At 45.3% G+C, this 144,179-nt stretch overlaps 1 protein-coding gene across 3 annotated transcripts; it reads right to left on the bottom strand.

Moving 5' to 3' along the window:
* Nucleotides 1-24,023: 24,023 nt before the first annotated feature.
* Nucleotides 24,024-121,577, bottom strand: ezrb (ezrin b). 3 transcript variants are annotated; one of them, XM_085981536.1, is made up of 14 exons: nucleotides 121,496-121,577; nucleotides 120,365-120,455; nucleotides 82,029-82,112; nucleotides 73,231-73,326; nucleotides 55,300-55,574; nucleotides 52,656-52,739; nucleotides 50,628-50,774; nucleotides 43,916-44,012; nucleotides 33,969-34,132; nucleotides 32,439-32,569; nucleotides 29,836-29,996; nucleotides 29,079-29,171; nucleotides 26,351-26,599; nucleotides 24,024-25,548 (listed from the first exon to the last, which is right to left on the bottom strand). In XM_085981536.1, the coding sequence occupies exons 2-14, from the start codon at nucleotides 120,374-120,376 to the stop codon at nucleotides 25,384-25,386; spliced, it is 1,758 nt and encodes a 585-aa protein (XP_085837662.1). In that variant the 5' UTR covers nucleotides 120,377-120,455; nucleotides 121,496-121,577; the 3' UTR covers nucleotides 24,024-25,383. The 3 variants fall into 3 exon arrangements, with proteins under 3 accessions (XP_085837662.1, XP_085837660.1, XP_085837661.1); XM_085981534.1 differs by having other exon boundaries at nucleotides 121,428-121,516; XM_085981535.1 differs by lacking the exon at nucleotides 121,496-121,577 and having other exon boundaries at nucleotides 120,365-120,612.
* Nucleotides 121,578-144,179: the final 22,602 nt, after the last annotated feature.

The following is a 144,179-nucleotide window of genomic DNA, read 5'->3' as shown; positions in this document are numbered from 1 at the left end:
GTTCTCATTATCTCTGAGTTCACCTAAATATCTTCCAGAATAGTGCTCAGTGAAAGAGTACAATTTCTCTGAGCACTGTGTGGTAAACTCTGCATACATTTGATTACATCATTCAGATGACAAAAGATACAGAAGGAAAAATTTAATGAATGTTTAATTAGCGTAGGAATAATTTCATAAAAACATAGAAACATAGAAGATAGGAGCAGGAGAAGGCCATTCGGTCCCTCGAGCCTGTTCCGCCATTTAATGAGATCATGGCTGATCATCCAAATTCAGTACCCTGTGACATAATAAAGACTCACTACGCACTTGGTTGAACATAAAGCAAGGCTTTAATCGACTTGTAACAAAACATGGAGGTCTAGTTAGTAGTCACTAGCTTCCTGTTTCCAGATTGTCTCTGGCCAAGTTGGGCCCACGCCCGAGTATTTATACTCCTCGGATGGCGCCCTTAGCTGGCCGTCCAGTAGTACTTCCTGAGTTACTTCTTGTAGAAGTTGCGATTTATGACACCCTGTCCCTGCTTTCTCCCCATATCCCTTGATGCCTTTAGCCTTAAGAAATATATCCAACTCCTTCTTGAATATATTTAATGAATTGGCCTCAACTGCCTTCTGTGGTACAGAATTCCACAGGTTCACCACTCTGGGTGAAGAAATTCCTCCTCATCTCAGTCCTAAATGGCTTACCCCTTATCCTTAGCCTGTGACCCCTGGTTCTGGACTCCCCCACCATCGGGAACATCCTTCCTGCATCTAGTCTGTCTAGTCCTGTTAGAATTTTATAAGTTTCAGTGAGATCCCCTCTCATTCTTCTAAACTCTAGCGAATATAAGCCTAATCGACCCAATCTCTCTTCATACGTCATTCCTGCCATCCCAGGTATCAGTCTGGTGAATCTTCGCTGCACTCCCTCCATGGCAAGAACATCCTTCCTCAGATAAGGTGACCAAAGCTGCACACAATACTCAAGGTGTGGTCTCACCAAGGCCCTGTACAACTGCAGCAAGACATCCTTGCTCCTGTACGCTAATCCTTTCGCTATGAAGGCCAACATATTATTTGCTGTCTTAACCGCCTGCTGAACCTGCATGCTTACCTTCAGCGACTGGTGCACAAGGACACGCAGGTCTCGTTGCACTTCCCCATCTCCCAATCTATTGCCGTTCAGATAATAATCTGCCTTCCTGTTTTTGCCACCAAAGTGGATAACCTTGCATTTATCCACATTATACTGCATCTGCCATGCATCTGCCCAATCACCCAACCTGTCCAAATCACACTGGAGTTTCTCTGCATCTTCCTCAAAGCACACACGCCCACCCAGCTTTGTGTCGTTGCAAACTTGGAGATATTACATCTAGTTCCCTTGTCCAGATCATTAATATATATTGTGAATAGCTGGGGTCCTAGCACCAATCCCTGCGGTACCCCACTAGTCACTAATGGTAAATAGTTATAAAAAGCTTCATTTGTTCATGTCACTAGGTTCGTTCACGGGTCCTTCATAAACATGGTTTGCATATTTTCCTGTGCCTCCCATTTTAAAGTATTAATTGCAGTAGTGTCAGTTTTTAGATCAAGCCCACACCGTTTGCACTGAGGCATGCAGGGAAACATCCATCGTACCCTCCGTCCGTGCAGAAAAATGGAAAGTTCAAAAGTTCTTACACCCTATTGATCCTTAAGCGTATCCTCATACGGAATCCCCACTTTGTCAAAGTTTTGCCACCCAAGGTGTCAATAGTACTGATTTCTTTTCACAGTCTTTCTTAAAGAATACCATATCCAAATATGCCTTCAGCTCTTGACCAGAGGTAACACAGACAAGAACTAACTGGTCTCCACTAGTTACATTATAAACAATGCTCCGGACCTCCTCATTCTTAACATGCATAGAATGCCTGCCACTTCCGACCCCAGCCTACACCCACTACTAGGCTTAGAAGTACCACACCTGTGAAAACCGCATTGACGGTTCTAGGAACCCCTGATGAATTTAGTCAAATGCTGTCAATCAGTAAGCGGTATTTATCAGTGCCCGACTTGCCATTGTCTAATAATATCATGGACTGTCCGAGTGAGTTCGCGGCGCAGGACTGCAGGAACTACAAAAATCAAAGGCCTATCATGAATGTCAAATGGCCCGTCATTTCCGAAAGGGGGCTTCCTGCGTGCGGAGGCCTCCTATCGGAAAAAAATCTACAAACTTACCTGAGGGCTCCCGAGGTGCATACACCTCCGCTCCTGGGCCTCTCCAAACTCGAAATGCGCAGGGCCCACGTATCACAGGGGCGCATGCGGTTCGCAAGCGTCCCTGGGATCACGTGGGCCAGGCCAGCCAATAGCAGAAGGGAATCTCCCTTCATACTTTTGACAGATAGACTTGTCAAATATATGAATGGAGATCACCCCAAAAATACAGTAAAATATTAAATACATTTTTAAAAAGCACGTTTTTAAAATGAGTTAAAATTAACGTAAATTAAGTATTTTCAACAAAAATTTAATTTTTTGAAAAACATAATTAAAGTTTTTTACGGGGCTAAAAATAAACTTACTTTTTTTTAAAGTATTTTAAAATTATAAATGAGTGGAATGTTTTATTTTTAAAACTTTTTTCAACTCTCATGCTGGTAAAAGCAGGCCTTATTCCTGCTTTTACCAGGCATAAGAGTTCTAAGGGTTTTCTGCTGGTGGAGGTTCTCCAGAAAGCGGAACTATCCGCCCGCAGAGGCCCTTCTCTGGGGCAGGTGTCTGATCTGTCAAGAGCATCCTTGACAGATCGGAAATACCGGTTTTCAGCACATGTGCTTCGCATGCCTGAAGCCGGCATTTATGATGTCCTACGGGTGTGTACACAGCCCGTACACACCTGTAGGCATCGGAATTTATGGCCCATTTTTTATTTAGGGACAATGGAGCTGTTTGTACAGTGACTGCTCTTTCTCCTCAGAAAGCTGTGACTCAGCAGATTGAAGTGTGGGAAGCTCAAAATGTGTAACCAATTTTTAAAAAAAAAACTAGCACAGCAAGTAATTAACTTCAGCAATGAAATTTGGCCACTAGAAGTGAAGGTGAATTCCTTCTTGCTTGTGAAAACCGCAGGGGGTGGACTTAATCACGCAATTGTAGTTTCCAGACTTAATTCTCCAAAGCTGCTTTTTACATGTATTTGTTTAACCTCTTTGTGTATTTCAGTCAAAATAAATCCACACCACTCATCTTTAACTTAAAATGTATAAAGCCAATTTTCAAACACTTTTTCCAAACATCGCTACCTTAACTCTCCCATTCCTGAGTTACAATCTTAACTTAAAATGAACATACTCAACAACCAGTCACACTTTCATACACCTTAAAAATATTGATTCAACAACAACAACAACTTGTATTTATATAGCACCTTTAATGTAGTAAAACGTCCCAAGGTGCTTCACAAGAGTATTAAAAGATAAACAAATTTGACACCGAGCCACATAAGGAGAAATTAGGGTAGGTGACCAAAAGCTTGGTCAAAGAGGTAGGTTTTAAGGAGCGTCTTAATGGAGGAAAGAGAGGTAGAGAGGCGGAGAGGTTTAGGCAGGGAATTCCACAGCTTAGGGCCGAGGCAACAGAAGACACGGCCAGCAAAGGTTGAGCGATTCTAATCGGGGATCCTCAAAAGGACAGAATTAGAGCAGCGCAGATATCTCGAGGGAGTTGTGGGGCTGAAGGAGATTACAGAGATAGGGTGGGGCGAGGCCATGGAGGGATTTGAAAACAAGGATGAGAATTTTGAAATCGAGGCGTTGCTTAACCGAGAGTCAATGTAGGTCAGGGAGCACCGGGTTGATGGGTGAACGGGACTTGGTGTGAGTTAGGACACGGGCAGCCGAGTGTTGGATGACCTCGAGTTTATGTAGGGTAGAATGTGGGAGGCCAGCCAGGAGTGCATTGGGATAGTCAAGTCTAGCGGTAACAAAGGCATGGATGAGGGTTTCAGCAGTGGATAAGCTGAGGCAAAGGTGGAGACGGGTGATGTTATGGAGGTGGAAATAGGCGGTCTTAGTTATGCTATGTAGTTATGCTGCGGATATGTGGTCAGAAGCTCATTTCAGGGTCAAATATGACACCAAGACAGCCTCAGACAGATGTTAGGGAGAGGGATGGAGTCAGTGGCTAGGGAACCGAGTTTGTGGCTGGGACCGAAAACAATGGCTTCGGTCTTCCCAATATTTAATTGGAGAAAATTTCTGCTCATCCAGAACTGGATGTCGGACAAGCAGTCAGACAATTTAGAGACCGTGGAGGGGTTGAGAGAAGTGGTAGTGAGGTAGAGCTGGGTGTCGTCAGCGTACATGTGGAAACTGACGCTGTGTTTTTGGATGATGTCGCCAAGAGGCAACATGTAAATGAGAAATAGGAGGGGGCCAAGGATAGGTTTTTGGGGGACACCAGAGGTAATGATGCGGGAGCGGGAAGAGAAGCCATTGCAGGTGATTCTCTGACTACTACGATTAGATAGATAAGAATGGAACCAGGCGAGTGCAGTCCCATGCAGCTGGACAACAGTGGAGAGGCATTGGGGAAGGATGGAGTGGTCAAAGGCTGCAGCCAAATCAAGAAGGATGAGGAGGGATAGTTTACCTTTGTCACAGTCACAAAGGATGTCATTTGTGACTTTGATGAGAGCCTTTTTGGTACTGTGGCAAGGGCTGAAACCTGATTGGAGAGATTCAAACATGGAATTGCGGGAAAGATGGGCATGGATATGGGAGGCGACAACATGTTCAAGGACTTTGGAGAGGAAAGGGAGGTTGGAGATGGGGCAGTAGTTTGCAAGGACGGAGGGGTCAAGGGTTGTTTTTTTGAGGAGAGGCGTGATGATGGCAGATTTGAGGGAGAGGGGGACAGTACCTGAGGAGAGAGAACCTTAACAATGTCAGCTAACATGGGAGCCAGGAAAGGAAGTTGGGTGGTCAGCAGTTTGGTGGGAATAGGGTCGAGGGAGCAGGAGGGGGGTCTCATGGACAAGATGAGCGCAGAGAGGTCATGAGGGGAGATCGGAGAAAGATGTGAATTCAGGGCTAGGGCAGGGGCGAACCTTAGAGGAAGTTTGGCCCAGTGAGCTAGGGGAGGGAAGGGAAGTGGCAGAGGCAGCTGAACGGATGGTCTCAATCTTCGACACAAAGAAGTCCATGAGCTCCTCACACTGTTGTTGGAGGTGAGGGTGGAGGAGACAGGGGAGAGGGGTTTAAGAAGATGGTTAGCAGTAGAGAATAGGGGGCGGGGTTTATCTTTGCATTCCAGAATGATTCTGGAATAGTGAGCAATTTTGGCAGACGAGAACAGGACCCAATAATGCTTTATGTGGTCCAGCCAGATCTGGCTAAACCAGTTGTCCACCATATCCGTTCAAGTCTGCGTACCGGTCATGCTTTCATGTACCTTAAAAATATTGATTCCTGTAATGGATTATGAACTTTGATAATCCCAAGTTGTGCACCTAGGGACTATTCACATAATTTGCATTACCAGGGTATACATGTCAGCAGAGGATGAACAGGCTGGGTCTCTTTTCTCTCAAAAAAAGAAGGCTGAGGTGTGACCTAATAGAGGTCTTTAAAATTATGAAAATGTAGATAGTGTGAATACAGAGAGAATGTTTCCACTTGTGGGGAAGAGCAAAACTAGAGGCCATCAATATAAGATAGTCACCAAGAAATCAAACAGGGAATTCAGAAGAAACTTCTTTGCCCAAAGAGTGGTGAGAATGTGGAACTCGCTGCCACAGGGAGTGGCTGAAGGGAAAGGTATAGATGCATTTAAGGGGAGGCTGGACAAGCATATGAGGGAGAAGGGAATAGAGGGTTAAGTTGATAGATTTAGATGAGGAAAGACGGGAGGAGGCGCGAGTGGAGCATAAACGCTGGCATGGACTGGTTGGGCCGAATGGCCTGTTTCTGTGCCGTATATCCTATGTCATCCTCTGTAAAAACTGCCTGTAGTGGCCATCCACAGAAAACTAGTTTCATAATTTGATAATTTAATCAAACACTCAGTCTGTCAATTACTCCAAATCAGCTCAAAACCCAAAACAGAAAACAGCAGCAGTTTCTGTTAAACAGGTTATCAGTTGATAACATCGCCGTAAACTTTCAAGATCCTGTAGCCAGCTGTAAACTTCACACTTTCAGGGACTGGAAATACAATCCTTTGTGTCTTTTCCTAACAAGAGAGTAGTTAGCTATCAGTTTAGCTTCTAATGCTGGTGACTGCTTTTGAACGGATTAATATGCTGCCATCTGGTAATCTTAGCTTTCTTGCCTGGATATTGTAACAATTAAACAGCAGAACTTGCCTTATTCACAATGGGAGAAGGCCCTATCCATTTGGGACAAAAGCATGTGTTTTAGTTCCGTAATCTAGCACCATTACAGTGTCCTCTATCCCCTACTCAAAGGGCTTGACTTTTTTGTTGAAGTATTTCTTTATCTGCTCTTTTGGCTTGCCCAGCTCTCGAGCCACAAACCATTAGTGCCTTGTATGTAATCAACCATCTTCGCTCTCCCACCATATCTCTCCCACTGTTCCCTGCAAAATCGGTGTTATCAGAGACTGTGGGGTTAGCAGGTGACCTGGGATACATATTAATCATCCCGACATCGCCTGATATGGAGAAACCTTGGTGGTGGAATGAGGAATGGATCGAATAGTCATTAAGCACATCGGTAACATACTGGCCTATTGAGTAGGATTATCTGCACAAAACTTTTCCAGCATAGTTTTTAAAGTTCTATTGCCCCATTCGACAATACTGGATGATTGTGGGTGCTGTGCAATATGCAGTTTTTGGGGTAGAAATTCGGTTGTTTGCGCCACCCGTTAGTGCCTAAAGAGGCTGACAAGTGGGGCGATAACCAACGAGCGCCCGGGCGCTGCGATCCCTGCGCCTCTCCCCATATTGAGCGGGCATTTAGCGCCGGTGCTAAACCGTTGCGCCCACTCACCGGCGCAAGCAGATCATGATGTCATTTCAGTGTGCAACGTCTTTGGGGCGCCCCGGACCGGAAATTCAGTGGCGCCCCCCCTCCGTTCCGCCTGGCGCTAATAAGGACAGCTTACCTGGAATGTTCCCCAGTTGCTGTCGGGCTGGGGGGGGGCGTTCTTTAAAGGGGACTGCTGTGGTATAAAAGCAGCAGCCATTTTTGGACCACAACTTCTTCAAGAGTTACAGAGAGTTGCTGAGCTGCACACTGAGAGCCATTTCACCACTGAGCCAGTGCTGGCAGAAGAACTTCAGCCTTCTGACCATCACCTTGTTGTTGGTGAGCATTTCAAACGGGGAAAGTTTCTTTGCGCACTTAATATGGGGGCTGCATTGGAAGGGAACGTGCTGCTGCTGAATCAGCTTGAGAGGGCACAGAGACACAGGGAGAGAGGGGCAGGCATGGCCAGACGGAGGAGGGCCAACAGATGTCGCCACACGAGACCTTACGCTGCCAGGGTTTTCCGACAGCAGTTTTCCTACATGAACATGTCGGAGGAGCAGCGTATCAGAAGGCTGTGCTTTAGAAAGGAGGTGGTGACTGAGCTGTGCCACCTGCTTCAGCCAGATCTGCAGCCTCAGATAAGGTGCAGGACATCTCTGTCGGTGGCTGTGAAGATGACTGTTGCCCTAAACTTCTACGCAAGCGGCTCCTTTCAGGCCGCAACTGGGGACATAGCCAACATCTCGCAGTTCGCGGTGCATTGCTGCATCCGTCAAGTGACTGATGCCCTGTTTAAAAGGAGGCGGCAGTACATCTCCTTCCCAATGACCCCAGGCAAGCAGCGGGAGCGCGCAGAGGGCTTCGCAGCAATAGCAGACTTCCCCATGGTGCAGGGTGCCATTGACTGCACGCACGTGGCTTTGCGGGCGCCTGTATTGAATGCGGAGGAGTTCCGCAACCGCAAGGGGTTCCATTCCTTGAATGTCCAGCTGGTCTGTGACCACCGACAGCTGATCCTCGCAGTGAATGCCCAGTTCCCTGGCAGCAGCCACGATGCCATCATCCTGCGCCAGACTTCTGTTGCAGACCTTTTCGAGGCCCCGGCTCACCCAGGAGGCTGGCTTCTCGGGGACAAGGGCTATCCTCTGTGCCCGTGGCTGATGACCCCGCTCCGTTCGCCCAGCACCCCTGCTGAAGGACGCTACAATGCGAGCCATCAGGCGACGAGGAACATTGTGGAGCACACAATCGGCGTGCTGAAGCAGCGGTTCCGCTGTCTGGACCACTCCGGAGGAGCCCTGCAGCACTCACCTGAGCGAGTCTCCCACTTCGTGGTTGTATGTTGCATGCTGCATAGCCTCACTATCCTACGTACCCAGCCAATGCCACCAGACATTGAAGCACCAGCAGAGGAGGAGGAGGAGGAGGAGGACCAAGACGGGAGGGAGGTACAAACTGGAAGGGCCATCCGTCAGAGGCTGATCAGAAGTCGCTTCTAGGCCCCTCTCAGGGAATGCTTGCTGCCATTCCAAGAACAGGAATGGAACCGTTCTGATACCCCAAAGCATGTGAAGGGCTAAATGAATGTAAATAGCAGACATGGCCATTGTAAATAAAGAAAGTTGTTTATTTTACAAAATGTGCTTCCTTCCAGCATGACAAAGCAATGGCAACAGAAAGCAAAACTAGCAGACTGCCACATAAGTGGCTCGCACACCCTGGAGACTGTCCAAAACATCACTAACATTCAGACCAGCATCCTCGGCCTTGATTTCTACAAATAACAGGTATCAGCAGCACCTTCTACTTTTTCCCCCTCGATGGTGATCTGCTTCGCTTGCGAGACTGGCCCCTTCCCTCCCTGCAGCTCCTCAGTAATGGGACCCCAGTGGCTGCAGCAAGGCTGGGGGAGGCCTGCTGACTGTCCGAAAGCGCAGATGCCCCTGAGGGACGGCCTGGGCGAGCTCTGGGCCTGGAGGGCCCGGCTGCTGACTGCTCCAACTCTGCATGGGTGGAAGCAGTCTGTCCTACAGGTGGTGGCAGCTGCAGTGGAGACGTGCCAGTGGTGGCATCAGGAATGCTGTGATCCTGAGAGCGGACAGCAGCTCCCTGGTCGGCCGACACACTGACACTCTGACGGGGCAGCACCACAGCATGCGCAGCAATCGGCTGGTCCACAGATTGCTGGCCTGCTGTGGTGCTGCAAGGGCCCCGGGTAATCCTGCCCGATCCAGCGAGGGTGGCAGCAGACAGTGGTCGCGTGGCCTCAATCTGCGTCTGCATGAGACCAGCGAGTGACTGCGTGGCAGCACTCAGCACTTGCGTGGCAGGTGCCAGTGCTTCGGTGAAGCCCTGGACAATCCTTTCCAGTGCTGCCCCAAAGTCCTGCGCACTCCTTGCCAGTGCTGTCCCGAAGTCCTGCACACTCCTTGCCTGTGCTGCGCCGAAGTCTTGGACACTCCTTGCCAGTGTCTCGATGGATTCAGGCATCCTTGCCACTGCAGCCATGAGCTCAGTGTGCCTCAGCCCAGCCTGGGCGCTCATTTCTGCGAGGGCACGCACCTCTTCTGCGTTCTGTGCAGCAGCACTCGCGGCCCGACTCGCCCTGCGGGGAGATGGCCCTTCACTTCCCGTCGTTTCTCTTGCAGGCCAAGCTACCCCCCTTGCATTGCTGCAGGTCGCTGGTTCCTGGAGCTGGATCCCCCTCAGAGAATTCCCCCCCGCTCCCCTCCAGGGAAGTAGCCTCCCCAGTCTGCAGATGGGCTGGCTCACCTGAGGGTGGTAGGGATGGTCCGGCTTCCTCCTGCTCGTCGCCTCCGGAGTCAGTGGCAGTGGCAGCTTGAGGGCCCAGCTCCCGAGCTGGTGATGCAGCATCTGAAAGCAGGGAGGTTGAAGAGTGGCTTTAGCGAAAGGACAGGGTGGCAGCAAGGGATGCATGAGTGCTGCAATGCTCTGACTTGGGTCCAGAGTGAAAAAGCATGCTGGTGGGGGAAACAAGTGGAAGGAGAGAGTTCAAAAAGGTGATGACCTTACTATCGCTGTGCACAATGGGGTCGGCAGCTCCAGTGGTGACGGGACCATTCATCCGGCTTGCAACAATCTGGTGGACTCGCTCCTCGAGGTCTGTGAGGGTCTGCAGGTGAGGCCGGCTGTGGTAAACCACTGTTATACCTGCCTGTGTGGGTGTTTGTATTCCACTGTGTACATGTCTGTACATGCCTCGGCTGACTCCTCCCACGAGTCCAGGTATAAAGGTGACTGCTCCACAGTCCCTCTGTATTCTGGACTGGTCGACCACTCGAGGCACACCTTCATTCTCTTGTTAATAAAAGCCTGTTAGTTACTCGCTTAACCTCAGTCTTTTGAGTAATTGATAGCGCATCAATTTTATTAACAAGATTTTTTATAATGGAGAAGATCCTCACACCAGCATGCCTGGACTTAGACCATCGGGAGGCGGACGCATCCACCAAGTTTGCTCACTGGCTTAGGTGCTTTGAAAGATTCCTGATCGCCTCCGCTGCAACGGTCAAATCGGATGAGGACAAACTGGATGTCCTGACCTCCAAAGTGAACCACCGAGCGTACTCGGTCATCCAGGATGCGACCTCGTACACGGCTGCTCTCAAGCTCCTCAAGGACCAGTACACGCGCCCAGTGAACGAGGTGTACGCCAGGCACCTCCTGGGGAGTCGTAAACAACAACCTGGGGAATCGACCGAGGAATACCTTCAGGCACTGTCTGTGCTTGGCCGGGCCTGTGGTTGTAAGGATGTAAAGGCCGCCGTGTACACAGAGGAACTTATCCGGGACGCTTTTGTAGCGGGCCACAGGTCCAATTACACCCGACAGCGACTGTTGGAGCAGAGTGACCTTGACCTCAACAAGGCCTCTGAACTCGCACTATCATTGGGCGCAGCCTACCGGGGCATGGATGCCTACTCCTCTGCACCGTGGACGCCGCGGGGAGCGACAGCCTGGGACACGGTAGGACCGTCTCATAGCGCCGTGCCACCCCAGCCACATCCCAGCAACGGCCCAACTACCGCAGCAGTGTCCCAAGGCCAGAAATGCTACTTCTGTGGCCAGGCCAAACACCCCAGAGCGCGCTGCCCGGCGAAAAGTGCGATCTGCTCGGGCTGCAGGAAGAAGGGACACTACGCCAGCGTCTGCAGGGCCAAAGCCACCCCGAACCCCAGCAGCGCCGCGTGTGGGCCGTGCGGGCCGCCATCTTGGGCCTCCCCAGCCATGTGCGAACCACCGGAACAGCAGCCATTTTGGACGCCTCCAGCCACATGGGGATCATGGACGCCGCCATCTTGGACGCCAGCCGGGATGCAGCAGGCCCCCAACACCGCCTCATCTGATACCCGCAGCGACACACCGACCCCTACGCTGGCCTCCGTTACGCTGGACCAAGCGAGACTGCACCAACTGGCCCGGTCCACAATGGACATTAAGGTAAATGGTCATGAAACAACCTGCCTTTTTGACTCTGGGAGCAGGGAGAGCTTCATCCACCCCGACACAGTGCGGCGTTGCTCTCTCCCTGTCCTGCCTGCGCACCAGCGGATTTCTATGGCCTCCGAGTCCCAGTCGGCGGACATTGGCGGTTACTGCGTGGTGACACTCTTAGTAGACGGGACTGTGTACGATAATTTTAAACTTCTGGTCCTGCCCCACCTCTGCGCTGCCGTTCTACTGGGGTTAGATTTTCAGTGCCACCTTAAAAGTGTTACGATGGCGTACGGTGGACCCCTCCCCCCACTCACAGTCCGCAGCCAGCAGCTTCCAAATTGCCCGCCGCGCACCAGGTGCAACCTCTCCACACTCAGAGTCACCCCCGCCCCCCCCCCCCCCAACTGTTTGCTAACCTCACCCCCGACTGTAAGCCCATCGCCACAAAGAGCAGGCGATACAGTGCCGGGGACAGGGTTTTCATTAAAACCGAAGTGGAGCGGCTCCTGAAGGAGGGGATTATTGAGGGCAGCACCAGCCCCTGGCGAGCCCAGGTTGTGGTCGTTAAGACCGGCGAGAAGCAGCGCCTGGTCATCGACTACAGCCAGACAATAAATCGCTACACCCTGCTGGACGCTTACCCACTCCCCCGCATAGCTGATATGGTCAACCAGATCGCGCAGTACCGCGTCTTCTCGACCATTGACCTGAATTCAGCGTACCACCAGCTCCCTATCTGCCCTGAGGACCGCCAGTATACTGCCTTTGAGGCAAACGGCCGCCTCTATCACTTCCTTAGGGTTCCCTTTGGCGTCACCAACGGGGTCTCCGTCTTCCAAAGGGAGATGGACTGGATGGTCGATCAAAATGCGTTGCAGGCCACTTTCCCATATCTGGACAATGTGACCATCTGCGGCCATGACTTGCAGGACCATGACGCAAACCTCAAAAAATTCCTCTGCACCGCCCAACTCCTGAACCTGACGTATAACAAGGAGAAGTGCATATTCCGCACAACCCGCCTCGCCATCCTTGGCTGTGTTGTGGAACACGGAGTCATCGGTCCCGACCCCGACCGGATGCGTCCCCTTATGGAACTCCCACTGCCCCACTGCCTCAAGGCCCTGAAGAGGTGCCTAGGGTTTTTCTCCTATTACGCCCAGTGGGTCCCCTACTATGCGGACAAGGCCCGTCCGCTGATCAAGTCCACCTCTTTTCCCTTGACGGCAGAGGCCCGCTTAGCCTTCCACCGTATCAAGGAAGACATTGCCAAAGCCACCATGCACGCAGTGGACGAATCCATCCCCTTCCAGGTGGAAAGCGACGCGTCCGACTTTGCCCTGGCCGCTACCCTTAATCAGGCGGGGAGACCCGTGGCCTTCTTTTCACGAACCCTCCAGGGCCCGGAGACCAGACACTCCGCTGTTGAGAAGGAGGCCCAGGCTATGGTGGAGGCTGTGCGTCATTGGAGGCACTACCTGGCCGGAAAACGATTTACCCTGCTCACTGACCAGCGTTCAGTCGCTTTTATGTTTAACAACAAGCAGAGGGGCAAAATCAAAAACGACAAGATCTTGAGGTGGAGAATCGAACTTTCCACCTACAATTACGAGATCTTGTACCGGCCCGGGAAGCTCAATGAACCCCCGGATGCTCTATCGCGTGGCACCTGCGCCAGCGCGCAGATCGATAGACTGCGGGCCCTCCACAATGACCTCTGCCACCCGGGGGTCACCAGGTTCTTCCACTTCATCAAGGCCCGCAACCTGCCTTACTCCATTGAGGAGGTCAGGACCATGACCAGGAACTGCCAAGTCTGCGCTGAGTGCAAACCGCACTTTTATAGACCAGACAGGGCTCATCTGATAAAAGCCACTCGCCCCTTCGAGCGCCTGAGCGTTGATTTTAAAGGGCCTTTCCCCTCCTCCGACCGCAATGTGTACTTCCTCAACATTATTGATGAGTACTCCCGTTTCCCGTTCGCCATCCCCTGCCCGGACATGGCCAGTGCCACGGTCATTAAATGTCTGAACGACCTCTTCACCCTGTTCGGTTTCCCCAGCTATATCCATAGCGACCGGGGCTCATCGTTTATGAGCGACGAACTCCGCCAGTACCTGCTCGCTAGGGGTATTGCCACAAGCAGGACCACCAGTTACAACCCCCGGGGGAACGGACAGGTGGAAAGAGAGAATGCGACAGTTTGGAAGGCCGCCCTGCTAGCCTTAAAGTCTAGGGGCCTTCCGACCTCCCGCTGGCAGGATGTGCTCCCCGATGCGCTCCACTCTATTCGGTCACTGCTCTGCACGGCCACTAACGCCACCCCTCATGAGAAAATGTTTGTCTTCCCAAGGAAGTCCACATCGGGGACATCGCTACCACCATGGCTGACGTCCCCAGGGCCGGTCCTACTGAGAAGACACGTGAGGACCCATAAAACGGACCCTCGGGGGCCCCAGTAACCCACTACCCACTACCACCCCCCCCCACGGTCCAATATCCAACCCCAGCAGACGGCGCGCCTGGGCCCCGCGACCCGCTCGACACCCACGAGGACTACACACCAGTGCCCCAGCCTACGCGGGACTCGACGCCGGAAGCTTCACTACCCCTGCCGTCGCCACGTCGATCACAGCGGCAGACAAGACCTCCGGAGAGACTCCAATACACTAACTTTTAATACACTTCACCACGCCGGACTCATTTTTAAACAAGGGGTGAATGTGGTAAACCACTGTTATACCTGCCTGTGTGGGTGTTTGTATTCCACTGTGTACATGTCTGTACATGCCTCGGCTGACTCCTCCCACGAGTCCAGGTATAAAGGTGACTGCTCCACAGTCCCTCTGTATTCTGGACTGGTCGACCACTCGAGGCACACCTTCATTCTCTTGTTAATAAAAGCCTGTTAGTTACTCGCTTAACCTCAGTCTTTTGAGTAATTGATAGCGCATCACTGGCCTCCTCCGGTACGAAGCTGCTCCCTGCGGTTCCTGGCCAGCTTGGCCTGCAAGAGAAACGACGGGAAGTGAAGAAACATGCTGCACTGAGCTGACATCACATGCCCCCCATGGTAGAATAGCCCTTACATTATGCACTGAGCTGACATCACATGCTCCCCATGGTAGAATAGCCCTTACATTATGCACTGAGCTGAATGTGCGTGTGTGTTTCCAGAAAGGGCCATGGGTGCTGGATGACAGCTGGCCATTGGGGCTTCGCTAACCCTCTGGCCATAAAGTGAGGTGCAGATGGAGTGATGAAGATGAATGTGAAAAAGACACTCACCCTAATGACCCGAGTGAGGTCGTTAAACTTCTTCCTGCATTGCACAGGAGTCCTGGGCACCATGCTGCTGGAGGTGACTCTTTGGGAAACCTCCCTCCAAGCTCTGCGGTATTCGGTTGGATTAGGCCTCCTGCCATTCTCTGGGTACAGCACACCTTGCCGGCGCTCCACTGCGTCAAACAGAGCATTCAATGCCCCCTCGCTGAAGCGCTGCGCTCTCTCCCTGACCCTCTCCATGTCTTGGAAGTTTTGGCCGCCACAGGTAGGTCACCGCCGAGTTTGAGGCCTACAAGGCGCAGAGTGTGGCTGCAGATGAGAATTGATCCGCCTCTTTAAGAGTTGGCCGGCGCCAGCGTGTCTGGGTCAATTCGATTATTGAGAGCACCTGCGCTGCGCCTGCCCGCTGAGAAATTGAGTTGCGCCGCCGGGTTAGTGCCTTAAGACTACCGTGCAGTGCCTGATTTAGCGCCGTGATCAGCTTCAGGGGTGCTGCAACCCAATATCGCGCGAGGTGGCGAGACTTTGCGCACCGCCAGTACTAGTGCCCCAAACGGGGCGATACCCAATTTTTCCCCCTTTGTATTATTCCCATTGCTTTTTGGACTTCCTTAAAAATTTATCCGGTAAAATGGGAACCTTGATCACTATCTATTTTCAAAGGGAGTCTCCACCTGGAAATCACATCGCACAGGAGAATCCTGGCGGCAGTGTTGGCTGTATTACTTGAGCATGGGAATGCTTCTAACCACTTAGTAAAGCTATCCAATATCACGAGGCAATATTGGTCGCCCGCACCAGTTCTTGGCAGGGGACTGATAAAATCTGGATGTGTGCCGAGGGTCCTTCCGGTGGCGGAGCGGATTTGAGATAGGCACTAAGTATACCTGCCAGAATTGAACAACATCTTGTTTCACTTTGCGTCATCAAGCAACTGTTTTAATTTTGTCACAGGTAGAAAGACTATTGCGCCTTTCACAACCTCAGGACGTCCCAAAGCACTTTGCAGACAATGAAGTACTTTTGAAGTGTAGCCGCTGTTGTAATGTAGGAAACGCGGCAGCCAATTGCGCACAGCAAGCTCCCACAAACAGCAATGTGTTAATGGCCAGATAATCTGTTTTAGTGATGTTGAATGAGGGATAAATATTGGCCAGGACATGGAGCTAACTCCCCTGCTGAGTAATGACCTCCCACTGGGTGTGAGCGGAACAGGCGGAAGAAGGTGTCAGCCCACTGAGGGGTGACACAAGCAACGTAAAATTGCTCCTCATTCTGGATCATTAGGATTGGAGTTGAATCGATGGTGAGTTTTGTTTCGTGGTCCCACAGTGGGAGGCGGTAGGTGCCACTGAATGACAATTTCATGTGACGGATGTTCCTGTAACTGATGAACAGTTAACTGATTAACCACAGTGGTGGCTGCAGAAACAGCTGGGAATGAAAGCTCCCACGTAGTGCCCACACGTAGTCTTTTTAGCCTGTTTGCTGCGGAACCTTGGTGTCATATTTGACCCTGAAATGAGCTTCCCACCACACAGCCGCAGCATAACAAAGACCGCCTACTTCCACCTCTGTAACATCGCCCGTCTCCGCCCTTGCCTCAGCTCATCCGCTGCTGAAACCCTCATCCAGGCCTTTGTTACCTCTAGACTTGACTACTCCAATGCACTCCTGGCTGGCCTCCCACATTCCACCCTACCTATTCTTTACTGCCTGTGCTATCCTGTTGTTGAATATTGTTGGCGAATTGTGGAATCCCTGAGGCAAGCATGTCCAAGTGTTCATCAAATGTAAATGCAAATTTATACTGATCAGACCGTGCTACCGGCACACCCCAGAATCCATTCAAAACATCCAGGCTAGAGAACCACTTGCCTTCACTGGTATCCGGGATAAAAGAATTTGGGTTTCCAGACAACTGGAGAACAAGTGAGAGTAACTGAATGAAGTTTCCTGTAGTCTGTGGTGTGTCTCCACGATTTGGCAGGTTTAATTACTGACCAGATCAGGGTATTTGCCGTGAACGTTCCCTTGCAAAGGACTTGCTTTTGTACAAGAGCATCTATGGTGGCCTTGCTATGAGGCTTACTCTCCTCTGGTATAGGGTTTTTAGGGTTTTGCTTTTGGGGTTGTTGAGGGGGTTCTGTTATGTACTCTACTCCCACTGATTGTCTGCAGTCGTGTTTGTGTTTAGCAAACCCTCCGGTGTATTTTCCAATAATCTCACACATCTCTTGGTCTCCGTGCATTGGTAACAGGTAGCCCTCAGGATCCTTAATAGCACATATTGTGTCCGCATCTGACATTTCAGCATACCTTCCCTGTGCAACATATGGATGCAGTAATCCATTCGCATAATCAATACACACACCCCCGGCCACGGACAACACACCAGAGCCCATTGTACCCTGGTTCCCTGGCATAGTCATCAGGAGGGGTTCCCGTACCCATAGCCCTATGTCGCCTTCAGTTTTTGTGTAACATGGTCGAGCCTCATACGCGTGGGCAGCCTGCCCGTTAAAGCTTGAAAGCAAAGTAAGTATCCCTTTACTCAACCCATGAGTTCGAGGTATGTATGATGGTGGTGGATGATCAGTGTCCACCAATAAATCCTGCCTGCGGCCTCTATTTATGTCAACAGGGACAACCGGTCGCCCTACCCCATCAGTTGCAACCTCACTGCCGACTGCGGGGAGGCCACTCGCCCCTATTGCGGTAGCACGTTGGCCACGCCCCCTTGGGCTGAACTCGACAGTAGGGGTGATGGGAGGTCATCTCATCTTACCGCAGCGACTGACCAAGCACTCGTGTGTTTAGCAGAGCTTCTAATTGCTCATTCTGTTGTCGCAACCAACACATTTCATCACATTCTCCTCTAGCTCCTCCCCGGAGAGCTGTTCCAAAGGATGGACCTCCTGGTCTCCCAGGTCAACAACCCCTGGTCATATGACCTGGTTTGCCACAGTTATAGCAATTCAGACCTCGGCTCACTTGTGTAGTCAGTTTGCCCCGGCCTCTGTCCTGTGTGGGCCAAGGCCCTTTGACAGCTGAGACCTGCCTTATCCGACTCTCTGCTGCTCTAACTTGTTCATCTGCCATTAGATCCCAAGCCCGTGTCATCCTCTCGATAACTTGTAGCTAGACCAATCCCTTGTGGATGGACACTCCTACTTTTACCTTTAGGATGGGAGATAATCGAGCCAGGATTTAAATCTGGGGTTTGTCATGGCTTTGTCATGTGCTTGCCTGCCTTCTCCTCCTGTTGCCCCCAATCCTTTTTTTTATTAGTTCATGGGCTCTGGGCATCGCTGGCAAGGCCAGCATTTATTGCCCATCCCTAGTTGCCCTTGAGAAGGTGGTGGTGAGCCGCCTTCTTGAACTGCTGCAGTCCGTGTGGTGAAGGTACTCCCAGTGCTGTTAGGGAGTTCCAGGATTTTGACCCAGTGACGATGAAGGATCGACGATATACTTCTAAGTCAGGATGGTGTGTGACTTGGAGAGGAACTTGGAGGTGGTGGTGTTCCCATGCACCTGCTGCCCTTATCCTTCTAGGTGGAAGAGGTCACGGGTTTGGGAGGTGCTGCCAAAGAAGCCTTGGCGAGTTGCTGCAGTGCATCTTGTAGATGGTACACACTGCAGCCACGGTACGCCGGTGGTGGAGGGAGTGAATGTTTAAGGTGGTGGATGGGGTGCCAATCAAGTGGGCTGCTTTGTCCTGGATGGTGTCGAGCCTCTTGAGTGTTGCAGCTGCACTCATCCAGGCAAGTGTAGAGTATTCCATCACACTCCTTACTTGTGCCTTGTAGATGGTGGAAAGGCTTTGGGGAGTCAGGAGGTGAGACACTCGCCGCAGAATACCTAGCCTCTGACCTCCTCTTGTTGCCACAGTATTTATATGGCTGGTCCAGTTAAGTTTCTGGTCAATGGTGATCCCCAGGATGTTGATGGTGGGGGATTCGGCGATGGTAATGCCATTGAATGTCAAGGGGAGGTGTTTAGACTCTCGCTTGTTGGAGATAGTCATTGCCTAGCACTTCTGTGGCGTGAATGTGACCTGCCACTTATCAGCCCAAGTCTGAACGTCGTCCAGGTCCTGTTGCATGCGGGCATGGACTGCTTTATTATCTGAGGAGTTATGAATGGCACTGAACTTTGTACAGTCATCAGCGAACATCCCCATTTCTGACCTTATGTTGGAGGGAAGGCCATTGATGAAGCAGCTGAAGATGGTTGGGCCTCGGACACTGCCCTGAGGAACTCCCGCAGCGATGTCCTGGGGCTGTGATGATTGACCTCCAACCACCATAACCATCTTCCTTTGTGCTAGGTACGACTCCAGCCAAGTTATAAATGTTAAAGATGCACGCTACAAATTATCTTGGTTTGTTCCAGAAACCCCTCTCCTATCCCACCCATCTGTACTAATAGCGAGTTATTGGTCCATCCCTAAGATAGTCAGCACTTCCCTCAGCCATCGATCGGTGGATTGGCGGTATGGAGGTTGGCCGCGAGGGCTTGTCTGGCCTCTAGGGCACAGGCCGTGAGGAGTAGTTGAGTGTGATCCCTATCCTCTAGCTCAGGGTGGTGTTGAGCAAAACTTGTCACGTTAGGCATAATATCGGTGGGATCACTAGCCATGTTTACCGATCATAATTCAGCTGCGAGTTCTCACCTTGGGCCCAGTCAGGGGTTGGCTGTGCTCACTATACCCCATCATTTCTGGTGGGCCTCCCGGCTCGACCACCATGTTATATTGATTTGTTTGTGTAACAAAAGCCACGGGACGTGTCCCTACCTGCTGGACTGGCGCGAAAGGTTTTATTTTACCGTATACTCATTATCGATGGGGGATCCTCTCGCTCTTGGATTGGGCCAACTCGCCAGCTAGGGCATCCCAATCAATTGCATCCTCAAACCCTCCTGGGCCATTAGACTTTCCACCATACTTCTAGCCTGTCTCATTTTAGCCTGAGTCTGCACTGACAGCGTTTGTGGTTCCCTATATCTGGGGGTATAGGACTTGATCGGTAGAGCACCCCCAATACTGCTTGCGTATTCTTTAGATTGCGTTTACATGCAGCCACCTTCTCTCTTATGTCAAGGAGATGGCCCTCCATCACCTTCAAGCAACTAGTGATAGACAATAAATAGGGCCTTGCTAGTATCATCCATATCCAGAGAACAAATGTAAAAACAGTCAGAAGTAGCAATTATTAGTATAAAGATGGGCTAATGGGTTAACAACCTGTGCACAGATTTATATATGTTTTTGAATTACTGGAAAGAGGTGAAAGTTCACCAGTCAGGTCATGTGGAAGTCAAGAGGCTGACAAATGACTGAAGGACAGTGTGCTGGCTCAAACTTTAGCTGATTGCATCCGTGTTCTGCACCTTGAAAATGCAAGGTTTGGGTTGATTGGAAAATTCTAACTGCAACTTGACCTTTGAACTGACCATCTATAGAGGTTACACTTACCTCACTTCAAGGCATACTGAAAGAATGGTGCTCCTGTGCTGTCAACACCCATCGTGTGCGAATATAAATTCACCAGTATCCACACATTTCCCGATCTTCTGTCTATTATAATACCCCATTGGCTTACCAAATGCATGAGGCAGTTGTGCAAATAAGTCATAACACAAGCATGCTCAGTCTGTCCCATTCTTTCTCAGATGCGACGCAGAAATATCAACAGCCAACATAAAGGAACTAGGTATAGCCAAACATTAGGATTTTTGAGAACCAGACTACACAGAGGCCAGCAACAGTTGTTTGTGTAACTAGTAAAGAGCAGAATATATATAAATCACTGTCCCCAACACCCCAACCTCAACTGAAAGATAAAAAGACCTATAGAGCTGCAGTCAATAGCCACCGAATGAACATCAAACCATTGAATAGGTGTTGATGGTTGGGAGGTGAAGCCTCAAAACTTCCAAATGAATCATTAGCAAAGCTATGTCCAAATTGGTTTTGCTCATATTTAACTGATCAACATTTGTGAGGCTAACAAGTTGTGTTCTACCAGAAGTAGACCAATACCATTTTAAGTTTATGTTGGGGCATTGAAGAAGAGACCCATGATTTTGCTCTCTCGGTTTTTCTTTACCAGCAGGTTACCAGGGTAATGAAATCTTTGGAGGGCCTACTATGAAGGTGTCTTGCATTTTACACTGTTTCCAGGAATAGTAGGGTGCTGATAGGCGGAATATACCTCCTCGACTGTGTGCAGTGGGAGTACCCAGCACTTCTTGACTAAATCAGTATAACCAAATGCTTCCCTTAATCTCTTGTACAAGTGAGGCCTAAAAGACTTACTGCTACACTGACTGCATGACCGATGGCCCAATTTTTCCTTCTATATACAGGTGACAGGATTGGCTTGGAAGTTTGCCTCGGTATTGACGAAGCTAAGTATTTTAGCTCCAGCAGTTTCTTTCTCCCCTGACCAGTTTTTCCCCTTCTAAAAGCATCGACTTCTTGCTGGGGCACAGTGTGCTAAATGCCCTCTGTAACATCACCATTATTCATGCAACAGTGTGCGCCACAGGCTACTCGAACATGGGACCTATTACAACTGAACCCAATCCTTTACCAAATGCTATTAGTAGGGGGCACAAAAGCCTTTGTCAAGAGCATTGAGATTAACCATAGTGCTGCCGCTGCCACCCAGGGTGTGCTGAACTAAGTTAGCGCAGTCCAGGGAACAAACCTGGGTCCTCCCTGATCTGCAAGACTCAGGTACTCACTGGATAAACTCATTGAGCCACCACAGGAATCTCAGCGTTATGAAAAGTTTAAAAGTAATGTTAATGCAATAGGGGAGAAGTACCCTACCTTACCGGTGTGTTTGCGCCGTATTTCTGCAAAAATGGCAGCCATCTGGCTTCCGCCGGAGGTCACGGTGTCCACCCTTTTGGTGAGGTCCATAGCGATGCCGTTGCCAGCATTGGCCTCTGAAATTCAAATGAGTTGATCTTGTAGTCAATTGGCGTGCAACACCGGATTTGGCGCACGACTGCTAATTTCGACTTTGCTACACGCCATAACACCCTAAAACACGCACGGAAGAACATGCATGCAGCAGCACTGCAGACGTCACCAGCACTTCTTAAAAGGGACACACACCTTTCAGGTAAGTTTGGATGTCAGTTTTTGGAGTTTTTGTTTTAATATTTTGTTTTAGTGGCTTGGTGCAATACATTAAAAAAGTTGTTAAGTGTGCAGGGAGTGCTGCTTGGACACTTGTAAGATTTTGGATGGTAAAGGAAGGCCTCAAAGACAGAAAATGCTGGAAATACTCAGGTCAGGCAGCATCCGTGGAGAGAGAAATAGAGTTAACGTTTCAGGACAAGATGCTGCCTGACCTGCTGAGTATTTCCATCATTTTCTGCTGTTATTTCAGATTTCCAGCATCTACAGTATTTTACCTCTACGACAACCACTTGTTCAGTGCTGGGGGGCACATGGAGGTGAAACAGAGGCAACAAAGGGGACAAGCTGCCTGCAGAGGGAAGGAGGAGGTGGAAGGAAGGATACAAACCAGACAGCCCCTTTCATCTGCCGGTGGTACCAGTGACCACAACCCCAATCCCCCTTTCAACATTAGCCCCACACCTTGCCTTCTCTCCGTTACTGTCCATCACAGTGCCCTCTTGGCCACAATGCTGAAATAAAAGCCACCACAAAGCAAACTTTCCAATCCAACTTTATCCATATATGCATCCAACATTACATCAAAAAATCAACTAATCACCTTGAGCATTCCTTTAGTGACTGTCTTGTGTGTGCCTTTGCCTGCCCCAGTAGCTGCAGCATGGCTGGTGGAAGGCTGCAGATGACCTCGCAGGACAGCCTTGAGGAGAGTTACTGGGGTGTGAAATCGACTGACTGCGATTCTTCTTCACTCTCCTCTGCCTCTTGTTCAACCAATGGCTGGGCAGGCTGCATTTCGTGGGTGTCTGAAATGAGGAAGGCACAAGTGTCGGGTTGTGGTGAGGGGAGGGCGGGAAAGCAAGAGCTGCAAGTTTACACCATGCGCAGCTTGTACATCAGAAGAGATTGTGGGAGGAGAGGGGGGGGGGGGGGGGGTTGTAAATTGAGGAAAACGCACAAGGATACCAGGCTCTTGTATTCCTTTCAGCCCTGCCCCTGCCAAGAATGGTCAGCAGTGTCTCCTCCATAGGGGTGAGGTGAAGCTTGGAATGGGAGGTTTGCCTCATGTTTGGTAGGTGAGGGATTTGGGGGATTGTGCATTGAGAAGTGCGTGAGGTTAGTGGTGCAGTTGGTAGGAGACTGCTTTTGAAGATGCATTCACTGACCTTGAGCGCTTGTCAGAGATCATGAAACTTTTTTGGGCACTGGAGCGACACTGCTGGCAGTGACCACATCGCCGATCTGGTCCCCCATCCTTCTTTCTGGAGAACTCTGGCCCCTGTGGGTAGAGGACCTCTCTTCCAGTGTTCACCCCCTGCACAAAGCTGGAGTGCTGCACGAGCCCTGGGTGCCCCTTCCCTGGCCTGTTGAGCTATGCGATAGCGCTGAAGGACTTTTACCATTTCTTTACGTTAGAAGGCAGTTCAGCTTTAAGAGCTGAAGACTGCCATTTTGGAATTTTTATATTCCCCACCAAAGAAGACAGTTGTGCTCTAAATGATTTTTTATTTTAGAAGCAATTCCCCTTGAAGAGCTCGAGACTACTTTTTAAAAATGACAGCCTTGCTTTAAGAAAAGGCTGCCTCGCTCCAGGGACACTACGCCCACGCTACATAGGGCCTCCTGCTGAGCGCACAGCCTGAAGCAGCTCGTTCCACACTGGGCTGTGCGCGCCAATCATTCAAATCAGTGGGTAGCACCAACAGTGGTGCTGCCTGCAATCTTTTTACAGGCTCAAGCAAACCTCGCCCTGCGCTGGCACCGCCTGTTTTTGGGCCTTATCAGATTTCTAGGGCAAAGTCTGCATCTAGCCCAACCCCCTCTAAGTGAGTCAGTGCAAAGACACAATTTTGTCCATTTTAGGGGTGTTAGAGATAATGACCAAATGCACCAACTTTACAGCAGTTACAGAATAGCCAACTGTGCAGCACTGTTCTACAGCACGGTAGTCGGATCAAGCTTGCCAGCTTTAAAGGAGGATGACCATATTTTGATGTAGTACTTAGTCTGGCCTCAGCCTAAAACAAATGGTGGAGAGCAAAAGTAATGTGCAATACATGGCAATGTTTTCAATGTGCACACTCTTCCAGAACATAAATGGAGGACTGATGGCAGGAGCAAGGTCAAGGGAGTAAATGCCCAAAATCATTGCCAAAATCTTTATTAGATGCAATTCAACATTGCAAAAAACATATTAGTACAAGACTTGCAAGTACAAAGTGCAGAATATAGATTAGAGGAGCAGAGCTGGCCATTTTGATAAGCACACCATTATGAAACAGTGTATGATAACAGTGTGACAGTTTTGCTTTGCTCATCAAGGTATGGAGAACATACAACGTTAAATTACAAACCCTTTACATCTGAGGATTCACAATGTCTAACTTAAAAGATTGGCATATTAAGTTGCAATAATTGTCTTTGTTAGTTGATCAGATTAAATACAGCACGAGATTTTGCTCTTGCCACTGAATTTTTACAAACATGCTTTATTCCTCATTTGGTCTAAAATAAAAAAAAATCTTTACAAATATATTCAGTTCTACAAAATAAAAAAATCAGATTTGCTTCAGTACCACACAAAACTAGCTTTTATTCAGTTATAGATAGTAACTTTGACATCTTAAAGTTTTGAAGCACAAATCTTGTAATAGCAAAAATATACAAAGCAGGAACCTTTTCCCCACAAGTTATTTATTTGTTGTTTTTTTTTTTTTTTAGTGAACTGTACTAGGTGATCATTGATAAATTGTGATTACATTAAAACCTATGGAAGTTCATAATTGGAGGTAATCTTCAGCAAGATGCAGAGAGGTGATAGTGTCTTAAGTGTTTCAATCATGTGCGTGCCATTGATCATTGTGTAGTCACTGTACAGTCTGCACATGCCCACTAATATTTGCTACATCTAATATGAATCCTCATCTGCAGAGTGGCGAGCACTATTCAAAATCATCTTTTCACATCGGTGACTATGGCTTGTGGCACAAAGTGATGCAATGGAGCAATTTGCTTTCAGTGAAAATCCTGTTCTCAAATTCATAATCTTGGCCATTTCAGCTATAATGTTAGGACATAGGCTAGTTTCCTTCCTTTTCCAAAAAAACACTTGTTCATTAACTATTTTTGGCACCAAACAATCATTTATGCACTGAAGCACATTATTTCAGACTGGTGGGTTTTCTTCAAGCACTGAAAAGCTTACAAAAATGCTTTAAAACAATTTCATGACCAACAATCTGGTTCATTGCTCAAGAATGAAGATATTCAAAAAAAATACTATTCAAAATGTGGACACTTTTTTTTTTTTAAATATAAAATTTAGACTTGGCAGAACCAAAGTGAAGAAAAAAAATAATTGAAGACTTCAGGCTGAGGGCCCACCCAGCCTCTCTATTCTAGAATCCAAGCTGGTTGCTCCAGTGATCACTGAGGAAAGTAAAATACTTCAAATAGTTTCTCATCCTGTGTAGAGCAATGCACAAGTACTGCCGTCAGTGAAATTTTACATAGATTCAAACTCATCCACCCTCTGCTTGGTGTTGCCTCGCCGGATCTGACGGAGTGTCTTATATTTGTCTTGTCCTTTTCGGACATTTTCCATGTGGATGATGTCGTTGGAAGTTTTCTTGCTTTCATCTCTGGCTTGCGCGAGCTCAGTACTCAATAACTGCATTTTGATGGGGAGGGATGGAAGAGAAGAACAATCGAATTAAAAAAAAGTCAACCCTCAACAAAAAAAACATGGCAATTAAAGCACAGGTAAAGCAATCATTGCATTTGATCCCAAATGTTTTTACCTCAACTAGTTTCTCTCTCAGCCTCCAATTTATCAGCGTACTTAAATTGTTTCCAATGGTTTTAAAATTTCCTTTTCACCAATCTTCTGGCTTCAATTTGAAGTAATCAACTGCATTTATCTGTCCATCCCATTTAGTATTTTGTATACCCGAGAAGGCCCCACCACATCTCCTTCAATCACCTTTCGAGACTATAAACCAGAGCTTCTTTAATTTAGCCCAGACTTTCCCCAGACAGGTCAACCCCCAGCAGAATATCTAGGCTAGCAATATATCCAGGTCATGCTGAAGCTTGAGCCTCTGAAGTCCACAAGTATGAAATGGGAAGCTCAGACTGCCAAACTTCTATCTTTCACTAGGATTTTATACAACAAGGACTCTACACAGGTTAGATTTCTACAAGAGGTAAAATAAAACTGAAATTTCTCTATCCAAGAATGTGCATTATTCTACCTTGACCAGTGTGCTGCACAATTACAGTTCCACAGTCCAAGCAACACAATAACCAAAAATACTTCATAGAATAATTGAGCATTTACTATACTTCTGACCTTCAGTCCTATATTTAACCAGTTATGCACATCAGCCCTAAAAAACAGCCCATACATTGAATATCCATTTCACATGGCATGCTGCCATTTATTATCCACCACAGCAAATACAACTCCTTACCATCAGTTGCTGCTGCACTCGTTCATTCTTCTCCGCTTCAGTCACACGATCTTCTTCATTTCTGTGATCCAAGATGCCTTCAGTTGCGAGATCAGCACTGTACATGGTATGATTCTCTTCATCTTCATGCTCATGCTCGTTCTCTTCTAGATGCTCATAGACTGGTGGAGGGGGTGGAGGAGCAGGGGCAGATAATACCATGTGCAGCTCCTCCTTTGTTTTCTCCAAATCATCCTGGACCATCCTTGCCTGAAGTGATTAATATGAAGGCTTAGTATACAGACTTCTTGATAAAATGCATCAAAAGTTAGATTCAATTAATCATCTAAAACATAGAAGTGGTTCAACGAAATAGCAGCCAATATATAGAGTGCGCGCGCGTGCGGGAAACAGTACTTACAAGGTTCGTGCCTCAGGATAATGAAAGGCACGCAGCCCCCGAATTTCCAAGAGGAGTCACCCTGCAAGTGCTAGGCCACAGAATCGGCCCCAGCATTAATTCTGCAGCTTTGTACTTAAATGCAATGGTGCTCACCGCACACCTCCCTACTCCTCCTAAACTTTGAGGAAGGACCAGATATGGTGGATGGAGTAATTCAAGCCAGTAAGAGTCAAACTCCCATTGAACAAGTATTGGATATAGCAGGATAAAATTAATATACACCCCTGCCTACCTGTACATTTTACTCATGCCAGCATTCAATGCTGTATTATGGGAAGGATGCAAGAAAATGCTCGAGACAAGGCTATCTCAGATCAGTGCGCTACTCCAAGCGATATAGAAGCTGCAATATTCTCACCACCAAAGTAATTGCTTGCATTCTTAGGTGAACTGCAAGACAGGGAAACAAAACTTTCCCTGACTGCAAAAATCAGGATCCATCAACAGTCTCTACATATGGGTCACACGATTGTTCCACTGCAAAAATATGGTTACCTGGGGAACCCTGGGCTGTGAATAGGTTCACCACGAGAGAACCCAAACCCCAGGCTGTGAATAGGTTCACCTCGAGGACCCAAACCGCAGGCTGGAATAGGTTCACCACGAGAGGACCTGAACCCCAGGCTGTGAATAGGTTCACCACGAGAGGACCCGAACCCCAGGCTGTGAATAGGTTCACCACGAGGACCCAAACCACGGCTGTGAATAGGTTCACGAGAGGACCTGAACCACAGCTGTGAATAGGTTCAGAGAGGGCCCGAACCACGGCTGTGAATAGGTTCACCACGAGGGGACCCAAACCACAGCTGTGAATAGGTTCACCATGAGAGGACCTGAACCCCAGGCTGGAATAGGTTCACCACGAGAGGACCTGAACCCCAGGCTGTGAATAGGCTCACCACGAGGACCCAAACCACGGCTGTGAATAGGTTCACGAGAGGACCTGAGCCACGGCTGTGAATAGGTTCAGAGAGGGCCCGAACCACGGCGGTGAATAGGTTCACCACGAGGGGACCTGAACCCCAGGCTGTGAATAGGTTCACCACGAGAGGGCCCGAACCCCAGGCTGTGAATAGGTTCACCACGAGAGGACCTGAACCCCGGCTGTGAATAGGTTGAATTAATCACCCTGGTGAGTTTCCACTAATTGCACCTGTTTGCAGGCCTTCAAAGAAGGCTCTTCAAATTAAGCTTTTTTAAATTTAGGTGCAAGGGCAGTATGAGGTACCTGTTAAAAGCTTTTAAATATTAAAAAAAATATTTAATTTACGTAGAAACTGACGGTTGTACACAGCATAGCTAGTAAATGTTTTTTTTTTTTTTTTTTTAATAAAAAGTCATTTTCAATTATTTAAAATCAGGTTTATACAGGTGGTGGACTAGACACGGATTAAAAATGCTTATTTTTTTGATAAATCCATCAGCTGTAATAATAAAACTGCACCAGTTTACCTCAAATACATCAAGGAATATATTTTAATGAAAAAAATAAAAAATTACATTCTAAAATGCTGCCCAATTGTGCTGGCTCATGGACAATTTTACATTTGTGATTATGCAAATAAGTTGGAGCGAAAATTTGAACTATAGATTGCCAGCCACGCCCAAAGCAGAAACTCTATTCCCAGTCAAGGACATGTTTTACAGATGTGGGATCCAGCTCACTTACTCAAAGACCACTGAATGGGCTAGTTTGAAAAGTAGGTCCAAAGGAAAATCTGAGTTTTGTGAAAATTAAAACATGGGAGTTTAATTAATTAGTAAAGGACACAAATGCACAAAGACATCATAGGTTGGTTTGGGAGGGCCTCATTTAAAAAGAAATCCTGCTGCAGATGGATCCGGATCGATCCGCGACAAGGGGTGAGCTGAATCATAAACCGCAGTGCACTTAGTGGAGGATGGCCTCGGTATGCGGACATATCACCTGCAGGTGTGTAGGGCACTTATGGTCAATGGCACTCGAGCATAATCCATCCAAACTCCACACAGCCCATAGCAACACATACTTTTTTGGTGGGTCTTGCATTCAGCAAGAGAGAGGTTGGTATAACACTCAGTGGGCTGCCTCCTCAACCACGCTCTGGCAGAGGCCCAGAGAAGGCAGCAGTATAACGTGGGCAGGAGTAGCAGAGGTGTCAAGCATAAAAAGCACCTTAAGATACTATTGCTGCAATTAGCTAAATCCCACAGATTTGACGAGGTCACATTAAAATAAATGCTTCCTTATTCCCAAGCAGGTCTTTCACATAAATATGGGCATTAACTACAGTAATAGGACCTCACCTGGTGTTGCCATTTATATGCCTCTTCCTCTTTGATTCTCCTGGCATCCTCTAGCTCTTCAATCCTGGCTGTATATTCAGATAACTCTGAAGACTGTTACAGAATAGAAAACCAAGTACATACATTGAGAATTATACTATATTACACAGATAAACAACCCATCCATTCTGGAAGTTTCATGAAATCAGTGCATATAGTTACAATATAATCTATGCTCATGACTTGCAGAAGGAAAATTCCAAACATTCTATGCATCCTTAAAGTAGTTTTTATATTCGAGAGCCAAGACATTTAACAACCGAAAGCATTATTGGTGTTTGACCCAGAACAGCTGGGCTTTGCCCATTTGGTTTTCCTTTTCCTCACTTCAATTCTAGGGCTTACCCAATTTTTGAACAATAGAATTCTGATTTATAAATTACAAAACACTTGAATGACAATCAACTATTTTCTAATAGCTAAAGATTTAATAAACATAATGCATGGCATTCTTCATACCAAATGAAATTTTAAATCAAAGCTCTCAAGCCATGTAAAGGCTCATCAACTCTCAAACTACTAAATGTCTCAAACCCAGGCCTATCCCCTACATGCCTTAAACTTAGTGTACATCTGCAGATACAGTACACATGATGCAGGGACTATGGAGATACAAGAATCTTTAATAAACCAACATCTTGTGCAGCTGAAAGTTTTAGTTACACCAATGAGGGAAGCCCCATTGCCTCAATTAAAGATAGGGCAAACTAGTTCTTACCAATTGCTCCTGGCTCTTCATTTGATCCTCAGCTTGTCTCTGCAACTCCTCCTTAGCTTGGAGGGCATCCAAGCGTTCAGCCTCTAGACGTTCAGCATCTTCTTGGGCTCTTTTCCTCTCTTCTTCTAGTTGAAGAGCTCGCTGCATCTGCTCAGCCAAGTCTAGGATCCAAGATAAAATAGAGCAATCATTGTCTCATCCTTGGTATGTTCATAGTGACCAATCAGCTCTGTATTAACATATCTAAAATAGCACGGAGACTGCCTCCTCCAGCAAGTCTCACTCCTCGGATCTGATCAGGTCCCAGCTCCAGTGTCAGGCTGCATTTCACTAACTGCAGCATCAAAGCAAACTGCTTCACACACTGTCCATGCAAGTTTTTCAGGATCAGGAAACATCAAAGCGGTGGCATGGGCATCAGTCGCTGGGAAGAATCTACAACATCTAATGCTCACTTTAAAACCAGAAGTGGAGGTCAACAGGTAGCCAAGGAGGATTGGACTGGAACTGAAATAACCCAGGCAGGCCTCAGTGGGCTGATTCTAGGAGGTGAATCAAAGCATGTGGCTTCTCACCCATTTATGTTTTTAAATGGTGAAAAGCTAGGAACTGTAGAGGAGCAATGAGCTTCAGGGGTCCAAGTACAGAAATCACAAAGCTAGTGGACAGGTATAAAAATTAATTAAAAAGGCTAATGGACTGTTTGCCTTCATCTCAAGGGGGCTGGAATACAAAAGGAGTGGGATTTATACTACAGTTATATAGAGCTCTGGTTAGACGGCATCTAGAGTACTGCGTTCAGTTTTGGGAAGTGCTGTCAAAGAAGCCCCTGTAGATAGTACACACTGCAACCATGGTGCACTGGTGGTGGATTTTTAAGATGGTGGATGGGCTGATGATCAAGTGCTTTGCCCTGGATGTGTTGAGCTTTTAAGAGTGTTGTTGCAGCTGCACCCATCCAGGCAAATGGAGAGTATTCCAGCACACTCCTGACTTGTGCTTTGTAGGTGGGAGCAGCACTGGGGGGAAGTCAGGAGATGAGCCACTCACCACAGAATACCCAGTCTCTGACTTGCTCTGTAGCCACAGTATATATGTGGCTGGTCCAGTTGAGTTGCTGGTCAATGGTGACCCCCAGGATGTTGATGACGGGGGATTCTGTGATGGTAATTACACTGACCGTCAAGGGGAGTTGGTTAGACACTTGTTGGATATTGCCATTGACTGGCACTTGTGGCATGAATGTTACTTGCCACTATTCAGCCAAGCTGGATGCTATCCAAGTCTTGCTGCATGCGGGCAACGACTGCTTCATTATCTGATGAATTATGAATGGAGCCAAACTCTGCAATCACCAGCGAACAGCCCGACTTCTGAATTTATGATGGGTGGAAGGTCATTGATGAAGCAGCTGAAGATAGTTCAGCCTAAAATGCTGCCCTGAGCAACTCCAGGTGATGACCTAGGGCAGAGATGATTGTGGTTTTTGGAGGCCAATCAACTTCCTTTGTGCTAGGTATGACTCCAGCCACTAGAGGCTTCCCCTGGTCTCTATTGACTTGGGGCTCCTTAGTGCCACAATTGCTCGAATGCTGCCTTGAGATCAAGGGCAGTCACTCTCACCTCACCAGGTGCATGCAACACCTCTCCTTAATGCAGAGTAATTACAGGATCATACTAGAATTACTGATTTACAAGACTACAAAATGGTGAAACAAGATATTTGTATATAGGCAATAGTGAAGATAGCAGTTCACAGGAAGTGGAGGTACAGTTCAGGAAATGGTTACCTGACCAAAGTTCCAGCACAATAATTTTTAAAGTACATTTTTGGGGGGGGGGGGGGGGCAGTGGTGGTGAGGGAAAGAGGAAAAAAAAAGGGGGGAATGGGAATGAGGAAGAGAAGGCTGAATCCATTCAAAGAAATATAAAAATCAGGTTTCAGCAAGAAATAGGAAAAACAAAATACTCTACATTAAGAGGGGTGCTACAAGCATACCCATTAGACGCCATGGAACAGCACTGCAGGGTGGCATCAACAGATAAAATTATGATTGGGCTTGAGACCTATAATTTTAAAGAGTAGGGCCAGTCTATGCTAGGTGTAGGTTTTACTTAGACTGGCCACAATACCTTAACACAGCTGCATCCAAATTAAATAGCAATTAAAAATAACCCAATTCAAGAGATGACTTGCAAGTACAATGAAGCTTTGCTTCTTCTGATCCCTGGAGCATTTCATTTCCCCCCCACCCCCTCAAAATAACACCTTTATTGCACATTCCACACTTAGAATATAAAGCATATTCATCTGCGAAAACCATAAGCACCAAAAGCTGGTTATAGCATGTACAACAATTCATTCAAATACCTAGTCAGAAATAACCTAACAGGAATGTAGTACAAGACAGCAGATAGCCTTTAGATATAATTTATAAAGCATGACACTCCCAATCATATAAGTTAGGTGTAGTGACTGACCTTGTGGTGGCCCATCCATAAAATCTAGTAAAGAACCAGACAAGCAGTCCCAATTTTTCCACATGCCCATTCTCTGGAGACTGGGCACAGTAGCAGGTAGAGTGCTGTGAATTTACCCTTACCCTTTTCAGCTTGCTTTGTCTGATCCTCATACTGTTTCAGCTTCAACATCAAATCTCGAGTTTCCTTCTCCATCTGCTCTTTCTCCTTCTCTATCGTTTCTCTCTTCTGCTTCTCTTGCTCCAGCTGTGCCCTGCACATAGAAAGGTTAAAGGTTTATGGTTCTAAAGTCAAGCTTGGTGTTACAGCCACTTTAAAATGTCAACGGTACATTTCCTCTTGTACCCAGGAGATAGGAATCACCATCTTCTGCTTGTATCTCCCTCCAATTCTTTGTCTTAATTTTCCACACTCCTCCTCTTCCCTCATATCTTTCACCAGCACTTGGCGATTTTGGGTCGAGATTAAATGGTTGCTCATTTGTACCAGTTTGAGTGTACAAAGCAAGACAGCATTGCTGCATTCAATGGCGACTGATGTGGCTCACATAAAATAAGTGATTTCCTCTTGCACATGGAAGAGGCTCAAATAGTTCCCAGTTGATGTGTTTAAAAAAAAGGGCTGTTACTCCATAGCTATATTAACCCCCACTTTCCTGAAAGAAAGCATTAAATGCAAGATGCAATTTCTTTACATCACTGCCCCTACTATTACAGGGCAGAATTTTAGCATGTTCAGGAAATAGTGACAAGGAGTGTTGAATAATCAAACTTTTAAATTCTTTACTGAAATCTAAATGATCATGAATTTAAAGTGCATTAATAGGGCTACTCATGCTCAACTTACAACTGCCCCGGTTGAGAGTTGATTGCACTTATCTATGACATTGTCAATAAACCAGGCCAGTGCACAATGGGAAGCTAATCTAGCAGAATTACACAATCAACTACTCACTCATTGAAAACACAACAGAAGGTTGGAGGATGGGCATCTTCTATATATAAAACAATTATAAAGTGCTGTAAAGCTAAATATTGCACAGCATTTAAAAATTAGCCTCTGACTAAATAATCGAGATTTATATCTGGGTTTTTAAGCCTGTAATGTGTTTACAAGTGGGAGAATTACTTCAAAAAATGCTGAAGAGCAGAGTTGGTCCTGAAGGAAAAGGAGCAGTGGAGGAAAGTGACACGAAGTGAAGAACAAACCTCAGGATGCCCCAAAGCATTCACAGCTAATGGATTACTTCTGAATTACAGTCATTGTTGTAATGTAGGAAACGCAGCAGTCAATTTGCACAAAGCCAGGTCCCACAAACAGCAAAGGGCTAAATGATCAAATACTCTGCTTCTGTTGGTGTTCGTTGAGGGTTAATTGTTGGCCAGGACACTTCACTCTTTAAATAGTGCCACGGGATATTTTATGTCTAGCTGAACAGGTAGCTGGGGCCTCAGTTTAATGTCTCATTGAAATATAGCACTTCAGAGAGTGCAGCACTCACTCAGCCTAGATTATGTGGTCAAGTTTCTGGAGTGGGTCTTGAACCCAACTCTGACTCAGGTAAGAGTGCAATCATTGAGTCAAGGGTGAAGTGAATTTACTTTCAATATGTGCAGCAAGTATGGGCGAAAACAATAGATTGGACCCCATACCTCTCTAGCTGTTTCTTGTGCTTCTCCTCTCGTGCCTGGGCCTTCATCTGCTGCACTTCGATGGTGTCAGGTTTCCGGCGCCTCATGTACAGCTCGTGATTGCCCATACACAGCTGCAAGATTCTCTTGTTTATTCTCAGCCGAGGAGCATAGAAAACAAAATCCTGTAGAACAGAGACAGTACATCTGAATATATCACATGAAATGCTGCCTTGTGCCAATATCTGGGTAGAATCGCAAGATTCTTACAGCACAGGACGCCATTCGGCCCAATCTGCCTGTGGCGGCTCTTTGAAAGAGTTGTCCAATTTAGTCCCACAGCCCAGCTCTCCCCCCCCCCCCAAAACCCTGAAAATGAGTCCTCTTCAAGTACATGTCCAATTGCCTTGTGGAGGTTATGGATTTGGATTCCACCATCAAATTCAAACAAATGAATAAGAAATATGTACAAATAGGCAACCCCCAAACAAGTCATCTAGTTAGTGCATTCCAGAACTTAACTCGTGTGTGAAAAGAATTCTCATTCCCCTTCTAGTTCTTTTGCTGATTATTTTAAATCTGACCCCTTTGGTTACTGACCCACTTGCCACTGGAAACAGTTTCTCCTCACTTGCTTTATCAAAACCCCTCAATTTTGAATACCTGTATTAGCTCTCCCTTAACCCGCTCTGCTCCGAGAACAATGACAGCTTCTCCAATCTCTCCATATAACAGAAGTCCCTCATCTCATCCTGGTAAATCTCCTCTGTACCGTCTCAAAGGCCTTGACATCCTTCCTAAGTGTGGTGTCGAGAATTGTACACAATACTCCAGCTGAGCCCTAACCAGTGGTTTGTAAAGGTTTAGCATGACTCTTGTTTTGTATTCAATGCCCCTATTTATAAAGCCAAGTATCCCATACGCCTTCTTAACTGCCTTATCAACTTGCCTTGCCACCTTCAAAGATTCTTGAATATGCACCCCCAGGTCCCTCTGCTCTGGCATCCCCTTCAAAATAGCACCATTGTCCGCATGCCCAATACAAGACTCCCAAAACAAGCGCTCTATTCGGAGCTCCGGCACGGCAAGAGAGCCCCAGGTGGGCAGAGGAAATGCTTCAAGGACACCCTCAAAGCCTCCTTGAAAAAGTGTAACATCCCCACCGACACCTGGGAATCCCTGGCCCAAGACCGCACAAAGTGGAGGAGAAGCATCCGGGAAGGCGCCGAACACCGAGTCTCTTCGCCGGGAGCAAGCGGAAGCCAAGCGCAGGCAGCGCACGTCAACCCAAGCACCCCACCCACCCGCCCCTTCAACCACCATCTGCCCCACCTGTGACAGAGACTGTAGGTCCCACATTGGACTAATCAGTCACATGCGAGCTCATTGTGGAAGCAAGTCATCCTCGGTTCCGAGGGACTGCCTAAGAAGATTTAGATTATACTGCCTCTCCATGTTGTTGTTTCTCCTCCGAAGTGCATCACTTATCTGCATTAAATTACATGCACCATGTGTCTGCCCATTTCACCAGTCTGCCTCCTATCCCGTAGCAAATTACGTACGCAAGTTACCACCATCCTCTAATATCATAAATGCTTCTATTTTCTGAATGTCGGTTAGGAGATACTTTATCAAAAGGCATTTGAAAGTTAATATATACACCATCTACTGCACTATCTTCCTCAACCCTGTTACTTCATCAGAAAAACTCAAGTCAGGCACAACTTGCTTTTAACAAATCCATGCTGGCTAGCCCTTATTAACCCATGCTTCTCCAAGTGAATTAATTTTGTCCTCGACAATGATCTCTAACAATGTTCCCTCCTCTCCCACCAAACCCCCCCCCCCTCCACAAACCAATTTTTGTGGGTGCGTGGCCCCTTTAAGGGGCTGTGCAGCCCATTCACAGTTTCGCACCTGCACAAAACTGGTCCCGGGCTGCGCGGGACTAGCAGTGAGCTGCGCAGCTTATAGCGAACATTGGTCTCCAGCAGCTTTTCCACCACTGAGACTCATTGGCTAGTTTATCCGTCTTTTTGACCAGGGGTGTAACATTTGCAATCCTCTAAGTCCTCTGGCACCACTCCCATATCAAAAGGAGGATTGAAAGATAGTCCGAGCTTCTGCTATCTCCACCCTGGCTTCCCTCAGCAACCTAGGATGCATCCCATCAGGATCAAGTGACGTGGTAACTTTGAGCAACACTATTCAGCACCTCCTTTCTATCTATTTATCCCATCCAATATCTCTACTCCCCCCTCCTCGGCTACATTAACTTCATCCCCTTCTTTTGTGAAGCCAGATGCAAAGTACTGATTCAGTTTCTGTCATTCCCTCTGCCTCCACAAGAAAATTTTCCTTTTTGTCCCTAATCAGCCCCACCATTCTTTTAACTATCCTTTTACTTTTTATATGTTTATAAAACACTTTTGGGTTCCCTTTTATATTACCTACTAATCTTCTAATACTCTCTCTATGCCCTTCTTGTATCCATTTTAAATTTCCCCCTGCCCTCATTGTATTAAGTACCTGACATTTGTAATAAACCTCAGTTTTATTTTAACCCCATTTCCTGTGTCATCCAGAGTGCTAGCTTTAGATGCTCATCTTTCCTCCTTATGGGAATATGCTTGATTTGTACCTGAACTATCTCCACCTTGAAGGCCTGCCATTGCTCATTTCCTGTTTCTCTGGTCAATCTTTGTTTCCAGTCCACCTGTGCTAGATCTCTTCAAAATCACCGAAATTGTTTCTCTTCCAATTGGGTATTTTCACCATTGATTTTTCTTTGTCCCTTTCCATAATTACTTTAAACCTAATTAGAATATGATTATTACCCAGATGTTCTCCCACTGAAACATATTTGGGTAATTGAAGTCCCTATTACTGCTCTATTATTTTTACATTAGATTTGCTCCTCTATCTCCTCACTATTTGAGGGTTTATCTGCTACAGTATGTACTAACTCAACACTGGAGGGCAGAAGATGCTTTGTAGGTTGCCAAGGAGCAGTATCTTTTCCATTATACACGTACTATATAAAATGGTGCTGCAAATTAAATATTGCACAGCTTTCACAGTGCGATTGCATCACTAAAGCACTCCGACAAACCAACACCTTGGCCGTGATGGGCACAACTTCTGGCCTCATTTTAGATACTGTGGAAAAACAAACTTCTATACAGTTCAGAAGACATTAGAATCAGCATTAAAACATGAAAGCACAGGAGGTCATTCTGCCTATTGTGCGCTAGAACAATCCAGAACTAATCCCAGGAAAGAGACAGAAATATTCCAAAAAACAGAATGTATGTTGTAAAAAGGATTTTTCATTGAGGAACAAATCAGTTCAGTGTGCTTAAAAGACCTTTTCACTCCTCTGACTGCATAATCCAATATTGATTTACAATACAATACTGCACCGACTCCATAGCAATGACTAAAGTCATGAGGTGTGACTCACTGCAAAAGCGAACAGTCTAGGGTGAGTCATGTGTACAGTTTGGAAGCAATGTTTGGTTATTAGAGACTACATACTGCACTGATCTACTGGAAGCTTTGATAACATTGTCCATTTAACAGCAGAAAAGAGAGGTATTAAATATTTATCTTCAGGCTTCAATTGTTATTGTATCCAAAAAAGAAAGTGGAAAAATGACTTGTGGGTATTGAAAATTCCTGAACTTGACTTTTTTTTTGTGGGAGGGGGGTTGAGAGAAAGAGCACCAAAGACAGACAGACAGGTTTTGGGGGGTGGGAAGAGAAGCAGTATAGCACCTTTCACAACCTCAGAACATCCCAAAGTAGTACTTTTGAAATGTAGTCACTGTTGTAACATAAGAAACGCAGCAGCCAATTTGTGCAAAGCAGGATTCCACAAACAGCAATGTGATAACGACCAGAGAATCTGTTTTTGTGATGTTGATTGAGGGAAAAATATTGGCCAGAACACCAGGGTGAACTCCCCAGTTGTTCTTCGAAATAATGTCATGGGATTTTTTTTACGTCCACCTGAAAGGGCAGATGATCTGTTTAATGTCTCATCTGAAAGACAGCAACTCCGACAGTGCAGCACTCCCTCAGTGCTGTACTTCCAGCCCAGATTTTGGGGGTGAAATTCGATTAGGCCCAAAACCAGACACGGGGAGCCGCGTCCAAAGTGGTGCAAGCAGCACGCAAAATTCACTGCCTGCTCATTTACATGATTGGAACGTTGAGCTCAGCGCTAAACACGCTGCTGGTTGGCTTAGCGCTCAAGAGGGGGGCCAATATCAGGTGCAGTCTATTGAACAATAAAAATTTGCCTAGGCTCTCAGCACTACTTAAAGGGGAGATGCTTTGTTGCAGGAGCACCTCATTGTCACTCTGCATGCAGCCATGGCTCAACAGAGAAGAGGGGGCAAGGAGGTTCGCAGATGCAGGTGGCCTTGGTCCTGGGGGTGTACAGAAGATGACAGGCCCTCTACCTGCAGGGGGGCAGGAGGCCTTCCAGGCAGCAAGCAAGGCGGCAGTGGGAGGAGATAGCAGAAGCAGTCAGTGCCGCATGTGGTGCCCCCATGACCTGGACCCAATGTCGCAAGAAGTTTGACCGCACGAGTGGTCATGAGTGAATGCCTCTTCAACTGCACCACTAGCCTCACACTGCTCAATGCACCATACCCCCATCACTAATCTCTAGCAATCATGACTCATACCTCACCCTTAATTGCTGCAATCCTCACACCCACATCTCACACCTTGCGCACACTGCCAGCTACTCACCGTGACAGCCGCATCACCGAAGCACCTTGCACCAGTCACTGACACTTCCCTTCCCTTTCTCTTGCAGGCCAAGGTGGCACATAACAGGCGTGAGCAGCAGCAGACAGGTGGAGGGGGAAGCACATCTTCAGAACCTCACTGTGCTGGGGGAGACGATGTGGAGATAATTGGAGGGGCAGTCACCGAGGTGGAGGCAAGCGGAGAGATTGAAAGCATTGCTGATGATGGTTTGCTCATACCTAATCCTTCTTTTCACATTCCAATTCCCCCCCATCCCACAATCTCTTCACACTTACAAGCTGCTGATGGTGTAAGCTTGTAATCTTACTTATCCCCCAGCTTCCCTCACCACAACTCAATCCTTGCACTTTTCTCCTTTTTGATACACAAGAACTGCCAGCAGCCCAGCCTGACCCCGATGCAGTAAAGGAGAAGAATGAAGAAGAGGCACCGTTATTCGATGTGACACTCCCAGGCACCAGCTCAGAAAATGGCACTGCACGAACTTGAGGGTAGTATAGAGGCGGAATCTGCACGTGGAGAGTCACCAGGCACGAGTGGGCTGCAGCCAGGCCAGGGGGAAAGAGCTCAGGAACCAGCTTCCCAGAGGGCGAGTTCATGTACGAGTTCTGCTGCAGAGAACTCAGATGATGAATTCGATGGGGCAGTCTACAGAGGAAGGGTAATGGGCATGCAATGGCAGGCCTGCCAGAGAGCCTCTCATCAGTGTCAAGGAGCATGGAGAAGTCCAGCTCCAACATTGCACAGGGCTTTGCGCAGAGGTTGGAGCCCATGATTTCCAGGATGGAATCGATGAGCAACTCCAGCAGAACACTTTGGATCCAACCATGATGCTGGGTGTGATGGGCGATGTTGCAACTTCTATTGCAGCACAAGCAGAAGCGACCTAACGTCCAAGTGCTGCCACACACAAGCTCAGACTGCTGCCATTGTGGCTGGGTTTACCAGTGTGAAGGGGCTTGTAGGGTTTCACAGCAGTCCAGCAATCTGTCCTCCAACAGACTGCTAGGAATGTGGAGGCACCACCCTGGGGGGGGGGGGGGGTGGTGGTGGGGGGAGAAAGAGTGGCAGTGGGTCTGTGGAGCAAGAACCTGTGTCCTTTCATGATGACCGCATTCCTACTCCCACCACTGCCACTCTGCCTGTGCCCTTGCTGCTGCTTCCGCCCATGGGAAGGTGGTGCAGTCTACAGCCAGGCCTTCTAGGCCCAGAGCTGCTTGAGGTCAGCCTGAAAGGCCACCTGCAGCTTCCCCCACAATTTGTCAGCAACTACTGGGGTAAAACTGTAGGAGCACCAGAGTAGGCAAAGGAACATGACTGACAGACACAAAGGGCATGCACAAGGGTGGTTAGTTGACTTTGTTACGTAGTTTTCAATTGATTAATTTATAAATTGGAATGCTCGTTTTGTGGTGGCTCTCATTTCAGCTTTGTGCCCAAGAGGACACGATGACTTTCTGTGGCAGAGGGATGGGAAGGTGGGGAGTAACAGGGATCTGGGGTTTCATTCAGGGGAAGTGGATTCTGACGAGGTGTTCACTGACAGCCCATCCGGAACAGGGATCTGCTGCATGCCTCCTCCCTTCCTCCTTCTGAGGTGGTCATGGAAACTGTGGTAGCAAGGGCGGTCATGACGACCAAGTTGTGCAGCGTGCAGCAGACCACCATGAAATGGGACTGGCGCAGGATGAAGGCATCATGACAGCTGCCAGGATACTACTGGGCATTCACCATCATGATGTGCTGGGCCTGGCCACACACCAACTGCACATTAAATATGAGTGGTAGCCTTTGCAGTTGATGTACATCTTAGGATTGTTAAGCAGCGCTCAAAGCCATGTGCGCAGTTGATGGCAACCTGCAACATGGGGGAGGACAGATATCCTGACACAAGCACATGCATGCTCCTCCTGCTTCTCTCTACTCCAGGAGAAGGGACTACATTGACCTCTCTGAACAGAGAGCCTCCATGACCACCCAGATGCAGCAATGGATGGCAAACTGGGAGATGTTAGCTAGGTCTCCTACTCTAGACCAAGGATCTGGTGGGGAAAAAAAATTCAGGGCCAGTGTCACCGAGGGCCACTGGCAGAGCTGTCGTCACCCTGCTCCGAGGCTGCAGGTCGTGGTAGAGTTCAGTGACCACCTCCTTGGTGACGCAGAGCCTCTGTATACACTGCCAGGAGGCTTAAATGCAGGTCGGAGAAGTGCTCTCGGAAGACCCTAGATGGAGAAGGCCTCCTGCCAAAAGCCCTCCTGCCCCTCCCTCTGAGCATCTTGTCTTTTCCGCGGTCTCTGCTCCATTGTCCGGTCATACTAGAGTGCGAGGGTGACTGCAAGTACAGCCCCCACGACGGAGCAAGTGGTCTGAGCAGAACCCATGAATCAGAAGCAAGGCATTCTCTGCTTGCAGCACCATTCCCCATCACCTCATCAACTTTAAATAACTGTAGAAAACTCAGTTGCACAAACAGAGAGCCAGGAGAAATTAAAGCAAGTCAGCTGCATGTTGTTGATGATCCCTTTAAATTCTGCTGGTGGGGGGGTCCCTCATGCAGCTGATTGTGTTTTGGAGAGGGCAACAGTTGTGCTGCTGGCCTGCCCAAAATGACAGCTGCCACGGGACATGCTAAAGTGGGCAGAAGCAAGGCAGCTGCCACTTTTTACTGAATCTGACTTTAAAAGCTGGCGCTAGGGTGCCAAATTTCACAGCCTGTGTGTTTAAGTTTCTGGAGTGGGACTTGAACACTCAACCTTGAGATTCAGAGGCGAGCGTGCTACCAATTGAGCCACGGCTGAAAAAGAGCAAGAGAAACAGAGCGAGAAAGAGGCAGAGAGGCAGACGTTAACAAAAAGCTCTCAATCTACAATTTAAAATTAATTGACCCAGCATCAACTGCCGTTCGTAGAAGAGAGTCCCAAATTTCTACCACCCTTTGTAGAAGGGTTTCAGAATTTCACTCCTGAAAAGGGCTGGCTCTAATTTTTTTAGACTAAGCCCCCTAGTCCTAGATTCCCCAACCAGTGGAAATAGTTTCTCTATCTACCCTATCTGTTCACCTTAATATCCTGAAAATTTCGATCGGATCACCCCTTAAATCTTCCAAATTCCAGGGAATACAATTCTAGTTTGTGTAATCCCTCCTCATAATTTAACCCTCTCTGTGGGCAGCAAGAGACACCGAGAGGGAACAGAGACACAGAGAAGGCGAACTGCAAAGCAGTGGTCACAGAACCTATTATGCAGATATGTAGTTACATGTGTCACAATGCAAGTTGTAGCAGAGTGCCCAAACATCACCTGGGCTACTTAGTTTATACCGAGCCCCTGCAGGCAGATATCAAGTTGGCATTAGTTTGGATCTATTTCCAGCTGCGATACAAACAGATTTTCATGCTTAGAATTAGTAAAGTTATTTTAATTTATTTTTGGCTTCACTAATCCAAGATTGAAGTAAAAGGGAAGTCGTGGCTCAGTGGTAGCACTCTCACCTGAGTCAGAAGGTTGTGGGCTCAAGCCCCACTCCAGACACTTGAGCACAAGCTAGGCTGGCATTTTAGTGCAGCACTGTCGGAGGTGCCATTCTTCAGATGAGAGGTTTGACCGAGGCCCCATCTGACCCCTCAGGTGGATGTAAAATAGCCCATGGCACTATTCGAAGAAGTGCAGGGAGTTCTCTTGGTGTTGTGCCCAATATTGATCCCTCAACCAGCATCACAAACAAATTATCTGGTCATTTATTTCATTGTCGTTTGTGGGACCTTGCTGTGTATGAATTGGCTGCCGCATTTTCTGAAGTACTTCATTGGCTGGAAGGTACTTTGGGAAGTTCAGAGATCGTGAAAGGCCCTATATAAACACAAGCTCTTTATTTTTTTATAAATATTAAGGTTTAAAACAACTTCACATACAGCACAGCCACTGCTAATTGCTCCATCTTGCAGACTCCTGGCTAGTGAAAATCTAGATCAACCCAGCTGACCAACTGCTACACTGTTAGACACAGTTAGAGGAACATCACTAACTATCAAAATAATACGAAACATCAACACCGACTGAAATAAGGGGATGCCCAGAAATCATCAACCATGAATAATTAGATGTTAGTGTATGACTGGTGCCCAATGAGGGTGGTCTGTCTATTCAATTTTCAAATTATGTAGGCTCCAATTCAACATCGATGGCATTGGTAGGAATCTTGTGTTATGCATGCCATTGCTGATTTTCCCCCCGTGTGTTCCAGTGGCACAATGTAACAGACAGTGAATGGAAGAACCAGATACAGGCACACCCCGCCCGTCACTTTCACACAGCACTTCCATGAAAGTACACACAGGGTGGCACTTTATATCAAGAGCTCTTTACTTTATCACTTGCCGATTCCTCATTTTCTACTCACCAACACTAGTAACATACATACTCTACTGTCCTCCTATATGATAACCTGCATACTGATTGTGGGACATATGCTACTGATTGTGGGACATATGCTAAACAGCATGTAGATGACAAGATCAGTGCAAAATTTTAAATGATGGAGGAGCTGATAGGGCACTCCGGTCTTGACTACAAGTAGTCTTTGGGGTTGGTCAGTACAAAACAGCACAAAAGTACCCCTTTCACTCAATATACTTCACGTTTGGCATCACTGCAGTGTACAAGACCGTGCTGCATGGGCAAACCTAGTGCAAATAGGGCATCCGAATCTTTATACTCAGGCCAGGTTACCCTTCATAAAAGCAGCTTTACAGATTATCTCAAAAGTAGCCAGAGTAATCTGGATTAGCCAAGTACTTGCTGCAGTCTAGCCTTTGACTAATGCAGAAATAGGTATGTTCTATTTGATAGAACTGTGCTGAGCTGTGCACTGGATTCCCAGGCCGAGGAGCACTCTCCCTTACATTTTATTACAAGACATTTACCTAGTGTGTGAAGAGTGAGACACACTTAATTAGTATTGTAGCAAAATGAATTTAATGCCAAGAAGGTGCTGCTTTTGAAGTACCAACATAGAACAAAACAGCAACATTCAGCTGAAAACTAAAAAGTGTCAATCCTATTAAACTGTCTTTTGAAATGCACATGAAATCCAAGTGCTGATTCATAAAAACAGGCATATTTTTTTCCTAAAAGTTTAGAACTTTCAAAATGGATCAGAAAGATAATCCCAAGTGGATGAACTCACCGGTGCCTTCTTGTCAATGGGTTTGATGACAAATTTCTTGTCATTGAAGGAGATATTGCGGATTTCACTCCACGGGAAACCAATCTTGGGCGTTAGTCTAAGATTTAAAAGACAACTTTAATTCCCAGCCTGGCTTAAACTAAAATAACCATTTCATTCCATACATACAAAAATCAACAACTGCCCACTCATTACTTTGCACCTAGACCCATTATTTATCAGAGGCGCATCTTTGGTACACAATATTGGGGGAAATGAGTAAATTAAACAAATATTAATTCCTCTAATTTATGGTATTAGAAACACAAGTTATTTCATCTCGGGATTGTTATTTTTAACCTTTTTAAAAGTTAAATTCTGAGATTCATGACCACCAAGTTAGGTCACAAAACCCAAATCAGAAAAAGTAGCATATAAAAAAAGGACACGAGAGACTAACCATGCAAGTACTGCACAAAGATTGGGCTAAAAAAAAATCAGGAATGACTGATTTTAATTATACAACTGAACCCACTTTGGGTTCCATTACTCAACAATATTCCATTACTGACTTAAAAAAAAAAAAACACATAATACTGTACACCTACTGGAGTCTTTGCATCCCATCAAAGTCTCTGCACCAATGAATAAGTTATTTCCAGCTCACCAGATAAGAAACAAATCTGTGCATTGTAGTTAATTAACTCATACCATTTTACAAACTGTAGTTTGGAGGAGAAAAACTATTTTGCAACTTTCTGGATCCACATGACAGGCAATTCTAAATGGCGAGTAGCTAGGAACTGGATGAGCAGAGATTTTTAAGGGTCCAAGTACAGAAATCACTAAAAGTTAGTGGACAGGCACAAAAAATAATGAAAAAGGCTAATGAATGTTAGCCTTTACCTCAAGGGGGCTGGAATACAAAGGGGTGGCAGTTATGTTAAGTTATATAAAGCTCTGGTTAAACCCCACCTGGAGTACGGCACTCAGTTCTGGGCACTGCACCTCAGGAAGGCTAGATTTGCCTTGGAAGGGGTGCTGCAGATTCACCAGAATGATACCAGGCTAAAAGGGTTAAATTATGACAGGTTACATAGATGAGGTTTTCATTCCCTGGAGTAAAGAAGATGAAGGGTGACCTAATTGAGGTGCTTATGATTAAAGGAATTGATAGGGTAGATAGAGAAAAACTATTTCCTCTGGTGGGAGAGTCCAGACAAGGGGGCATAACTAAAATTAGAGTGAGGCCATTCGGGGGTGATGTTAGGAAGCACCTCTTCACACAAAGGGTAGTGGAAATCTGGAACTCCCTCCCCCAAAAAGCTGTTGCAGCTTGGTCAATCGAAAATTTCAAAACAGATTTATATATATTTGTAAGCCAAGGGTCCTCTATAGGCATATCAACAGTAAAAGGCTTGGCAGAGGAGCTGTTTAGGAACCAATATGGAGATCTATTGGTGAAAGCATGGCAGAGGGCCTAAATGAATACTTTGCATCGATGTTTACCAAGGAAGAGGACTTCGCCAAAGCTATGGTAAACAAGGAGGGTGCCAGGATACTGAATGAGATAAAGAGATAGAGGAGGTACTAGAAAGGCTGCCAGTATTTACAGTGAATAAGTCACCTGGTCCGGATGGGATGCAGCTAGGTTGCCGAGGGAAGCAAGGGTAGAAATTGCGGAGGTGCTGACTACAATCTTCCAATCCTCCTTGGATACAGGGGTGGTGCCAGAGGACTGGAGGATTGTAAATGTTACACCCTTGTTCTAAAAAGGGGAGAAGGATAAAGCTGGCAATTACAGGCCAGTCAGTTTAACGTCGGTGGTGGGGAAGCTTTTAGAAACAATAATCTGGGAGAACATTAATAGCCACTTGGACAAGCATAGACTAATAAAAAGGAAAGCCAGCATGGATTTAAGGACAAATCATGTTTGACTAAATTGATTGAAATTTTTGATGAGGGCCGTGTAGTCCATGTGTATATGGACTTTCAAAAGGCGTTTGTTAAAGTACCACATATTAGGCTTGTGAGCAAAATTGAAGCCCATGGGATAAAAAAAGGATGTAGCAGCATGGATACAAAATTGGCTAAGGGATAGAAACAGTTGTGGTGAATGGCTGTTTTTCCAGACTGGAGGGAGGTATACAGTGGTGTTCCCCAGGGTTCAGTACTAGGACCACTGCTGTTTTTGATATACATTAATGACTTGGACTTGGAGATACAGGGCACAATTTTAAAATTTGCAGATGACACTGAACTTGGAAGTGCAGTAAACAGTGAGGAGCATAGACATCAAGGGGACACAGACTGGCTGGTGGAATGGGTAGACACATGGCAGATGACATTCAATGAGAGAGAGAGAGAGAGAGAGAGAGAGAGAGAGAGAGAGAGAAACACATTTTGGTAGAAAGAATGAGACAATACATATTAAACTGTACAATTTTAAAGGGGGTGCAAGAGGAGACCTGGGGTGCACAAAGCTTTGAAGGCGAGAGGACAGGTTAACAAAGCATATGGGATCCTGGGCTTTAAACACCAGTTCAGCCCCTGCTGAAATTTTGTATCCAATTCTGGGCACCACACTTTAGGTAGCAGAGGCATTGGTCAAAATCTTTCAATCCTCAATGGATACAGTAGTAGCGCCAGAGGACTGGAGGGTTGCGAATGCTATACCACAATTTAAGAATGGGGAGAGGGATAAACCATGAAACTACAGGCCAGTCAGCCTAACATTGGTGGTGGGGATGTTATTGGAAACTCATCAGGGACAAAATAAACTTTCATTCTCACTTCTGAGTCAGAAGGTTGTGGGATAAGTCCCATTCCAGAGACTGGAGCACAAAAATCTAGGCTGACACTTCAGTACAGTACTGGGGGAGTGCTGCACTGTCGGAGGTGCCGTCTTTCAGATGAGACGTTAAACCAAGGCCCCGTCTGCTTTCAGGTGAGCATAAGAGAACCCACGGCACTATTTCGAAGAGGGGGAGTTATCCCTGGTGTCCTCGCCAATATTTATCCCTCAATCAACATCACTAAAACAGATTATCTGGTCATTATCACTGCTGTTTGTGGGAGCTTGCTGCGTGCAAATTGGCTGCCCTACATTTCAACAGTGACTGCACTTGAAAAAGTTCTTAATTGGCTTTGGGATGTCCAGTGGTCATGAAAGGAGCTATATAAATGCAAGTTTTTCCATTTGGAAAGGCATGGGTTAATCAAGGAGAGCGAGAATTGATTTGTTAAAGGCAAATCTTGTCTGACTAACTTGATTGAATTCTTTGATGAGGTAACAGAAGGTTGATCAAAGTAACGTAATAGATGTTGCATATATGGACTTTCAGAAGGCATCAAGCCAGGGTACAAACCCTGGTTCAATGAGGAGTGCAGAAGAACATGCCAGGAGCAGCACCAGGTGTACCTAAAAATGAGGTGCCAACCTGAAGTTACAACACAGAACTACATACATGCTAAACAATGGAAACAACATGCTAGAGAGAGCTATGCAACCCCACAACCAACAGATCAGATCAAAGCTCTGCAGTGCTGCCACATCCAGTAGTGAATGGTGGTGGACAATTAAACTAACGGGAGGAGGCTGCTCCATGAACATCTCCATCCTCAATGATGGCAGAGCACAGCACGCGAGTGCGAAAGACAAGGCTGAAGTGTTCGCAACCATCTTCAGCCAGAAGTGCCGAATGGATGATCCATCTCTGCCTCCACCAGAGGTCCCCACCATCACAGAAGCCAGTCTTCAACCAATTCGATTCACTCCATATAAGAATCAGCTGAGTGCACTGGATACAGCAAAGGCGATGGGCCCCTGACAACATCCCAGCTGTCATGCTAAAGACTTGTGCTCCAGAACTAGCCGTGCCTCTAGCCAAACTTTACTACAGTTACAACACTGGCATCTACCTGACAATGTGGAAAATTACCCAGTTATGTCCAGTTCACAAAAAGCAGGACAAATCCAATCTGGCCAGTTACCACCCCAACAAGAGAGAGTGTCTAACCATCTCCCCTTGACATTCAACAGCATTACCATATCCCCCACAATCAACAACATCCTGGGGGTCACCACTGACCAGAAACTGGACCAGCCACATAAAATACTGTGGCTACAAGAGGTCAGAGGCTAGGTAATCTGCAGCGAGTGTCTCACTTCCTGACTCCCCAAAGCCTTTCCACCATCTACAAGGTGAGGAGTGCGATGGAATACTCTCCACTTGCCTGGATGAGTACAGCTCCAACAACACTCAAGAAGCTCGATACCATCCAGAACAAAACAGCCTGCTTGATTGGCACCCCATCCACCACCTTAAACATTCACTCCCTCCACTACCAGTGCACTGTGGCTGCAGTATGTACCATCTACAAGATGCACTGCAGCAACTCGTCAAGGCTTCTTTGGCAGCACCTCCCAAACCCACGACCTCTACTGCCTAGAAGGACAAGGGCAGCAGGCACATGGGAACACCACCACCTCCAAGTTCCCCTCCAAGTCACACGCCTTCCTGACTTGGAAATAGATCACTGTTCCTTCATCGTCACTGGGTCAAAATCCTGGAACTCCCTCCCTAACAGCACTGTGGGAGTACCTTCACCACACGGACTGCAGTGGTTCAAGGAGGCGGCTCACCACCACCTTTGCAAGGGCAATTAGAGATGGGCAATAAATGCCAACCTTGCCAGCAATGCCCACATCCCATGAATGAATTAAAAAAAAAAAAAAAAAAATGCAACAAAGTGCCACACATGGGCTTATGAAGAAGATGAAAGCCCATGGAATTAGGGGGAAGTGGCGGTATGGATATGGAATTGGCTCAGTGACAGGAAGCAAAGGGTGGTGGTGGACGGATGTTTCTCAGACTGGGAGGTGGTTTGCACTGGTGTTCCAAGGGTCAGTTTTGGGTCCATTACTCTTTTCAATTTTTAGAAATGTCCTAGAATCTGGTGTAGGGAGCAGGATTATAAAGTTTGTAGATGATACAAAACTTTGCAAAGTAGTAGATCATGAGGAGGATAGTTATAGGCTTTAGGATGAGACAGGATGGGGAAACCCAAACCTTTACCCTAACTATTCCCTCTGGCGAGTGGGTCAATAACTAGAGGTCATAGATTTAAAATCATTGGCAAAAGATCTGGAGGGGAGATGACAAGAATTTTTTTATTTTTTTAAACTTAGATTTGTCAGTATCTGGAACGCTCTACCTGAAAAGGTGATGGAGCCGATTCCATAAATAATTTAAAAAAAGAGCCGCACAGATACTTGAGGATGAGGAACTTAGAGTTACAGACAAAAAGCGGGGATGTGGGACAAAGTACAGCTGCTCTTTCAAAGAGCCAGCACAGGCATGGCCTCCTTCTGTGCTGTAAGTTTCAATGGTTGTATGATTTTTTTCCCCCCCTATTTTAATTGCACTACCATTGGCAGCTATGCTTTCAGCTGCCTACACCATAAGCTCTAGAATTTCCTCCCTAAACTCCTCAGTCTCTCTACTTCTTGCTCCTCCTTTAATAGGCTCCTTAAAACCTACCTGTTTGACCAAAACATTTGGTCATCTGCCCTAATATCTCCTTGTGTGGCCTGGTGTCAAATTTTATCTGATAACACTCCTGTGATGTGCCTTGGGATGTTTTACTACATGAAAAGCACTATACAAATGTAGTTTGTTGTTGTTGTTGGGAGGGGCTTTCCACAGCTCCCAACAGAAAAGGTCCAAAATCACTCTGTACCAGCACCTGGATCAGCAGATTGCATCAGAGGACTAATGAAACAATATTTAAATACCTACAGCTTTAGGTAGGGGTTTAGATGCACAGCCCTCACTGGACCAGTACTACTCACATCTCTAGAATGCTCAGCTTGAAGAACCAGTTCTCAGATAAATACTGAAAATAGTAGGGGGAGGAAATGGACTGAATTGTCAGTTTCTGAAAGGGTGACATTTAATTTAATTCAATTCATAACATTCTGAATCATCACGCTACTTGAAAGGGATTTTCATATCCTACAAGAAATTGAATTGACACTTCACCGACGACAGCAGTTGAATCAGAATAAAGTCCTCTATAGAACAATTAAAGACAGCTTGATTGGAGTTATAATCTAGTCCATGTTTGTAATTGTAGCTTCATTCTCAGTATGACAACTCAATGCCCCAATGACAGCCCTGTGAGGTCCTAGTTATCCATTATTTTAGATTTACTTAAGACGACTTGTTGCCCATAGGAGGGCAATGAGGCTAAACAAGTCTGTTTAATGGGGAGGTTGGAAAATAAGATGAGCCAATCCCTTCCGAACACAGTACAGCTGGAGAGTAGCATGATGAGGTGCTAGGTCTGATCACACTCCCTGGTAAAAGTACACTTTTTATTAAGCCTCATCAGCAGCAGTTGCAGCAAAAACCAAATCATATGCTTCCTGAACAGAGCTCAGTGTCTTAATATATTATACCGTGCATTGTAGCTTGAAAAACCGGTCCATGTAGCTACAGTTACACATTGGAAGACCGTGACTCAATAAAAGGGAAACATTTTCTACTCGCTGAATACCATAGCTGCCACACCCTTCACCAGAAAACCAAAATATGATCTAAACCAGCTGTTACTTCAACTACTTTCTGTACAGGTCCACTCTTTTTAACTGGAATTTATCCAGTCAACAAAATCGACTCATTCCAAATGACCGTGGCAATGTGTTGAGGGAAAAAGAAAAATCACTTACTTGTCTTCTTTTTCATAGATATTGAGACCCAGAGCATCAACACCCAGCCATAAGTCTGTCCCCTTCTTATTTTTGATATCAAAGTAGTTGACGCCATACATCTCTAGATCCTGGGCAATCTTCAGATACTCCAACATGGCATCTTCTCTGTTAAATGAGAAACAATTTAAATACAGACTCATAAGTAACTACCAGGCATAAATGAGCAGTGCCCACAAAGTTGTCCAAAATGAGAGAATCGTCCACATATATTAAAGACTGAAACTAAAAGAGCCATAAGCAAGATTACACTACCTACGCTTTAATGTTTAATTTTGCTAGTGACTCTTGTGCGGAGAATTAAGCATTTTATCCAGTTTGCATCAAATAGACTACAGATGTCAAATGAACCTCTTCCTACTTTGTCCCACCATCAGAACACACTAAGCATGCGGACACTAGTTTGATTTTCTATACTGGCAACCGGTGGCCCATGGGTGACTGATCAGTTAGTGCATAATCATTGTTTACGCTTCACATTTGTGGCCATCAGGAACTAGACTGACATAGCTATTTTAGCATTTCCATACAGCTAGTAAAGAGGAGAGGCCTTTATCCCACTGGTTTGGGTTAGATTCAAACCCAGGAGGTGAAACGGTGCGCTACTCCACCCCATCTAGCTCCCTCACGGCTATTGCGTTTACAAAAGTAGGTAAGGAGGTACCATTGCAATTAGGGTGGTTTAATATGAGGGATCTTCTGCGAAACCTTCTAAGTAATTGAAAATTACTGTAACACAAGGGGAATCGCATTTAGCTCCTTGGAACAATGTCCAAGTAACCCCATTTAGAAAGTATGAAACGGTCCCCTCTTCTTCCCTCCCCAACTGAGGAATTGTGAATTTGTGTGACAAGCAGATATGACATCATCTCATTCAGATGGCCCCAAGTACTGAATGGTTAGCATCTTCAATAGAGGAGCCGGTGAAAGAGGGAAAAACAAAGTGTTAGAATAAAAGGGACTGGAGGGTGCATAAGGCTTGGAGATTGCAGAGATGCGATGGGGCCAAGGCCCCAAATGGAGTTGGTTTTCCCATTGGTTTAATACCTGCTGGCGGCAAGGATCCCATTAGTCTGGGATGGATTTAAATCTTTGGCCTCTGATGTGAAAGCACATCCAGTCTCTAAACACCCAATATTCAGTGCTTTTCCCACAAATCAAAATTGCTCGATTCCTACCGAAGGCACACATTGGCCCAGAAATTCAGGTCTCCACAGGTGAGTACACACGGGGCACTCACCTGCAAGCCCAATGGAAGCGCCGGTTTCCTGCATGCGTGGGAAACCGGCAGTTCCGTTCCCCTGAAAGAAGGGGTTGAAAGGTCAAACACGTGCGCAGGAGAGGCTGAGCGTGCGCATCGAACTTATTCTTTTTGCAGGTTTTCCCGGGAGGGCAAGTCTCCAGAAGTTACACATAAAAAGCAGTCGCAAGGCCTGCTTTTTAACAAGTTAAGTGGTGAAATTAATTAAAATTAAAACATTTTTTCCACAGGTTTATTATTTTTAAATACTTTAAAGAAAGGTAAGTTTATTTTTTAGCCCCGTTAGAATAAAATTTTCAAAAATTTAAATTGTTTAAAAGTTATTTCATGTAATTTTTGGTTAATTTAAAAATGTTGTTTTTAATTTATTTGAAGATTTAGTGATGTTTTGGGGCCCATAGTAATTATAAGTTTGACAGCCCTTCCTGTCAAACTTATGAATGAAGCATTCCCTGCTCCGATTGGCTCCCCATGATCCCAGGGGATGCATCGAACTAACTGCGCCCCTGGGATACGCAAACACTGCGTGCTGGCAGTTGGAGCAGGCCCAGGATCGGAATTCCACGGGGCTCACAGCTCAACGGCCGGCGCGCAAGGCAAGTGCAGGTCAGGCAGGGGCTTACACCCACAGGAAGCCCCCGACTCGAATTTCTGGGCCATTGTACATTTTTCACAATCTTAGGAATAAAAGTGCTTCCCATTGACCACTTTGGTTAGTCCGAACTTACTTGAGCATCCCACGGTGCTCCTCATGCCAAACTTGGATTCTCTCCTCCCACTGCTCTCTGCTAAGTTTATGCTGGTCCACAACACTAGATAAAGAAAAAAAACAATTCACAGTTCTAGAATGCACATTTATTCAGTTCACCACTTGTAAAACAGTACATAGAATACTCTCCTCAAATAAAAAAACCCAAATCTAGTATTTAGATCCTTCTTGCATTGGGCCCAAATCATTAATGAGAGCCACATGGCTAACATCAGTGAGGATTCAAAGCATTTCTGGGAGAAGGTAGCAAATTCTGTACTGACAAGACATGCCCCCTTTTGGAAGATGGTGATTTGACTGGCAAAATGCAACTGGTCCTAACTGGGTAGATCAAAAAGTAATCAATTTTAAATCTCAAATAAGCCAAAATGCCCTCCTTGTACTCAATTAGTTTTGCCACATCTCAATTTATTTTCTCAGACTTCTCAACCGTTATGGTACCCTGGACCACAATCCTTGGCCTCTCAACCGTAGTTGTACCCTGGACCATAGTCCCTGGCCCCTCAACAGCAGTGGTACCCTGGATCTGTCCCCGCAACCATATAGAGGTATGCTATTGGCTGTGGCCCAAGTTTTTCCCATTAAAAAGATAGAAATATATAAAAAGTATTAGTTTTGCATCTAATTTTGGAGGAAGGAGAAATAGAGGAAAGAAATACCCAGTTGCTATCAGGATGATGTGTGCTCTGAATCTGAAGTCACAGTATATCAAGTGCTCAGCCTCAAGTACATATTTTGTAACACTGTACATGGGAGTCAGACATTTTCTTTGAGGTATTGAAAAAGGACATTTCAACAGATATATTGCTGCAGAGACAGAAATTATCAGGATTACATCTATAACTAGAGAAACTTGGGGAGAAAGGTCAATAGTGCAGTGCAGCGAGATGGAAAACAGAAGAAGATTACACCATACCGCTTAAACCAAGGGCATCCAAGCTTAGTCTTTGGCAGCATAGGTGTGGTCCCAGGAGCTCAAAGTTCAAATCCCTGCTCTGCAATTTGCTGATATCAATAGATCTTGGTGTTTGGATTTAGGATTTGTCCACCAAATCAGAAAGCAGCACCAAGAACAGCCCTTTACAAACCTCTAGGCCCAATTCAAACAGGACAAACCAACAAGCATAAAGCAGACAGAGGAGCCTGGGCTTTGAGGCCTTCATTGCCATGACTTAGGAGGGCTGCATGTGGCTGAAAAGTTAGATGAAAAGGGGCGGGAGGAGGCTCGTGTGGAGCATAAATGCTGGCACAGACCAGTTGGGCCGAATGGCCTGATTCTGTGCTGTATACTCTATATAAATGCTGCAGATTTAAACCGCACTTTCTAGTTTCAGCCTCACTTAAAAAGAGAAAGTTAAATGCTTAAAAACATGAAAGCCACCAGTATGTTAAAAGAAACGTTGTAGTTTCTGTAAATCTCACTTGGCAGAATATAGTAGTACAGGAAACTCTTTGCTATCCGGCACCCACGGGACCGAGCTGCTGCTGTTGCCTAAAAAGTGCCGTACTCTCCAGAGTTAATGTTGAGATACGGATCTCCGTATTTGACAACAAACACTGTTGCTTAGCAACAGCTTCTAAACACTCGGGTGTGGCCCTAAAGCTCTGTAGCTGAAGCTGTTGCTATAGCTACAGACCTTGCACAGCTTGACTGTTCAAAGAAAGCAAAAAAAATAAAAAACAGCTGCTGATTTTTGCCGGTGGCTCCAGATTGCCGGATAGCTCACCTCCGGATAGCACAAAGGTTTCCTGTAACAGTGAAAGAACTGAACCAGATCAGTACAAGGCAAAAGAATATTTGGGTATTGACTAAACACCAGTCTAGTCCTCCTTTTTCCATAATCCTCTGGTACTGCTAAGTGAAACAATGTACAGCTCTGTCCTGACCAGCTGCACATAACCACAAGTTCAGTTTCCCTGCAGTTAACACTCATCTCCAGCTGAGTTTCTCAGAAAACCAGGACAATCATGCACTGTATAAAAATAGGAAAAAAAAAGCACACACCCTGGAACTTTTGCCTGAAAAAACACCATCAGCGCACAGGACCACGATCACAGCCTGCAACTCCTGGCAATTTTTGTTCCTTGGATTTGTAACTAGAAAGCTTGCATGAAAGCAACTTTTCTGTATCAGTTTACAGTAGTTAACTATACAGTTGATCATATTCTATGAGGGACAATGGTTCAATTGTACCCCCTTAGGAATACAAAACTAGTTGAAGATAAGGGAATGATCTATTAGTACTTCAAGACTAAGCAAGAACAAAGAGGGGCTGGGAGAATGGTTGCTAGAACAATACCCAACCAGAAACGGGCGACATGAAGCAGTAACTTTGGCGGAAGATCAGCAGAGCTCTCCTCTTTCCCCAAGAAATGGCATGAACAGCCATTCCTCAAGGGGGTTCTTCCGATCGCCTGTTGAAGTTACAATCCCTGCAGAAATTCAGGGCCTGTACCTTCGGCATTAGATTAAAAAAAAAATAAAAGCAGCGTTCCTAAAGGCTGAACTATGTAGTTGGGAGTTTGTTTCCCTCCTTTGAGCATGGTCCAGCCTAAACCAGAAGCCACTCAGGTTCCTGCACAAGTTCTGTACTTTTACCTACCGCTGTGGGAGCAGGCGGTCAGATGTAAGATAGCCAGTCTTGTGCGTTTCCATGCTGAAATCGCCAAACTTTGCCTGGACTGCGTAGGAAGCAAGCAGCACGGCTGTTTCAGGAGGGCAGTACGTTTCGTCAGAAAGAATGCTTTCCTTGACCTGAAGGAAGAAGAGCTTCTGGGTGATCTCCTGGATTAGCTCCTCAGACACATCCTCTGGGAAGAACTTGCCACGAAACTTGAACTGAACAGGATTTTCTTTCTTTAAATCCTGGTTGGATACCTACCAGGAAAACAGAAGCTGTGATCATTTCTCAAAACAAAAAGGCATTCCACAATTAAAATGGCAGCATTGCTTTAAATAGAAATCAAAAACCTAATCTACATTAGAGGATGCTCATCAATGAAGGTTTAATTGCTCATGAAATAACCCTCTAGTCGATATTTTCCACTTTCCAAAAAAAAAATTCTACATGAAACCTATTGCTAAACAAGGCAATTGCAAGAGTGAAATGCAGCCAGAACACTAGTCCAACCTCTGTAATCACTATTAATAGAACCGGTTCTAATCCTGAACTGCCTTTTTCTGGGATCCAACCAACTCCCAGTCTGTGAAACCCATTTTCTACCACTAAACTATGTAAAGCCAAGAAGGAGCTGGACTCAAAGCCTAGCTAGTGCCGAGTGAACAGAAATCAGTTACCACAGGGAGATGTGCTATGGGCAGAGGTGGCTGGGAGTTGGGTGAACCTGCTAAAAAGAGAGGGACAAGGAGGGCGGGGTGCAGAGGGGGAAGGCGGTGCTAAGTAATTTAAACAAGAGTACAATCCTTTTTAGTGCTAAATTAGGAAATTAACTTCATTTTAGATTACTTTTTTACATTAGAGTTCTAGGCACATGATTCAGAACTACTTCACTCACTCAGTGGGAAAAGTCTGAGCTGTTCGGATATCTATGGAACTGTGTGTTAATGGCTGGTTCTAGACAAACTCCTTGCCAGCTGCAATTTAAACAAGATGGACAGCGGAGACCCGTAGCCGGCAATTCTTGTGCTATGTGGGAACCCCAGGATGCTTCATGGTAACAATGTGTGCAGGAAGTGCCTCCAGTTGCTCAAACTCAAGGTTTCAGAGATTGTGGGACTGGAGTCACTGCAGGGCATATGGCAGGCTGAGAATTTCCTGGAATGCACGTTCCAGGAGGTGGTCACCCCGCAACTACTGCTCGGGTGCTAGTTCCCTAGAGGGCAAGTTAGTTTACGAGTTCTGCTCCACAGGACAATGATGACCTCGATGGGGCAGCCTTCAGAAGAAAGGCGATGGGCATGCACACAGAAATCCTAGGTGCAATGACAGGCCTGCCAGAGAGCCTAGTCAGTGTCAAGGAGGATGTTGGAGTCTGGCTCCAACATTGCACGGGGCTTTGCGCAGAGCTTGGAGCCCATGATTGCCAGGATGGAAATGGACAACTCCAGGAGAGACCTTGTGGACCCACAGATGATGCTGGGTGTGATGGCCGATGTCACAGATTCCACTGCAGCACAGGTGGAAGCGGCTCAATGTCTCAGTGCTGCAGTGGAAGCTCAGACTGCTCGCCTGCAGTCACGCAAGCTCAAACTGCTGCTATCGTGGCTGGGTTTACAAGTGTGGAAAGGGGCTTGCAGGGTCTCACAACAGACAGGCACTGCCCCCCAGCAGATGGCTAGGAATGCGGAGGTGCCGCCCCAGGGGAGTGGCAGTGGCTCTGTGGAGCAAGAACCCGCTGTCCTCTCAGGATGACAGCATTTGTACTCCTGCCACTGCCACCCTGCCAGTGACCTGGCTGCTGCCCATCAGCCAGCCAGCCCAGACTGCTGCCGCCCATGCCGAGTTGGTGCAGTCTACAGCCAGGCCTTTTAGGTCCAGAGCTACTCAAGGTCATCCTGCAAGGCCATCTGCAGTCTCCCCCACTGCAAGTCAGCAGCCTTCCACCAGTCATGCTGTAGACACTGGGCTAGCACTGCACAGGAGCACTAGAGTGGGCAAAGGAACACCAAGACAGACACTAAGGAAATGCAAAGGTGATTCATTGATGCTGTTGTTTCAAACTTGGTCCCTGAACCCGTGGTGGCAAGGGCTGCACCCTGGTGATGGCCAAGTTGTGCAGCATACCATGAAATGGGACACCCACTTCTGCGTGTACTGGAGGGCTCCTCCCAAGCAGTCAAGAAAGCAGAACTGTTGCTTTAGCACCCAGATGGTCTGCTTGATGAGGTTCCATGTGGCAGCATGGTTCTCATTAGCTAAATGCTGGCCACGAGTGGTGGAGTTGCAAAGGGGAGTCATCAGCCAGGTGCAGAGCAGATAGCCCTGGTCTCCGAGCAGCCACCCTCGTGTTTGACGTGGTGGCTGGAAGATTGCTGGCACACTGGACTGGCAAAGGATGAAGGCATCATGACTGCTGCCAGGATAACTGGTATTCACCATCATTGTGTGTTGGGTGTCATTGTACACCAACTGCATATTAAGTGAGTGGTAGCCTTTGCAGTTGCAGATCATCAAGCTTGGAAAGCAGTGCCCGCAAAGCCACTTGTGCAGTCGATGGTGCCATGCACCATGGGGAAGCCAAATATCCTAGCAAAGCCACATGCGTGCTCCTCCTGCTTCTTTGTGACCTTCTGGATGCAGTGACAGATGGCAAACTGGGAGATGTTAGCTATGTCACCTACTCCAGACTGGGAGGATCCGGTAGCGAAAAAGATGGAGGGCCACGGTGACATTGAGGGCCACTGGCAGCGCACTGCTCGGAGGCTGCAGGAGGTGGTAGAGTTCGGTGACCACCTCCTTGGTGAAGCAGAGCCTCCGAATACAGTGCTCCTGGCTTAAGTGGAGGTAGGAGACGTGCTCTCGGAAGATCGGAGGTGGGCAAGGCCTCCTGTTGAGAGCCCTCCTCCCTCTGCAAGCATCTTCTTTTCTTCGCTGCCTCTGCTCCATCTCCTCGTCATAAGCGTGAGGGGGACTGGAAGTAGTGAACAGAACCCTTTAAATGTGAAGCAAGGTGTTCTCCATTTGCAGCAACACAGTCATATCAGCAACTTTAAACTATAGAAAGCTCCAAATAGTTGCACAAACACACACAGCCAATACAAATGAAAAAGCAGTCAGCTGCAAGTTGTTGCTGATCGCTTTAAAAATAGCCCTGGTTTTTTTTTTTTGGGGGGGGGGGGGGGGGGGGGTCCTTCCTGCTGTTGAATGCATGGTCAGCGGTTCATGATGTGGAGAGGACGTTGAATGGAGCGACTATGTCCAAAATGGCAGGTTCTGTGTCAAATCAGCATTACACACACGATCTGCCTCATTTCCATTTCTGCAGTGACTGCAGGCAATGGCAGCGCTGCCGACCTGCCCAAAATGGCAGCCGCTGCAGGACTCACCGGAAGTGGGCGGAAGCGAAGTGGCTGCCATTTTTAGGTATGGAAAAGGACTAGGAAAAAAATCAAGTGAAAATATTCAACTGGAGGAGGGCTAATTTCAGTGAGTTGAAAGAGGATTTGGCCCAGATGGATTGAAATCAAAGATTGGCAAGTAAAACAGTAAATGAGCAATGTGAGGCCTTCAAAAAAAGAGTATAGTTTGGGTACAGACTAGACACATTCCCATGAGGGGAAAGGAAGGGCATCTAAAGATAGAGCTCCCTGGTTGACTAAAGATAGATTCAAATGAAACAAAAAAAAAGGCTTATGATAAATGTCAGGTTCAAAATTCAGTAGAGAACCAAGCTGAATAAAAATAGTGGAGAACTGAAAAAGGAAATAAGAGGGGCAGCATGTACAAAAATTGTATAATGGTGGATTTTAAGTTGTATATATGTGTATTATAATTTGTACAATGCTTGGGCATTAAAGGGGCTAAAATAGTAGGGGTACTCAGTCAGCTGGAGATCTGGAAGAGTCTATACAATAAGTAAAGTTTGGGAACCTCTGTTTCAGAGATATTAATCTGGGACAAAATAATTTGGCACTTAGAAAAATATATGAGTTAACAAATCAAAACCAGCACAGATTTGTTAAAGCAAATCGTGTTTGACTAATTTGATTGAGTTATTTGATGAAGTAAAGGAGGGGGTTGATGAGAGTCGTGCAGTTGATGTGTATATCCACTTTCAAAAAGGGGTTTGTTAAAGTACCACTTTAACAATAGACTCGTTAGCAAAATTGAAGTCCATGTGGTTAAAGGGGCAGTGGCTGCGTGGATACGAAATTGGCTAAAGGAGAGAAAGCAGTGTGTAGTGGTGAACGGCTGGTTTTCAGCCTGGAGTGAAGTGTGCAGTGGCGTCACCCCCAGGGATCGGTGTCGAGTCCACTGCTCTTTGATATATATTAATGACCTGGACTTGGGTATACAGGATATAATTTCAAAATTTGTAGATGACAAAACTCAAATGTAGTAAACCATGAGGAGGATGGTAACAGACTTCAGGAGGATATAGATAGACTGCTGAAATGGGCAGACACATGGCAGATGAAATTTAATGCAGAAAAGTGTGAAGTGATGCATTTTGGTAGGAAGAATGAGACAATATAAACTAAAGGGTACAATGTTAAAGGGGGTGCAGGAAAAGAGAGACCCAGAGGTGAATGTACACAAGTCTTTGACGGTGGCAGGACAAGTTGAGAAAGCTGTTAAAAAGGCATATGGGAGTCTTGGTTTTATAAATAAAAAAAAAGTACAAAAGTAAAGGAGCTATGCTAAACCTATTTAAATACTGGCTGGGCCTCAGCTGGAGTATTGTCTCCAATTCTGGGCACCACACTTTAGGAAGGATGTCAAGGCCTTGAGAGGGTGCAGAAGAGATTTACTAGAATGGTACAAGAGGTGAAAGACTTCAGTTACGTGGAGACTAGAGAAACTGGTGTCATTCTTAGAGCAGCGAAAGGGGAGATTTGATAGGTGTTCAAAATCATGAAGGGTTTTGATAGAGTAAATAAGGAGGAACTGTTTCCAGTACCAAAAAGGGTCAGTAACCAGAGGACACAGATTCAAGGTAATTGGTAAAAGAACAGGAAGTGACATGAGGAAAAAAATAATGTACGTAGCGAGTGATTATCTGGAATGCACTGCCTGAAAGGGTGGTGAAAGCAAATTCAATACCACCTTATAAAAGGGAATTTGATAAATACTTGGAAGAGGAAACATTTGCTGGACTATGGGGGAAGAGCAAGGGAGTATAATTGGATAGCCTTTTCAAAGAGCTGGCACAAACATGGGTTGAATGGCCTCCTTCTGTGCTGTATTATTCTATGAAGAGCAGATAAAGAACAGGGTTCCTCCTTCAGATTACCATCCAGGAACCAGGGCGAGGACAAGATTAGACTCCGCTCCAATCCCTCTGTGACCAAACAGACTGTGTTCTCCAAGTTCAAACATTACATGGGCAGTTGGGCATTCAGCCAAAATACTAGGGAGTCTCAGCTGCTCATGACGATATACCACTGACTTCTCCATTTTCCCCACCTTTCCAACAAGGAGCATTTTTCTTTTCAGCAGAGAGATCTGTTGTGAGCATCAATGTTCCTTTTACTTAATATTCACTTGCAATATTTAAATTAAATGGAACCGATGGGGATAAGCAAGACATCTACTTCAATTTGCTAGTGGGTTCTGGTCAGAATGATCAGAAATGAGAATAAAAGCAGGCTGTTTGGCCCAACCAGTCTGATGTTTATCCTCCACATGAGCAATAGTCCTGATCTCACATTCTCACCCTGTTGCCATATCCCTTTATTCCCCTTTCCTTCAACCATCTACCCAACTTAATTTTTAAAATGTTGACACGGTCTCTGCTTCAACCACCAACTCTGGTAATGCATTCACAACCCTCTGTAAAATAGTTTCTCCAGCTCTGCCCTAAATAACTTGCATCCTATGCCAACATCCCCTCAGTCTAGACCACTGGAATCAATCAGTCTGTTTCGATCTGTCCCATCGATTCACCAATTTTAAACACCTCTATCAAATCACCACTTCATCTGCTTTGTTGCAATGAAAACAGCCCAAAAAAAAGGTTGTATGTTGATTTCCACATATCTGAATTGAATGGACTATGGAATGGGTCATCAAGTTTTTAACAAGTGATCTCGTGCTTCAACTGCAAGACACGGCATACAAACTACAAGTTAAATGAAACTGGCTAGGCAGCAAGGCAGTAGCAACGCACAACACCATGCACTGTTGTGATATGGATACAGTAGTCTGGTGTTTATGGTGCGGGACTACATGGGAGTACAAAACCCGATAAGCTGAAATGGAATTCAATAAATCTGGTCATTTGTAAGAGGGCACCAGAAAAATGACTGCGCAAAGCTGCTGGATTGTTGTAAAAAACTTAACTGGTTTACTAATTTCCTTAAGGGAAGGAAACCTGCCACCCCCCCCCCCACACTCACGACATCAGTCCCATATTACGTGGTTGACTCTTAATATCCTCAGGGATGGACAATATATACGGTCTTGCCACCATCATCACTCATGTCCCAAGAACAAAAAACCTCTGCACGCCAATACTCCCTGTAAGCTGCGCTTTGTTCTGCACAGCCTGTTTCTTTTAATGCACGGTCCCTTTAAATTTCTACGCATGGGTGGTATTTACAATGTAAAAGCCGGCGAGCGGCCTGCACGGGACCGGAGATTACTGCATGGCCATGCACCTTCGTGGGAACATTGTTCCATGCTCCCTATCTCAGCTGTGTTGCTGCAGAGACAGAGGGGAGGGAAGGCAAGTGTACACCACCAACCCCCCCCCCACCTTTTTCTAGGCTATTTTGCAATGCATATGAAGAGCAAAATTAGAAGAACATTGGCAGAAGCCTGGGAGCAACTTGCCATCGATTATAGACAGTGTGGCTCATGGAGATCAATGATTAGTAACAATACTTCATTCAAGAGATTGTACTGGGGGTTATTCAAATTCTATAGTGCAATCCATTTTATCCAAGAATGTTGTTTACACACACATGCCATAGTTATGATGCAACAGGTTAATTTTCCACTATCCATCACCAACTTAAAAACAATCAGCAAAAGCAGAGAGCTGGGGAATGGCAATGGCATGTTCAAAACCACAACTCTTATTAAATCATTGAAACTGACCAAATGCCTGTGCATCTTACCTTCAGTCTTGAGATTCCATGCCTACTTGTGGTTGGGCAATGGGACAACCAGTTCTGAACTCAGCAGGATTGGCAATCAAGAGGTCACAAGGGCAGCTCTTCCAAGTGACCCATTGCCAGAATTTGCAGGGTGGCAGCAATGGTAACCCTACCAAGTCAACCCATGTCCTTCATCTCAGCAAAAAAATAAATTAGATCATTTGATCTTTTCTACAATGGAGGTTTATTGGGGGCATGTGCAAAGATTATATATTTTGCAGAACTCAGATTGAATTGCACAGGAATTCACTCTTGCTCGGCTGTGGATATCTGTGCCAAAGTATTTACAAGCCGCACTCAATTAATAATCAAGTTCAGGAAAAGAGTCATATTTCAAAATGAACTTGCCAAGGTTGGTTTACATTGGTAGTTAAATAAATGTCACCAATAATAATGCCAACTATAAGGGGTGCCAGTGAACTCATTTAAAGTGTATATTTCCCCAAGAGTCTCATTGGCAGGGGATGGTCAGTCTCGAGTTAGACCTGCTTCAGTCAGTAGACAAGTCGTCATTTCAGGTTGACAATCGGGTACACCCATTTGCACTTTGACTCCACTGCATAGATGCTCCATCCTACTGAAGGACAATCTATGCCTTCACCCCAAAAGAGCCCCTCATTGATGTGCTCCATTTGGTTCCCACAGGTCTCCCTGGGAGAACAAAAGACAATTGTGTCATGGGTGTTTGGTGCAGAACAAGCTTCTGGAACAAAACCTTAAGTATACAAAGGCTTGCAACAGGTTGCTCAATGCATTTGTTCTAGAGACTCCTCATCCTCAAGTAGAGTTCTTCTGCCAAATCTCAGCCTTCAAATCATTGCTAGGACTGTCATGACCATTTCTCTGTGGAACAGACAGACCAGGAATTGTTCAAAGTGCACTAATAAAACCTGCATATATGAGGTCAGGTATGCAATGAAGCTTCACCTGCCAAGAGCCTTCTATGCTCATGAAAGGGAGACAGCATTCTGCATCTTATTCAGCAGCATTCCATTGTAGTGTCAGGTTCAGGAGCCCAACTATTGCTTTGGGGCATGAATGAGTTCTTGCTGTGTTGTGGCCAACATTCATCATTCAAACAAAACCCATCAAAAAACAGATTAACTGGTCTTTTACCTAATTTGCAGTGTGTGCGACCACACCTTGTGCAAATTAGCTGCCATGTTTGCCTACATTTCAAAAATTGATTCACTGACTGAAGCACGTGGGATATCCTGAGGGTGTTAAAGATGCTATATAAATGCAAGTCTTTCTTCTCCCACTTTCAACTCCATGACTGTAAATTTTAAAATAGATAACGTGATGTTGCCCAGATGGAAGATTTGCTTTAGCAAAATTGACTAGTACTACCAAAGCCTCAATTCAAAACTGTTAGTTATTTAATAAGAGCTGATTAGGCAAAGGCTAGTCCTAGCAGTGATTTGGTGTAAAGAGACTTGTTGACTGCAATTCCTGTGCCATATGGGAACACCAGGATGCTGCATGTGTGTACTGGATAACCACGTGTGCAGGAGGGACATTTGCTCTAGCTCAGCAGCTGGAGTCACTGCAGGGCATACAGGGGGCTGAGAATTTCCTGGAGTACACGTTCTAGGTCACCCCGCAACTAGAGAGTTCAGGAGAATAGTTAGTGGGTGACCATCCAGCAAGGTAGGTAGAGGCAGGCAGTGCAGGAATCCACCAGGAGTGTGGCACTCTCAAACAGTTTCTCCAGCGCTGAGGGTTAAGACACCTCGGAGTGAAGACTACAGCACATCCACAGGAATGTGGGGCAAGTGACTACCCAGGTGAGCTCAGCAAAGTGTAGAAATGTAGTGGTCATGGGGGATTCGACAATCAGGGTTGTTCTGCAACCACTGGCGTGAGTCCCGCAAGGTGCATTGCTTCACTAGTGCCAGAGTAAAGGACGCCATGGAGGGTGCAGAACACTTTTTGGGGGGGGGGGGGGGGGGGGGGCGGCCAGAAGTTGTGGACCATGTGGAAACCAATGACATAGGAAGGAAGAGTTGAGGTCCTGCAGTCAGAGTTTCAGGAGTTAGAGTGGAAGGGGCAGGACCAGGACCTCAAAAGGCAGGAATCTCTGGATTACTCCCAGTGTCATGTTCTAGTGTGTATAGGAATTGTAGGATAAGATAGGTTAATACGTGGCTGGAGAATGATGTAGGATGGAGGGCTTCAGATTCCTGGGGCATTAGGATCCTGTACAAGCCAGATGGGTTGCACCTCACAGCTGTCCTCACAGGAAGGTTAACTAGTGCTGCAGGAGTGTTTAAACTAATTTGGCTGGGGAATGAGCATCAGGATGAAACATTACAGAGGAGAAACAAGGTGCATAAAGAACTGGAAGAGGTGAATAGCACTAGAGTAAAGAACAGTTCAGAAATAGGAATAATGCGAGGCAGTTTAAGATGGCTTTGGCATGCGTGCGTAAAAGCACGTCGTGTGGGGAGCTGCATGTACAAGTCGCCAAATTGGACTATGATACAGTGGCAATAACGGAGACGTGGCTCAAAGAAGGAGTATTGGGAACGTAATATTCCTGGCTACAAGTTATACAGGGGAGAAAAAAGAACGGGGGGGGGGGGGTGGGAAGATGTGGTAGTATTGATCAAAGAAACTATTTTGCACTGGAGGGACGATGTAGCAGAGGGGTCAAGGACAGCATCTATTTGGTTAGAATTAAAGGAATAGAGGAGCTATTACAGACTACCAAATAGTGGGAAGGAGATAGAAGTAAATTTGCAGGGAAATTACAGAAAGATGCAAGAACTACAGAGTAGTGACAATGGGGGACTTCAATTGTCCAAATATAGACTGGGACAGTAACAGTGTAAAGGGCAAAGAGGAGGAGGAATTCCTGAAATGTGCACGAGAACTTTCTTGATCAATGTGTTTCCAACCCAACGAGGAAAGCATCAGAGCAGGATCGAGTTCTGGGGAATGAAGTGGGCAAGGGTTGCATGTTTCAGTGGGAAAGCATTTGGGCAACAGTGATCAGATCATCAGGTTTAGAATACTTATGGAAAAGGGCAAGGAACAATCAAGCATAAAAATACATAACTGGAGGGTGGCTCATTTCAGCAAGTTGAACAGGGTTCAGACCAAGGTGGACTGGAATCAAAAATTGGTAGGCAAAACAGTGAAGGCCTCCCATTGCTCAATTAAAAAGAGATGGTTTGGGTACAGACTTAGGAACCAGATTTAGGAACAGTTGCTTTCCCAGGGCGGTCATCCTACTGAACTCCACAAATAAACTCTAAAGCCTGCACATCTGCCAATGCACTTTATTATGTTTTATGTTAATGTATTACAAGCCAAATGTATGTTGAATGTTTAAATGTCTTAATCTAAATGTACACTCTCGAGAGCCGCAAGCCTACATTTCGTTGTACTGCACTTGTGCACTAACAATGACAATAAAAGTTGATTATGATTATGACATTCCCGTGAGGGGGAAAGGAAAGGCATTCCAAACTAGAGCTCCCTGGATGACTAAAGATAAAGATACAGAGAGGTTAAAATGGAACAGAAAAAGTAGGCTTACGAAAAATGTAAGGTTAAGAATACAGCACAGAACCAAGCTAAGTATAGAAAGTACAGAGGAGGGAGGGAGAGGAATGGCAGCTAACATATTATGGGCTAAATGAGTCAGCACGGATTTGTTAAAAGGCAAATCGTGTTTGACCATCTTCATTAAGTTCTTTGATGAAGTTGAGAGAGGTCTGATGAGGGTAGTGCAGTTAATGTTGTGCATATGGACTTTCAAAAAGCATTTGACAAAGTACCACATCATTGACTAGTTAGCTAAATTAAAGCCCATGGAATTAAAGGGACAGTGGCAGCATGGATAAACAATTGGCTAAGGTACAGAAAACAGTAGTGGTGGACTGTTTTTCCAGACTGGAAGGAGGTAAACAGTGGCGTTCCCTAGGGATCTGCATTAGGATCACTGCTCCTTTTAATATATATGTTAATGACCTGGACTTTGGTATACAGGGCATAATTTCAAAGGTTGCAAATGAAATAAACAAATGGAATGACAAAGGAAATAAAATTTAAAATAAAACAAAGAAAGGTAGTGCAGTAGATCGATGTTGTATATATGGACTTTCGGAAGGCATTCGACAAAGTGTCACACAGGAGACTTAAGAAGATGGAAGCCCATGGAATTAGGGGGCAGGTGGCACTATGGATATGAAATTGGCTCAGTGACAGGAAGCAAAGGGTGGTGGTGGACGGATGTTTTTCAGACTGGGAGGTGGTTTGCAGTGGTGTCCCTCAAGGGTCAGTTTTGGATCCATTACTCTTCAGTTTTTATAAATGACCTAGACTCAGATGTAGAGAGCAGCATCATAAAGTTTGCAGATGATATGAAACTTGGCAAAATAGAAGCTCATGGAGGATAGTTATAGGCTTCAGGATGACAGAAGGCAGGATGGTGAAATGGGCAGAAGCATGGCAGATGGAGTTCAATGTGGAGAAGTGTGAAGTGATGCACTTCAGGAGGACTAATATGGAAAGACAGTGTACTATAAATGACAATTTTGAAAAGTGTAGATGAGCAGAGAGATCGCGGTGTCCATATACACACATCCTTAAAGGTGGCATAGCAAGTTGATAAGGTGGTTAAATAAGCATGAGTTATTTGGGTTTATAAATAAAAGGAAGGAATAGAATATAAAAGCAAAGAGATCATGCTAGAACTTTATAAATCGCTGGTTAGGCCTCAGCTGGAGTATTGTGAACAATTCTGGGCACCACACTTCAGGAAAGATGTAAAGGCCTTAGAAAGGGTAGAGGAGGTTTACCAGGATGTTACCAGGGAGGAGGGGCTTCAGTTACAAGGAGAGATTGGAAAAGTTAGGACTGTTCTCCTTGGAACAAAGAAGGTTAAGAGGTGACCAAATAGAGGTTTTCAAGATGGAGCGGTTTTGATTGACTGGTTATTGACCCAGTCAAAGATTTAAAATCATTGGCAAAAGATAGAGGGGAGAGGAGTTTTTTTTTGTTGTTTTTTTTTTTTTAATTCAAGGGTTGTCGGGATCTGGAACACTAACAAACGGTGGTGGAAGCCGATTCCATCAATAATTTTAAAAGGGAGTTGGGCAGGTACTGGAGGATGAGGAACTCAGGGTTATGGACAAAAGAGAGGCTATGGGACTAAGCACAACTGCTCTTTTAAAGAGCCAGCACAAACACGATGGGCCGAATGGCCTCCTCCTGTGCTATACGTTTCTACAATTCTATGATGACATAAAACTCAAATGAAGTAAACAATGAGGAGGATATTAACAGGCTTCAGGAGGACATAGACTGGTGAAATGGGCAGGCACATGGCAGATAAAATTTAATGCAGAGAAGTGTAAGTGATGCATTTTGGTAGCAAGAGGCAATATAAACTAAAGGGTACAATTTTAAGGCTGAGGGGGGACCCGATTGAGGTGTACAAAATTATAAGGGGCATAGATATAAAGGAACTTTTCTCCTTAGTAGAGGGGTCAATAACCAGGGGGCATAGTTTCAAGGTAAGGGCCAGAGGTTTAGAGGAAAAACTTTTTCACCCAGAGAGTGGTTGGAATCTGGAACTCACTGCCTGAAATGGTGGCAGAGGCAGGAACCCTCAACATTCAAGAAGCATTTAGATGAGCACTTGAAACGCCATAGCATACAAGGCTATGGACCAAGTGCTGGAAAATGGGATTAGAATAGACAGGGCTTGATGGCTGGCGCAGACACGATGGGCCAAAGGGCCTCTTTCTGTGCTGTATAACTCTGACTCTAAAGGGAGCAGGAACAGAGAGACCTGGGGGTGTAGGTACACAAATCTTTAAAAGGTGGCAGGACAACCGGAGAAAGCTGTTAAAAAACACATGCGTGATCCTGGGCTTTATAGTAGAGATATAGGGGGAGAAATTCAGTATCGCCCCGTTTGGGGCATAAGTACCGGCCAGGCACGAAAGGTGCAAATTATCGCCACCTACTGGTAAATTGGCCTGTTTTGCCCCAGGAGGTGCTTGGAGTGCTAAAACAGACTGTCTTAAGGCGCTATGCCGGAGGAGCGAGGAGCTACCTCCGGAGGGCGGGCGCAGCCAGTTAGCAACTGGACACAGACACACTGGCACCGGTCAGCTCTTAAAGGGGAGGGTCGATCTGGAATTGCAGCCACACCCTGCGCTTCGGAGCCCTGAATCCCAGCCTGGACAGACCTGTTGCCACATCCTTAAGCCAAAGACCATGGAGGGGGCCAGGGAGCGAGCGCAGCGGTTCCGTGAGGGGGCCTTGGAGGTTCTGGTTGGCACGGTGGAGCGCAGGCAATCTATCCTGTACACGGACAGTGGCAGGAGGCCGCTGCCCAGCGAATATCGAAAAGCTTGGAGGGAGGTGGCTCAGAGTGACCGGCAGCAGCATGGTGCCTAGGACCCCTGTGCAATGCAGGAAGAAGTTCAACGACCTCACTCGGGTAGTCAGGGCGAGTGCCCTTTTCAGAATCCTCTTCATCCCTGCATGTCGACCTCACTTTGGCCAAAGGGTCCTGAAAGCCCCAATGCCTAGCCCTCATCCAGCACCTATGGCCCTTTCAGGAAACTCTCATTCAGCACTTTACACACTAAGGGCTATTCCACCATGGGAGGCATTGCAGCCAAGATCAGGGCTGCACACTGTACTCGGAGCCCGTCCTCTCTTGCAGGGCAAGCTGGCGCATAACAGGAGGCAGCAGCAACGGACTAGGGGAGGCCGACCTCACCTTCAAGCCCTGACCGATCTGGAGCAGCAAGTCTAGCGGATTATGGCAGGCTGGATGATTGGCCCCGTCGCCACTGGAGATGCTGACCCCGTTATGGACAGCAATGGTAAGTTCATCACCTTTTTGACCTCTCTCCTTCCACTTGTTCCTCTCACCAGCATCCTTTGCCACCTTCGAGCCAAATTAGTACATTGCAGCACTCATGCCTCCCTTGCTGCCACCCTGTCCTCACACTAAAGCCACTCTTGTACCTCCCGGCTTTCAGTTGCCGATTTGCCAGGTGAGGAGGCGGGCCCTCAAGCTGCCACGGTGAGCGATTCTGAAGGCGTCGACGAGGAGGAAGCCAGACCATCAGTGCCACCCTCAGCTGAGGCAGCCCATAGCCATAATGGGGACTCTTCCCTGGAGGGGAGCCGGGGGGGGGGGGGGGGGGATGGTCTGATGAGGGTGAAGCTCCAGGACCCAGCGGGCTGCAGCAACACGAGGGGGGGGGGGGGGGGGGGCGGGCGGTAGGGAAGCTCGGCAGCCTTCTCCCCGGAGGGAGAGTTTGGCCTCGAGTCCTGCTAGTGAGCGCAGAAGAGGCATGGCTCCTCACTGAAATGAGCGCCCAGGCAGAGCACAGGCACACTGAGCTCTGGCTGCAGTGGCAAGGATGCCCGAATCCATCGAGTCACTGGCAAGGAGTGTCGAGGACTTCGGTACAGCACAGGCAAGGAGTCTCCAGGACTTAGCACAGCACAGACAGCTGCCACGCAATTGCTTAGTGCTGCAATGCAGTCAGTGGCTGGTCTCATGCAGACGCAGATTAAGGCCACACGAGCACTAACTGCTGCCACCCTCGCTGGATCGGGCAGGATTCGCCAGGGCTCTCATCGCGCCACAGGAGGCCAGCAATCTACGCTTCAGCTCTGCCCCGTGGGAGTGCCAGTGTCAGCTGAACAGGGAGTTGCTGTCCTCTCACGATGACAGCATTCCTGCTGCCAGCACCGTCACTTCTCCACTGCAGCTCAGACTGGTGCCACTCATGCAGAGTTGGTGGTCAGCAGCCTGGTCCAGGCTGTCCCTCAAGGGCATCTGCAGTCTCAGTTTCTGACTCAGCAGCCTTCCCCCAGCCACTGGGGTCCCATTGCGGAGGAGCTGCAGGGTGGGAAGGGGACAATCTCGCAAGCGAAGCAGATCACCTTCGAAGGGCAAAAAGTAGGAGATGTGGCAAAATGTTGTAAATTGTTTAATTGAAGGCCGAGGATCGTGGTCATCTTTGTTGCTGTTTTGGTCATTGTCTCCAGGTTGAGAGCCAGTTATGTGACTGACTTTTTTGGGGGTGTTTCTGTGTTACTTTGTCATGCGGGAAGGGCACATTAGTTTGTTAAATAAAGAAGTGTCTTTATTCAGAATGTGCATGTTTGCTCTTTGAACTATTTGTTGCCTTGACCGGCTTGGGGGTTGCGGCACGGTTCCATTCATGTTCTTTGAATGGCAGAAGCCATTCCCTCAGAGGGGGCCTAGAAGTGACTTGCTATAAGCCGCTGACAGACGGCCCTTGCACTTTGTGCCTCCCTCCTGTCTTGGTGCTGGTGCTCCAATGTCTGGTGGCAGCGGCAGAGTCCTGAGGATTGCCAGGTTATGCAGCACACAACAACGAAATGGGAGACTCGCTCAGGTGAGTACTGAAGGGCTCCTCTGGAATGGTCCAGACAGCGGAACCATTGCTTGAGCACGCCGATTGCGTGCTCAACAATGTTCCTGGTAGCTTGATGGCTCTCATTGTATCGTTCTTCAGCAGGGGTGCTGGGTGCACAGAGCGGGGTCATCAGCCAGGTGCACAGAGGATAGCCCTTGTCCCCGAGAAGCCAGCCTCCTGGGTGAGCCAGGGCCTCGAAAAGGTCTGCCACAGAAGTCTGGTGCAGGATGAAGGCGTCATGGCTGCTGCCTGGAAAGCGGGCATTGACAGTGATTATCAGCGGTCTGTGGTCACAGACCAACTGGACGTTCAACGAATGTAACCCCTTCCGGTTGTGGTAATCCTCAGCATTCTCTTGCAGTGCCCGCAAAGCCACATGCATGCAGTCAATGGCGCCCTGGACCATGGGGAAGCCCGCTATTCTTGCAAAGCCCATTGCGCGCTCTTGCGGCTTGTCCGGGGTCATGGGGAAGGAGATGTACTGACGTCCCCTTTTAAAGAGGGCATTCGTGACTTGATGGATGCAGCAATGCACCGTGAACTGGGAGATATTGGCAATGTCCCCAGTAGCAGATTGAAAGGAGCCGGTGGCATAGAAGTTGAGCCACTGTCAGACGTCCTGCTCCTCAGTTGAGGCTGCAGATCTGGCTGAAGCAGGTGGCAGAGCTCAGTGACCACCTCCTTGCTGAATCGCAGCCTCCGAAAACACTGCTCCTCAACATTGAGGTATGAGAACTGTTGGCGGAAAACCCTGGGACAGCAAGGTCTCGTGTGCCAACGCCTGTTGGCCCTCCTTCGTCTGGCCATGATTGGCACTCTCTCTCTGCGTCTGTGCCCTCAATGTAATGGAGAAGCCCAACGTTCCCATCCATTGCAGCCGCTATAGTATGTGGCCACTCAAAGTTATGAAAAAGCAAAGCAACTACAAAGTTCTGGTCAGAAGCCAAAAGCACCTGACTCAATGCAAAAAGCTCTCTGTCTGCAAATCTCTCTCTGGAGTGGTCCAGAAATGGCTACCACAAAAGCCAGGAAGAGCCCCCTTTAAATAGCACCCCCCCCCCCCACCGTCTGGGAACCGTTCCAGTCAAAGTCATTGGGGGGGGGGGGGGGGGACAGGTGGAAAGGAGGGGGGGCGCCACTGAATTTCCGGTCCAGGGCACCCCAAGGGCGTTGCACTCTGAAATGACATCAGGATCTGCGTGCGCAGCTGAGCGGGCGTCGCGGTTTAGCGCCACTGCTAAATGTCTGCTCAATTTCACGAGAGGTGCAGGTCTTGCCGTGCCCGGGCGCTACCTGGCTCGCGCCCCACTTACTGCTCTCAAGGCGCTAACAGGTAGCACAACCAACTGAATTTCTCCCCCAGAGTACAAAGGAAGTTATGGTAAACCTTCATAAAACACTGGTTAGGCCCCAGCTGGAGTAGTGTGTCCAATTCTGGGCACCACACTTTAGGAAGGATGTCAAGTCCTTTGAGAGGATGCAGAAGAGATTTACTAGAATGATACCAGGGATGAGGGACTTCAATTACATGGCGAAACTGAAGAAGCTGGCACTGTTCTCCTTAGAGCAGAGAAGGTTAAGAGGAAACCTAATAGAGGTGCTCAAAATCATGAAAGGTTTTGATAGAGTAAATAAGGAGTAACTGATTCCAGTGGTAGAAGGGTCAGTAACCAGAGGACACAGATTTAAGATGAAAACAGAGGTGACAAGAGGGAATTTTTTTTATGCAGTGTTATGATGGTCTGGACTGCACTGCCCGAGTGGTGGAAGCAGATTCAATAGCAACATTCAAAAGAGAACTGGATAAATAGTCGAAGGGAAAAATTTATAGGGCTAAGGGGATAGAGCAGGAGTGGGGGACTAATTGGATAGCTCTACCAAAGAGGTACGATGGGCCAAATAACAACCTTCTGTGCTGGATCATTCTATGAAAAGTAGTAGAGGGTTGCTGGAGTATGCAACACTTTGCCACAGGGAGTATGGAGCAGAGCAGAGACAATCAGATAACTACTTGACACAGAAGATGATGATACAGGGACAGGCAGAGAGCAAGGCAGTGGGATTAGTTTTGGATTGCTCTAGCAAAGAGCCAGCACAGGTAGGATGGCCTGAATGTCGTCCTCCTGTGCTGTAAATTTGCATGGCTCTATCCCTCAATCAGCAGCCATGTTTCATTGGAATATGCCCAAAGTGGAATCTAGAAAATCTGGACAACGTAACTATTTCTGTCACCAACTTAAAAAAAAACCAAAATGGAGGGCTTTGAATAAAGGGGAAAATTTAAAGCAATTAGGTTTGATCGTAATTAAGTATCAAAGTGCATTTACCTTTTTATCAAGCTTCAGCCAGTTTGGATATCCTTTGGTGTCGATATATTGGAGTCCAAAATACCAAACCTCTCGTAGGCCAACTGTTTTGACCACCTGTGGAAGAAATGTAGAAATTCTCACTTTAAATTCAGTAAACTATTTTAGCCACTAATAGGTTTCTCCCTGATCTGCAAATGACTTTTTTTTGGGGGGGGGGGGGGGGGGGGGGCAGGAAATTGTCTTGAGATTTGAGCTTCCCCTGAGACAGTGAGGGGAAAATTCAGTACTAGAGCAAAAATAAAAGTTAAATACACTCAGTTTCAAATGATGTGTAAAGAGTTGATATTGGAGCTTTACAAACTGGAATTAGCCAATTCTGAAGCAAATGAACAAGTTTTCTGACTGAGAGAACACCAAAACACTGTTACTAATGGGAGAGAGAAATAATCACAACTATGTAACCGAGTAGTAACAGTATTTATAAAGGTTCCTTTACTTTAGCAAACTTCAATGTCACATACTGGTTTGAGTAGGTGAATTGGAAACAGTCCCTTAATCAGTAACGGAGCAACGTGTCAATTAACCAACAGGTTTGGCAGTGGGCTGTTCCTGTTAAGAGCACGGAAAATGGAATTGTTAGCAAAGGCTGTACTGCTGCAGAAAAATTATTTTTAATCCCATTCCTTTTCATTCAACCTTGGATTACAAAAGGGACCTAAAACAAGCATTTGGCACAAAAATGGTAGAAGTATACAGTTTCAAATGTTAAAAGGTGGTCAGTGTACGTGGCTACAAAGACATAATACACATTCAAGTTTTGCTCTTGGGTTTAATGGTCTATATTTAGTTATGCTTAAATACATAGGGTGTAGAGCCAGTTTCCTGCAGATTGTATAATTCAGATAATCATCAGCACTGTAAATAGAAAAGCTTTCATTACATCTGGTTAGTCTGGACACAGTTACAAATCCACAATGACAGCCACTCTGATAAAGAACAGCGAATGTCATATTTTGCAATGAAAACACTGAAATTGTAACATCCCGTATGATAGCATATTTTTATGTGGGTTGGAGGGGGTTCAAATTTGAATTAACCTCTTTCTCCTGATACCACCACTCCACCCCACCCCAATAATCCCAAGATGCAAACAAAATCAGATCGCTATGGACATCTAAAATCAGGTTGGGAAATCAACCAAGATTCATTAAAAATGCCTTCGCCAAGTAAAATAAATAATCTGACTGGCAACACTTGGCACACATTCCCAACTATTTAAAGACTGTTGCTATAAAATTGACAGGGAGCAATAGAATAAACCATCTATGATAATCAAGATCTTTGTATGCTGTCCCACCCATAGATCTGCCATATCAGTATCAAAAAGGACTTTGACCACAGGCCATTAGATCAGGATAGATCTTTAAGTTTTTTCCCCCAGATCAAGATAGAGACACCAAGATTAATGAGTTTTCCTGGTGTTCATTTTTCATTCACGGATTCACCTATTGAGGTTTCCCCAGAGATGCAGCTCATTGATTTGAAAAACTTATTCAAAATGGAACTAGCATAAATTTAGATAGCAAAATACTGCGGATGCTGGAAATCCAAAATAACAGAAAACGCTGGAAACACTCAGCAGGCCAGGCAGCATCCGTGGAGAGAGAAACAGAGAGAACGTTTCAGGTTGAAGTTCTGACGAAAGGTCTTCGACCTGAAATGTTAACTCTTTCTCTCGTCACGGATGCTGCCTGGCCTGCCGAGTGGTTTTTCCAGTGTTTTCTGTTATTTAGCACAATTAGAAGTGGAATAAGTGTGTACGGGGCAGTTTTAAAATTGCAGGAAGAAAACCTTCCAATTTTGTTCCCTTTGATTTTCAGGTTCTAATTAAATTTGCCACATTCTCAAATGTTTCCATCTAAACTTGGATTTAACCTATCTTTTGCTGTAAGCCATATCCTTTGTAAACTCCCCCTCCTTCTAGTAGATTTTCTCTAGATGTAAAAGGAGCAAGGAATGAAACAAAATAGCCCAGCAGATCACAAGAAAACCCAAGAATGTGCATCTTAAATTAACACTGCAGTGTACACAGATTTAAAGTTGAATTTGTATACAATGGCCTGTATTTTCCAATCGGAGGCTTCCTGCATGCAGAGGCCTCCGATCTGGAAAAAAAAAAATCTATGCTCTTGCCTGAAGGCTCCAGAGGTCCGGCCATTTCCGCTCCTGGGCCTCAACGACGAAATGCACAGGGCCCACGGATCCCAGGGGTCCACAAGCGTCTCTGGGATCACGTGGGCCATGGGGAACCAATGGGAGAAGGGAATTTCCCTTCATACTTTTGACAGCTTGGATCTGTCAAAAGTATGAATGGAAATCACTCCAAAAACACATCAAAACATTAAATACATTAAAAAAACACCAAGTTTATAAAAATTAGTTAAAATTATATTAAATTAAATATTTTAAACAAAAATGTAATATTTTGAAAAAATGTTAAGTTTTTTTTAAACAGGGCTAAACTTACCTTTTTAAAAAAAAAAAAAAAAAAGTATTTTTAAATTATAAATGAGTGAATTGAAAAAAAAAAAAACTTATGCTGGTAAAAGCAGGCCTTACGCCTGCTTTTACCAGGCGTAAACTTTTTAAGGGATTTCAGCGGGCAGAGGTTCTGCAGAAAGCGGAACTCTCCACCCGCAGAGGCCCTTCTCCAGGGCAGGCAGGCAGGATTCTTGACAGATCGGAAATGCTGGTTTCCAGCGCATACGCTTCGCATGCCTGAAACCGGCACTTGCGAGGTCGCTATGGGTGTGTACGCAGCTCGTACACACCCGTAGGGAATTGGAAAATATGGGCCATTATTACAAGAGGACTTGCACCTGCCCATCTCAGATCACCGTCTTCTAAATGGGGGGCAGGGGTGGTAAAGGGAGAGGAAGGAAACCCTTGCTTTGTTCTGGGCTTCTCCAGTCAGTCTTTTACAAGCGAAATCAGGATTTGGCTACCATATGTGATTAAAACCGCTTCTGCCGATGCCTTTTTCAGAAGAAACGCGATGTGCAAAATCACCAGTTGTATCTATAACCTGGGAGCACTGGGCTAGAGAGTGTCTCATTATTGTAGTCAGTCTGAAACTGAATAGCAAAATCAGAAGTACAAACCCCAAAACAGTAATGGGTTTCACAAATTTCCTGCCCAGGACCAATTACTCAATTTTCCAATTAAATCCAAAAATACCCCATGTGTGTAAATGCACTACAGCCTTGAGATAACAATTGGCTTACATATATGGGTTATATACTAGCAACGACCGACAGAATGGATTAGAACTTGTAGCATTTGCTAATCACTTGGCATGAGGCAGTTTGATTGCATACTCTAGCACCATTGCAGAAACCCATTCTTTTCCCCAAACCCAACTCAAATTACTTCAGATCACCACATTCTTCATTGTCTTTTAATTATACATTATTAGACATTGCATTTACAGGGAAAAAAATTGAGACAGAGAGCAGGAATAGGTCATAGAGTTATACAGCACAGAAAGAGGCCCTTTGGCCCATCGTGTCTGCGCCAGCCATCAAGCCCAGTCTATTCAAATCCCATTTTCCAGCACTTGGTCCGTTGCCTTGTATACTATGGCGTTTCAAGTGCTCATCTAAATGCTTCTTGAATGTTGAGGGTTCTTGTCTCTACCACCCTTTCAGGCAGTGAGTTCCAGATTCCAACCACCCTCTGGGTGAAAAAGTTTTTCCTCAAATCCCCTCTAAACCTCCTGCCCCTTACCTTGAATCTATGCCCCCTTGTTATTGACCCCCCTACTAAGGGGAAAAGTTCCTCTTTATCTACCCTATCTATGCCCCTCATCATTTTGTACACCTCAAACAGGTTCCCCCCCCCCCTCAGCCTTCTCTGCTCTAAGGAAAACAACCCCAGCATGTCCAGTCTCTTCATAGCTGAAGCCCTCCAGCCCAGGTAACATCCTGGTGAATCTCCTCTGCACCTTTTCCAATACAATCACATCCTTCCTATAATGTGGTGACCAGAACTGCACATAGTATTCCAGTTGTGGCCTAACTAGCATTTTGTACAGCTCCATCATAACCTCCCTGCTCTTATATTCTATGCCTCGGCTATTGAAGGCAAGTATCCCATATGCCTTCTTAACCACCTTATCTACCTGTCCTGCTGCCTTCAGGGATCTATGTACATGCACATCAATGTCCCTCTGTCCTTCCTAGGGTCCTTGCCTTGTTAGTCCTCCCAACATGCATCACCTCACACTTTTCAGGGTTAAATTCCATTTGCCACTGTTCTGACCAACCCGTCTATATCGTCCTGTAGCCAGAGGCGTCCCTCCTTACTATTTACCACGCCACCAATTTTCATGTCATCTGCAAACTTACTGATCATACCTTCTACATTCATATCTAAATCATTAATGTACACTACAAACAGCAAGGGACCCAGCACCAATCCCTGCGGTACACCACTGGACACAGGCTTCCAGTCACAAAAACAACCTTCGACCATCATCCTCCTGCCACTAAGCCAATTTTGGATCCAATGTGCCAAATTGCCCTGGATCCCATGGGATCTTACCTTCTTGACCAGTCTCCCATGTGGGACTGTCAAAAGCCTTACTGAAGTCCATGTAGACTACAGGAAACTTTGTGCTATCTGGAAGTTGAATGTCCGGCAACTTTGATCTAACGGCAGAAATCAGCAGCCGTTTTGGTTAGGTGTTTTTTTTTCTCCTAGCATTCTTTTTCAGGCAGGCTCTGGAAAGCATCTTTGTTGCTTAGCAACAGCTTCAGAGACACTTCCAAGCTACTGGGCAGAGTGTTTACAAGCTGTTGCTGAGCAACAGTGTTTGTGGTCAGATACTGCGATGAAAAGCTCCTATCTGATAACATGGACGCTGGTCTATCCGGCGCTTAAAAAAACGGCAGTAGCTCGGTCCCATGGGTGCCGGATAGCACAAAGTTTCCTGTACATCAACTGCACTACCCTCATCCACACACCTAGTCACCCCCTCGAAAAATTCAATCAAATTGGCTAGACATGATCGCCCCCTGACAAAGCTATGCTGACTATCCTGGATTAATCCTTGCCTCTTCAAGTGGAGACTAATTCTGTCCCTCAGAATTTTTTCCAATAATTTCCCTACCACTGATGTTAGGCTCACTGGCCTGTAATTCCCTGGTTTATCCCTACTACCCTTCTTGAATAATGGTACTATGTTAGCGGTCCTCCAGTCCTCTGGCACCTCCCCTGTGGCCAGAGGGGTTCTGAAAATGTGTGTCAGAGCCCCTGCAATCTCCTCCCTTGCCTCATTAAGCAGCCTGGGATACATCGCCTGGGCCTGGGGATTTATCCACTTTTAAGCCCGCTAAAACTAAATTTGTTCAAGTATATCACAATCCCCCTGCCTGATTTCTATGCCTACATCGTCCTTCTCCATAGTGAACACAGATGCAAAATATTCATTTAAAACCTTACCTATATCTTCCGGCTCTACACGCAGATTGCCACTTTGGTCCCTAATAGGCCCTACTCTTTCCCTGGTTATCCTCTTGCCCTTAATATAGAAACATCGAAGATAGGAGTAGGCCATTCAGCCCCTCGAGCCTGCTCCACCATTCAATGCGATCATGGCTGATCATCCAAAATTCAGTACCCTGTCCCTGCTTTCTCCCCATATCCCTTGAGCCTTAAGAAATATATCCAACTCCTTCTTGAATATATTTAATGAATTGGTCTCTACTGCCTTCTGTGGTAGAGAATTCCACAGGTTCACCACTCTCTGGGTGAAGAAATTCCTCCTCATCTCTGTCCTAAATGGCTTACCCTTTATCCTTAGACTGTGACCCCCTGGTTCTGGACTCCCCCGACCATCAGGAACATCCTTCCTGCATCTAGTCTATCCAGTCCTGTCAGAATTTTATAAGTTTCAATGAGATCCCCTCTCATTCTTCTAAACTCCAGCAAGTATAAGCCCAATCGACCCAATCTCTCCTCATACGTCATTCCTGCCACCCCAGGTTATCAGTCTGGTGAATCTTCGCTGCACTCCCTCCATGGCAAGAACATCCTTCCTCAGAAGGCAACCAAAACTGCACACAATACTCAAGGTGTGGTCCCAAAGCCCTGTACAACTGGAGCAAGGCATCCTTGTTCCTGTACTCCAACCCTCTCGCTACAAAGGCCAACATACCATTTGCCTCCTTAACCACCTGCTGCACCTGCACGCTTACCTTCAGCGACTGGTGCACAAGAACACCCAGGTCTCATTGGCAATAGATTGGGAGAAGGGGAAGTGCATTCAGATAATAACCTGCCTTCCAGTTTGTGACACCAAAAGTGTATAACCTCGCATTTATCCACGTTATATTGCATCTGCCATGCTTCTGCCCAATCACCCAACCTGTCCAAATCATCCTGTAGTTTCTTGGCATCCTCCTCACAACACACGCCCACCCAGCTTTGTGTCGTCTGCAAACTTGGAGATATTACATCTAGTTCCCTTGTCTAGATCATTAATATATAGTGAATAGCTGGGGTCCAAGGACCGATCCTGCGGTACCCCATTAGTCACTGCCTGCCACTTGGAAAAAGACCAGTTATTCCAACTCTTTGCTTTCTGTCTGCCAACCAGTTCTCTATATAAGTCAATATCTCGCCCCCAATCCCATGTGCCTTAACTTTACACGCTAATCTCTTATGCGGGACCTTATCGAAAGCCTTCTGAAAGTCCAAATACACCACATCCACTGGTTCTCCCTTATCTATTTTACCAGTTACATCCTCAAAAAATTCCAGTAGATTAGTCAAGCACGATTTACCTTTTGTAAATCCATGTTGCCTTTGTCCGATCCTGTCACTGTTTTCCAAGTGCTCTGCTATTACATCTTTTATAATGGACTCTAGCATTTTCCCCACTACCGATGTCAAGCTTACCGGTCTGTAATTCCCGGTTTTCTCTCTACCACCTTTTTTGAATAGTGGGGGTAACATTAGCTACCCTCCAATCCATGGGTACTGTTCCAGATTCCATCGAATGTTGGATGACCAGCAATGCATCTACTATTTCTAGGGCCACTTCCTTAAGTACCCTAGGATGTAGATTATCAGGCCAAATTACTTATAAAACACCTTGGGATTTTCCTTTATTTTGCCCAAGCACTGTTTTTTCATGCCCCCTCTTTGCTCTCCTAATTTCTTTAAGTACCCCCCTGCACTTTCTACTCTAGGGCTTCCACTGTTTAGTCCTTTGTATCTGCCAAAAGCCTCCTTTTCCCCCCCCCCCCCCCCCCCCCCAAATCCATTCTTGTATATCCCTTGACATCCAGGGTTCCCTGGACTTGTTGGTCCCACCCTTGACCTTTACAGGAACATGTTGGCGCTGGACACTATTTCCTTTCTGAATGACTCCCACTGCTCTGATGTGGATTTTCCTACAAGTAGCTGATCTCAGTCCACTTTGGCCAGATCCTGTCTCATCATACTAAAATCAGCCTTCCTCCAATTTAGAACCTTTATTTCCAGTCCATTCGGACCTTCGAGCCTGCTTCACCATGCAATATCATCTACCTCAACTCCACCTTCCCGCCCTATCCCCATATCCCTCGATCTATTATACGCAATGACTGAGCATCCACAGCTCTCTGGGGTAGAGAATTCCAAAGATTTACAACCGAGTGAAGAAATGTCTCCTCCTCTCAGCCGTAAATGGCCGACCCCTTATTCCGAGACTGTGACCCCTGATTCTAGACTCCCTAGACAGGGGAAGCAGCCTCAGCATCTACCCAGTCAAGCCCTGGAAGAATTTCATATGTTTTAATGAGATCACCCCTCATTCTTCTAAACTCTAGGGAATATAGGCCTGGTCTACTCAATTTCTGCTTGCAGGACATCCCAGGAATCAATCTAGTGAACCTTCATTACACTCCCTCCAAGGCAAGTATATCCTTCCTTAGGTAAGGAGATCAAAACTGTACACAGTACTCCAGGTGTGGTCTCACCAAGGCCCTGTATAATTGTAATAAGATGTCTTTACTCATACTCCAATCCCTTTGCAAGGCTAACATACCATTTGCTTTCCTAATTGCTTGCTCTACCTGCATGTTAACTTTGTGATTCCCAGGTCCCTCAACACCAACATTTCCCAGTCCCTCAACATTTAAAAAAAATTCTGCTTTTCTATTTTTCCTACCAAAGTGGATAACTTCACACTTCTCCATGTTATATTCCACCTGCCCTGTTCTTGCCTACTCAGTTAACTTGTCGATATCCCTTTGCTGTCTGTGTCCTTCTCACAGCTTACTTTCCCAACTAACTGAGACAAGCATTCGGTCCTCACTCTAATCCTGCTAAGAACAGAAGTGTTTCTAGAACTGAAACTTATCACGTGGAGGAATAGAAGACACTGCAGTGGAACACAGCAAGTATTGTATATAGACACTATATACAGGTTCACTTGGGGATCCACATTTAGTTTAGAAACTATTCTCTCCAAAAACTCCCACTCACTTTCCTTTAAAAATCATTAGTTACCATCGCCTCCTGCCCCAATTTTTTTTGGTCCCACCATGATCGCCCAATGAAAAGCTTTTCCTCCTCCCCCACCCCATTTATTTTACCTAAATTTGAACTATAAAATGCAGCTTCCATCTCCTCACAACCCAGCCCAGTGACCCATGACCCACAGTAGGTGTTACTTACCACTGTACAAGAGATAGTCCTTTCTGGACAAGTGCGGTGCAGATAAAGGGCATACAATATCATGTGTAAGAAATAGAAAGCTTTAGACCTACCTGGTCAAAGAGCTGCTTGCCTGTAGTGCTGGGCTGGATGGCAAACTCCAACTCTGCATCCATGGTTGTAACACGGACATTGATCTGAAAAAAAACCAAAAAAGTTGTTGGGGCGGAAAGTAACAGCTGTACAAATAATTTTACAAGTGCAAGAAGTCTCTTTTGCACTGAAACAAGACGTACCTAAGTTTCATTTGACCTTGAAGTCCCATCAAATTAGATGTAGGCACTGGGTTGAGCACAGTAGAATGGAGCAAGGTTTGTACAGTTTTACAAGAGGTAAACCCCTACTGGGGAATTTTTGGCAATGCCCACTTTCTGGTTTGGCTAGGCATGACTAGCTCTGAAACACATCAACATCCCAGGTTACTGGTCTGGAAAAGTTTCTTTAGCAGCAGCGGGATGATGTGTGTTCGTACAAAGCTGCACTAACTTTATGCAGCTGTTGACTAGTTTTCAGTTAAAGCAGATACCCTGGCAATATCACTCTGCATTTCTCATTTGCCACTGTTAAATGTCTTAACCCTCAATTATTCCAGTAAAACAAGCCTTTAGTCAGCTGTGGCTCAGTGGGTAGCACACTCGCCTGAGTCAGAAGGTTGTAGGGACTTGAGCACAAAGCTAGGCCGACACTCCCATGGCAGTACGGAGGGAGTACTGTACTGTCAGAGGTGCCGTCTTTCAGATGAGACGTTAAACCGAGGCCCCATCTCTGCTCTCAGGCAGACGTAAAAGATCCCATGGCACTATTTTGAAGAGCAGGGGAGTTATCCTGGCCAATATTTATCCTTCAACCAACATTTAAAAAATTATCTGGTCAATATCACATTGCTGTTTGTGGGACCTCGCTGTGCACAAATTGGCTGCTGCATTTCCCACATTTCAACAGTGACTGCACTTCAAAAAGTACTTAATTGGCTGTAAAGCACTTGGATGTCCAGTGGTCGTGAAAGGCACTATAGAAATGCAAATCTCTTTTTTCCCCCTAACTGTCCAAAGTCAAAAATCCCAGGGAAACCCAGCCACGTTATTCAGTTTCTATATAAATTTTCCCTTTGAGTCACAGCATATTGAACACATGACTATCAAAGACTCCTCTGCCAGCAGCAATGATTTAGAATTTAATTCAGAGCATTCACTTTTCACAGCTACAGTGTCTTAAATGGCAACTAATGTAACTTATGGAAGCAGTTCATGTGTGCTCAGTCTATTCCACTCAAATGTGAGCAGCAAACCAGAGCTAAACTTCAATCCCTTCACACCAACTCTAGCATTTCCACAGACCTCTTCTACATGCTTACAGTAGACAATCCACTGTCCTATTGTATTGTTTTCCAAACCCACTGAATTATATTGGTCCAATTGGGCAAGGTTTCTTGCTTTATGCAAAAGACTCCAAATTCATTTACAACTTTTCAATCATGGCGTGGTTGGGGGAAAAGGAGAAAAAAAATCAATTATGTTGACATTGACAGAGCCAAGTTCGTTACCATGCAGCATTTTGGTCCCAGTCGGATGGAGGTTGGATATATTTTATGCTACAAAGCCAACCAGGTTTGGCTCGTTTTGAAAATAAAACAAGTAGAGCAGTAGACACTTTCAAATGGAGTTAAAACAGATCATTGTATTGCTTAAGGCTCAGCCCTCGCTTTTTCCACTATGCAGTCTGAAAAAAGGCTCTTAACAGGGAAGACAGCAATCTGAATTGTGTAATTATTTAGACAGAGTGGTTGGGGAGGGGGATAGAGTTTGAGACTTGAGCAGCAGACAATGCCTTCAATCTTCCCAAGAGGAAAGTGTGGCTCATCCTGGACAGAATGCCAGACAATGAATCTACTCCCGCATGATCGGTTCTTTCCCCGACTTGGAGAAATGAATTAATCTGCTCCCATCCAACCTATTCCCTTCATAATTTTCACACCCTTCAAACTTCTTTAGCAAATATGAAGTTCCTTAAATATTTCCACTTAAAGGGTAGAACTTGGCTCACTGCTTGAACATCCCAAAATATTTTTGATGAGAGTTTGGGGAGCACTTATCTGATCTCATGAATGCTGCAATATTCCTCCCTGGATTTAGTCTTAATCCAGTTGGTTTGCCATTGCAAGTCAAATATTAATGTATGCACCAAGATACACATGAAGACATGGTACAAAGAGTGAAACTTCTCAATCTACCCTGCCATAGAGTTATCAATTTTTATTTTTACCACCAACACATCAATTTGACTACTCTCTGCCCGAGATGTAGGGGGTGAATCGCTTTAATAAAGAGAATGCAGTTTGGTCTCCAAAAATCAATGACCGAATAAAATTTCAAGTTCCGATATTGCACATTTGAAAGCTGATCCACTCCCAGCTTTTAATTGGAGATTGATGAATTATGGAGGAAAAAACCACAGGCATTCTTCCATTTTTCATGAAAAGAATTTTATCCCCAATTTTCTCCCTCACTCTCCCCTCATAACTATCTAAACTTTAGTGGGCAGTTGCAGATTGTATAGCACATCTCAGACATACAAAATTCTTACAGGGCTTGACAGTAGATGCAGGGAGGATGATTTCCCCTGGCTGGGGAGTCTAGAACCAGAGGCCACAGTCTCAGAATAAGGTGTCAGCCATTTAATACTGAGATGAGACATTTCTTCACTTAGAGGGTAGTGAATCTTTGGAATTCTCTACAAAGGACGGAGGAGGCTCAGTAGTTGAGTATATTCAAGACAGAGATCGATAGATTGTTGGATATTAAGGGAATCAAGGGATATGGGGATAGTTCAGGAAAGTGGAATTGAGGTAGATCAGCCATGATCTTATTGAATGGCCTACTCCTGCTCCTAGTTCTTATGTTCTCTTAATGGTCAAAAGGGTGGAGATATTTGGAGTCTAGCCAAGTCAGTAACAGTTACTGTGTTGCTCAGTCGTTGAAGGCTCAAATTTACTGCCATATTTTTCTTTTCATTATAATCACATTGGCCTTGACCCCCATCCTAGAGTAGATTCTCTTTCTAGGGAGGACAGACTCCATACTTCAACAACCACTCTAGCCATGTTGGGATATTGATGTACACTTAATTGGTGCTCTAAATTTGTACAGTTTGCAGTTTCTGCTGCAGCAGTGGCTTAACAGTTTTAGAAACCAGTTTTAGAAACCAAATTGCAGCATCTGCAATCCAGGATTCAATGTACTAAAAATGTAAGCAGGCACCACACGCCAATACTGCAGCATTTTAGCTAATGCAGTTTGTCCATCTGACATGCCTCTGCTCACATACTCTGGTTTACGCCCAAGCCTTTCCAATTCAGTAGTATGGACACCAAAAGAGTGTACACAAGGGGCTACATTTTAATGTAGTTCTAATAAAATGATCCTTGGCCCCATAAGTGCTACACACAAGGTCCTGAAGGCAAAAGAACCTCCCCAAAGGTCAGACATTAAAGTTCCTTCTATTCATGGATATTGAAGATCTCAGAGCATTATTACAAGAATTCCTGAGAGTTCTTAGCGTCTTGTCCTACATTCTTCCCTCAACCAAGATGCCCAAAACAAATCAACTGATCATTAATTTCCTTGGTGTGTGTGGGACCTTGTGGTGTCCACAAAATGGCTGTCGAGTTTGCAGACATTTTGATGACTGTACTTAAGTAATTTGTTGGCTGTGGAGTATGAATGACTATCAATGCATGTCTTTTAGGGAGCAAAAATAATCAGTACTTCAGTCAAATTCTTCAACACTCAAAAGGTTACATATGGTTGTAAATTACACTCGCAGTTCAGATTGCAGTGATAGATTGACTTCCAATACCATCTACATCGCAGTTCCAAATATAAATATTGTCAGACAAGAATTTAATATCTTTACCCCAGGTTGCCCATCTGACATTAGATTACATAGGGCTTAAAACCAGTAAGTTAAATTATAAAACCAAAGTTTGTCAAAAATTTAAGTGTACATCTGCAAATACAAGTCATGCTGTGCCTCAGATAATAAATTGAAGTGCCAAGTGGTTTGATTTGGACACCAAGCTGACAAGAGGAGCACATGTATTTGCAAAAACTTGACATGATTTCAGAAGTTTGAGGACAATCAATTGGCTCAGTTCTGTGGCCCATCCAATGCTGAAATCTCTACACGATTTGTAGCAAGATTGCTGAATTTTTCTAAGAAATATAAATGGTGTATAAGAGCCTTCTGAAAACAGGACATTACCAGATTTATTGAATTAAATGTCACAAGTTATAATGGTGGGGATTAAACCCTAGACTGCCTAAAGACTTGTATTTGTATGGTGAGGAGCAGGAGCGATTCTGCAACAGAAAAGGTCGACTAGGAAATCTTGTGCTGGCATTGCACTGGGGGAGAGGGGAAGTCATGCTGGAAGTTTCTTTAACTTTATTTCCTAGTAGAAATAAAACCATGGATGTGGGCAGTTAGATTGTTGGGAGAACAAAGCTGTACTTTCAAGTACAAACATATGAAAATGGCAGGCAGGACAAGACCAGCTGGTCCATCAAGCCTGCCCCATACTCATGATGGTTAGAGCATCATGTTCAGACACTTACTACCCAATATTCCCTTTAATTTTTTCTTTCCCTGCGCTGGCCCTTTAAATTTGCTGCACATACACGGCAGGCATCTCTTCCAGTGGCAGCGCTGGTGAGTGGTTTGCGTGGGACCTCACGATCAGTGCGCAGCCGTGCACCTTAGGGGGAAAACATCATTACTACCACCATACCCCTGCCCCCTCGCAGCCTTCAAGGGCAATTAGGGATGGGCAATAAATGCTGGCCTCGCCAGCGACACCCACATCCCAAAAACAAATTTTTAAAAATCCCATGAGTCGCAACAAACCAGAGGAAAAACCCAGGGCCAATAAGGGAAAAAAACACTTTGGAAAATTCTTCTCCGATTCCCTTCAGGCGATTGAAACCAGTCCAGGAGATCACATGGACCATGCGTAATGGTTATAAAATAAAGATTTTGGAAAGAGCTAAAGGCAACAAGTGTGTGGACTTGGTCCCGCAGCAGAACGCTGGGAGAAGTCCATGGAATATAACTTGTTAATTTTTAGTTTAATCCTTGAACCTAGCAACACTTACAAGATGAAGCGTGCCTTGAATGTTTTTTTTTAAAAAAAGTCAATAAATGAATGATTTGGAGCCAAACACAAAAAAAAATACAAGTTCAGACAAAACCTGCTGACTGTTTCAGATTCATATAAAAAGCCTGGATAAAACTAATAAAGACTGGGGATGGGAGAGGGGATGATGATGTAATACACGTGTTGAAACATTGGAGGGTAAATAGTGAAAGATTATTTCCACTGGTCAGTGAAAATGAACAACAATGGAGCAGAAACTAAGGATTAGTATTTGGAAGTGTAAAGGGGTTAGGTCAGAAAAATTCTCAGGGAGTTAATAGACTATTAAATGTTTATCCACAATTAGCTGAAGTCAAGTCAATAATGACATTTAACAATGAATTAAACATGAAGAAAAATATTAGAGAATGTAGAAAGAGTAAGGCAATGCAATGAAGAGTAGATAGTTCTGATGAGGAGCCAGAATCACCAAAGGCTCAAGTGACCTTTTGTGCTGAGATTGCCATGATCCTATAAAATAAGGGGTTATCCAGTCATGAAGCTCAGCAGTTTGTGCACTGGTTTGTCAGCTTGAATTTGGATAGACCTGTTCTAGCAGTTGCCTCAAGATTGATTAGCTATTGATGGATGACTCCTAAATCATCATCTAGCTCTCATCAGTATATTGAGATATACAATACAAATTAACAAGATCATTTGCCTACAAAGCAACAGCAACTACAGTTCAAAAATAATTCATTGTGCTTTTGGCTGTCACGAGAACATTTAATGCAAGTTCTATCTTTAAGCAAAAACAGAAAAGCTGGAAATACTCATCAGGTCGAGCAGCATCTGTGGCGAAACAGAAATCAGTCAACGTTCAGACCCAAGCCCCTCCATCTTTAAGATGAATCGGAGCCCCCAGAGGCTCCATGAGAAGCACCTAAGCAGCCCACAAAGACCAATAGTTGGGACATCCCTGCTGCAATTGACAAGTGAGCTGGGTAAAACCAGTCAAGTGCAAATGATACCCATATTTATACCCTCTACCAATTTGTAACGGGTGAATAAAATACCTACTCAGGAAGTTGGGAGGGGCAACAGATTGCTAACTAAATCCTGGCAATACAAAAGAGCAGCATTTGATTGCAGACATACTAGGATTCTGCTTCAAGTACAGAGCAGATTTCCAACCCACCTTCCTTGGAGGTGCCAATTTTGCTGGGATATGGTTTGTGGTGCAGGCAGGCCTCAGGTGCTATATCCCCAAGGAACCATTCTACAAGTGACTTGACATCAAATGTTGGCAGGCTATTTGGTTGGAAGTAGCATCACAGCCAAACCCAATCTTTGACTGGTGGCTAGACTTTCTAGTATAGGTAGCAGTCAGATGCAGGAACCCTGGCTAGTTTCCCCATTCTCCCCCATTTCCTCAGCCCAGGGAACAGAAACTATAATGCAACTAACTCAGCCCTTGTCCAGGAGAAGAACTTACAATCTATTTTGTTATGGCTTAGAACCATACCAGATGGTGCATTTACCCAGTAGGCCATTAGAATAGTTTGTAAAATGTAAAACCAAATGGACATACTTTACTTCTTTACTTAGACTCAACTGCCTCTTTTTGCAAACATTCTAGTATTATTTGGTTTAGAAGCATTGCATTCAGAATATTTCCATATCCAAACATACCAGAAAGATTCGGGGTGGGGGGGCTCTCGTTAATTGACCCTCCTAGATAGTGCAGGGAGGGGGGAGAAGGGAACAGGAACTTACATTTTCATTCATTCGTTTCAGCCTGAAAAAGCTCACCAGCTGATGGCCAACAAGGTAACCAAAGCAGAAAACAGCTCCTGTGCTCGGAGTTGAGAAGACACTTCATGAAAAGTACACCAGATTTAGTCGAGGTTTTTAAAGTCATGAAATATGATTAGAGAAAGACTATTTCCTCTGGTTGGGAGTAAGTGACAAGGGATCAGCAATTTAGAATGGTCAGCAAGAAAGGTTTGGGGGTGGGAAGAGGGGAAATGATACATTTCTTTAGGCAGAGTTGTTGGAGCATAACATGTTCTGCTGCATGAAATAGCTGAGGCAGAAACCACTGCATCTTTTGCAAGATTAGATAAATGTTTGAAGCAGAGTAAAATACAAGGCTTTGGGACGAGCAGGGCAGTGGGATTACTCTAGCAAGTTGCCAGCACAGACAAGAACCACCTCCTGTGCTGTAAACATTGGTGTTCTGACCACACATTGGGAGAAGCACTCTGCATCATGCATGCTGGGTGGAGGTCAGAGACAAATTTTCTACTGCGACAAAAAATGTTGAGCTTTGCAACTTTAAATAAGTTCAGAGGCCTTCTGACCAGCTACCTTTCACCCTGCAGAATAATTCATAACCAAGTCCAACAGCTGTGGGGGGAAAAAATTCAACTTTGTTTGTTCCAGCTAAGCAGTTGGGAACAATTCAGAAATTCAGTGGGTTAATCAGCTACTTAAAAACCACATACAGGTGACAAAACAAGTAAATGCAATGCAGGACCAGTTAGCTAATCTGTTTTTTTTTTAATAAATGGTATTGGTTGGAGGAAGAATATTGACCGAAGTATTGGGAGAACTCCCCACTTCTCTTCACATAACACTGAGATTTTAATATCCATCAGACAGGTCTTCAGGTTCAATGTCTCATTTGAAAGATCGGGGGGGGGGGGGGGGGGGGTGGGTGGAGAAATTTGGTATTGCCCTGTTTGGGGCGCAAAGTTTAGCACCTGGCACTAATTATCGCCTCCAACTGCAAACTTGGCTTTTATCGCCTTCTGGAGGTGATTGGAGTGCTAAATCAGGTGCTTCACACCTCTCTTGGCACTAATGCAGAGGAGCGAGGCGCTACCTCAGAGCGTTGGGACAAAGCTCACGTGAGGTCAGTCAGCAATGGAACAGAGACACACTGGCGCCGGCCAGTTTTTAAAGGGGAGGGTTGATCTTGCTCTCCATCCACACCCTGCTCATTGCAGCCTTGAATCTCAGCCTGGAGAGACCTGTACATCAATTCTGCTGGAAAGAACAATGGAGAGGCCCAGGGAAAGAGCTCAGAGTGTAGCCCCCATAGTCTCTTCTAAATCGATGCAGGTTCTTTATGATTTGTCAGCACCCAAAACACCTTCACACAGCATTGAATCTCTCCAGAAGTCAGTCTTTCTCTTGACAAAAAAGGCAGTAAGCGGCTGCCTTTAAATAGCACGCCCCCAGTCCCTTCCCCGACTGCAAAACAGTCCCCTCAACCCGTCGTTGCTAGTGGTAGGCGGTAAAGCAGGGGTGCCACTCAACATCCGGTCCGGGGCGCTACACGCTCGACTGACATCACGATCTGCAGGTGCAGGAGATCATGGTGGTAGCGTTTAGCGCCGCCGTAAAATTTCACCCAGGTGCTAGTTGCTTTGCGCCCCATTAGCATCCTCTTAGGACGATAACGGGAGGCGCAAAGCAACCGAATTTCCACACCCCCCCATCCTCCAAAAATGCAGCACTCCTAGTACCACAAGCATCACCTGTATACTGAAATCCTGCAGTGGGATTCGATCATGTGATTTAAGTGATTAACAATTGAGATTTCTTTGGAGGGGATAGGAGGAGGTCAGGTCAGATCAATCAGGAGAGAACATGTCTTACACAGGGGCAAATCTTGGGGAAGAAAGGACATGGCAACCTTGAAAGCCTCAAGTTGTAGCATGAAAGCATCCCCATTCTATACTGTTAACTGCACAGTTAAGTTTACAGTGGCCTTATCACAAGATAGCATTGTTCCACCTTTACCAAAGCAACACCTCAGACAGACCCCTCCAGGAGGTAGTGCTTCAATTTTATGAAAAGCACAAAACAAAACTTGGAATGGGAGAAGAGTTGGCCCTTTTAATTCCATCACAAAGTATAAGCCACTGTTACTGCATGATGCATTTGGTCAGTTGTTGGCCACGGCGGTACAAAGGACTGGGCCGTCAGACCAATTTGCAATCCATCTTATTCCAGGTGTTGTAATGAGTGAGTATTTATTAGATGTTGTCTTACTTCAATAAGCTTCAAATCAGTTTGAGTATACTAGTTATCTGAATGCTTCAATTAGACAACTGGTTTAAGGCAGACTATTCCAGTGCTGAAATAAAAATAGAAAATGCTGGAAATAGTCAGCAGGTCAGGCAGCAACTGTAGAGAGAAAGATAACATTTCAGGTCAATGACCCTTCATCAGAACAAAAGGCCTACTCCTGCTCCTATCTTCTATGTTTCTATGGGACCTTGCAGTGTGAAAGTTAACTGCTGCGTTTCCCATGCTGCAACTTCAGAAGTAATTCACTGGCTGTGAAGTGCTTCAGGAGTCCTCAGTCCATGAAAGACACTAAAATACCAGTTCTTTCTTTCCAAAAGAAATTCATAATTAACAAGACAGTGCTGCTGACATTTAATTCATGAATTCAGACACAAACTTTTGATGCCAGAATGATTAAATCAGTTGAAATTGTGGTAAACCACTGTTACCGTTCACTATTGTTAACACTGTTGTTATCGCTACACAAGGTTACCTCTTGCCACGCACACTGCTATACCTGGGCTTACCTCAGCTGACTCCGCCCATGGCTCCGCCTGCTTGCCCAGGTATAAAAGGTGACCGCTTGGCTAGTATTCTCCCTTGTTGGAACCGATCGCCCACGAGGGTGGGCTCTGTTATTTAGCCAATAAAAACCTATAGTTACTATCTTAACTCGTCGCTTTTCATGGAATGAATTGATAGGTATCAGAAATGCCATTACATTAAATCCCTCCAATATTTAATGCAGCATTTGTGGCATTTCTACAGTATACACTAATCAACATGAAATCAAAATCCACTTTCGGTCAGTGATCCATGCAAATCTCTTGACTTAAAATCAGCCCTAGACTGCAACACGTAGCAGTCGAGAATGAATTAAACGTGGGAAGAGGTAGGAAAACACTCCTGCTCCAGATTTGCAGGAATCCCATTTTAAATTAAAAGATTTTTATGAGCAAAGCAGACCGATGTAGCTCCATTAAATTTTTTCCAACACATTATGGCAATGCGTAACTTCAAGTTGACTTTTCAACCTCACATCAGAAGGATGGCATCTTGCCAACTATCTCTAGGACATGTGCCCTTTATGCCTCTACTTTGGTGTTGAAAGCCTCACCTGCTTCATCTTTTAAGGATGAATTTCTCAAATGCTCTCGACAGCCTCCCCCACCCCAAACTTTAGCTAACCCAAAAAAGCTGAGCCCAAGTCCTGTCCTGCACATCTATCCACCTTGTTCTTGTCCAACTCTACTGGCTCCCCATGCCGCATGAACCTACTAAGATCTGGTCCTCAGTCAAATTCCTCTGGGCCTCACTCCACACCCATTTGAGACAATGTCCCTGACTGGATTGGTCCTTTACTCAGGCTGCACATTACTTCTTGTCCCTCCCATGTCAGCAGTCCACCAGAGTCCTTCCTACCTTCCAGCCATTACATTGCTGCTCAAACTTGGCTCCAAATCCACTTTGCCATCAAAAGCCACGTAGAAATCCCATAACTTTGCTCATACCTTCTTGCTTGGTGCCTGCCTCAGACATTTTCTTAAAATATTAAGAGCACCTTATAAATGTAGTTACAACAGAAAATGCTGGAAATACTCAGGCCAGGCTATTGTATTATAAATGTAGTTGTTACTTTAATCCCCTTGATAAGAAAAGTTGGCTAATCAACATGGTGATTACAAAGTAGAAAAATTATAATCTGAAATATTAAGTTATAGGGACATATAGGTTCTGAAGTGGGAATGGAGAAGACTGTATGGAGATTGCAACTTCATGCCTATATCCAAATCTCCCAGCTATTTGGACAGATGTTTCTAGTTATGTTCTCACAGGAGACTTTAAAAAAGGGCATTGTCTTCTGTAGGCTCAGACAATGTTCACTATTTGAGAACTTTACATATGTAAAAAGATGGAAATAGCATTTGTTCACTAATCACAAGAACTGGAAAAACAAAAAGCTGAAGAGGAAAAGTTTATAAAAAAATTATTAGTAGGAGTGTAAAGACTTTCTCCAACTGCAGACCAGAGTCCCAGCAATACAGCTCTACTTGAACTTTGATATCTCGCTCACTGGCTCCCATTTGAATTTTATAGTCTGGATAACCCATAATCAGAACACCAAAGATCTGGGATCATGGATTTAACCTCTGATCGAGGCTCCATAGAAAGTATCAGCCACAAAGATTAAAAGCTTGAAACCCCCACCCCAAGCTAGAAGTGAATTCATACCAGTGTGTTCTGGAGTCACATGCTACTTTTGGTGCCCTGTGTAGATTGCACACCCTTTCCCCTTGACTTGCCACATTATGGGAAAGGTGGGCAAGAAGAACCAGCTGAAAATCAATACATGAGGGGAAGTCATTAGCATGCATGGGAGCAGTGTTTCTAAACATGTCTTCAGCAAATCTCTATGTATTCATGAAAGCAACATGACAAATTGCTTTGTGCAATAGGAATCCCGTTTCCACTAGCCCTCAGCTCTGAAAGCTCTTCACAGGATAAACACAGACACCTTGCTTAGTCTACTGGATAAACAGCGGTGCCTGGATAGAATGTTTCTAAACCAAGTTGCACTGTGTCCCCAGTACTTACCTATTCCTGGTGGCTTCCAATAAGAACAATGCCTGTTAACTTTAATTAAAAATCAATTAGCTGGTATTGGTAATGCTAAAAGGGAGGCAATCAGAACTGGCACAGGGAATGATGGTAGAGGGGAGATCAATATTGGTCACATGTATTAACAGCCATTGTAGGTACCATTCCAAATTATAATCTTTGGAAAGTTAGACACACACGACACAGAATTACAAATTTATCCTTGTATAACCGCATATAAAATAACAGCCTCTGGTAAAACTAGTGTCTGAGCACAATTTTTTAAATTTTTTTTTTTTACATTGCATCAGTTCCAATACAACTGCAGGAGTTGACCCTACACTAGAGCTAGTCACGAGCACAGGTCTAAACCACACTCAGTAGACCGGCAACAACGAGATCAATGGCCTGTATTTTCCAATTCCTACGGGTGTATACACACCCGTAGGGACATCGGAAATGCCGGTTTCAGGCATGCGAAGTGCATGCGCTGAAAACCGGCATTTCCGATCAGCCAAGAATCTCTTGCCAGATCGGACGCCTGCCCTGGAGAAGGGCCTCTGCCGGGGGGGGGGGGGGGGGGGGGGGGGGGGGGGGGGGGGGGGGGGGAGGGGGGAAAGAGAAAGAGTTTGGCTTTCTGCAGAACCTCCACCTGCTGAAATCCCTTAAAAATCTTACGCCTGGTAAAAGCAGGCAGAAGAGTTTAAAAGTGAAAAAAATAATTTTCCCCCACTCATTTATAATTTAAAAATACTAAATTTATTTTTAGCTCTAAAAAATTCTCAATTTAATTTGTTCAAAATATTTAATTTAATGTAATTTTAACTCATTTTAAAAACATGATTTAAAAAAAAATTGTATTTAATGTTTGTGTCTTTTTGGGGTGCTCTCTCCATTCATATATTTGACAGGTCTGTCAAAAGTATGAAGGGAGATTTCCCTTCTCCTATTGGTTCCCCATGGCCCACGTGATCCCAGGGACACTTGCGAACCACATGCGCACCACATGCGCCCCTGGGATATGTGGACCCTGCGCATTTCAACTGTGGAGGCGCCCAGGAGTGGAAATGGCTGCACCTCAGGAGCCTTGGATAAGCTTTTTCCCCCTAGATAGGAAGCGTCCCATCGGAAATTGTGGACCAATATTTCTATGGGACACCTCCCACTCCATACTTCTGGTTTGGTTGCAACTCAGTAAGGTGCGCGTGCGCGTTGTTCAATGTCACCACTCAACTGCAACTATGACAAATACTACATTCCTCAATCAACAATGCCTCAAAGCAGAATGTCAGATGTTAATAAAACCCAATTACTAACCACTTATAGCCTCTCTTCTGAAAAATAATCTGTCTCCTGGTGAGAGTATAGGAGCTAATACTTCTGTTACAGGCCAGAAAATCCATTTATAAACTGCTACCTGTACCATAAGCATCAGAGTAACGTCAACAACAACTTGCATTTATATAGCACCTTTAACGTAGAAAAACATCCCAAGGTGCTCCACAGAAGTGAAATCAGACAAAGGAGACATGGAGGGGTGACCAGAAGCTTGACCAAGAGGGTCTTAAAAGGAAGAGGTGGTGGTGGAGAGGCAGAGAGGTTTTAAGGAGGGAATTTCAGAGTGGGGCCTAGGTGGCAGAAGGTATGGCCAATAATGCTGGGGGAAATGCACAAGAGGCCAGAGTCAGTGGAACAGAGTTCAGAGGGTGGGCTGTAGCACTGGAAGAGGTTCAAGATAGGGAAGGGCAAAACTACAAAGGAATTTAAACTGGAGGCGGACCAGGAATCCATGTAGGTCAGCAAGAACAGGGGTAATGGGCGAGTCCACAGCTTACCCCTGTGCCTCTTTCGGCACCATTAAGGCAGTCGTCACTGCCTCCTTACCAGTAAGATTCAGTTTCTTCCTTACAAGCAGCAACCCCAATTGCCCCATCCTACATGCCCAGAGTGCCTGCTGGGGTCTAATATTGCAAACCTCCTTGTCCCATTTAGCCCTCCCACTCCTGGACTCTGCCAGCAAATCAACCATCAACACATCTCTGCATTTCCCTCGTCATCCATGAGCTTATTGTGGACGATTGAATCAACATCATGGTCTTAACTGAAACTTGGCTCACATGTGATGACACTGCCTCTTACTGAAGTCTCCCCACCGGAATATACCTTTCACCACCTGCACCCACCTCCCCCACATCTCTGCGGTGGCGGAGTGGCCTTTATCACTAAATCTCACCTTTTTCCGTCCCTACACCTCTGGCACATTCTCCTCCATTGAACACCTCACCTTGTTCCATCCCTCGTCTCTTTTCAAATCCTCATTCTCTACTGCCCAGCCAAGTTTCTCACCGCGATATCCACACTGCTTTCCTCCCTCAGCTTTTCTACCGAGCAACTTCTTATCCTCAGGTGATTTCAACCTTCATCACAAAGTACCTTGCCCCCTCTCCAGAATTCAATGACATTCCTTAACCTTGCCCTACCTATATACTTGCTTGCCTATATTCACTGCCTCCCCCTTGATCGTGCCATCTCACGTAGCATCTTTGATTACTTCTTTGGATCCGTCACCACTCATATCCCCCTTGCAACCCCACTTCCTTCTGTGCCCACCCCTGGAAAAAACTCAAGTCACTTACAACAGCACTTTCAAATTCCCAACTATCTTGCCTTCGGCCCTCCATTCACTTCCAATATTTCAGCAGCTACCAATCTGCTCAATTACACCATCACTTCCACATTTGATGCCCTAGTCCCCAGTAAAACTGATACTCTCTCCCACCCTGGTCATTGCCCCTGGTACAGCCCCCATCTCTGCACCCTCAAGTCCAAGGGACACAGACTGGAACATTTATGGTGGACAACTGGTTTAGCCAGTTGCCAGATCTGCCTGGACCACAAAGCACTATCGGGTCCTGCTCTCCTCTGCCAAAGCTGCTCTCTACTCCAGGATCATCCTGCAATGCAAAGATAACCCCCAGCTGCTCTTCTCTGCTATTAACCATCATCTTAAACCAGTCTACCCTGTCAACAAGTGCAGGGAGCTAATGGACTTTGTCAATGAGATCAAAATCGTTCGTTCAGCTGCCACTGCTGCTTCCCTCCCTTCCCCTAGCCCACCATGCCCAACCTCCCCAAAGGCTCGCCCCATAACTCAATCAGAAATTTACAGCACAAAATTAGGCCATTATGTCTTAGCTATGCAGCCTAATCCTACTTTCCAGATCTTGGTCCCTAGCCTTGTAATTAACAGCTCTTAAAGTACATATCCAAGTACTTTTTAAATGTGATGAGGGTTGCTGCCTCTACCACCCTTTCAGGCAGGGAGTTCCAGACATCTTTCTCTAGTTTCTCTCCCATTTCCCCTCATGCCTTCTGAGCTAATTTTGTCCACAAGACCCACCTCCTGCTCTCAGTCCTATTCCCACTAAACTGCTGACCATCTAACTTATCTTCCTGGTCCCCATGCTAGCTGATATAGTTAATGGTCCCCTCTCCTCCGGAACTGTCCCTCTCCCTTTCAAATCTGCCATCACCCCACTCAAAAAAACCTACCTTCACCCCTCTGTCAATGCAAACTACCACCCCATCTCCAAAGTCCTTGAATGTGTTGTTGCCTCCCAAATCCCTGCCCAACTTTCCCACAACTCAATGTTTGAGCCTCTCAAATCAGGTTTTCACCCCTGCCACCACACTGAAACTGCCCTCATGAAAACCACAAATGACATCCGATGTGACTGTGACCATGGTGCACTATCCCTCTTCAATTGTCTGCCGCCTTTGACATGGTTAACCACCCCATCCTCCTCTCCTCCATTGTCCAGCTGAGTAGGACTACTACTCACCTGGTTCCATTCGGATCGATCCAGTCGTAGCCAGAGAATCTCCTGCAAGGCTTCTCTTCCCGCACTATTACCCTGAAGGATCTATCCTTGGCCCCCTCCTATTTCTCATCTACATGCTGCCCCTCGGCGACATCATTCAAAAACACATCTGGCTCCACATGCATGTTGATGACACCCAGCTCTACCTCACTACCACCTCTCTCGCCACTTCCACTGCCTCCGATTTGTCACACTGCCTGTCTGACATCCACTATTGGATGAACGGATGTTTCCTCCAATTAAATATTGGGGAGAACAAAGCCATAGTCTTCAGCCCCTGCCACAAACTCTGTTCCCTAGCCACTGATTCCATCCTCCTATCTGGCCACTGAGGTGGAATCAGGCTATTTGAAACATCAGCATCCTATTTGACAATGATTTCCTGATTCCATAATTCACTCCATTACCAAGACAGTCTACTTCCTGTAGTATCGCCCATCTCCGCCCCGCCTCAGCTCATCTGCTGCTGAAACGCTCATCCATGTTTGTTAACCAGACTCGACTATTCCAAGGCTCTCCTGGCCAGCCTCCCACCTTGCACCCTCTGTAAACTGGAGCTCGTCCAAAACTCTGCTGCTGCCCGTATCCCAACTCTCACCAATTGCTCAACTCAAAAGTTGAATTGGACTCGAGAGGTTGCAAACAGTCTGACTGAACTGGAGACAGTGCCAAGGAGGGGGAGGGAGTTTTTGGCTGGGCTGAAGATAATGGCTTCAGTCTTCCCGATGTTTAACTGGAGGAATTTGCAGTCATCCAATGGATGTCGGATAAGCAGCCTGACAACAGAGGCAGTGGAGGGGTCGAGAGAGGTAGAGCTGGGTGTAGTTAACGTACATTTGGAATCTGACCCCATGTATGTGGCTGCTATCACCAAGTGGCAGTAGATGAGAAAGGGCCAAGGGTAGATCCTTTGGGGACTCCAGAGGTAACGCTGCAGAGGCAGGAAGCAAAGCCATTACTAAAAGATGTTCTGGTTGTGAGTAAAGAGTGAAACAAAGTGAAGGTAGTCTCACTGGAGGTGGAGATTCAAACATGCAGTTGTGGGAAAGGTGGGCACAGATTTGGGAGGCGAGAACATGAAGGACTGGAGAGGAAAAAGGGTGAAGGTAGGTTGGTAGTTTTGAAAAGGCAGAGGGGGTTGGTGGTTTTTTTTTTTTTTTTTGAAGAGGAGATGGCAGGTTTGAAAGGGAGGAAGAAACAGTATCGAGGAGAGGAAATCATTTAGTGTTAGAATCAGAATCATACAGCACAGAAGGAGGCCATTTGGCCAATCAATCAACGGCCAGGAGTTCGGTCTCACTGACCAGATGAGTTTAAAAAGGGGCATATGGTGAGATAAGAAAGAAACTAAAGAAAGATGTGGGGATCAGGCCTGGAATTCAGAAATTTGAATGACGACCAAAAACTCCCATACCTACTAGGGGAAGAGAGAAATTGCGTAACACTAGCGGCACACTAGGTTACAGCTTGCCATAAACAGAGGGACAACCACTAAAGAGAAGATAAGAGTATATATAAATTATATGAAAGTATATTTATACACTCAGGGATATATCTGTTTATACACTATGGATAGATCTGTATTTTTGTGAACAAACATGAATGTTTTCCGATGCTTTGGCAACATAAGATGTAACTTTTCAATTCAAATCGCTTTATTGGCATGGCTTGAATTGAATGGGAGGATGAAATCAGCAGAGGTAGCTGAACTGATGGCCTCAATCTTGGGTGATAAAGTCGTCCAGGAGCTCCTCCTACTTGTTGGAGCCAAGAGTGGAGGGGTTTAAGCAGACAGCTGCTAGTGGAGAAAAGCCAGGGGTTCTTTGTTCTACAGGATGCATTTTTGGCAGAGAAGAGAGAATCAATAGTTCTTGTTGTGGTCCAGCCGAATCTGGTGATTGATGGCTAACCAGGTGTGTCAAGTACGTTCAAGTCTGCACCCTGTAAACTTGAGGGAGCAATGATGAGGGCTGTATCAGGATAATAACCAGGATGGGACAGAGTCAAAAGTTTTATTGAGGACAAGGGCATCAAAGGGGGATACACGATACTGGTTAAACAGGTCAAGAGCTACAAAAGTATCACGGTGAATACCAATTCAACACTCAAGGGAAGCAGCGCACTACTTCAGCCTTGGATCTGAACAATTAGAGCAGAAATGTTAAGAAATTCTGATACTTTCTTGGATCTCTTTACAGATTCGCTGCTCTGTTGTGTCAATTATTTTTTCCTGCTTATATTTTCTGTTTTTCTGCCTGCATGTCATTAATTCTGTGTTGTGGTAATTGAGAATTTATCAGCATGCTTAGGCTTGTAAATGAAAGACAGACAGGTACTGAGAAAATGGTCTGTAAACCACTGCAGCATTTTCCTAAAACCCTCACCCACTTTTCCACTAGCCCTCCTTGATACAATGAACAATAACAGTAAACCCATTCAGCAGAGAAACAAATAAGAAGCAAAAAAAGGGTCCTGGATGTGTGAATTTGTGACAAATTATTGGAAGGGTTTTTTGGGGGCAGGGGAAGAAGCGGAGATGAATGAATGAAACATTCTCTAGTTTTAAAGGGGTGCTCAGTAAAAGTCACAGCTCCAGGGTGGAGTGGAAATAAACTTGCTAATGGTAGGAAATTGCTTTCTATATTAGAAGCAATAAACACTCATTTCATTAAATCTTAGTCAAGACACTCCTTAGTAAAGTTAAAATGAGTAAACACATTGGAGACTAAACTTGGATCACAGCATTAAAAATCAAAACCTCCTCTCTAGCTGCTGTACGGTTACAAGCTTCAGACTCACAGTAAAAGGGAATTTTAAACTGATTTGACAGAGTCCAGGAAGCAGATTCTCTATTTGATGAGGCTGCTGTAGGCATTACATTTCTAGCAAAGGAATAAAGCAGATAAACACCACATCTATTTTAAAAATGTTTCTCTTTAATTCAGGTTACAGTGGCAGACCAGGAGACTGGCATCTGGAGCTGGCTCTTGGTCCTGGCACTTACTGTTGAATTGGTTTTCAGTAGCCCAGCAGTAAGATTTAGACCCAAGAATTTGCTGCCAGTAAACCAATTTACACAGTCTCAATGCCAGGAGCCAGATCCCAGAATCAATACAAAGTTCGTAGGGTGTAGTGCTGAGTCAGTCATATATAGACCAAAAAAGGTGGCCAGTTAAATCACTGCTTTGTGCTAAATTAATCAAGTTCAGCCAGTGACTGACTGGTGGAGTGAATGGAGGAGGTGGGGCAGGGGCACATACTTTATGCACTAGCCTCAAAATTGTTAGGGTACAGAAAAAATGTCCAGAATTTCCTGGCCTTTCCTTTTGCAACTGCTGCCCCCCATGTTGCTGTGCTGGACATATATCCTGCTTCCTGCTCTCATTGCTATGGCAGAAAAGAGCACATTTATTTTTGAAAGTATGCATCACATTCCTGTACTGAGGAGTGTTCCTTGTGAGAAATAGTATGCACAGATTCCATTAGTTGCAACATGCTGGAAGCGGTGAGTCTACAAAACCTAAAAAAGACTGACATTTTGGAGGGTCTCCTGAAAGAGGGCAAGACTGACCCTTGGTCAAAAACATGAATTGGTCCATTGACGCCGACTGAAGTGTACCCAGGTGGGCACCAACTTTATCACAATTCCCATTCTCTGTGCAGCAACTCTCCAACATCATCCAGGCTCACATGAAGGACGGTCCCTTGGGAGAGGCGCTGAAGGATGGTCCCTTGGGAGAGGTGCTGAAGGATGGTTCCTTGGGAGAGGCACGGAAGGACAGTCCCTTGGGCGAGGCGCTGAAGGATGGTCCCTTGGGCGAGGCGCTGAAGGATGGTCCCTTGGGCGAGGCGGTGAAGGATGGTCCCTTGGGAGAGGCGCTGAAGGATGGTCCCTTGGGAGAGGTGCTGAAGGATGGTCCCTTGGGAGCTGCTGAAGGGCTCCCAGGACATAGAACCATATAACAGGAGGAGAAAATGGAGGGAGAGGGGAAAGGGGTGGTGTTAATTTCTCAACCAAAATGTTTTTGTTGGACACATTAAGGCAAGTAGAGATGTGCAAGAGGGGAAAAACCAAGTAATGGCAATTCAAAACAAATGCAGAAATTACACAACTGGGCAAACATACAAGTGAATAAAAGGTAAGCCAAATTTTCAGATGGAGTATCAAGAAGAAAACAAAAAATGTGTGTGTGTTTCTACTTGTTCTAGTAAATTAATACATGTCAACTTGAGTACAGGGGAAGTTGTGGAAACAAGGCAGCAATCTTATCAGGGAGATGGGTGTGTCAGATGATACACTGCATAGCTTGGTTGATAATCACCTGACTCCTCACTATTGCAAAACAAAGAGCTGTAGAGTTCTTAAGGCAATTGTGTGGTTTGAGTTTGTCAGTGCACTCCATGAAGTTGAAACAAGACCGCCCGATAGCGCATTTACCAGTTATCTCGCCTCAGTAATGGTACAGAGTCAATCCAAGAAAGTTCTCAGATTAATTTGCAGTCAGTGCAGAGCCCAGTATCTTGGAGTCTGAATCCCTGCTAGCCTGGCCAAGTGCAGTCACTGATTTCCCACTCCTGATTGCTAGTCAGTAACCCCCTTCTGGAAGCAGCAGTGCGGACAAGATTGGACTCCGCTGTGATGCTGCAATGATCACCCAGCTTGTTGGTACCATCAAGGGTGCTGTATGAGGAACTGCCGGGGTCACATCAGTACTTGCAGGACAGATTGGGAGGTGGTTTGGTTAAACAGAAAGTTTCTGAACATAGCACAAATTGTATTAAATAACTGTTCCAACATTAACCCCAAATTCCAAGTCATAAGCAAGCTGGATTTGAACATAGGACTTCAGATGTATTAGTGTCAGGACACAGGACAAGAGAAGCACTTGGTTTTGAAGTAGAGCAGTGAGCAATCTCACTTGGACAGTCTGGAGCACAGGTTCCACATAGCCGGGTAGTAACAGAACGTGCGGCAGGCGGACCGAATCATTTGTGTGACAGTCTGAACTGTTTGTCTCCTTGACTTTAAACATTCATAACACTGCCTTTGATTCTAGAGCAGATTGGTTTGTTAAACTAGCAGATTGTTTTGATAATCTAAAAGAACAGGTTAGTTTCATTGTGCAACAAAAAAATTGAAAATGTTATGATTTTTTCAAATTCTTTCAAATTGACAACACGCCCCTCCTGAACTCAAGATGACCAACAAGCTGGGAGAGCAAAAGATTTTCTTCCATCTTGGAGAATGGAATAAAGCTGCAAGGTAAGAGTATAATCCTTGTGTCCTTGGTTAAAATTATTGCTATATGTACATATATACAAATAGTACATTCTGTCCATCAGGTCACATCTTTCTTGCAGCTGATTATTTTCTTCATAATAACAAGTTGCAAAAGAATTAGGAAATTTACAAATAAAAAAACCAATGCAAGTAGATAGTCGTTCATTGGAAGTTTACCCAAGCATATGAAAACAAAACAGACAGCAAAATCTAACAAAACAAAAGGAGGGTCGAAAACTCAAATCACTCCAGAGATTCCTTTAAAGTACTTTGGTTGCTATCTTGGGTTCTCTATTAACCTGAACACTTACTACTGAAAATAAGGTTCACAACATAATGCAGACAGTTACCTACCCAATCAATCTCCTGCATTTGAAATGCAGTAACAATGTTTTACATTGGAGACCTGTGCCTTTGAGAAGTCTATGCAGGTTCCCAGATGCATTATTGGTGCAAGACTTAAGCCAGAAGACCATGCCTTCTAGCATGTACCTGCCCCTCCAACCCATGATCAATGGCAAAGCTGGCATTCACAGAGCATCCCAGGGATTGCTGCTTGAAGTCCAGATCCCTCCAATGAAAAATTACTGAGAATGAAAAATACCAATGGAAGCCATTTTTAGGACCAAATAGAATTTGTATTTTGGCCTTAAAGTGGTAAAGGAGGAATTGTTCCAACTTTTGCCCAAGGTAACTTTGAAAGCAAAAACTACATGATATACTGCCCAATAATTTGCAACTAAATTCACGGGGTAATTACTAGAATCCATCAGAGACAGTGACTGAGCACTTACGACAAGTATGAGCTGATCAGTCAGCATGGATGTGAAGGGTACATCATTTCTGATGTTGAATTTTTTCCAACAGGTTACTGGCATGGCGAAGTGTCTATTTAGGCCTAGAAATCCGATAGCGACGGAAAATGGCAGGTGCCACAGCGAGCCGAGGTTAACTGCCGCCCATAGGGAGAGCGCAGGCAGCACCGTTATTTTGGTGCTGCATGCTGATTTAAGTGATCGGAGCACAGAACCTACCGTGCAATGCACTGTTTTGGGCAGTACCCTCAGCAGGAGGCCCAATTTAGCGTGGCCGTGTGTCCCTGGAGCAAAGCAGCATTGTCTTAAAGCTAGCCTGTCATTTTAGAAAGCAATCTTGAGCCATTAAAGGGAAACTGCCTTCTAAAAATGATTTTTTTTTTTTTTTAAATTGGCAGTCTTTAGCCCTTGGAGCGCAACTGCCTTTTGAAAAAAAAAAATTCCAAAATGGTAGTCTTCAGCTATTAAAGCTAACTGCCTTCTGCACATAAAAAAAATGGTAAAAGTGCTTCAGCACCAACACAAATGGCTCAACAAGCCAGGGATAGGGCACTCCAGCTTTGTGCAGGGGGGGGGGGGGGGGGGTCAACACTGCAAGAGGTCCTCTACCCACAGGGGGCCAGGAGGCCTTCCGGAAAGAACAATGTGGGACCAGATCAGCAAGGAGGCCGCTGCCAGTGTCACCCCCCCAGTACCTGGGTTCAGTGCCCAAAGAAGTTTCAAGACCTCAGATCAGTGGTCAAGGCCAGTGAATGCATCTTCAAAAGCCATCTCCAACTGTACCACTAGCCTCACACACAGTTCATTGCAAGACCCCCCACCATCACTCACCTACCAACAATCTGTACCAAACAAGGCACACCGCCCATTCCTAGCTTCACCTCACCCCCATGAAGGAGACAGCGCCGGCAACTCTTGGTAGAGGCATGGCTGAGCCCTTGGCCAGCAGCAGGGCTGAAAGAATACAAGATGCTGGTACCTCAAAAAGTTATGCTCCTTCTCACCCCACAATCTCTTCTGATTTACAAGGTGTGCATGGTGTAAGCATGCGGCTCTTGCTTTCCCGTCCTCCTCACCACAACTCTACCGTTGTGCCTTCATTTCAGATACCCAAAAAATGCAGCTTGCCCAGCCAGTGATTGACCAAGAAGAGGGAGAGGAGAATGAAGAAGAAACACCGTCACTCGATTTCACACTCCCAACCATCAGCTCAAGGCCGTCCTGAAAGACCATCTGCAGCATTCCCCACCGAAAGTCAGCAGGTCTTCCACCAGCCATGCTGCAGCCACTGGGGTAGTACTGCATGAGAGCATTCGGATAGTCAAAAGCACATACAAGACAGTCACGAAGGGAATGCACAAGGGTGATTAATTGATTTCTTGATGTCATATTGGAGATAGATGTATAAAGTTGGGCTGGAAAATTTCCTTTGTGGTGGCTTTTTTTCCAGCAATTTGGCCAAGAGGATGCTGTGGTGCTCAGTAAGGAGGAAAGTAGTGTGGGACAAATGTTGAAAGGAGAATTGGGGTTGTGGTCACTAGTATTGCAGGCAGATGATTCCATCCCAGTTATCCAGGTCTGGTTTGTATCCTTCATTCCACCTCCTCCTCCCTCAGGAGCAGGTTGTCCCCTTTGCTGCCTCTGCTTCATCGCCATGTGCCCCCCAGGACTGTGAGCACATGGTCTTCGCAGAGGCAATATACTTCAGATGCTGGAAATCTGAAATAAATAGAAAATGCTGGAACTACTCAGGTCAGGCAGCATCTTGACCAGACGTTAACTCTGCTTCTCTCCACGGATGCTGCCTGACCTGCTAAGTATTTCCAGCATTTTCTGTCTCGAGGCCTTCCTTTACCATCCAAAGCCTTGCAAGCATCCAGCAGCACTCCCTGAACACTAACAACTTTTTAAATGTATTGCACCAAGCCATTACTTCAATAAAATATTTTAAAAGTCCAAAAGCTGAAATTCAAACTTAACAAAGATGAATGTGTCCCTTTTAAGAAGCACAGACAGTGTCTCTGCAGGGCTGCTTCATGCACATTTTTCTGTGCGTATTTAGGACATAGCATTAGGGCAAGCGAGAACATCCAAAATAGCAATCGTGGCGTCAAATCAGGCGTTGCATGCCAATTGACATCACGATCTGTTTATTTAAATTTGAGGCCAGCGCAGTCAATGGCAGCGCTATGATCCTCGCCAAAATGGCAGCCGGGTCCCACACCAGAAGCAAGGTGGCCGCCACTTTTTCCAATAAAACCAGCCTCAACAGCCAGTGCTATACCAGTGAATTTCTAGGCCATAGACTTCCAGGTGGCATTTGATATGGTTCTATACAATAAGCAGCAGCAAATATGTAAACGCATGTAATTGGGGGCAACCTTGTGACATGGTTTGGTAATTGGTCAGAAGGTAGGAGACAGTGTTGGAATAAAAGGGAATGTTCTGATTTAAAGGATGAGAAGTGCTATTCCCCAGGGATCTATAGTGGGGCCTCATCTTTTCACCATACAAATTAATTACTCAAAGAAATATAATTGTATATCCAAGTTTTCAGATGACTAAGTTAAGTGGCACAGTAAGTTATATGGATGGGAGCTGGAAGTCAACATAAGTAGCAGCAACATTAGCAGGAGTAGGCCATACGGCCCCTCGGGCCTGCTCTGCCATTCAATAGGATCATGACTGATCCGAACTTACTCATGTCCACTTCCCTGCCCTCTCCCCGTAACCCCTAATTCCCTTATCAGCTAGGAAACTGTCTCTCTCCATTTTAAATGTATTTAATGTCGCAGCTTCCACAACTCTGAGGTAGCAAATTCCATAGATTTACTACCCTGAGTGAAGAAGTTTCTCCTCATCAGTTTTGAAAGGGCAGCCCCTTATTCTAAGATTATGCCCCCTAGTTCTAGTCTCACCCATCAGTGAGAACTACCTCACCGCATCCACCCGATCAAGCCCCCTCACAATCTTGTATGTTTCGATAAGATCGCCTCTCATTCTTCTGAATTCCAATGAGTAGAGGCCCAACCTACTCAACCTTTCCTCATAAGTCAACCCCCTCATCTCCGGAATGAACTGAGTGAAGCTTCTCTGAACTGCCTCGAGAGCAAGTATATCTTCAATATGGAAACCAAAACTGCATGCAGTATTCCAGGTGTGGCCTCACCAGTACCCTGTATAACTGCAGCAAGACTTCCCTGCTTTTATACTCCATCCCCCTTGCAATAAAAGCCAAGATTCCATTGGCCTTCCTGATCACCTGCTGTACCTGCATACTAACCTTGTGTTTCGTGCACCAGGACCCCCAGATCCCTTTGTACTGGAGCACTTTCTCTCCATTTAGATAATAATTTGCTCTTTGATTTTTTTCTGCCAAAGTGCATAACCTTACACTTTCCAACATTGTATTCCATCTGCCAAATTTTTGCCCACTCACTTAGCCGGTCTGTCCTTTTGCAGGTTTATGTCCTCCTCACTCACTGCTTTCCCTCCCACCTTTGTATCGTCGGCAAACTTGGATACGTTGCACTCAGTCCCTTCCTCCAAATCGTTATAGATTGTAAAGGGTTGGGGTCCCAGCACGGACCCCTGCGGAACACCACTAATCACGGATTGCCAACCCAAGAATGAACCATTTATCCCAACTCTGTTTTCTGTTAGATAGCCAATCTTCCACCTATGCCAGTATATTGCCCCCAATCCTGTGATTCTTTATCTTGTGCAGTAATCTTGTGTGGCACCTTGTCAAATGCCTTTTGGAAGTCCAAATACACATCCACTGGTTCCCACTTTATCCACCCTGTTTGTTACGTCCTCAAAGAATTCGAGCAAATTTGTCAAACATGACTTCCCCTTCGTAAAACCATGCAGACTCTGTCCGATTAAATTATGCTTATCCAAATGTCCGGTTACTGCTTCCTTAATAATGGACTCCCAACATTTTACCAACCACAGATGTTAGGCTAACTGGTCTATAGTTTCCAGCCTTTTGTCTGCCTCCCTTTTTAAATAAGGGTGTTACATTAGCAGTTTTCCAATCTGCCAGGACTTTCTGAATCCAGGGAGTTTTGGAAAATTACCACCAATGCATCCACAATTCCTACTGCTACTTCTCTCAAGACCCTAGGATGTAAGCCATCAGGTCCTGGGGATTTATCTGCCTTTAGTCCCATTATCTTACCGAGTACCACCTCCTTAGGTGATTTTAATAGTGTTTAGCTCCCCACCCCACCCCACCCACCTCCCTCCCTCCCTATAGCCCCCTGTTTGTCCAGTGTTGGGATATTTTTAGTGTCCTCTACTGTAAAGACTGATACAAAATATTTGTTCAGCGTTTTTGCCATCTCCATGTTCCCCACCACTAATTTCCCAGTCTCGTCCTCTAAGGGACCAACATTCACTTTAGCCACCCTTTTTCTTTTTATATAACTTTTTTTATATTTTTTGCTAGTTTACTTTCATAATCTATCTTCCTTTTCTTAATTAATCTTTTAGTTATTCTTTGCTGGCTTTTAAATGCTTCCCAATCTTCTATCCTCCCACTAGATTTGGCTACTTTATATGCCCTTTTCAGTCAGATACTATCCTTTATTACCTTACTTAGCCATGGATGGCTGTCTTTTCTTTTACGTCCCTTTTTCCTCGCTGGAATATATTTTTCTTGAAAGTTGTGAAATATCTCCTTGAATGTACACCACTGCTCATGTACCGTCTTACACTTTAATCCATTTTCCCAGTCCACTTTAGTCAACTCTGCTCTCATACCTTCATAGTCTCCTTTATTTAAGCTTAATGCACTCTATGAACTCTTCCTCAAGGCTGCCCTGCCCAATTTGATTTGTCCAGTCAATATGAAAGTTAAAATCCCCATGATTATAGCTGTTTCCTTATTACAAGCCCCAACTATTTCCTGATCTATACTCCGACCAACAGCGTTGCAACTGTTAGGAGGCCTATAGACTACACCCACTAGTGACTTTTTCCCCTTATTATTCCTTATCTCCACCCAAACTGTATCATTGACCCAATATCATTGACCTAATAGCAGTGATTCCATCCTTCATTAACATAGCCACCCCACCTCACTGTCTGTCCTTCCTAATTGTCAAATACTCCTGGATGTTTAGTTCCCAGTCATGGTCACCTTGCAGCCATGTTTCTGTAATGGCCACCAGATCATACTCATGTGTAGTTATTTGTACCGTCAACTTGTCTATTTTGTTACAAGTGCTGTGTGCATTCAGATAAAGAACTTTTAAATATGTTTGGTGACAATTTATTCCTGCTTTTACCCCCTTTACTACTCTACCTTTATCTTTATACATTCTGTCCCTTCCTGACACACTCTGGTTTTTAATTCCCCCACTGCTACCTTGCTCTATTGCCTTTTCCGCTGACATTTTTATTTTTCGCTCTCTTGAAACCTCCCCCCCCCACTAATTAGTTTAAAGCCCTCTCTATAGCCCTAGTTATTCAATTCGCCAGGATTCTAGTCCCAGCACTGGCCAAGTGAAGTCCGTCCCAACGGAACAGCTCTCTCCCGTCCCAGTACTGGTGCCAGTGTCCCAAGAAGCAAAACCCATTTCTCCCACCAAGTCTTTGAACCATGCAGTTAAGTTAAAGTCATGGGGCCCGGGGGGGGGGGGGGGGGGGGGGGGGAAAAAGAGAATTCAGTATCACCACTTTTGGGGCGCCATTATTGGCCGTGCGCAAAGTTTAACGCCTGGCGCTAATTATCGCCTCAGACAGCAAACTTGGCTTTTATTGCCCCTGGAGGTGATTGGAGCGCTAAATCAGGCGCTTCACAGCTGTCTTAAGGCGCAAAGGCAAAGGGGCAAGGCGCAAAGGCAAAGGGGCGAGGCGCTACCTCACAGCGCTGGCAAAGCTCATGTGAGGTCAGTCAGCAATGGAACAGACACACTGGCACCGGCCAATTCTTAAAGGGGAGGGTTGATGAATGGTCATCGACCTGAAAAGTTAACTTTCTCTCTTCACAGATGCTGCTTGACCTGCTGAGTTTCTCCAGCATTTTCTGTTTTTAATCTTAAAGGGGAGGGTTGATCTTGCTCTCCATCCACATCCTGCTCATTGCAGCCTTGAATCTCGGCCTGGAGAGACCTGTACATCAAATCTGCTGGAAAGAACAATGGAGCGATCCAGGGAAAGAGCTCAGAGTGCAGCCCTCAGTCTTTTCTAAATAGATACAAGGGCAAATCAAAATGAACCTGCAAAGTGCTGCTCAGTATGCAAAACTCCTTCAGTGTTGAATCTCTCCAGAATTCTCTCTCTCACTCCGTGGTGCAAAAATGTCACCAACAAAAAAAGGCAGGAAGCAGTCGCCTTTAAATAGCACTGCCCCAGTCCCTTCCTGACTGCAAAACGCTCCCCTCAACCGGTCGTTGCTAGCGGCAGGCGGTGCCACTCAATATCTGGTCCAGGGCGCTACCAGGGCGTTGCGCACTCGACTGACGTCATGATCTGCCGGCACAGGAGATCGTGGCGGTAGTGTTTAGCGCTGCCGCAAAATGTCTAGTTAATTTCACGAGTGGCACAAACATCGCCGCGCCCGGGTGCTAGGCGCCCCATTAAGGTGCAAACAACTGAATTTTTCCCCCCATAGACAGACTAAATGAATGGGCAAAACTGTCAGATGGAGTTCAATGTGGGAAGAGTGTGGTCATCCTATAGAAGTAGTGAGGAAGCAATGCTTCATTTGTATAGCACCTTGGTCAGACCCCATCTGGATTCAGTCTTGGGTGCTGAACCTCAGGAAGGGGTACAGTGCAGATTCACCACAATAAGGCAGGGGCTTAAAAGGTTATAGCATAAGGACAGGTTGCATAAACTTGGCTTGCATTCCTTAGAGTTTTGAAAATTAAAAAGGGTGATCGAATTGGAAGTCTTTAAAGTAATAAAAGGGATTCAATAGGGTTGATACAGATACTATTTCCTCTGGTGGGGGAAATACAGAATAAGGGGACAATCTTAAAATTAGAGCCAGGCCATTTAAGAGTAAAAATCAGGAAGTACTTTTCACACAAAGGGTAGTGGAAATCTGAAACTCTCCTCTCCTCCTCCCCCACCACCAAAAGGCTATGGTTGCTGGGTCAATTGAAATTTAAGACGGAGATCAAGAGACTTTTGCTAGGTAAGGACGTCAATGGATATTGTGCAAAATTGGGTAAAGAGTGTTGGGGTACACATCCGCTATGATCTAATTGAATGGTGGAATGGCCTACTCCTGTTCATGTAACTACTATGAGACCTGCACACAAATACAGCTGGAACAACCAGCAAGTGGATAGTCTGACACATTCTAAACCGTTATAGCAAGCTCAGTTTAAAAAAAAAAACTTTTGTTTATGAACAATGGTTTCTTCTGAGCTCAGAGTATTAACAGCAGCTAGTTCTGGAAAAACTGACCTATTCTGAGTTTGGAGGGAAATCCTGAACACAGCTTCCAAAGTTAAATATTTTATTTAAGTAACACCAAGTATTCAGAGAAATAACTGGTAAAGAAAAAAATACGTGAAAGTTTTACTTTGTTATAAAATAGGCCTTCTAAACAGAAGACAGTAAAGAACTGCGTCTTACATGCAGAAACATTCCATTTATGCAAGTGTCACATGCTAGAGAACAAGTTTATTTATCTATACAGCCCTCTCACCCCCCCTGAACTCTGACTGTGGCCTCCTGTGCATTCCCACCTTCACCCGACCATTGGTGTCACACAAGTCCTGCGCGGTGGGATTCCCTTTCTAAACTCCTTGCCTCCACCTTCGCCTCCTTTAAAGCCCGGAAGTCCAACATCAAAAACCACCCAGAGAACTTGCCAAGATCTGGAAATGGGAAAGCCAGAACTGGAGGGAAGATTTATTTTAGCTAGGTTTAAAATCCCAAAAATAGTGTACCAAATGATATAGAACTTAAAGGATTGCAAATGTGGCTGACCACCAGCTTTGGGGGTAGAATGTACATTCCTTACAGGTTGGAAACAGCCATAGAGAAGGAACCTTTCAGTGATGTGCACAAGATCTAGGCCAACACTCCAGTGCCATACTGAGGGAGCACTGTCTTTCAGATGAGATGTTAATCAAGACCAAAACCAAGGCCCTGTCTGCCTCCTCAGGTGAACATAAAAGATCCGGGGCACTATTTCGAAGCGCAGGGGGTTATCCCTGGTGTCCTGGCCAATATTTAATCCTTCAATCAACATCATTAAAAACAGATCATCTGGTCATTAACAGCACCATATGAAAAGGTTTTTTTTTTTTTTTTAATTTTCTTGGAATGTGGGCATTGCTGGCAAGGCCAGCATTTATTGCCCATTCCTAGTTACTACAATATAACGGAGTGGCTCGCTAGTTTACTTCAGAGGGCAGTTAAGAGCCAACCACATTTGTGTGGGACTGGAGTTACATATAGGCCAAACCAGGTAAAGCGACAGGTTTCCTTCCCTGAGGGACATTAGTGAACCAGTTGGGTTTATACAACAATCTGATGGTCATTATTTTTTTTATTTATTTATTTAAAATTTATAAACTGATACCAGCTTTTTATTAAAACTGAATGAAAGTTCTCAAACTGCTATAGTGGGATTTGAACTCACGTTCTCTAGATTACCAATACAAAAGCAAAATATTGTGGATGTTGGAAATCCGCAATAAAAAAACAGAAAATGCTGGAAAAACTCAGTACATAGGCTTTTACGCTACATTTTTGAATAAACACTAGGCCATGTTGCACATTACAAAAGTACTTTACAGCACAGGCAAAAGGGGATGTTAATGAGACAAGTCAAGAAACAAAAGATGGGTCTAGGAGGTGGTATAAATGGCAATAGCAGAATAATTACCAAAGGCTGTTGTCTGGAAAAAAAATGGGAGCAGTGGTTATGATCTGAAATTGTTGAACTCAGAGTCCAGAATACTGTAAAAGTGCCTAATCAAAAGAGGAGGAGGTGTTGTTCCTCGAGCTTCATTACAACAGTGTAGGAGGCCAAGGACGGAGAGGTCAGAGTGGAGGGGGGTGAAGAATTAAAATGACAAATGACCGGAAGCACAGGGTCATGCTTGCAGACTGAACGGAGGTGTTCAACAAAGCCATCATCCAACCTGTGTTTGGTGTCCCCAATGTAGAGGAGACTAGAGTGAGCAGCTAATACAGTATACTATATTGAAAGTACAAGTGAATTGCCTGGAAGGAGTGTTTGGGGCCCTGGACAGTGGGAAGGGAGGAGGTAAAAGGGCAGGCGTTGCATCTCCTGCACTTACATGGGAAGGTGCCATGGGAAGTGCAGTGGGCATTGGGGGTGATTGAAGAGTGGACCAGGGAAATAGTCCCTTCAGAATGCAGAATGATTCCTGGACACCAAGGGTTAAATTACAAGGAGAGATTACACAAATTAGGGTTGCATTCCCTAGAATTTAGAAGGTTAAGGGGTGATCTAATCAAAGTTTTCAAGCTATTAAAGGGGAACAGATAGGGTAGATGGAAAGTATTTCTACTGGTTGGAGAGTCTTGGACTAGGGGACATAGACTAAAAATTTAAGAGCCAGACCTTTCAGGAGTGAAATTAGAAAACAAAAAGGGGTGGTAGAAGTTTGGAACTCTTCCACAAACAGCAACTGATGCTAGATCAATTGTTAATTTTAAATTGGAGATTGATAGTACCTTTTGGTTAACAAAAATCTAAGGCATATGGAGTTAGATTGCAGATCAGCAATGATCTCACTGAATGGTCTACTCTTGTTCCTATGAAAAAGGAGGGGAGGGAAAGATGTGTTTGGTGGTGGCGGCAATGGGTGGAAATGAGCCATTTAATGTAGAGGCTGGTGGGGTGGAATGTGAGGACAAGGGGAACCCCATCATGGTTCTGGAAGGGAGGGGAAGGAGTGAGCGCCTTATTTTTCCACTCAACCAACACCACAAACAGATTAACTGGTCATTCATCTCATTGCTGTTTGTGGAACCTTGCTGTATGCAAATTGTGCATTTGCCTACACGCCAAGGTAATTCATTGTCTGTTAAGTTTGTGGGAAATACTACGGACACAAAGTGTGCTGTAAAACTTCATACCCTTTTCTTCTTCCTTACACAGCAATGTCTTTTTGCAAACTAAAGAGAAAGTTGCATTGAAGAGGAAAAAGAGCATTTAATAGACACCAGGTTTAAATCTTCTATGGGTCGAATGGTCTCTTGTTCTGTAAAATTCTAGTATTTTAGACATTTAAGTGGGTATTGGGAAAAGGACCAATAGGATAGCTTTGCTAGAGGGCCAGCACAGGTGTGATCAGCAAAATGGCTTCCCTCCATGCTAAAAAATTCTAGGATTCCTGAGGTTAGTGGAGAGGCCACGAAAAAGTCAGCTATAAGCTTCTAACAAAAGCAAGTTTACAGACCATGCTAAAATTGGCCCTGGCATTAGATTTATTTACCACTCACTAAAAAAGGTCGACGATTCAATCGAGGCTTACTTGCTCTAAATTCAATAACTTGCTTTTATATAACACCCTTAAATGCATCCTAAGGCACTTCACAGATTGGTGCAAGGAAATAAAAACAGGCACTAAGACAGGAAGGATGGACCAAAGCTTATAGTCAGAGAGATGGGTCTTGAAGTTGTTAAGATGGAGAGAGGGGACCCAGTGGGAAGGGGGAGGGGAGGAGAGGAGAGAATTCCAAAGTGTAGGACAGAGATGGTTGAAAGTTCCACCACCATTGGTACTTGGGGGCAAAGAGATGCACAAATGTCAGTTGAACATAAATCTCCTTCAAAACAGCAGCTGGCAGGGTGTTATTTTGAGACTTGAAACATAGGGTAGGACCACCCGAATAAAACCCAACTGGAAAACTCGGACTCATTCTCTTCCTTACCACATCCCCCCCAATTTCTTATACAGGGGCTCAAATCAGGAAGTCACTCCACTGCACCAATTACTAACCATGAGCCTACAACTACACTGACAGGCAACAATTTGAAAGTAGAATTTCCATTTTAAAAAGGCAGTCTGAACATTAAATGTTGACATTGAAAATGACTAAAAGTCACAACAGGAAGCACACTATTTATATATTCACAAGTGTCCTTTTATTGTAAGAGTGTCCCAGGATATCACTATTTAAATCAAGACTGGGCTCCTTCTCAGAAGACTGTGAAAGGTCAAGTCTGTAGACAGGCAGGTCTATCGAAACTAAAATGTATTCAGAACAAAGTGACCTCTAGGCATGTATACACATCAGCCTCACTGTGAAAGAACATCTCTTTAAAACAATACCTAGCCCTTGAAGTGAAACCAACCCCAAGGAGCACAGTTTCCCCTCCCCAAATATAACTTCATCTTTAATCTCCAAAAAACTACACAATTACAATTTGGAAAAAACTTGCTTAGATTATCCAAGAGCCTTCAGCTTAGAAAATCTTCAGTTTTAAACATAGGAGAAAAAAATCACTGCTAAAAACTCAACAATGCTCAAGAATATTGACATTTAATTGAAGGAGATAGGGAAGATAAGTGCAAGCAAACATCACCCACCCACCCCCAAAATTTGAATTTCAAAACAAAATCATTTTATGGTTTTGTGATACACATGACAAAGCTGTACCATCTTTACAGGGTGTTAAAAAAATACTCCATGACAAACCCACCATCGCCCTCGTTGATCAGTACCAGCTGTGGCTCAGTTGCTAGCACTTTCGCCTTGGAGTCAGAGGGTTGTGGTTTCAAGCTGCACCAGAGGCTTGAGCACAAAAATCCAAGCTGACACTCCAGTGCAATGTTTGAGGGAGTGTTGAACTGTCAGAGGAGCCGTCTTTCGGATAAGGCCCCATCTGCCCTCAGGTGGATGTAAAAGATCCCATGGCACTATTTCGTTGAAGAGCAGAGGAGTTATCCCTTGGGCCCTGGCCAATATTTATCCCTCAACTAACATCACTAGAACAGATTATCTGGTCATTATCACATTGCTGTTTGTGAGAGCTTGCTGTGTGCAAATTGGCTGCTGAGTTTCCTACATTACAACAGTGACAACACTTCAAAAAAGTATTTAATTGGCTGTAAAGCACTTTGGGACGTCCAGAGGTTATGAAAGGCGCTATATAAAGAAGTCTTTCTTTTCTTCTCACTCACCACCCCACCAATACAACAGCTATTTTAAGGTGGGACGCAGCTAGGTAAACAACATTCAAAATTGTCCATCTAATTTATAATCGCCACTGGAGAAATCCCAACAGGATTCAAGCGAGCTTCAATTTGGTTCCATGTTATAACTTCTAAATAGGAGCCCTCACTTCATTAACTGACTTGTCGTGCTTTACTACAGGCACTTACAGGACTATGAAGTCTGGAGACTTCATGGATACCAAATTCAAGCTGTCTGATGACATTTGAATGTGTTCGGTCACTGAAGAGTTAAGTAGCCTTCGCTCCTGTGTTACCGAATATATAGCAACCTCTCATCCATTATGGTTTATGAAATAAAAAGGGAGACTTTAAAAAAAAAAAAAAAAAAAAGTTGAAAGGCAGCGATCAACTTGCTGGAACCTGCCCAACGTATGATTCACACGTCAAGATCTAACGGCTGGTTCTATATTTTATTTAAAAAAGGCACTCCTTTCGAGCCCTCGAAACTAATGCAATTGTAATGAAACTAATGCAATTGTAACAAAACATAATAACTTTCTCAATTTAGCAGAAATTAAAAAGATCACCTTTCTAAAATATTTTTAGACAAACTCAACTGTACAGGTATTAAATTAACAATGATCTGAATAGTCACTCACCCTCAACTGGGAAGAATTCGAACAGACTCGGAGTCTCACTAATTTAGTGTCAGTTGGTAGCACTCTCACATCAAAGTCAGAGGGTTCTGGTTCAATCCCCACTCCAGTGATCTGTGGCATTAATCCAAGCTGACACTGCAGTACTGAGGGAGTGCTGCATTGTCAGAGGCCCTGTTAAACTGAGGTAGATGTTGCCCTTCATTTAAACCAGATCCATTTGGCTGTTCTAGTGGTTCATGAGGGTGATTCAAGACCCCATTGCGCTATTCAAAGAACAGGCATTTCTCCTGCAGTGACCGGTCCAACATTACTAACACCAACAAAAGGAAAGAAATGATTTACATTTATATAGAACCTGTCAAGACCTCAAGACACCCAAAAGCACTTTACAGCACAGTCACTGCTGTAATATGGTAAAACATGGCAGCCAATTTGTGCACAGCAAGGTCCCACAAAAAATGAGATAATGATCAGATAATCTTTTTTTAGTGATATTGGTTAAGGCAGTTGGCTATGACACTGGGAAAATTCCCCAGCTCCTCTTCAAGCAGTGCCATGAAATCTTTTACAACCACCCAACTGGCTCAGTTTAAGATCTCATCTCAAAAACAGCACACCAGACAGCACAGCACACCCTCTGTACTGCATTGGCACGTCAGCCTAGATTATGCACCAAGTCTTTGTAGTGAGGCTTGAAGCCACAACTTTCTGCATCTGAGGCAAGAGTACTACCAACTGAGCCAAGGAGGACACCCTAAAAACAGATTGACTGCTCATTCATCTCATTGCTGTATGTGGGAAGTTGGTGTGTAAAAAAAGGTGACATTCACTTACATAATGTGCTATATAAATGAAAGTCTTTTACAAGTCAAAATAATTCAGGTTGAAACCTAAAGGCCAGCATTCCTACCAATTGAAGATGTTGCATTTAAATGTACAAATCAGATGTTGGTACAATATTAAATCACAAGCAACACAAGGGTAATAATTTAAATATTTTTGAATTGGGTATGTCAGACTTTTACTTTGCCATAATTTTGTTCCCATCTCAGGAGAGCAGCTGGTGTGCCACTCAGCCTCATTTATAATTGCAGTCAGATGCCAGTCTCTGTAGGCCAGCTGGGCTCTAATGCAAGATAAGACCCAACTGTTTTGCACAAATCAGATCACAGAAACACATGACTAGCCTTGCACATTTAGCTTGCTGCAACAGGTGACACAAAACAGGCTGTTCAGCCCAGCTAGTCCCTACTGATATTTATGCTCCACATGGAGCAGTAGTCCTAATCTCATATCCTTCAACCAGCTAACTAACCTATTCTTTAAATGTTGGCATGGTTTCTACTTCAATCACTAACTCTGGTAGTGCATCCCACAGCCACAACCCTCTGTGTAAAGAAGTTTCCCCCTGCACTGTCCTAAATCTTACTTTTAAAGCATATTTATAAAGTCCAGTCAACAACTGGAAACAGTCTGGTTCTATCTATCCTCATTCTCTCAATCTGCAGCTGTACAGGGCCTTGGCAAGACCACACCTTGAGTATTGTGTGCAGTTTTGGTCACCTTCTGAGGAATAATGTTCTTGCTATGGAGAGTGTGCAGCAAAGATTCACCAGACTGATACCTGGGATGGCAGGAATGACGTATGGAGATTGGGCTTGTATTCGCTAGAGTTTAGAAGAATGAGAGGGGATCTCATTGAAACTTATAAAATTCTAACAGGACTAGATGCAGGAAGGATGTTCCCGATGGTCAGGGAGTCCAGAACCAGGGGTCACAGTCTAAGGATAAGGGGTAAGCCATTTAGGACTGAGATGAGGAGGAATTTCTTCACCCAGAGAGTGGTGAACCTGTGGAATTCTCTACCACAGAAGGCAGTTGAGGCCAATTCATTAAATATATTCAAGAAGGAGTTAGATATATTTCTCAAGGCTAAAGGGATCAACGATATGGGGAGAAAGCAGGGACAGGGTACTGAATTTGGATGATCAACCATGATCTCATTAAAATGGCAGAACAGGCACGAGGGGCCAAATGGCCTACTCCTATCTTCTATGTTTCTTTCCTAATTTTAAACACCTTTTTCCACACACCTTATGAATCTCTTCTGGTCTAATGAAAACATTCCCAATTTTACAAGTCTTTTTTTCATATTTGTATGTCCAGACACCAGGTCTTAATGAATCTGCACTATTTTCTCAACATTCTTCCTACAGTGTGGAGCCCAAAACTGCACATAGGACTCCAACTGTAGCCACACTAAATTGCTTTAGATTCACCATTACATTGTAACTTTAGTGAAATTATTATACTTGCATTTTTTTTTTATATAAACATGAATTTTTTTTGGCATTGAGATTTCAGCATCAGTAAAAAAGTGAATGCCACATTTCATATAAAGCTATGTGTAGCCATCTTAAACACTGATGAGAGAACCTTTGTTCAATTCAATCCCCTGTCCATTCTCTATTACACCAATACACACTACACTACTTTCAATTCACATTTCCTGGCACATTCAGCAAACATTCGTGCAACTGTAATCCATTAATGTGGCTCAGTTAAAAGTGATGACTTGCAGAGGAGTAAAACAAAGTTACATATTCAAAAAAGTGTACAAGATGCAGGAGTTCATGGCATGTTAATCATTACCGTTGAAAAATCTGATTAGCCAAAGATCGTGGTCATGGGAATGTGGTCACATGCCAAGTCATTTTATCCATAATTAAAAAGGTGCTGACTCCTTCTCCCCCACCTTCAATACAGAACATGTGAAGCAGTCTTGCTAGAAATTCTTCCTTGGCCAACCAGGTACAGGTATAACTAATCCAGCACCATCACTACTGGTCAAAGTTTTTTTTTTTTTTATAAAAACTGAACTACCAAACTACATACAAATTATTTTACTTATGGCCAAAAATAGGGTAAAATCCAGAATTGACAAAACAAGTTATAGCTCAGATGACAGTTAATAAAAGCAGTTTTATTCCCCCTGAAATCAAAGTACTCAAATGATTTTGAAATGTGAACACAATATTTATAATCAATGAGAACAATGACTTCAGCTTATCCTTGAACAGAATGTGACCCCTAATTGGTCAGCCCAAAAGCACCACTAGAAATTTTCATGTAGTCTGATGAGTTAAATAAATGATCCCTGCTTGGAGAAATGGCATGGTAACATTTACACTACTGAAGAATGAGGAACACCCAGCAAAGCTGGTGGCCGCCACATTCCTGCACAAATGAAAGGCTAGCCTGCTTAAAAAAAAAAGTTCACTCAGTGGACTTGCTGCATCAACCAAATAATACCCTCTAGAGTTTCCATGGTGACTGCTCCAAAACTTTGGAAGAACTTCAATCTGCTACAAGTGTGGGCTTTGTCCACCGAACAGAGCCCCCTCTGAAAAGTGGAAGGGCAATGGCTTAACACTAACCAAGGAGTGGTCAAATCCAGAAACAAGACAACAGTACAGCCCAATGCCAGGCCCAACTATCGGGCATCGGCTGCAGCAAATTGCAATGCTAAAGCATCAGATTTCAGCTATACCAACACCCTTTGAAAACTGCTGTACCAGTCAAAATTATACACATTAAAAAAAAATCCAATGAAGTTCGGTAGATCATTCCCAACTCTCGACCGTTAACAAGGTTTGAAGTGTTCACTACTACAGGAACACATGCCTGGATAATGATCTCTGCGTCTCAAACAAGTTCTACAGGTACGGGAAGTTAGTGGATCTTTTGCAAGGCGCAGTTTTAAGTTACTAAACGTGTTACAACGCTTTAAAAAAAAAAGCCAAGCTTTTAACTACTTACCGGTTTCGGCATTTTCTGTTCTTTTCCAAACTTCCGCCTCTCCCTGGAGTGATGTGAAGTGCCGAGAGCCTGATGTTTAACGTTCAATCACCTGGCACACAAAGAATACAGTGTAAGGAGCTGGGTCGCTGTGCAGGAGGTGCCGCTCCCTGTGCGAGAGCCTCCCTCCTCTCCCGGGTGCTCAATGCTGCAACTCGGCCTGATCCACGGCCAGATATGGCAGCTGGGAAACAGGGCGCAGCCACAGAATCCGCGAAAGGGCAGCGTGTGCCGCCCACTCGGTAAACACCTATAGAGATGGGGGGAAAAGAGAAGAGGAAGGGGAGAGAGAGAGAGAGAGAGAGAGAGGGGAGGGGGAGGGGGAGGAGGGGGGAGGGGGAGGAGGGGGGGGGGGGGGGGGGGGGGACTGGACGGGGTAAAGGGAGGAGGCCCTTTCACACATCCCCCTGTCCGACTGGGCCGGAGGTCACGGGCAGGAATCTATCGGCGCTCAGTGGTAACTCTGCCGTGTTGAAGCTCCCGGATTCCAGCCCCAGGACCTCGGGCTGTTTAAAGGCGATTGTCCCGGAGATTTGGGAAGAGGGGGGAACAACTACTACTCAGAATCCGGATCCCCACTTTTGTCACTTTATTTAGGTGGATTTGTCCGGCTCTTTGTCTCACTAACTCAGACACTTAAATTAAATTTAAGTTATTTTTAAACTAAAAAATAATTGTTTTTAAATTCAGATTTTAAATAATACTTTTCAAAACTCACTTTCGATAATTACTTGAAAGTTGTTATTTTTGATTAGTTAACATTGAAAAAAAAAATCGATTCAAGAAAAAAAATCTTTAATAAAGTTACGCCCAATAATTCCCTCCACCGCTGAACTCGCCCCGCAAACCGACTTAAAAAAGCAGCGCAGTCCCAGGAGTGGGGAGGTTGGCCCGGCCCGCGGGGACACCGGAGCCAGGGGAGGGTCAGCCCGGCTCGAATCAATCACAGCCCGGGCTACGGGACGAGTGTCCCCGGCGCTGCGCGCCGCTCCGCCAATGCTCAGTGAGTCGCTGCCTTCCGTACCTGCTGAAGTCTGTTTGTTCCTCTCCCCGGCCCGCTTGCCCTCTCCAATATGGCTGTTCCCGTCTTACCTGCTTCCCCAATTCTGTCCGTCTCTACCTGCCTCACTCCTCTGCCACTCCCCCTTATAGCTGTCGCTCACCTCTCAGTGGCGCTGCCTTCCAGCCGCCCGCAGTACTGCAGCAATAAGTAACAACCAACTTGCATTTATGTAGTAACTTTCGGGTCTTTGGGACATCACAAACTTTACAGCCAATTAAGTACTTAAAACATTTTTAGTCACTGTTGTAATGTAGGGAAAAGCAGCCAACTTGTGCACAGCAAGCTCCCACAGAACAGCAACAGGATAAATGACCAGATCATCTGTTATAGTTATGTTGGTTGAGGGACAAATATTGACCAGGACACCGGGAGAATTCATCTGCTCTTCAAATAGTGAAACGGGATCTTTTATGTTCAGCTGAGAGGGCAGACGTTTAATGTCTCATGGAAGAAAAGGACACCTCTGACATTGCAGTACTCTCTCCCTACTGCACTAAAATGTCACCATGCACTCAATGATAGCAAAATACTGCAGATGCTGGAAATCCGAAATAACAACAGAAAATGCTGGAAAAACTCAGCAGGCCAGGCAACATCCATGGAGAGAAGAATTCCATGCACTCAATGCCTGGAATGGGGCTTGAACCAGGTGCCTGAGCAAAAGTGTTCCATTGCTACAGCATCGATATTCCTGAACTTGATGAAACACAAAAGGGGTAGAATTTCCACAGGGTGTGGGGGGGGGGGGGAGAGAGCGGTTTCTTCAGATCTCCCACCATAGCTCTGGGAAACCCACAGAGAAATAGTGCAGACAAAGTTACGACAGGAGATTGGGAGAATCTCTGCAGAAATACCACCCCAAAGCTTGAGCAACCAAATGTATACAATTCTGAGATCTGAACTAGAAGAAAATGATACAAGTGAAAAAAGTGGTATTTGAATATGTGCTGGAGATGTTTTGGAACCTCGGTGTGGGAAGCTGCATTCCTAATCAAGACCAATTAGCAGCAAAAAGAGATTCTTAGTAAAAATGAAAGTGCGCAAAATTGGAGGCTGCCTTTTGACTGGGGTTGAAAATTGGTTGTGAGGTAGGAGACAGAGTGGGGTTAATGGGGATGTACTCGGATTGGCAGGATGTGACGAGTGGTGTAATGTCCCAGGAATCTGTTCTGGGGCCTCAATTTTTCACCATATTAATGATTTGGATGAACGAATAGAGAGTTGTATTTTTTTAACTCGTTCATGGGATGTGGGCGTCACTGGCAAGGTCAGCATTTATTGCCCATCTCTAGTTGCCCTTGAGAAGGTGGTGGTGAGCCACCTTCTTGCACCACCGCAGTCCGTGTGGTGAAGGAACTCCCACAGTGCTGTTAGGGAGGGAGTTCAAGTATTTTGACCCAGCGACGATGAAGGAACGGTGATATACTTCCAAGTCAGGATGGTGTGTGACTTACAGGGGAACTTGGAGGTGGTGGTGTTCCTATGCGCCTGTTGCCCTTGTCCTTCTAGATGGTAGAGGTCGTGGGTTTGGGAGGTGCTGCCAAAGAAGCCTTGGCAAGTTGCTGCAGTGCATCTTATAGATGGTACATACTGCAGCCACGGTACGCCGGTGGTGGAGGGAGTGAATGTTTAAGGTGGTGGATGGGGTGCCAATCAAGCAGGCTGCTTTGTCTTGGATGGTGTCGAGCTTCTTCAGTGTTGTTGGAGCTGCACTCATCCAGGCAAGTGGAGAGTATTTCATCACACTCCTTACTTGTGCCTTGTAGAGGGTGGAAAGGCTTTGGGGAGTCAGAAGGTGAGACACTCACTGCAGAATACCTAGCCTCTGACCTGCTCTTGTTGCCACAGTATTTATGTGGCTGGTCCAGTTACGTTTCTGGTCAATGGTGACCCCCAGGATATTGATAGTGGGGAATTCAGTGATGGTAATGCCGTTGAATGTCAAGGGGCGGTGATTAGACAGTCGGTTTTTGGAGATAGACATTGCCTAGCACTTCTGTGGCACGAATGTTACCTGCCACTTATCAGCCCAAGCCTGAATGTCGTCCAGGTCTTGTTGCATGTGGGCATGGACTGCTTCATTATCTGAGGAGTTGTGAATGGCGTTGAACAGTGATGCAGTCATCAGCAAACATCCCCACTTCTGACCTTATGATGGATGAAAGGCCATTGATGAAGCAGCTGAAAATGGTTGGGCCTAGGACACTGCCCTGAGGAAGACCTGCAGTGGTGTCCTGGGGCTGTGATGATTGACCTTCAACCACCACAACCATCTTCCTTTGTGCTAGGTATGACTCCAGCCAGTGGAGAGTTTTCCCCCCGATTCCAATTGACTTCAGTTTTACTAGGGCTCCTTGATGTCACACTCGGTCAAATGATGTCTTGATGTCAAGGGCAGTCACTTTCACCTCACCTCTGGAATTCAGCACCTCTGTCCATGTTTGGACCAAGGCTGTAATGAGGTCTGGAGCCGAGTGGGCATCAGTGAGCAGGTTATTGTTGAGTAAGTGCTGCTTGATAACACTTTCGACGACACCTTCCATCACTTTGCTGATGATTGAGAGTAGACTGATGGGACGGTAATTGGCCAGATTGGATTTGTCCTGCTTTTTGTGGACAGGACTACATGGGCAGTTTTCCACATTGTCGGATAGATGCCAGTGTTGTAGCTGTACTGGAACAGCTTGGCTAGAGGCACGGCTAGTTCTGGAGCACAACTCTTCAGAATAGCTGGGATGTTGCCAGGGCCCACAGCCTTTGCTGTGTCCAGTGCGCTCAGCCGTTTCTTGATATCATGTGGCGTGAATCGAATTGGCTGAAGACTGGCTTCTGTGATGGTGGGGACCTCAGGAGGAGGCCGATATGGATCATCCACTCGGCACTACTGGCTGAAGATGTTTGCACATGTTTCAGCTTGTCTTTTACACTCATATGCTGGGCTCCACCATCATTGAGGATGGGAATATTCATGGAGCCTCCTCCTCCCGTTAGTTGTTTAATGGTCCACCACCATTCACAATTGAATGTGGCAGGACTGCAGAGCTTTGATCTGATCCGTTGATTGCGGGATCGCTTAGCTCTGTCTACAGAATGCTGCTTCCGCTTTTTAGCATGCATTTAGTCCTGTGTTGCAACTTCCCCAGGTTGGCAGCGCATTTTTAGGTATGCCTGGTGCTGCTCCTGGCATGCTCTTCTACACTTCTTATTGAACCAGGGTTGGTCCCCTGGCTTGATGGTAATGGTAGAGTGAGGGATATGGTGGGCCATGAGGTTACAGATTGTGGTGGAATACAATTCTGCTGCTGCTGATGGCCCACAGCGCTTCATGGATGCCCAGTTTTGAGTTGCTAGATCTGTTCTGAATCTATCCCATTTAGCACGGCGGTAGTGCCACACAACACGATGAAGGGTGTCCTCAGTGTGAAGATGGGACTTCGTCTCCACAAGGACTGTGTTGTAGTCACTGCTACCAATGCTGTCATGTACAGATGCAACTGCGACAGGTAGATTGGTGAGGACGAGGTCAAGTAGGTTTTTCCCTCGTGTTGGTTCTCTCACCACCTGTTGCAGGCCCAGACTGGCAGCTATATCCTTCAGGGCTCAGCCAGCTCAGTCAGTAGTGGCGCTACCGAGCCACTCTTGGTGATGGACATTGAAGTCCCCCAATCAAAGTCAATTCTGTGCCCTTGCTATCCTCAGTGCTCCTTCCAAGTGGTGTTCAACATGGAGGAGTACTGATTCATCAGCTGAGGGAGGGTGGTAGGTGGTAATCAGCAGGAGGTTTCCTTGCCTATGTTTGACCTGAAGCCATGAGTCTTCACGGGGTCCAGAGTCAATGTTGAGGGCTCCCAGGGCCACTCCTTCCGGACTGTATACCACTGTGCTGCCACCTCTGGTGGGTCTGTCCTGCCGGTGGGTCAGGACATACCCAGTGATGGTGATGGTGGAGTTTGGGACATTGGCTGAAAGGTATGATTCTGAGTATGACTATGTCAGGCTGTTGCTTGACTAGTCTGTGGGACAGCTCTCGCAGATGTTGGTGACAAAGACGTTGCAGGGTCGACTGGGCTGGGTGTGCCATTGTCATGTCCATAGCCGGTGCCGAGGTCGATGCCAGGTGGTCTGTCTGGTTTTATTCTTATTGTTTTTCATAGCGGTTTTTTACAACTAGGCCATTTCAGAGGATAGTTAAAAGTCAACCACATTGCAGTGGGTCTGGAGTCACATATAGGCCAGACCAGGTAAGGATGGCAGATTTCCTTCACTAAAAGGACATTAGTGAACCAGATGGGTTTTTATGACAATTCGATAATTTCCATTACTGATAGTAGCTTTTTATTCCAGATTTATTTAATTAACTAAATTTAAACTCCCCAGTTGCTGTGGTGGGATTTGAACTCACATCTCTGAATCATTAGCCCAGGCCTCTAGGATTATTAGTCCAGTAACATAACCACTATGCTACTGTTCCCAATATCCAAGTTTGCAGATGACATTAAGTTAGGAGGGACAGTAAGTATTGCAGATGGGAGCAGGAAAATGCAGAGACATAGACAGATTAAGTGAGAGGGCAAAATTATGGCAGATGGAGTTCAATGTGGGCAAATGTGAAGTCACCCGCTTTGGACTCAAGAAAGATAAATCAGAATATTTTCTGAATGATGAGAAACGAGGAACTGTAGAGGAGTAAAGAGATTTGGGAGACCAAGTACACAAATCATTAAACACAGGTACAAAAATAAATCAAAAAGGCTAATGGAATGTTGGCATTTCTCTCAAGGAGATAGGAATATGTAAGGGGTGGTGTGTGGGGTCAGCTTCACCTCTGACTTATGAGCGGTTCGAATTGCTCCCACTCCCTTGGTTCTAGACCTTGGACTTATTTGGGGGTTGTGATAAAAGTGCAGCAAACAACTGATTTTGGTGCAATAACTTTGATCTTTATTTGAGAAAGAAAATACAACACAATAACATTAACACTCTAATAAAATGGGGAAACACTTCGACATACACGAGGGAATTACAGTAGAAAAATACCTCACCCCTCCCAATCCCACCTTACTAGCTAAGTTGGACTCTAAAGAACCAGGGATAATGCTCACCAAACACAGGAATAGTTTGTAGAGTGGAAAAACTTGCGAATCTTCAGTTATCTTCCGAGTTGGTTTTCTTTGGTCCCAGTGGCCCAATATTACCCGGTTGGCTGATGGTAATGTTCGGTTGGTTGTTTCGTAAGGCCCTTGTTGCCGCAAGGTGTCTGATGATCACTGAAACTGTTGCTCCAGTTTCTTCTTGTGTTTGAACTGCTTCCAGAGAGAGAGAACTTCTGCGCGACTCCTTCGAACTGCAGAGAGTACTGAACTCGAACTTGGAACTCTCTGTACTTCTTGAACCCCCACCTTGCTGAACTGTTTTCAACTGTTTGAACTGTTCTGCTGAAACCTTCCTGACGAGTCTTTTGAACTTCTTGACTTCCTCTGTCTTTAGAAAACAGGCTTTCAATTATACTAATTGGGGCCTCCTAATCTGATTAAGTTGTTTAAAGTGGTTTCGAGGTGGTTGTTGAAGTTGTTTAAAGATGTGACAAGTAGTTTTGGGATGGTTTTCCTGAGCTGTTGAGTTCTTATCTAATTGTATTGAATTGTCCTCAAGCTTTGAGTTTCCTGTGGGGCCTGAGATTCTTTGTAGGTTGGTGAAACGATTTGTTTTATGCATGTTTTTGGATGGGTCTTGTGAGGCTGTTTCTTCCGTGGGTCTATTGTTAGCATGTAAATTGCTGATAGGGGCTGAGTGACGTTTACAGTTCCCCAGACAGTTTGATTATCTCGAATACTCAAACTGTCTGCTGCATAGGTAGATCCCAAATTCTGCAACAGCCTTTTTCCCAAACATGCCTGAACATGTCCTTTTAAAATGCCAAGCCTGTTTCTGACTTTGAATCTCCTTGCTAGGTCCAACATGCCCTTTTATCACTCCTGAAGTTTTTAGCAAGGATCCAAAGTCATTTTAATAGGGTTTTCCTTCGTTTTGGGGATCTGTTAATTTTGAGAATCTTACAAATACAAAGTGATGCTTCAGTTGTACAGAGCCTTGGTCAGACCCTACCTGGAGCACTGAGTTCAGTTCTGGGCACCGCTCCTCAGGAAGGATATATTGGTCTTGGACGAAGTGCAGCGCAGATTCACCAAAATGATACCAGAGCTTAGAGGGTTAAATTATGAGGACAGGTTTCATAAAGCTGGCTTGTATTCTCTTGTATAGAAGATTGAGGGGTGATCTGATCAAGGTGTCTAAAATGTTAACATTATTTGATAAGGTAGATATGGAGAAACTATTGATCTTGATTTGGGGACATGATCATGAAATTAGAGCTAGGCCGTTCAGGAGCAAAATCAGGAAGCACTTCTTCACACAAAGAATAGTAGAAAGCTGTAACTATCTCCCCAAAAGGCTGTGGATGCTAGAACAATTGAAGCTTTCAAAACTGAGATTGATAGATTTTTGTTAGGTAAGAGTATCATGGATATAGAACAAAGACAGGTAAATGGATTTGAGGTACAGATCAGCCATGATCTAACCGAATGGCAGAGCAGGCTCGAGGATCTGAATTGCCTACTCCTGTTCCTAATGTTCCTATGAAATGAGTTGCACTGAGCACAGTCCATTAGACTTATACCACAGGACCATGACATTGCTCACAGATTTCTATCTTACTTTATCCCATTGCTCCTGTTTTGCTCAGCCTGTTGTGATTGAAAATGGAGGCCTTGGTCTCTCCCAACCTACTACCTCTGCCCCCAAACCTTCCTTCCTGTCCTTTCAGGGGCGATTTTGCCAGCCCTGGGGAGGTGGGTATGGAGGTGGGACTGCCGGAAAATGGCAGAATTTGGGGCGGGTGCCCAACCCGCCCCCAACCTGCCTCCATGTCATCTTCCTAGGAGGCGGGTAGCCATCCCGCACCGGGTCCCATCTCCTTGGAGGCGGGAAGGGATTAAAGCCTATTAACTGCCTGTTAACAGGTAGTTAACAGGCACAAAATAGGATTATCCCCTTTTTGCCCTCACAAGTGAGGGCTTCCCGAGGCTCCAAAACACGCCAGCTCAGCAAGGCGAGTACTGGGTCTGCGGGGGTCGTGGGGGTGCAAAAGTGTGCTGTGAAGGTAAGTGTTGGGTGCAAGAGTGTAGAGGTGAGTATCTGAGGTAAGTGCAAAGTGTTTTTAAAAGGGCTTTACTTTTGTTTCTTCCAGCAGGCTTCAGTCGGTTTGTATGCGGAGAGTCTCGGACCTCCGTGTTGCAGATGAGAGATGGCCGTTGCATTCTCAGATGCAACAACCATCTCATTTCTGTAAAAGAAAGAAGTTTGATGAGGTCTTGAATGTAAGACCTTATCAAACTACAGAGAATGTCACTGTTTGACAGCTTCACAGAGCTGTCATACGTTGACATTCTCTGCAACCGGCTTTCCCTTAATTGGCCTGCTAAGCCCGCTGGCAATCATACATCTCTAAAAATAAAATTTACAACATAAGAAACATATAAAAAGTGAATCATTCACAAAAAATCTAACTTGTTCCTGGTGGAAATCCAGCTTCCCCCCCAGAGATCTACCCATTGTCAGGGGCATGGGGTCTCAGTTCTGCTCCCTTTGCACAGCTTCTATATTGTCTCTGGGCTGTGCTCTTCAATACCTCTTTGATGCTTCATTTACTCTGATAAATTCTATAAGCAAAGACTCTTCATTTAGGTTCAACTTGCTCCAGCTTCTTCACAGGAAGGCACATGGCATTTTGATGAGGATGTTGATGTGCCAGTAAATGAGCAGCAGTTAGTTGCGCCAGCCGATGCCATCGCTTCATCCAGGACTACTGCTGCTAGCGAGACCCAAGTTCAATATTAGCAACCCTAATGTTCGGGAATATGTGGTTCAGAGGCAGCGACCAAATGCCTCTCCACCCTCTGCAAATGTGAAAACATGAACTGTACAGGAGGAGAATAAGGAATATGAAGACAAAGGCTGCCACGCAATTACATAAAGAACCTTCGGTTAGTCATGGCGAGTGCAGCAAAAGAATGAGGAATAAGAGCGAGAAATGAAAAGCTCACAAGGATGTTACCTGGACCTTTACTATATCAGGCTTGGGTGAAGACATGGACTCTGACCAATGGCCCGATGACACTGATAACTTAATGGGGGTCCACAAACCCACGTTTCCTGTGGTGGTAAATAAGGTGGCAAAACAGAATGGCCAATACAAGCCTGAGAAGGAGCTTTTCCTACATTTGAATAAGGTTTTAAATCTATACATAACTGGGTTAAGTAGCAAATATCAGAAATTGAAAGATGAGATAAGAGAAAAAGGATAGGTTATCTACAATGGGTTTTTTGTTTTCAGAAAAATTCTCTGTGAAACTGCAGTCTGTAGAACCGTTCTGCAGCCGCTCCGCCCCTGCTCATAGTCGATCTCTAAAATGTTCGCTCTTTGTAGCCCTTAGCTTTGTTAGCAATAAGATTGTGACAAATATTCCAATCTTTGATTCTTCCTTCAAGAGCTCGTTTTTCCTTGATTACATTCATTGGATTTATAGCTTGTCTACAAGGCATGTCGAAGAAAGAAAATAATTTATATCAACCCTGGTTACCTGAATTATACTCAACATTCACTACTTATTTACTCAGATATTGTTTAAATCATTGATTCACTGTTATCATTGGGCCATTGGTCAGAGTCCATTTCTTCACCCAAGCTTGTTTTAATCATACATTGTCTTAGCTTTTATTAACTTTATACATGTTAGGGTAGCTCTGGGCGCAATCAGCGATTCCAACGCAAATTGCGTGCAAAATTGTGCCTGTTTTGAAAAGTATTTTCCCCCCCCCCGAGTTTCTGCGCAAACTCATTTACATATCACCGAATGCAAAATCTGCTATGCACCAGTGCCATCGAGCAGCATTTTAAAATGTAATAAAAAAAGTGCTTTAAAAAATATTCCTTGATATATTTAAGAGTGGAACTTGATAAAGTTTGATTAATACATCTGAAAATGGGGTTATCACAAAAAAAAGCATTTTTAATCACAGTGTCAATCGCCACCTGTGAGTAACCCGATTTTAAATCACTGAAAATTACTTTAAAAAAATATACAGAACTATTTTTTAGTTAGATTGGGGTAGAATAGTCAGTTTCTTAGTAAATTTTAAAAAATCATTCAAAATGTACCTATTAGTGTCCTTCCACTCAAAAGTCAGCTTAACTTTTGGAGCCCCTCGAAGGTCCGCAAATGATCGCAATTAGCAGAAACTCCCAATGGTGATTAATTCACCCTGGGGGCGTGGCCAGTTTTGTGGGTGGAGCCTGCTTCTAACGCAATGTTTTTAAAGCTAACGCAAAAGATTGAAGAATCTCGAGTTGCGCTGAACGCAATTTGCCCTTAAAATTCTGCGATCTTTTGCGATGGTTACGCCAATTTTGGGGGAATTGCAGTGAAAAAAACAGCGCAATTGAGCAGAAAGTCCAGGCCGTTAACTTGAGATATTGACTTAGAAATTGGATAAGACCCAAGAACGGGCCGGGGCATTGCCCAGCCATATTTGCTGCGCCCGTTCTAAGTGATGCAGGCAGCATGCAAAATTCGTGCTGCCTGTTCCTTTACATGATTGCAGCGCTGATCTCAGCGCTAAACACGCTGCTGATTGACTTAGCGCTCAACAGGGGGAACAATATCAAGTGCAGTCTACTGGCCAATTAAGTTTGGCCTAGGCTCTCTCTACTATTTAAAGGGGAGGTGCTTTGTTGCAGAAACACCTCATTGTCAGGTGAAAAGAAGTCATGGCTCAACAGAAAGTGCCATACCAAAGTGAGAGCAAATGCCATATCTCACCATCTGCACCACAAGCCTCACACACTGCTCAATGCACCACACCCCCAGCACTCGCCTACCAACAATCTCTAACAATCACCACTCATATCTCACAATCATAGCTTCACTTCACCCTCACACACCTACCACTGCTGCAACACTCACACCCACAATTCACACCTTGCACATACTGCCAGCTATTCAACCATGGCCTGCACATCACGCAAACATATTGGACTACACTTATTGATACACTTCCCTTTCTCTTGCAGGCTGAGGTGGCACCCAAACGCTGTGAGCAACAGCAGATGGGAGGCGGCCAAGCAAGAATTGAGAACGTAACTGAACTGGAGGAATCAGTATTGCAAATAATTGGAGAGGCTGTGACAGAGTCCGTGTCGAGCGGAGAAGTTGAAAGCATTGCTGATGATGACGGTACGCTCAAACCTAATCCTTCTTCTCACATCCCACTTATTCCTCATCCCACAATCTTTTCTCACTACAAGCTGCTGATGGTGCATGCATGGATATCTTGCTTCCTCCCTCCCCATCCCTCATGACAACTTAACCCTTGTGCCTTTCTGCTTTCAGATATCCAAGAACTGCCAGCAGCCCAGCTTGTCCCTGAACATGAGGAAGACACTGATGGAGGAGAAGAACCGACACCAGCACTGCATTTGACACTTGCAGACACCAGCTCAGAAAAAGGCAGTGTGTGGACTTTAGAGGCGGGATCTGCATGTGGTTATTCACCGGGCACGAGTGGGCTGCAGCCAGGCCAGGGTAGTGCAGGTGCAAGCTCCCCGGAGGGCGAGTTCGTGCACGAGTTCTGCTCCACAGGACTCAGATGATGACCTCAATGGGGCAGCCTTCAGAAGAAGGGTGATGGGCATGGACATGGAAATGCTAGGTTCAATGGCAAGCCTGCCAAAGAGCCTCTTGTCAGTGTCAAGGAGCATGGAGGAGTCCGACTCCAACATTGCATGGGGTTTTACGCAGAGCTTGGAGCCCATGATTTCCAGGATGGAAATGATGGGCAACTCCAGGAGAGACCTTATGGACCCAAATATGCTGGTGCGTGTGATGTGCAACCTCACAGCTTCCTTTGCAGCACAGGCGGAAGCAACCCAGCGTCTCACTGTTGCAGTGGAAGCTCAGACTGCTGCCATCATTGCTGGGTTTACGAGTGTCAAAAGGGGCTTGCAGGGTGTCGCAGCAGACCAGCAATCTGTCCTCCAACAGATTAGTAGGATTGCTGAGGCGCCGCCCCAGGGGAGTGGCAGTGGCTCCGTGGAGCAAGAACCTGCTGTCCTCTCTCAGTATGACAGCATTCCTACTCCCACCACTGCCACCCTGCCAGTGCCCTTGCTGCTGCCTGTCAGCCAGACAGCTCAGACTGCTGCCGCCCATGCTGAGTTGGTGCAGTCTACAGCCAGGCCTTCTAGGCCCAGAGCTGCGAGGTCGTCCTGCAAGGCCATCTGCAGCCTCCCCCACTGATAGTCAGCAGCCTTCCACCAACCATGCTGCAGCCACTGGGGGGGCACTTCGTAGGAGCACTAAAGCTAAAAAAGACAGGCACTAAGGGAATGCAGAAGGGTGATTAGTTGACGTTGTTCTTTTGATTTGAATTTGATAAATTTATGAATTTTGTTTGGAATGTTTATTTTGTGGTGGCTCTCATTTCAGCTTTGTGCCCAGGAGGACACTGTGATGTTCTATGACAGAGGGATGGTGTGATGGGGAAGTGAGGAGCAACGGGGATCTGGGGTTTCATTTACGGGAATCAGAGTCTGATAAGGCGCTCACGGACAGCCTGTCCGGAACAGAGATTTTCTGCCTGCCTCCTCCCTCCCTCCTCTTCCTCTCCCTCCTCCTGACGTGGTCCTGGAACCCCTGGTGGCAAGGGCTGCGCCCTTATGTTGGCCAAGTTGTGGAGCATGCAGCAGACCACCACAAAATGCCCATTTTTCCAGTCTGTCTATGTCCACTTGAAATCTGTTACTATCCTCCTTGTATCATCTGCAAACTTTGAAATTATGCCCTGTATGCCTAAGTCCAGGCCATTAATATATAGCAAAAAGAGAATTGGTCCTAATATCAACCACTGGGGAATACCACTGTATACTTCCTTCCAGTCTGAAAAACAACCGTTAACAACTACTCTCTGCTTTCTGTCCCTTAGCCACTTTTGTATCCATGCTGCCACTGCCCCTTTAATCCCATGGGCTTTAATTTTGCTAACTAGTCTATTGTGTGGTACTTTGTCAAACGCCTTTTGAAAATCCATATACACAACATCAACCACATTGCCCTCATCAACCCTTTCAATTACTTCATCAAAGAACTCGATCAAGTTACATAGAAACATAGAAGATAGGAGCAGGAGTAGGCCATTTGGCCCCTTGAGCCTGCTCCGCCATTCAATGCGATCATGGCTGATCATCCCAATTCAGTACCCGGTCCCTGCTTTCTCCCCATACCCCTTGATCCCTTTAGCCTTAAGAAATATATCCAAATCCTTCTTGAATACATTTAATGTATTGGCCTCTACTGCCTTCTGTGGTAGAGAATTCCACAGGTTCACCACTCTCTGGGTGAAGAAATTCCTCCTCATTTCTGTCCTAAAAGGCCTACCCCTTATCCTTAGACTGTGACCCCTGGTTCTGGACTCCCCGACCATCGGGAACACCCTTCCTCCATCTAGTCTGTCCAGTCCTGTCAGAATTTTATAAGTTTCAATGAGATCCCCTCTCATTCTTCTAAACTCCAGCGAGTACAAGCCCAATCGAGCCAATCTCTCCTCATACGTCATTCCCGCCATCCCAGGTATCAGCCTGGGGAATCTTCGCTGAACTCCTTCCATGGCAAGAACATCCTTCCTCAGATAAGGCGACCAAAACTGCACACAATACTCAAGATGTGGTCTCACCAAGGCCCTGTACAACTGCAGCAAGATATCCTTGTTCCTGTACTGAAACCCTCTCGCTACAAAGGCCAACATGCCATTTGCCTTCTTAACCGCCTGCTGCACCTGCATGCTTACCTTCAGCGACTTGTGCACAAGGACACCCAGGTCTTGTTGCACTTCCCCCTCTCCCAATCTATTGCCATTCAGATAATAATCTGCCTTCCTGTTTTTGCCACCAAAGTGGATAACCTCGCATTTATCCACGTTATATTGCATCTGCCATGCTCCTGCCCAATCACCCAACCTGTCCAAATCATCCTGGAGTTTCTTGGCATCCTCCTCACAGCACACATGCCCACCCAGCTTTGTGTCATCTGCAAATTTGGAGATATTACATCTAGTTCCCTTGTCTAGATCATTAATATATATTGTGAATAGCTGGGGCCCAAGGACCGATCCCTGCGGTACCCCATTAGTCACTGCTTTCCACTCAGAAAAAGACCCGTTTATTTCAACTCTTTGCTTTCTGTCTGCCAACCAGTTCTCTATCCAAGTCAATACCTTGCCCCCAATCCCATGTGCCTTAACTTTACACGCTAATTTCTTATGCGGGACCTTATCAAAAGCCTTCTGAAAGTCTAAATACACCACATCCACTGGTTCTCCCTTATCTATTTTACCAGTTACATCCTCAAAAAATTCCAGTAGATTAGTCAAGCATGCTTTACCTTTTGTAAATCCATGTTGGCTTTGTCCGATCCTGTCACTGTTTTCCAAGTGCTCTGCTATTACATCTTTTATAATGGACTCTAGCATTTTCCCCACTACCGATGTCAGGCTTACCGGTCTATAATTCCCCGTTTTCTCTCTACCACCTTTTTTGAATAGTGGGGTTGTAGGAATTGCTAGATTCCTAACCAAAGGACTGAGATCGAGTCAGTCTGTCAACCAAACGAAGTTTAATACTGTTTTGCAGAAATAGCTATCAAAACGCAGGAGAACTAACTAACAGGTCTATGCTCAATGCTGACTCCACGAGGACTGAGGGAAAATGGTCCTCAGTCTGACGTCATGATGTCATCACGTTTCCCGCCGTTGGGAACGTCACGTGACCCACGTGGTGACGTCATCACGTTCGGTCTGAATCCTACAGAGACCGCGCTATTTACATGCAGTAAAATGAATACAGGTACAGATTCATTCTGTTACAGATAATTATGTACAGTGATATAAGAGTCCCTTGGTGGCTCTGCCACAGGGTAACATTAGCTACCCTCCAATCCATGGCTCCTGTTCCAGATTCCATCGAACGCTGGAAGATGATCAGCAAAGCATCAACTATTTCTAGGGCCACTTCCTTAAGTACCCTAGGATGTAGATTATCAGGCCCTGGGGATTTATCGGCCTTCAATCCCATCAATTTCCCTAACACCATTTCCCTACAAATACTGATTTCTTTCAGTTCCTCCCTTTTATCAGACCCTATATTCCCCGACATCTCTGGGAGGTTATTTGTGTCCTCCATTGTGAAGACCGAACCAAAATATGTATTTAATTGGTCTGCCATTTCTTTGTTCCCCATTATAAATTCCCCTGATTCTGACTGCAAGGGACCTACTTCACCAATCTTTTTCTCTTCACATATCTATAAAAGCTTTTACAGTCAGATTTTATGTTGCCTGCAAGCTTACTCTCATATTCTATTTTCCCTTTCTTAATTAATCCCTTTGTCCTCCTTTGTTGAATCCTAAACTGCTCCCAATCCTCAGGTTTACTGCTTTTTCTGGCCAATTTATATGTCCTCTCCTTGGATCTTATGCTATCCCTAATTTTCCTCATTAGCCACGGTTGAGTCACCTTTTTTGTTTTATTTTTATGCCAAACTGTGATGAACAAATTCTGTAGTTCATCCATTCGGTCTTTGACAGTTTGCCATTGCCTATCCACCGTCAACCCTTTGAGTGACATTCCCCAATCAATCCTACCCAACTCGCGCCTCAGACCATCGTAGTTTCCTTTATTTCAATTTAGGACCCTAGTCTCTGAGTCGACTACTTCATTCTCCATCTTAATGAAGAATTTGATCATATTATGATCGCTTCGACCCAAGGGGCCTCGTGCAACAAGATTGCTAATTAATCCTTTCTTGTTACATAATACCCAGTCTAAGATGGCCTGTTCTGTGGTTGGTTCCTCAACGTATTGGTCCAGGAAACCATCCCTTAAACACTCTAGGAATTCCTCCTCCACAGTATTGTTACTAATTTGGTCAGCCCAATCTATACTGTGGCGTACCGATCACAGAACGGACACAATCCGCTTTCCGGTCCGTAGACTATAAATCAGGCGTCATGCCTTTAAGAAGGATCACACCTTTAACAAACTCGATCTGCAACATAGTTAAACCCAGAGCGGGGGAGGAGCAGTCGAAGCTGTGCACTGATGAAAGACAGTTGTACTTTGTGTAGTCTCTGACTCCTTTTTGTGTTCAGCATGCAGCCTCAACAATTAAACCTTTTCTGTTGAACCTCTCCAAGTTCAGTATTTTTTGCTAGGAGTACGCAGACTCCTACAATACGTAGATTAAAGTCACCCATGATGACTGCTGTGCCCTTATTGCACGCTTCTCTAATTCCCCTTTTAATGCTGTCCCCAACCTCCGCATTACTGTTTGGAGGTCTATATACCACTCCCACTAACGTTTTCTGCCCCTTGGTATTTCTCAGTTCTACCCATACAGATTCCACATCATCGGAGCTAATATCTTTCCTCACAATTGTGTTAATCCCTTCTTTAACCAGCAATGCTACCTGTGGTGATTATTCTTGTTTTATAAGAAGCATTGTAATTGGTTGCCTGTTTTCCTGCCTTGAGATATATGCTGTAAACTCATTGGTAGTTGATGTCATGTGATCTGTGGTGGCCATCTTAAATTCAGTTCTCCACAGCTTTGGTTGAGACTGGGTGCTTAAGATGTGCTGCTGGTTTTTAAGGTTAATAAAGCCTAGCTTTAGAAAGGCAATCTACTCTTCATTTCAATTTATTAACCTTTTGCTACAATGGAACGATATCTTCAACCGGAACGATTTAATGCTGACCCTAATTCTGCAGGAGTGGATGATAAATGGAAACATTGGTATCGTACATTTAAAAACTTTTTGGGTGTGTTGGATCAGCAATCTCTAAAGTTGGATATACTAATCAACTACATTGCTCCGGATGTGTACAAGTATATTTTGGACTGTGAAACTTATGAACTGGCTATTTCTACGTTGGAAATTTTTTTTGTTAAACCCAAGAATGAGGTATTTGCACATCACCTTTTATCTGCCCATAGGCAGCAGGTGGGAGAATCCTTGGATGCTTATTTACAAGCACTCCGGCGCCTTGGTGCTAACTGTAATTATAAGGCTGTGTCTGCAGAAGAATATAAGGAAGAGTCGGTACGGGATGCATTTATTAATGGATTACTGTCTAGATCAATTCGTCAGCCTTGGATCTCAAGAGTGCTTTTGAGCAAGCCTCTACATTGGATTTGGCTCAGAGAAGTTCGGATTCTTATGCTCTTTTTGATCGGCCTGTGACCGTGGTTTTGGCAGTTCCGGATGAAAAGGAATTATGTGGACTTAATAGGAGTGGTTTACCAGATTCTGAAACAGTTTCTACTTCAGCAGCTGTTGCCTCTAGGATTCAGAAGTGTTATTTTTGCGGGAACGCCCGGCACCCCCGTCTGAAGTGCCCTGCCCGGGAGGCTGTGTGTAGTAAATGCGGCAAGGGAGGTCATTACGCACGTGTTTGCAAATCGGTTGCCTCCTCTGCGACTATTCAGCCTTTAGATAGGGCGTTTATTGCATCAGTTTCTGCCGCCTTTACCCATGGCCTAAACAAAGCTATAGTTATGGCCCAAGTTAATGGGTTAGAAGTGAAGGCCCTTATAGATACGGGCAGTACTGAGAGCTTTATAAGTCTTCAGTTTGTGAGGGAGAAGCGTTTGAAAATTTTGCCTGTTACTTATCAGGTGTGTATGGCTCAGACGACTCTCACCTCACAAGTAGCTGGTTGTTGCCTTGTGAAATTAATTCTCCTAGGTAATACATATACTGATATATGCCTATCTGTTCTGCCTAATCTCTGTGCGGATATTTTGATTGGTCATGATGTGCTTCAATTACATGAGTCTCTCAGTCTTTCTTTTGGAGGAACTAAGCCATCTTTGTCTATTTGTGGATTAACTTCTTTATCCATTTCTCCATTATCACTTTTTTCCAATTTGATGCCGGATTGTAAGCCAATTGCTACCAAGTCAAGAAGGTATAGCAGTCAGGATAAAGAATTTATTAATTCTGAAGTTCAACGTCTTTTATCAGAAGGAATCATTGAACCTAGTTTCTCGCCCTGGCGGGCACAGGTAGTTGTCACCACTAATGAGAGACATAAGAAGCGAATGGTGATAGACTACTCTCAAACTATTAATAGGTATACTCAATTAGATGCGTACCCCCTGCCTAAGATTGATGAGCTTATCAATAAAGTATCTCAATATAAGGTTTTTAGCACTATTGACCTAAAAAGTGCTTATCATCAGATTCCTATCGTTAAGAGGGACCAACCATATACGGCCTTTGAGGCTGGCGGAAAGCTGTATCAGTTTTGCCGAGTACCATTTGGTGTTACCAACGGTGTCGCCTGTTTTCAACGGGCAATGGATGCTTTTATAAGTGATAACTCTCTTTCTGACACCGTTTCATATTTAGATGACATTACGGTGTGTGGCAAATCAAGGGTGGAGCATGATTTTAATTTAGAAAGATTCCTTCAAGCTGCGGAAAAAGTTGGCTTAACTTTTAATAAAGAGAAGTGTATCTTTTCGACCACCGAGGTAAATTTACTGGGGTATATTATCTCGGGAAACAAGATTAAACCAGATCCAGAACGGCTGCGACCACTGATTGATTTACCTTGTCCTACTAATTCTAAGGCTTTGCAACGAGTTGTTGGACTGTTTTCTTATTATTCTAATTGGATTGCAAACTTCTCGCAGAAGATCCGGCCCCTTATTCGGGTTATGACATATCCTCTATCATGGGAGGCCAGGATGTGTTTTGATAATCTTAAAAAGGGATATCCTTGGAGCTGTTGTGCATTCTATTGATGAGCAGGTTCCCTTTGTGATTGAGACGGACGCTTCCGATTTTGCAATTGGGGCTACTCTGAACCAAAATGGAAGACCTGTGGCCTTTTTCTCACGTACTCTGAACAATAGTGAGAAGAGACATTCATCAATAGAGAAAGAGGCGTACGCAATAGTAGAAGCACTGCGTAAATGGAGACATTATTTATCTGGGCGACATTTTACGTTAGTAACTGACCAAAAATCTGTGTCCTTCATGTTTGATGTCAAACATTTTGGAAAGATTAAGAATGATAAAATAATGAGGTGGAGGATTGAGTTGGCATGCTACCATTTTGATATAGTCTATCGTCCGGGGAAGGATAATGTTGCCGCTGATGCACTGTCGAGGGCTTATTGTTCTGTGATTCACGGAGATACGCTTATTAATCTTCATAATGCTTTGTGCCATCCTGGTGTTACGAGGATGATACACTTCGTACGCAGTAAGAATTTGCCCTTTTCAGTTGAAGACGTCAAGTGGATGACTTCGTCATGCTCTGTCTGTGCTCGGTGTAAACCAAATTTCTTTAAGCCTCAACGAGCTCATCTTATAAAGGCTACTTCTCCCTTTGAATGTCTGAGCGTTGATTTTAAGGGGCCTCTTCCTTCAACGACTCAGAATCGATATATATTTACTGTTGTGGATGAGTTTTCAAGGTTTCCTTTTGCTTTTCCTTGTGCAGATGTATCAGCTGCTACAGTTATCAAATGTCTGACTCAACTTTTTGTCATCTTTGGGATGCCTGCGTATATCCATTCGGATCAGGGAAGTTCTTTTATGTCTTCCCAGTTGAAGGAATACCTCCAGAGTCGGGAATTTCTACTAGCAGAACTACCCCGTATAATCCCCAGGGTAATGGACAGTGCGAACGATACAATGGGGTGATCTGGAAGGCAGTTATGTTGGCTCTAACATCCCGGAACCTTAAGAATACACAGTGGGAAATGGTATTGCCTGATGCCCTGCATTCCATTAGATCATTGCTTTCAACGGCTACTTATGTGACTCCCCATGAAAGGCTCTTCAACTATCCGCGGAGATCCACTACGGGATATTCGGTACCTTCATGGCTTACTATGCAGGGACCTGTGCTGCTCCGACGCCATGTTAGACTGTCAAAGTATGATCCTTTAGTGGAGGAGGTGGAGCTATTGGAGGCAAATTCCCAATATGCTCACATTCGATTTCAAGATGGGAAAGAAAGTACGGTTTCAGTTAAAGACTTAGCTCCTTGTGGTGGCCAGCCCTCTTTTGAGGATATTAACAATAGCCATAATTCAGATAATGTTGATGTCATCACAGATACTACGAATGTTTCCAATCCTATTGCAGACACTTACAATTCTCTTAGTCTGCCCCCGATGGATGTTCATGATCCTCCCAGTTTACCTTCTAATGGGACTTCCAATCCGGAAACCGTTGATAATCGGGATATTGATAGCCTCCCTGCAGAAGATATTTCTGTGTCTCCTGGTGTGGGAGGGCAAGGAATTTCACCAAGGTTAAGAAGGTCGACACGAACAAGATATCCGGTTGACCGATTAAAAATGGACTTTTAAAATAATTTGATAGTAAAATTTTAAAATTGTTGAAACATTATACATGTATTGTTTTAGTCATAAATAATTAATTGTAAATTGTAAAGCCTACCTAGGTTGAAGTATATTTTAAAAGGAGGGTTGAATGTGGTGATTATTCTTGTTTTATAAGAAGCATTGTAATTGGTTGCCTGTTTTCCTGCCTTGAGATATATGCTGTAAACTCATTGGTAGTTGATGTCATGTGATCTGTGGTGGCCATCTTAAATTCAGTTCTCCACAGCTTTGGTTGAGACTGGGTGCTTAAGATGTGCTGCTGGTTTTTAAGGTTAATAAAGCCTAGCTTTAGAAAGGCAATCTACTCTTCATTTCACTACCCCACCTCCATTTCCTTTTTGCCTATCTTTCCTGAATATTGAATATCCCTGGATGTTGAGTTCCCAGCCTTGGCCACCCTGGAGCCATGTTTCCGTAATCCCAATCAAATCATATTTGTTTACCTCTATTTGCGCAGCTAATTCATCCACCTTATTACGAATGCTCCTCGCATTAAGACACAAAGCCTTCAGGCTTGTTTTTTTAAAGCTCTTACACCTATTAGAATTATTATTTACTGTGGCCATGTTTGATTTAAACCGTTGATTTCTCTGACTGCCACTTTTGTTTTTCTCCTTATCTTTTGCTTTTATCCTTGTTTCCCTTTCTTCTGTCCCCTTGCTCAGGTTCCCAACCACCTGCCATTTTAATTTAAACCCTCTTCCAGAGCACTAGCAAACACTCCCCCTAGGACATTGGTCCCAGCCCTGCCCAGGTGCAAACCGTCCGGTTTAAACTGGTCCCACCTCCCCCAGAACCGGTTCCAATGTCCCAGAAATTTGAATCCCTCCCCCTTGCACCATTCCTCTAGCCACGTATTCACCTGAAATATCCTTCTATTTCTACTCTGACTAGCATGTGGCACTGGTAGCAATCCTGAGATTACTACCGTTGAGGTCCTATTTTTTAATTTACCTCCTAACTCCCTATATTCCGCTTTTAGGACCTCATCCCGCTTTTTACCTATACCATTGTACCTATATGCACCACGATTAACTTGACAAGTTAGTCAAACATGATTTGCCTTTAACAAATCCATGCTGGCTTTCATTTATTAGTCCATACTTTCCCAAATGCCAATTAATTTTGTCCTGGATTATTGGGGGCGAAATTCGATAATGCTAAAAACAGGCACGGACACCGTGATGCGAGATATGCCTGCGTCCGTTCAAAAAGTGCAGGCTGTGCGCTCAGCAGGGAGCCAAAGTTCAGCTTACTGGAGCAAGGCTGGCTTTACTTAAAACTAGCCTGCTCCTCTTCAAGGCAGTCTGCAGCTCTTAAAGCTGAGCTGCCTTCTGCAGATATAAAATGCTAAATGTGCTTCAGCACCAACACAAATGGCTCAACAGGCAAGGGAAAGGGCACCCAGGGTCTCAAATGCAGCACTCCAGCTTTGTGCAGGGGGTCAACACTGCAAAAGAGGTCCTCTACCCACAGGGGGCCAGGAAGTCCTCCAGAAGGAAGGATGTGGGACCAGATCACCGACGCCGTCACTGCCAGCAGTATTGCCCCCAGGACCTGGCTCCAGTGCCCAAAGAAGTTTCATGACCTCAGGCGAGTGGTCAAGGTCAGTGAATGCATATTCAAAAGCCATCTCCTACCAACTGCATCACCAGCCTCACGTATTGCTCAATTCATGAACGCCCCCCCATCACTCACCTACCAACCATCTCTATCAAACACGGGGCACACCTCCTATTCCTAGCTTCACCTCACCCCCTTGGAGGAGATGGTGCTGGCTACTCTTGGCAGGGGCATGGCTGAACCCTTGGCCAGCGGCGGGGTTGAAAGAATACAAGCTGCTGGTATCCTCATACATTATCCTCCTCGCATCACACTTCTCCCTCATCCCACAACCTCTTCTAATTTACAAGCTGCACATGGTGTAAGCATACACCTCTTGTTTTACCCCCCTCCTCTCACCACAATCCGACCCTTGTGCCTTCCTCATTTCAGACACCCAAGAAATGCAGCCTGCCCAGCCAATGGTTGAACAATAAGAGGGAGTAGAGAGTGAAGAAGAAGAAATCAAATCAAATCAAATCAACTTTTTATTGTCATTGTTAGTGCACAAGTGCAGTACAACAAAATGTAGGCTTGCGGCTCTCGAGAGTGTACATTTAGATTAAGATATTTAAACATTCAACACACATTTGGCTTGTAATACATTAACATAAACATAACCATAATAAAGTGCATTGGCAGATGTGCAGGCTTTAGAGTTTATTTGTGGAGTTCAGTAGGATGACAGCCCTGGGAAAGAAGCTGTTCCTAAATCTGGTCGTACGGGTGCGAATGCATCTGTAGCGTCTCCCAGATGGCAGGAGGGCGAACAGACTGTGGCTGGGGTGGGTAGGGTCTTTGATGATGGACCGTGACCTCCGTAAACAGCGTTTCTGGTATATGTGCTCTATGGTCGGTAGCCGGGTGCCGGTAATGCGTTGGGCAGTTTTGACTACTCGCTGCAGGGCTTTCCGGTCATAGTAGCTACAGCTGCCATACCATACTGTGATACAGCTCGTCAGGATGCTCTCTATTGTGCAGCGGTAAAAGTTAGAGAGGATCAGGGGTGACAGGTTACATCCCTTCAGCCTCCTTAGGAAATATAGGCGCTGCTGGGCCTTCTTCACCAGAGAGGAGGCATTGAGGGACCAGGAGAGGTCTTCCGTGATGTGGACTCCGAGGAACTTAAAGCTGTCCACCCTTTCCACCACAGCCCCATTGATGTGGATGGGGGTTTGACTTCCGCCTTTAGACTTCCTGAAGTCCACAATGATTTCTTTGGTTTTCTTGATGTTAAGGGCCAGGTTGTTATCGACGCACCACTTCACGAGATGCTGGACCTCCTCTCTGTAGGCTGACTCATCGTTGTTGGTGATCTGGCCTACTACCGTGGTATCATCCACAAACTTGATGATGGTGTTGGAACCATGAACAGCCACACAGTCGTGGGTGAAGAGGGAGTAGAGGAGGGGGCTCAGCACACATCCTTGTGGGGCCCCCGTTGTTGTGTGTGTACCTTTAAGGGAATAACTGGTCTCAGACTGCAGTACTGGCAGTGACCACCCCTGTATAAAAGGCCCTAGCAGGCTTCTGTAGTTTCAGTTTCCAGGTTGTCTCCATTCAGTAAAGACTTGTTA

This window comes from Somniosus microcephalus, chromosome 3, assembly GCF_052327205.1.
Source record: "Somniosus microcephalus isolate GS21.2 chromosome 3, FLI_Smic_1.0, whole genome shotgun sequence".
Classification (NCBI taxonomy): Eukaryota; Metazoa; Chordata; class Chondrichthyes; order Squaliformes; family Somniosidae; genus Somniosus; species Somniosus microcephalus.
The sequence above is the reverse complement of the archived record's forward strand: the minus strand, read 5'-3'. Positions and strand labels throughout refer to the sequence as shown.

Bases quoted from the DNA above. Each gene is read 5' to 3' on its own strand.
- ezrb (XM_085981536.1), bottom strand. The intron at 55,575-73,230 runs GTAAATGCACTT...TTTTCCTGGTAG, and splicing joins GGCTGAAGCTTGATAAAAAG to GTATCCAACCAGGATTTAAA. The intron at 32,570-33,968 runs GTATGGGGTCCA...TTCTATGTGCAG, and splicing joins CACAAGAAACAGCTAGAGAG to GGCACAGCTGGAGCAAGAGA.